At 36.4% G+C, this 144,179-nt stretch overlaps 4 protein-coding genes across 12 annotated transcripts; 1 reads left to right on the top strand and 3 right to left on the bottom strand.

Annotated features, from left to right (window-relative positions):
* The first annotated feature begins 60,937 nt into the window (after window positions 1-60,937).
* LOC136226099 (glyoxylase I 4-like) lies at window positions 60,938-64,236 on the top strand. The gene is made up of 3 exons (XM_066014407.1): window positions 60,938-61,192; window positions 63,542-63,879; window positions 63,963-64,236. Exons 1-3 carry the CDS (start codon window positions 60,999-61,001, stop codon window positions 64,055-64,057), a joined length of 627 nt encoding a protein of 208 aa, XP_065870479.1. The 5' UTR covers window positions 60,938-60,998; the 3' UTR covers window positions 64,058-64,236.
* Window positions 63,710-79,697, bottom strand: LOC136226098 (ion channel DMI1-like). Of its 5 annotated transcripts, XR_010687597.1 has the most exons (13): window positions 78,682-79,694; window positions 77,991-78,059; window positions 77,247-77,873; window positions 76,362-76,544; window positions 76,229-76,288; window positions 75,939-76,142; window positions 74,915-75,163; window positions 74,404-74,502; window positions 74,043-74,237; window positions 72,059-72,151; window positions 65,696-65,962; window positions 64,869-65,159; window positions 63,710-63,840 (listed from the first exon to the last, which is right to left on the bottom strand). XR_010687597.1 is itself a non-coding variant. In XM_066014405.1 (12 exons), the coding sequence occupies exons 1-12, from the start codon at window positions 79,240-79,242 to the stop codon at window positions 64,941-64,943; spliced, it is 2,826 nt and encodes a 941-aa protein (XP_065870477.1). In that variant the 5' UTR covers window positions 79,243-79,694; the 3' UTR covers window positions 63,962-64,940. The 5 variants fall into 5 exon arrangements, 2 of the variants coding, with proteins under 2 accessions (XP_065870477.1, XP_065870478.1); XM_066014405.1 differs by lacking the exon at window positions 63,710-63,840 and having other exon boundaries at window positions 63,962-65,159; XM_066014406.1 differs by lacking the exons at window positions 63,710-63,840; window positions 65,696-65,962 and having other exon boundaries at window positions 63,962-65,159; window positions 78,682-79,696.
* A 19,823-nt stretch (window positions 79,698-99,520) lies between these two features.
* On the bottom strand, window positions 99,521-106,958 carry LOC136226096 (probable ion channel SYM8). Of its 2 annotated transcripts, XM_066014404.1 has the most exons (12): window positions 106,662-106,957; window positions 106,415-106,483; window positions 105,636-106,235; window positions 105,252-105,434; window positions 105,105-105,164; window positions 104,821-105,024; window positions 104,178-104,426; window positions 102,711-102,812; window positions 101,955-102,149; window positions 101,236-101,328; window positions 99,983-100,249; window positions 99,521-99,764 (listed from the first exon to the last, which is right to left on the bottom strand). In XM_066014404.1, exons 1-12 carry the CDS (start codon window positions 106,719-106,721, stop codon window positions 99,543-99,545), a joined length of 2,304 nt encoding a protein of 767 aa, XP_065870476.1. In that variant the 5' UTR covers window positions 106,722-106,957; the 3' UTR covers window positions 99,521-99,542. The 2 variants fall into 2 exon arrangements, 1 of the variants encoding a protein (XP_065870476.1); XR_010687596.1 differs by lacking the exon at window positions 99,521-99,764 and having other exon boundaries at window positions 100,112-100,249; window positions 101,236-101,312; window positions 106,662-106,958.
* Window positions 106,959-125,298: 18,340 nt separating this feature from the next.
* On the bottom strand, window positions 125,299-135,728 carry LOC136227579 (probable ion channel SYM8). Of its 4 annotated transcripts, XM_066016275.1 has the most exons (11): window positions 135,444-135,728; window positions 135,133-135,201; window positions 134,316-134,945; window positions 133,448-133,630; window positions 132,761-132,964; window positions 131,618-131,866; window positions 131,071-131,169; window positions 130,733-130,927; window positions 126,499-126,591; window positions 125,680-125,946; window positions 125,299-125,591 (listed from the first exon to the last, which is right to left on the bottom strand). In XM_066016275.1, exons 1-11 carry the CDS (start codon window positions 135,501-135,503, stop codon window positions 125,364-125,366), a joined length of 2,277 nt encoding a protein of 758 aa, XP_065872347.1. In that variant the 5' UTR covers window positions 135,504-135,728; the 3' UTR covers window positions 125,299-125,363. The 4 variants fall into 4 exon arrangements, 3 of the variants coding, with proteins under 3 accessions (XP_065872347.1, XP_065872348.1, XP_065872349.1); XM_066016276.1 differs by lacking the exon at window positions 125,299-125,591 and having other exon boundaries at window positions 125,776-125,946; window positions 126,499-126,575; XR_010688131.1 differs by lacking the exons at window positions 125,299-125,591; window positions 125,680-125,946 and adding an exon at window positions 129,090-129,171 and having other exon boundaries at window positions 126,526-126,591.
* Window positions 135,729-144,179: the final 8,451 nt, after the last annotated feature.

Here is a 144,179-nt window from a genome sequence, read left to right as displayed (position 1 = left end):
TTAACAAATTCTGCCCTTTAATCACCCATTTGTTCTTTGCGGATGATGTGATGATCTTTGTGGATGGTAGTGAGGAGCAAATTGGTGTGATTATGGAGATCATATCTAACTTTTGCTCTGCTTCTGGTCAGAGGCTTAACATTCTGAAGTCGAGAATGTTATGCTCTAAAAACATGGACCAAAGGGTATGTAAGAGGTTAAGTGAGATCTCTGGCATCCCTCTTACCAAGGGCTTTGGTAACTACCTTGGAGTTCCTCTCCATAGTGATAGGGTGTCAAAGGCTTCTTTTAAAGAGATCCTTGATAAAACCAATAAGAAGTGTGCAACTTGGAAAGCTAATTCCCTTTCTCTGGCAGACCGGCTTACTTTAATCAATTCTGTGAACTGTGCAGCTCCAAATCATTTAATGCAAGCTTGTAAACTGCCGGAACCTGTTCTTAATGGCCTTGACAAGATCAACCGTCGTTTCCTTTGGGGGAATTCTGAAGAGGGAAATAAAATTCATCTGGTTCCTTGGAAGGATGTCTGCCAACCTAAAGATAGAGGAGGTTTAGGTATTAGACATGCCAGAGATAATAATAAAGTTCTATTGATGAAACTCCTGTGGAGAATGTGGCAGTCTCCGTCGGCTCTCTAGGTTCGTTTGTTATGTGGAAAATACAGAAAGGATAAGGTTTTTGGGGGGCCAAAAGTTAGAGTTCCTTGTTGCTCCTTTTTATGGAAAGGGGTAAATGTTGTTTTTTTCGAGTTCTGTTCTGGAATTGGTTGGTCGGTGGGCAATGGCAGGTCGATTAGTTTTTGGAACGACACCTGGCTAGGGGGGAAGTCTTTATTAGAAGAGTGTATTTCTCCTCCGCCAATGGAGATCCGTCATTAGAGTATTGCCAATGTTGTGGACTCTGAGGGTGATTGGATTTGGTCTAATTTTGAGGCTTACCTTAGCCTAGAGTCGCTCCTAAAGATCCGGGGAGTTAAAGTGAGCAGTGAGGAGGATGATAGGGATAGTCATTGCTGGTCCCATACAAATAACGGGACCTTTTCTTGTAAATTTGCTTTTGAAGCTTTCTGTACTAACTCGGATTCCCCTCCTTCAGATTCTTGGAAAAGCATTTGGACCCTGAAGGTTCCCTACCGCATTAGGAGTTTCCTGTGGCTTGGGGCTAGAGACAGGTTGCTCACAAACGTGGAAAGGAAAAGACGCCATTTAGTAGAGGCTGATACTTGCAGTAGATGCAGAGGTCAGGCTGAAACTATCTGCCATTCCCTTAGAGACTGTGATAAGAGCAATAAGGTTTGGAAGGAAGTGATTCCTGGCTATTTGTTGCCTAAATTCTTAGCCTATCCTGGTCAGGATTGGTTCATTGATGGAGTTAAAGGTCTGTTATTACCTGAGCTTGAGCATGGTGTCATTCTCTTTGCTGTTGTTTGTCATCAGCTGTGGTAGTGGAGGAATGTGGATATCTTTGGAGAAGGAGCAGTTATCTTTCCTAATTTACTAGCGTATTTTTCTAAAAAAAATCAATAATATCATGGAGAGCTTTAAAGAGGAGGGTTTACCTTTTACCGGTCAGAGGAAGGAGGTTCAGTTATTGGGTTGGAGCAAACCCGGGGAAGGGACTGTGAAGTTAACTTCTGATGGCTCTTGTCTTTCGGATGGTAGGATCGCGGCTGGTGGAGTCTTGAGAGACGCTGGAGGTGCTTGGGTGTCTGGCTTTGCTCAGAACCTAGGAGTGGGCTCTTCCTTCACTGCTGAGCTCTGGGGAATTTTCTCTGGGATCAGGCTCGCTAAAAACCTGGGCTTAAAAAGGTTGTTGGTGGAATCGGACAACCTCGAAGCTATTAAAGCTATTTCTGAAAGTAAGACCCTTTGTTTAGGTAGCCAAAATCTTCTTAAAGGGATCAAAAGGTTATGCTCCTCCTTCGATACCATCAATTTTGGGCATGTCGTCAGAGAACAGAACAGGGTTGCTGACCGCCTTACTGCTGCGGGCCAGGAGAGGATGCTTGGTGTCTCTACCTTCTCTTCGCCTCCGGACTTCCTCTTCTCTTTGCTTTCTGCTGATCAAGTTGGGGTTAGCTTTCCCAGGCTAATCCCGGGTTAATTTTTTTCTGGTTTTTTTTTTTGTTTTTCTTTCCTCTTTCTACCAAAAAAAAAACTAAAAACACATATAAGGCCCCAATTTTTTTGGGGCCCTAGGCGGTGGCCTTGGCTGCCTTAAAGGCAAGCCGGCCCTGCCTAATACATGGACCACTAGGGCAAGAAAAAGTATTAAAAGCAAAAAACGTCATTAAAGGTACATTAAACATAAACAACATTAAATGCGCCGCAAAGCACCTGTAGTCCAATCTTCAGCATTTGAACCATTCTGAACGTTCGGATCTAAGTCATTTTTTTGCAACCACGTAGACCTAGTGATCTACGAATAAGATCTACCATTTTTGCTCTTGCTATAACAAAAAAGGTTACAAATACAAAGATTTTAGCCAATAGATACAGTTCAAGCAGATCCAGAGATCCGATAAACTATATAGGATCCAACTAAAAACCGATACAAATAAAAGGAAAACAACTACCGACACGAAAACAGAGAAAAAAAACTGTGGGAGGAGAAAGAAGGAAGACTTCCTTCTTCCTCCTCAACTAGCAGCAGTAAAGAGGAAGAGTTCAGCGGCTTGAGTTGGATGGAAAAGAAAAGGAGAAGAGTGAAAAAGAGGAAATGGGTGGCAGAGATGAAAGCTGGAGAAGAGTAGAAGAAGAGATCTATTTTAGAGAGAAGGGAGACCTTCTCTCTTTAGCAGACCACTGTTCCAATCCAAATTTAGTTGATGAATACATTACTATGAATTTTCACTAAGGAATTTCCATCATGATTAATTGCCAATATTAAAAAATAAATATTTCTTATTATTTTTATCCATGAAAATAAGTACCCAATTATGAAGCAGGGAAATAGTATTATAGTATTGATATGTGAACACATTAACAAATGAAAGCAACAAAAAAACCCAAAATAAAGTAAAACAAGCTAAAAAATACAATTGAAAGTCTCACTAGAAGCATCAAATTCACGTAATGATAAAAAGAACTATTAGATCATACCAAAACTAAAACAAATAAAAATCGGCAACAATGGAAGTAAGTTAATCAAAGCAAAATAAGAGAATTGGAGAAATGCTATTCTATTATTCATTATTAAATATAAGATAATTGGAGAATCTTATATGGTGTCAGAGTCATAAAAATTTAAAAATCGAAAATCCTAATCTATGATCTTTGCTGACATTTTATCCTAAAAAAATAAAAAAGAACCCAAAAAATTCAGATATGGACACTCCTTATGCTCGTTTCGGTGGCAAAAAACTTTGCAACATCAAATTGGCAATTCTTGAAGCATTTATAATTCTTTTTTAAAAAAGAACTTTAAAGCTCATCTGAAGTCATTTTGAGAGGCAATTAAAAGTAGTTTTGTACAAGTTTGTTCGTATAGGAAATATTTAAGAAGTGTTTCGCATGATAAAAACAGTGATAATACAAAAGGTCAAAGCTTTATTTAATTAGTTAGCTTCTTTGTAGAGTCCTAATGTAATAGAAGATTTTTTGTGATTGTATCACGACATGTGTGGAACCTTCATATCATTCATTTGTTCGAGATTTTGAAGCTTGTTTTGAGTTGTAGAGAGAGTCTGATGACTCCTAATGACTGGGGTCGTTTTATATTTCTTCGAGTTTGGAGCCATTTTCTATTTCTTTTTGACAAGCAGATAGTTTGCCAACACATTCCTCCACGTGTTAAAGTACTCGTCGCTTGTCGATCTCTTCATTCTAAATAGATAAATAATTAGGAACTTTTGAAGATTTACGTATAATTGTTATTTGGTTATTTAATTTAAGGGTTAATTATAAAAAAACTACCATGTGGTTTGCCGATTTGCGATGTGGTACCTGTGGTATTTTTTGTTACAAACAGGTACATGTGGTTGTCGCCGTTACCAAAATCAAGGAAACGGTAGAAAATCTGTTAAAAATCTGACGTGACACAGAGGCAATTTAGGAAATTCAATTTTTTAATTTTTTTTTCTCTCTCCTCCTCTCTCCTTCATCGTTGCTTCTCTTCTTCTTCTTCTGCGTTTTCTTCTTCTTCTTCTTCTTCTTCTTCTTCTTCTTCTTCTTCTTCTTCTTCTTCTTCTTCTTCCTCCTCCTCTCTTCTCTTCTTCTTCCTATTTTTTCCTTTTTTTTTTCTAATTTCTTTTAATTCTGGAAATTCCAGAAATCTGGAAATTCCAGACGTGAAGAACATCTTCATCACGTCTGGAATCCAGAAATCTGGAATTTCCAGAATTAAAAAAAGAAAAAAAAAGAAAACAAGAGGAAGATGAAGAGAAGAAATAAGGAAGAAAAAGAAGAAGAAAAGAAAGGAAGAGGAGAAAATGGAAGAAGAAGAACGTAAAATGAAAGAAGAAGAAGAAGAAAGACGAACGAAGAAGAGAAGAAGAAGATGAAGTCAACAAAAAAAGTCAAAAAAATGTGTTTCCAAAAATACCCCTACAATTTAACAGTCAAACAGCCGTCTCCTTGATTTTGGTAACGGCGACAACCACAAGTACCTGTTTGTAACAAAAAAATACCACAGGTACCACATCGCAAATCGGCCAAACCACAGAGTAGTTTTTTTTGTAATTAACCCTTAATTTAATTGGACAAGAACATGATATTATTTAATGTAATTGTTGGACAATAATACGTGGTTACCACCGAATGCAATTCAATAAAAAAAATATAATTTAATTTGAAAATGAAAATTGAAGTTTTAATCCAAATGAGAAGCAAATGTATTATTAAGTCATATTGGACAGAGGTTTATTTTTAGTTTGATAACGTGTCAAGGCTTTTGAAAAGTCATTGTATATAGAAATGGTAAGAGATGATGAGTGTGCATTTGTATCCAAAAAATGAAAAATCCAAGTCAGATACACGACACCACTTATCACAACTGAAAAGGTCAAAAATTCATGGAATTTAATAAGGTTAGTTGGACGGAGGTTTTCTGATCCTTCCCACGTGTCTCCGACAGTCACAGGTGTAAACGCCGTGTTTGTTTCTATGTTTCACGCCTATTATTATTATTAACCACACGATACTTGCCGTCCCATCGTCGAAGGTTTGAAACTTTACAAGTTTTCCCAGCTGTCTTTTGCCCATTGCTGATATGGCACCTCTAATGTACTACTCCGTATTTTAATTTTTATCTGATATGACGTGTACCCTTTTATTTTCTTGCAACTATTATAAAAATCTAAAGAAAAATTAACTAATAATAATCTTTTAATGTTTTTTTTTTTTTTTGGTCAAATTGGTCATTTTCACTTGGCTTATAACGTGTACATATGCTTCCTAATTTGGCAGATTTTAAATCTCACATAAGCTCTCCAAGTTAAATTTCTACTCTAAGCATATTTTATAGAAATAAAAATCAAATTTAACTTTAAAGGAAAAATGTAAACTTAATCCAACTTATAAATTTAACTTTAATATTTTTAAGTAATATAAATTTCAATATTAATTTAACTGTCACTTAAAACATTAATTATTTCTAACATATTTATTGTGTTACTAACACAATTTCAAAAAAAAAAAACTGTTAAAATGCTAACAACTAAGTTTATCACATATATGCTAATCACAAAAAGAATTGTCAAAGTGTCTGAAATATTCATTATGTTACTAATATAGTTACAAAGAACCAACAAAAAATATACTATATATTACCTGTCTTTCTAGAGATTCTTTTTTGTTTCATATTACATGTCATTTTATATGATCAATGCACGTTAAGTCATTTTTTTCTGCTATAAAACACGGGTTTACGGAAATTAATTAGAATAATGGACTTATTATAGAATAAATAAGGGGCAACAACATCTTTTTTTCAATATCATTAATTTCTATACAACTCTCTAAAAAGACATGTAATATGAAACGGAGGGAATACAAAACTATTTCAGTTTATCATCAAACCTATTTAGAAGGTATGATGTGATAGTTAAATAACAGTCAAATCAGACTTTTCAAATTGCTTAGACACGTTAGAATTAAATTTGTATAATCTCGTAAGTTAGAGCTAAATCTTCACTTTCCTTGAAGCACTAGGGTTGAATTTCGCCATTACCCCTATTTTATACCATATCAACAAATAAGGGTGTTAAAATTCAAATTTGATAAGTTTAATTAAGGGTGACAATTGTTGAGTTCGAGACATGCTGAAATATCAGCTTAATGTCAAACGTGTTAACCCTAACCCACTCAAAGATAAATCGTGTCATAATCAAGTCAGCCTAATTGGATTACTATTGATTTTGTTGAAAAAAATGATAATATTATTTGTTATTATTTGTCAATTTGAGGTAAAAAAAAATTAGTTCTGATGACTTCTCTCACCTTCTATCCCCCTCATTCCCTATTAGGCTAGGCTCCCCAACCCATGATTTAGCCATCACAGCATAGATAAAAAAGGTACACTATGAGTAGGGTGTTGATAGATACTATAAGTTCGATCAAGCTCATCACTAAAGAGCCAGCGCAACATTCATGTTAGTGGGTGGGTTTATTGTACTAAATTGCACATTTTGGGATGGAGATTACAGATAGGAAGCAGATTGCGAGTTTATGATCACGAATGTGGAATTCTAATATTATGGGAAGACCTTTCTTGTCCAAAATTCAGGTTGTCGTGTCAATCAAAGAGCATACCTTATGTATCCTAACAGAAGGTGGGGTGGTGGTATGCAGAAGCGTGCATCAATAATTACTAGAGGTTTAGTTGTTCTCTTATCGGAAGATGATATGTTGATAGAAAAAAATGAACCATGCAACACCAAGCTTAGAGGAGAGATCCAAACCTTCACTACAAGAGAAGGATGGATGCTCCAGATCATAAAAAAAACATAGCAGGGGAAATTATGGAATTCTTAAAAGGGGAACATGATGTTCTCTTATGGAAGTTAGATGATATGGAGGGGATAAATCTAACCACGATCATCACCTATAAACTCAATATTGATCCTAAATCCAGCATGTACAACAAAAGAAAAGGAATGAAGCGCTGGATATATAGAAAGAGATCGAAAAATAAATAGATCAAATATTCAAGGCTTGCTTCATCCCAATTGTGTTTTATCTAAAATGGGTTGGAGAATGTGGTTGATGTGACTTTTTTAGAATGAGGTAATAGCTCGATTATGCACAAGTAATCAATTACAATTTAAAATGGAAGCCCGAGTATCGATCATTATGAAAATATATTTGAAATGTATTATACTTGTTCAAACTAAGAGAGAAAGGTAACCAAAAGTAATTTTGTATGAGTTTTCATGTAACAAAGAGTAGTTTCAGTAAATGTAAGAAAATCACACAGTCACACAATATAAATTCTAACTATTATATCAAATGTTATGGTAAAAACACATGGAATAAGCTTGGGTAGGCATATCATAGGGTAATCTATGATTAGCTAGGTATTTTCATAAAAATTCAAGCAAGACGTTCACAAAGTATTCCTCCCACATCTTTATGATCAAGGGACTGAGACCATATAGCTAAGACCATATCTCTACACATCCTAACCAATAATGTCCAGATTTAGCACAATGAACAACACATCCATAATCTCTTATAGAATCTATCATCTATATAGCATTTCAACCTAATATCTTTATTCAACTTTATGCTAAACAACTTAGATCTTACTCCATATTGATCATTCTTTTCTCAAAGCAATACTCAACTAGAAGATAGTATTAATGCCCATTTAACACAAACTAAATGCATAGGCCTAAGAATACTAACAAATAAATACCCAAACAGATTTTAAGTCTTACCCATATCTGGCTTTCGATGCTTACTCCATGCTGAATGATCTATTCACTATTTATAATGGAAAGATTACAAAGAGTAAACATATCAACCTATAATAAGCAAAATATATAAAAGAGCTAAAAGTTGCGGCAAACAGCAATGGAGGAATATAAAAATAGTATAAATGCACGTACTAAAATACCCAACGATAAAAGGAATTATGCTACAACATTCTGAAAAGGGTAAAACAGGTGACATCCCTACATGGTGCCACCACACATATTATAATTCTTCATATGACTTTGTCCCCTTCATGCACAAGATGTCCCTTTCTGCCTTCTTTATGCATGAAACACCATTTTTTACATTCAAACCCACTCATTTATACTTTCAGACCTGAAAAGATATATTAACCAAAATAAGCCCAATATCATGGCCCAAAAATATCAAATCGAAAGGTAGCACAACCTTTTATGATAACAATTTCAGCATAAATTGTCGTACATCAGTGGCCCTAGGGAAAAATCCCAACGAGTCTTATCGGATGTGCGTAGACTTCACCGACCTAAATAAAGTTTGCCTTAAATATAAATACCATTTACCCAACATAAATCAACTCATGGATTCCATTGATGTTAGATTCATATATCACCAAATCCAAATGAAAAAGGATGATAAGGAAAAGACCGCATTCACCACACATAAATGCACCTATTGCTATATGTGCATGTCATTTGGACTAAAGAATGAAGGGGCAATATGTTGGTCCCTTATAACGTTGCAAGTATAGTTCCAAGGGGGGGTTAGGAACTATTTAAACTTTTTATATTTAGGGCAGACTTCTTTTCTTAAGAGAAAAGGTTTTAAACAGCGGCACTGAGTAAACAGCAAGATACTGGCTTAGTCAACTGGTGACTAGGTCAGTTTCTTGACTTGAGTCAGGAGATAGCACTTAAAGTCTATTCCTGAGCTCAGATGTTCGATGCGCACAACTCAGCTTGACCTCTTTACTTGGTCAGTTTTTGGTTATTTAAGCAAGCAATATATATAAGGAGTTTAAGGTAAGAAATACGTTACTCAGCAGATTTATCCAGGTTCGGCTTCTTCTAAGCCTACGTCCTGTCCCCGGAACACGTTCCGAGATTTCGAATCCTCTACTGAGCTCTTTAAAGGTAGAGCCTCAAACCTTTTACAATCTTAGTAACTGAGTATAACAAGAGTACCTTCCTCTATACCTCTACTCAATCCTAATCTCTCGCTGAGTACTATAATCGAGTACTCAGCCTCTCCTTTCTAATCTCTAGAAATGATAAGTGTTTGTCCTAAACAATGATTGTTAAGACACCTTAGATGATTGAATAATCACTCTAGACTTTTACACAAAGATATAAAATGTAGTGTAAGGTTTGCTTTGCTTTTTGCTTGCAGAACTTGCATAGAAATTTGGTCAGCGTAATGGCTTGATCAAGTTCTGTGTTGAATGAAGCTTCTGATGGCACTATTTATAGAGACGTCTTGAGGCATTGGTCATTTCGAATTTCGAAATAACCGTTGGAGGGAAACGGCTTCCTTTCGTTGTCATCCTGACTTGCTCAGAGCTCTCGGCCAATCAGATTTGAGTATCTTCTGTCCTCGGTCAGCTTTTGGTCAGCTGAGCAGAATGTCTCTCCTTTTATGGTAAAGTCAACTGGACAGCATACTGTGTCGTCTGAACTTTACGCAAAGTGGAAACACTTTGTCTGGAAGTTTTCCTTAGCCAGCTGCTGTCTTGTACGCTTTGTCGAATCAACTCAGCAGCTTTGTTCCGAAGTTGTTCCTTGAAGGTCTTCTAGATCCTTCTTACGCTGAGTTGCGTTTTGTCCATAACGACAACGTTTTGACAAACGCGGGCCGAGTTGTATTGAACTGTTTGACTTGGGCTTTGACTGTTGTATTAGGCTTGGGCCTTTTAATCCTTATGTCTTATAAACAATTTAACTCAACATTGAACAAACACATTAGTAGAATAAATCAAAGCATTTAAAATTAGTGTTTTTAGAATATGTTTTTAATTATACTTAAACAATTTTGTCAAATCAAAATTATGTGGAAAGGTGTTTCAACAAACTCCCCCATTTTGATGTTGAAAAAACTATTCAGCGAGGAACTCAGTGTTGAGCTCCCCCATGATAGTTGACCTAATATAACTTAGCAAACTCCCCCGTAAGGGTTGAGCTACTGACTTAGTTTTACTCAGAATATTCAAAGGTATAATCGAGTAAGTCTAAGGTCAGTTTTCAGATATAGGTCAGCTCATGGAACATATTCTATTTTACTCAGAGTTAAGCGGAAGGTTTTATCATTCAGAGGGCGCTGAGTAATTTATTGCTCAATGAGTTTTATATAAGTCAATGTCAAACATGTTATCAGCATTTGGTTCAATCAATAATTTTATAAGCATTTAAACAAGGTTGATTCAATTGAAGATACATAATGACATAATACACAGCATCGTATAAAAATAATTCATAACTCAGAGTTTGAACATAAGATGCAAGTATTGATATTTAATGTAGGTAGTCAGCGTTTACAAACAAAAGTTTAAGACAGGCATAGAGACTACATACTTAGCCTATACTGAGCTAGCCTATATCTATTTCTTTTTCTTCTGTTTGGACTGGCTAGACTCATGCTGTGTTCTCGCTTGTGCTTTCTCCCCCGTTTTGTCAGCATCGGGAGGAGGAATCCTAAAGGTGTCGGTTAAGACAGCTCTGGTTAGTTTTGTGGACAACGCTTTAAGTCTATCGGCGCTTTCATTGACACCATCAAAAATAGCCACTCCATTATCTGAGACCTCGGTAGGTATTTTAAGCTCAGCAGCGCTGATCATGCTGACTGTGAAGGCTTCAGCTTTGCCTATCCATGTAAGTGCACCGGTCAGACCAGCAATGACTTGATGGAATGTTTTGAGTAAGTAGGTGTCATAGTATTGACGCTGAACATTGTTGTGACGTATGTGATTGAAGGTTTGTCTGGTGATGGACATCATTTCATTTTGTTTCATAGCGTCAGTATCCATTTCTTGCTTGTTCAGGTTCAGCAGTCGAACAGCCTCACCAATTTGCTCCACTGAGCACTGAGAATAAGAAACCATTTGCTCATTGGTTTTGAGTTGCTCGGTGTGAAGCTAAGCAAAGAGCATCTTTACATCATCAGAAGTGGTGTAGCGTGTGTTCTCGGCTGACAAGGTCTGAACTTGTTGTTGTAGAGCGTTTAAGTGTTGAACAGTTGTCAGCTGGATCTCAGCCAGCTTTGCAATGGAATCCTGCTTAGCTTGCTGTGCTTGAAAAGTAATGATGACGTTCAGCAAATCCTTGAATCCCTTAACTTCGTTGAGAAGCTGAGTGACTTGGGAAAGCTGAGTAGTCTCAATAGTTGAAGACCCAGCAGCAAGAGGAGTAGGTTGTTGAAGGTCTTTATTCAAAGCTTGCACTGAGTCGATTATTCTTTTGCCAAACTCAGTGGCATTTAGGTAACTTTGAGAGCCTTCAGTGACATCAGTATGACCGGTGGAAAGAGGAGTTAGTGGAATGACGTGGTCAGTGACTGGTAGTGTGGTTCCAATCTGCACTTGAGGTTCTGGTAGAACTGATTGATCGGCAGATATGTTGAGTGGAGAAGAGGAAATTCGAATATTGTCAGTGCTGACGGGGGCAGATATGTTTGGAGTCAGCACAATGCTTGGAGTAACAGCATTTACAGTAATCGGCTCAACTTGACTTGTTGAGTTGGCGGAAGCATTCAAGTCGGTATGTTCCTTTTGGGAAGAAACAGAGGCTTGCTTTTCGATAGATGCTGATGTAGTAGAAGGTGGTTGTCGTTTGAAAAATTTCAGCTTAACTGCAGAAGGGTCCTGGGTTGGCTTCTGAATAACGAAGTCAAGAAGAGTTGGTGGTTGTACAGGAGGCTCGCTGACTGTCTTTTCACTTGCCTTAACCAATCTTCTTCTGTGAAGAGGAATGTCAGCTTGAATAGACTCTCCTGAGTGAGATGGAGAAGATTCTTCTTGCTCAGTATTTAGCTGGTCAGCTTGGTCTTGGACTTGATCAACATTGTGTTGGTCAAGTTCTTGTTCTTCTCCAACAGCCAACATAGTATTGGCTTGCTCAGCTTCAACCTCACTGGTTGTCTCCTCATTATCCTCAGCGTCATCCTGACCGCTGGCCTCTTCTTCTTCGTCATCTTCTGAACTATCACCATCTAGTTCTTCCTCAACTTGTGCAATAAACTGGTCATCCAGATGCACCTCTTCTTCTTGTTCCTCAGATACAGTTCCTAGACACTGTGTGTAGTGAGAGTCACCAGGCACAACAACGTCAGTAGGAATGGCATCAATGGGAGTCAGTGTAGAAGACTTCTGCTTCTTTTGAGGCTGCACGTCAGCATCAGTTCTATCCTTAGTTTCAGGCTCATCTTGCCTGCTCCTTTTCTCAGCTGAGTTAGGTCTCTCCTGACCTGGTTCAGCAACTGACTTAGGCTTCTTTGCCTTAGGCTCAGCCTTCTTTGAAGTGGTCTCAACAGCTTTCCTCTTGCGGGCAGCTGGAGCCTTAGTTCTTCTCCCTTTCTTCGGGACAGCTGTTTCCTCAGTTTGTTGTTCATCAGCAGCAGCAGTTTTTCCTTTCTTCAGAGGCTGATTGAACTTTAAAGCCCTCAGCGAAGCTGCTGTGATTTCAGATCCTCTAGCTTTAACTTCATCAGTTAGGTCTATCTGATGATCAATGAGGATCCTGGTGATGAGCGATCCCAGCCTTAGAGTTCCGGTACTTCTTAGGAAGCCAGCAATGAGGAATACTAGCATGTTGATTGGCTTATATGTCAGCATATGCCATATGAAGCATTGCTCGAAGTTCGTTGCTGAGGTGGTGCAGTTGATCTTGGGTAGATGAAGTAACTCAGCAGATAGTGAGCCATCTTTTGGTGCTGGCCCATAGAGGAACTGGAGACTTCTCCTGAGTGGCCTTCAGGTTTACAGAAGGTGACTACGTACCCAGTATTGTCCTGATCTCCAGATCTTCTCAGCTTTGCTCCTTCATTTTTCAACTTCAGCAGGTTTGCCAGATAGTCAGGATTTATGAAGATAGTCTTTTCTCTTACCACAGTTGCCAGACAGTCCTGGTTGTCATTAGCAACACGGAGGTTGTGGTAGAACTCCCTTACGAGGCCAGGATAAGTGTAATCCCTAATAGAGAACAGCTCAGTCCATCCATTTTGCGATATCCATTCGCAGAAGGGTTGCTCGGAGGTTACGAAGGCCTCAGATACCCATCGCGAGAAATCTACTTTCCATTCGGTAATGTTGTCGAAAACCTTAGTATAGGTTTTGGCTTTGGTCGGTTTTTCTTTGGAAGAAGTAGCTTGCCCAGTTTTTCCTTTACTCGGCGTAGTGACCTTGGTAGTTTTAGGGTGACCGGCACCGGAGATGTTGACGGAAACTTGAGTCATAATTTCAGAGCAAGTTTGGGAAGCTTTGAGAGTTTTTAGAGAGAAAGCTTTTGCCTTAGAATTCGGTAGGTGTAAAGAAGATAAAGAATGGGGATTTACCCATTATTTATAGCGGTGAAGTGTGGATCTTATCGAATCCATGTGTCAGTTTTGCCTTGGGATTGTCAACCGACAAAGATCCTGGCATTTATGACACATTCGGCGCGTACGTCATCCTAGGTGGCTATTCGCGTGCTTAAGCATTAAGTGCAATGGATCTAACACTCAGCGTTTAGAATACTAAGCGTTTTGGATTCTGAGCGGTCAGTAGTATATGAAAGGATGATTTCTCAGTTTAAGATTTACTACTCGGTGTGCATATTGACTCAATATTGATGTGTATTTTGTGTTAAGTACTCAGCATAACAATCACTCAGCATGCATTTGTGTAAATCATTCAGCATAGTAATTCACTCAGCATAAATTTTCATTTTAGAACATGAAATTACTGAAGAGGATTAAACATACCAATGGCTTCTCTCAGTATGCTGAACTGTTCACGAGCCAGTGGCTTTGTGAAGATATCCGCAAGCTGCTCATCCGTTGGGACGTAGGTCAGCTTTATCTCACCTTTGAGTACATGGTCTCTAATGAAGTGATGTCTTATGCTGACATGCTTCATTCTGCTGTGTTGAATTGGGTTCTTTGATAGATCAATTGCACTTTTGTTGTCGCATTTGACCTCAATTGTCTTTGTTTGAACACCATAGTCTTCAAGCTGTTGCTTAATCCATAGGACTTGAGCAACACAATAACCAGCAGCAATGTACTCAGCTTCAGTGGTAGACAAGGCTACTGACGCCTGCTTCTTGCTGAACCAAGATACAAGACAGCTTCCTAAGAAATGACATCCTCCAGAGGTGCTTTTTCGTTCTAGCTTGTCTCGACCATAGTCAGCGTCAGTGTATCCAACGAGTGTAAAGCCATGTGTGTTGGGATACCATAAACCTGCGTTCACTGAGCTTTGCAAGTATCTAAGGATTCTTTTTACAGCTATGTAATGAGATTCCTTAGGGTTAGATTGATATCTAGCACAGTAGCATACTGAGAACTGAATGTCCGGTCTACTGGCTATTAAGTAAAGTAGAGAGCCTATCATACCTCGATACAATTTGCTGTCTACTGACTTACCATTCTCGCCAGCGCAGAGGACAGTGTCAGTGCCCATAGGAGTGGATATTGGCTTGCAATTTTCCAATTCATATTTCTTTAATATCTCCTTGGCATATTTAGCTTGACTGATGAAGATGCCATTCTTTCCTTGTTTTATTTGAAGTCCGAGGAAGAAGTTTAGTTCTCCCATCATTGACATTTCAAACTCAGTCTGCATTTGTTTGCTAAATTCCTTGCACATTGATTCGTTAGTTGCACCAAATATTATATCATCAACATAAATTTGAGCCAGCAGGGTATCTTTACCCTTTCTCTTAATGAATAAGGTTGTATCAGCTTTGCCCCTGATATAATTTCTAGTCAGCAGGAAACTGGTCAGCCTCTCATACCAAGCATGTGGTGCTTGCTTGAGGCCGTACAGAGCCTTTTTTAGTTTATAAACGTGGTTTGGGAATTTTGGATCCTCAAACCCTGGAGGTTGATTAACATAAACTCCCTCGTTTATAACTCCATTAAGAAATGCACTCTTAACATCCATTTGGAATAATTTGAAGTTCATGTAAGATGCATATGCACATAAGATCCTAATAGCTTCTAGCCTTGCCACTGGGGCAAAGGTCTCACCATAGTCAATACCTTCTTGCTGACTATAGCCCTGAGCTACAAGCCTTGCTTTGTTCCTGACTACATTTCCTTGCTCATCCATTTTGTGGCGGAAGACCCATCTTGTTCCAATGGTCTTCTGACTCCTTGGATGTGGCACTAGCTCCCATACATCATTTCTTCTGAATTGGTCAAGTTCCTCTTGCATTGCGCTCATCCAGAATTCATCTTCCTCAGCATCAGCGAAGTTCTTAGGTTCCTGTACTGAGACGAAGGCTACATTGCTGAGGTACTTCCTAAGTTGATTCCTCGTCATCAGGGTATTCCCAGTAGAATCAAGGATTGCACTCTCTGAGTGCCCTCTTAGAATCCTTATCTCTTTAGGTAGATTTATGTCTTGTGCTGTCTGTGTTTCAACAATCTCTGCAGAAGTAGATTGGTCAGTGAAAGTAATCTTAGGTTCACTCTTACTCTTGGTCAGCCTTTTAGTAAATGACTCAGTAGCTGGTTCTTGGTCAGCGGTTACTGAGTGTGGATCATCCTCGGTCAGTGGCTGGTATCTACCTGCAGGGTTAGTCTCGTCAAACTCAATATGTACTGACTCTTCTAAAATTTGAGTTCGTTTATTGAAAACTCTGTATGCTTTGATGTTTGTTGAGTAGCCTAAAAAGATAGCCTCATCAGCTTTTGAGTCAAACTTTCCTAAGCTATCTTTGGTATTCAAAATAAAACATTTACAGCCAAAGGCACGAAAGTATCCAATGTTGGGCTTTCGTCCTTTCCAAAGTTCATAGGGGTTTTTCTTTAATATAGGTCTAACTAGAGCCCTATTAAGGATATAGCACGCTGTGTTAACAGCCTCTCCCCAAAAATACTTTGGAAGCCTATGCTCATCCAGCATTGTCCTGGCTATTTCAACCAGAGTTCTGTTCTTCCTTTCAACAACCCCATTTTGTTGAGGTGTTCTAGGAGCAGAAAAATTGTGGTCAATGTCACTGGCTTCACAGAATTCAACAAACTTTTGGTTTTTGAATTCTCCACCATTATCACTTCGGATGTGAGCCAATTTTAGGTCTTTATCATTTTCAATTTTTCTAACCAAATTTGAAAATGTCTCAAAGGTCTCATCCTTGCTACTCAGCAAGATGACCCAAGTGTACCGAGAGAAGTCATCTACAATGACCAAGGAAAATCTTCTTCCACCCAGACTCAGCGGCTGGACTGGACCGAAGAGATCCAAGTGTAGTAATTCTAACGGACGCTTAGTTGAGACAATATTTTTGCTATGAAAAGATTGTTTGGTTTGTTTTCCAGTTTGGCAAGCGTGGCATAATTGATCTTTTTCAAATTTAAGTTCAGGCAGTCCCTCAACCAATTGCTTTCTTGCTAATTTGGCCAGGAGGTCCATGCTTACATGACCAAGTCTCCTGTGCCATAGCCAGGAATTTTCTTCCTTTGATACTAAGCATACAGTTTTTGAAAACTTTTTCTCTAAGTCTAGCATAAAGACATTATCTATGCGAGGGGCAGTTAAAATTAACTCATTTGATTCACCTTCGTATATTTTACATCCAATAGCATCAAATATAACTTTTCTCCCATTGTCACATAGCTGAGCTACACTGAGTAAGTTATATTTGAGTCCGCTGACTAGGGAGACAGATTCAATAGCAGGATTACCTCCAATGGTTCCTGACCCTACTATCTTACCCATCTTGTTGTCTCCAAAACTTATGCTTCCTCCTTGTTTACGCTCAAACGTGATGAACTGAGTTTCATCACCAGTCATATGCCTCGAGCATGCGCTGTCAATATACCACATCTTTGACTTCTCATCACATCTCAGGCTTACCTGCATTGTAACCAGTTACTTTTAGGTACCCAATTCTTTTTGGGTCCTTGCTTGTTAGGTGCAACAAGTAAAGCATCATATTTTATTTTATGGCGACATACTTGGACAGTATGGCCATTCTTTCCACAGAAGTCACAGCTGACCTTCTGTTTAGGTTGTCTCACTGACTGGTCAGCACCCCAGTGCTGAGCATGCCAGCACACCTTTGTGGTGTGACCTTTCTTCCCACAGAAGTCACACTGGACGTTTCGCTGGGGATTCCATCTCTGCTGAGTACCTAGGTACTGAGTTCTCAGAGGAGTGTTTCTTTTATTTGGAACCTTTAATTGGTTCTGGATAGTTGTGACGTCCTTTCTCAATTTCTTCGAAACTGATTGGACTTCAGAGACAGACTCATGTATGATCTTCATGTTATCATGCAAAGTTGAGTTGTCCTAAAGAAGGTATCTGAGGTCACTCAGCTTGACCTCTTCAACCTCATCACAGCGCCTGCTGAGTGCTCTAATTTTCTTATTACACTTTTTGACAAGTGTATAGAGATCACTCAGGGCATTACCCATTTCATTTCTGAGCAGAGAAAGTGATATTACCTCATTTGATTGCTCCTCATCGTCAGATTCAACGGAGGGGTCAGCATGCTAGAGACGCATGGCTCAGCAAGTTCGTCAACCATGAAGCATATCTTCGCTGACTCGGTGGCCTCAGCTTCTGTTGATGAAGACTCATCACTGTCGCTCCATGTAGCCACCATTGCCTTTTTGCCGTTCTTCTTATCTTTCCTCAGCGTGGGGCAGCTTGACTTTATATAGCCAGTTTGATGACATTCAAAGCATGTAATGGGCTTTGAGTTGTCTTTCTTGTATTTGCTGTCGCTGGAGTCAGCTTTATACTTATCAAACTTTCTGTAAGGCTTCTTAGAATATTTGTCATTCTTCCTGAAGAGCCTTTTCATCTTCCTTGTGAACATAGCCATCTCCTCATCATCTGTTGAGCTCCTGTCAGTGGAGTCAGCTTTCATAACAAGAGACTTCTGCTTCTTGTCTTCAGATTTTTCTTTCACCTCGAAGTTTTTCATACATATCTCATGGGTCAGCAACGAGCCGATGAGTTTGTCATATTTGTTGGTGGTTAAATCCTGAGCTTCCTCAACAGTGGTCTTCTTTGCTTGCCAGTCTTTAGGAAGACTCCTGAGTATCTTTTTGACTTGTTCTTCCTCAGTGAAGATTTTCCCAAGTCTCTTGAGCTCATTAATGATGTTGCTAAACCTTGCATTCATGTCAGATATGCCCTCATCATTGTTCATCTTGAACAGCTCGTACAGTCTCATCTGCTGGTTCACCTTGGACTCCTTTACTTTATTGGTTCCTTCATAGGTGACCTCCAGCTTCTTCCAGATCTCTTGCGCAGACTCACAACCTGAGATTTTATTATATTCTGCAGCATCGAGCGCACAGTGAAGCATATTAATAGCCGAAGCATGATTTTGAAGCTTCTTGAGATCATCCTCTGTCCATTTGGCCTCAGCTTTTACAACTGTTAGGCCAGCCACAACTTCGACATGTACAAATGGGCCTTGCACTATAGATAGCCAGACACTCATATTTGTAGCCTGAATGAAATTTTTCATCCTATTCTTCTAGAAGGTATAGTTAGACCCGAAGAATAGGGGAGGCCGAGTGATGGACAGCCCCTCAGGCAATATCTGAGTTGTTTGGTTTCCTGGGAGAAACCGAGTACTGTTTTCGCCCATAGTAGGGATCAGCTCAAGGTTGTTAAACCTTTTATAGTGAGCTTTTAAGCTCTGATACCACTTGTTGGTCCCTTATAACGTTGCAAGTATAATTCCAATGGGGGGGGGGGGGGGGTTAGGAAATATTTAAACTTTTTATATTTAGGGCAGACTTCTTTTCTTAAGAGAAAAGGTTTTAAACAGCGGCGCTGAGTAAACAGCAAGATACTGGCTTAGTCAACTGGTGACTAGGTCAGTTTCTTGACTTGAGTCAGGAGATAGCACTTAAAGTCTATTCCTGGGCTCAGATGTTCGATGCGCACAACTCAGCTTGACCTCTTTACTTGGTCAGTTTTTGGTTATTTAAGCAAGCAATATATATAAGGAGTTTAAGGTAAGAAATACGTTACTCAGCAGATTTATCCAGGTTCAGCTTCTTCTAAGCCTACGTCCTGTCCCCGGAACACGTTCCGAGATTTCGAATCCTCTACTGAGCTCTTTAAAGGTAGAGCCTCAAACCTTTTACAATCTTAGCAACTGAGTATAACAAGAGTACCTTCCTCTATACCTCTACTCAATCCTAATCTCTCACTGAGTACTATAACCGAGTACTCAGCCTCTCCTTTCTAATCTCTAGAAATGATAAGTGTTTGTCCTAAACAATGATTGCTAAGACACCTTAGATGATTGAATAATCACTCTGGACTTTTACACAAAGATATGAAATATAGTGTAAGGTTTGCTTTGCTTTTTGCTTGCAGAACTTGCGTAGAAATTTGGTCAGTGTAATGGCTTGATCAAGTTCTGTGTTGAATGAAGCTTCTGATGGCACTATTTATAGAGACGTCTTGAGGCATCGGTCATTTCGAATTTCGAAATAACCGTTGGAGGGAAACGGCTTCCTGTCGTTGTCATCCTGACTTGCTCAGAGCTCTCGGCCAATCAGATTTGAGTATCTTCTGTCCTCGGTCAGCTTTTGGTCAGCTCAGCAGAATGTCTCTCCTTTTATGGTAAAGTCAACTGGACAGCATACTGTGTCGTCTGAACTTTACCCAAAGTGGAAACACTTTGTCTGGAAGTTTTCCTTAGCCAGCTGCTGTCTTGTACGCTTTGTCGAATCAACTCAGCAGCTTTGTTCCGAAGTTGTTCCTTGAAGGTCTTCTAGATCCTTCTTACGCTGAGTTGCGTTTTGTCCATAACGACAACGTTTTGACAAACGCAGGCCGAGTTATATTGAACTGTTTGACTTGGGCTTTGACTGTTGTATTAGGCTTGGGCCTTTTAATCCTTATGTCTTATAAACAATTTAACTCAACATTGAACAACCACATTAGTAGAATAAATCAAAGCATTTAAACTTAGTGTTTTTAGAATATGTTTTTTAATTATACATAAACAATTTTGTCAAATCAAAATTATGTGGAAAGGTGTTTCAACACAACATACAAAAGGCTCATAAACACCATCTCTGAAAGGTAGATTTGTAACATCTCAATTTGGTGCATTTCATTTCATATAGGCATATGCATTACATGACCTTATTAGGGTACATTAGAAAATAATATTTGCATTTTTACATGTCATTAATGTCATTGAATACATGATAATTTATGTAGATACTAATATTAGGATAAGTGAAAGTATATGAAATAGATGTTTAAGTGTGTCTTAAAAGTATAGGGACTAAATTGAATAATCTTAAAAGTATAAGGACTAAAGTGTAATTTGCTAAATTTATAATTTAAATAATAAATATAATTACAGATCTAATAATAATAATAATAATAATAATAATAATGATAATAAGATAGTGGGGAGTGTAAAAAAGACAATTACATAGGGATAGATATGGGATTTTACTCAAACCCATAAGATAACCTTGTGGAAGGTTTATTTAATCCATTCTAATCTGGAATTCTCCAGAAAATTGAGAGAGAGAAACACTTTTAAGAGAGAGAAAGTGAGGAAAAGAGAAGAAGATGAAGATGAAGTAGTAGAAGAAGAGAAAGGTACTCAAAACTTTGAAGATATTCCGGAGGAAGGTACAAGTCGTCGTTAAGAAAGCTAGCGGCTTAGTTGTGAGTATAAACATGATAGGAATACTTTGGCTTTTGAAGTTGTGATTGAAATGTTGATATTAATTGATATTTTGTGATATTGTGAATTGTCTTGCTATGTTTGATGTGAATTGATACTTGATTTAATTACTTGTGATGGAATGACTTAAATGTAAAGTATGTGCACATGTTGCATAAAACGTAAATGGCGTTGTGGCGTACCAGTCTAGACACTTATGACTACTTGATTATATGGACTACTTGGACCTATATGGTCAGATATATGGACTACTTGGACCTATATGGTCATTTACATGGACTACTTGATTACATGGGCCGAAAGGTCGAATTATGAAATTACAAGGCTGTACAGCAATACATGTGTTACCGTTTACCTGCTACTTGATCCCGGGAAGTGTCTAGCTGGTGGTGTCATAACAAAATTAATAAAAAGGCTTATCATTTGCATATGCATGAATTTGTACGTGTGTATGTGTATGTGATTTATAATTCATTGATTGTTTATATTCACTGAGTGGCGACTCATATAAATCGCTAAATTTTTCAGTTGGTTGATGAAGTAGACGAATAAGAATTTCTAGAAGGTTCAGATATTGTAGATAGCATGGATGAAAGGTCGGTCTGCTGGATTCCATCTCATTCTCTCTCCTCTCACAAACATGTAGTATAAGTAAACTTTTGGACTATACAAGTTTGTAGACTGTATGTGTAAAGATATATATATATATATATATATATATATATATATATATATATATATTCATATATATATATATGTGTGTGTGTGTGTGTATATATATTAACGTGTATATGTTTGATATACTTACGAGTATAGGTTGTTAATATATGCTTTTATCTAACGAATAATTTTAGTAAAAAAAAATTTATTATACGTCTAGGGTGTTACATTTATTGGTATCAGAGCAGGAATATGACCTTAGGGACATACATAAGCATATATTGCATGACATACATATCATTTGTTTATAATATGATATTACAATCATATGGGGTTGAAGAAGTTGGTGACCAGAATAGAAATGAAAATGAAATGAGGAGAGAGGAACCAGTCAGACCACCTTCTATAGGTGCCCCAAATAATAATCCACAAGCATCACATGCACATTCTCATGCATCAAATTTGCATCGTCAAGCTCCTCCTTTTGAGCAGAGACAGAATCAAATGGTTCAAAGGGAAATGAGGTTCGATAAACTGAGAAAGCAAGGTGCTGAAGAATTTACTGGTACCACTGATCCTACACAAGCAGAAAGATGGTTGAAGAGGATAGAGAGGGTTTTCAACTTGATGAAGTGCACACCTGAAGAAAAATTTGACTATGCTGTGTTTTTACTTCAGGGAGATGCATATGATTGGTGGGAAACTATTCCTAACAGTACTGTTCAGCCTCCTATTTTGACATGGGATGATTTTGTTCTTGAGTTTCGCAATAACTATATGCCAGAAGTGTACTTAGATGATAAAAGGAGAGAATTCTTGAATTTGAAGCAGGGAAAAGTGAGTGTAGCTGAATATGAAGTGAAATTTAATCAGTTGTCAACTTATGTATCTTCTTTGGTGGCAACAGAAAAAGATAAATGCAGACAATTTGAAGAAGGGCCGAGGTATGAAATTCGAAGTAAAATTACAGCTTCTGATCTTGAAACCTATCAAAAACTAAAAGTTGCAGCTATTAGAGGTGAACGGTTGGAAAACGAAAGGGTTGATTTCCATACAAAAAGGGGTTATAGTCATTCTAGTGCTGAGCAGAGTAACAAGTTTGTCAAACGTCAAGCTAATTCATCTCCTTCACAATCAAATGCTAGAGGTGGATATTCTGTGAATCGAGGAGGAAGAATGAGTGTTCCATCATATTCAAGACAGAGTCAAAGGCAGAGCTCAGGATTGAAATCAGCTTGTAATACATGTGGAAGATATCATGAGGGAGAATGTAGGAAATTGACTGGGGGATGTTTCTTTTATGGTTCCTTAGATCATTTCTTCCGTGATTGTCCAAAAAGGGGAGTATCTGACAGACAAGGTTCAGAGGCTACAGTACAGAATACAAGAGGGAGTGGGGTTGTTATGCCAGCAGGTAGAGGTAGAGGCAGAGGAGCAACAATGAATACTGCTGGAGGTATTGGTAGATCTGAAGCTCAGGGTTCACAAACCTAAGTTCGAGCATTTTCTTTGAATAGACAGGAAGCCATTGCTGCACCACAAGTTATGACAGGTAAACTTTCGATTTGCAATCTAGAAGCTTATGCATTAATTGATTCTGGATCTTCTCATTCATTTATATCATCAGATTTGGCATTACATTTGCATATAGATTGTGAATCCTTGGGGTTTGATTTAAATGTGGGGACTCCATTAGGAGAGTTTGTGATAGTAAATCGGGTGTATCGGAATTGTTTGATTCAAATTGGCTCGGCAGAATTGAGTGCAGACTTGATATTGCTGAATATTAGAGAATTTGATCTGATACTGGGTATGGATTGATTGTCAAAGCATCATGCAACTGTTAAGTGTTTCACTAAAGAGGTTATTTTTGAACCACCGGATCAACCCAAAGTTACCTTTTAAGGTGACCGCCAGCTTGTACCAACTTGTTTAATTTCTGCTATTAGTGCTTTCCGTTTAATGAAAGGTGGATGCCAAGCATATTTGGCACATGTCATCGACACCAAAGCAACAGATGTAGCACTTGAGAATATTCCTGTGGTAAATGAATTTCCAGATGTATTTCCTTCAGACTTGCCGGGTATACCTCCTAGTCGAGAAGCAGAGTTTACAATTGATTTGATTCCAGGAACTGCACCAATTTCTATCTCACCTTATAGAATGGCTCTAGTTGAATTAAAGAGTTGAAAACACAATTACAAGAACTACTTGATAAGGGGTTTATCCGACCTAGTGTGTCCCCGTGGGGTGCTCCAGTTTTGTTTGTTAAGAAAAAGGATGGCACAATGCGATTATGTATTGACTATAGACAGTTGAATCGGGTCACCGTGAAGAATAAATATCCTTTACCTCGAATAAATGAATTATTCGATCAATTGCAGGGAGCATATGTATTCTCAAAAATTGACTTGAGATCGGGGTATCATCAACTCAAAATTTCAGAACCAGATGTTCCAAAGACGGCTTTCTGAACTCGATATGGGCATTATGAATTTCTTGTGATGCCGTTTGGGTTGACAAATGCACCAGCAGCTTTTATGGCATTAATGAATAAGGTATTTCAAAAGTACCTTGACAAGTTTGTTATTGTTTTCATTGATGACATACTTGTGTATTCAAAGAGCAAAGAGGAGCACGAATACCATTTAAAAATTGTGTTGCAGATATTGAGGGAAAAGCAGTTGTATGCAAAGTTTAGCAAATGTGAGTTCTGGATGGATCATGTTTTATTTCTAGGACATGTGATTTCAGGTCAGGGCATACAGGTAGATCCTAAGAAGATTGAAGCAGTAGTTAATTGGGAAGCACCAAAGTCTGTAGCAGAAGTAAGAAGTTTTCTGGGGTTAGCTGGATACTATAGACGTTTTGTTGATGGGTTTTCTCTTATTGCTGCTCCATTGACTAAACTCTTAAGAAAGAACATTTCATTTCAGTGGACAGACGCTTGTCAGAAAAGTTTTGAGGAGTTAAAAAGACGATTGACTTCTGCTCCAATTTTGATGATTCCTTCTGGCACGGGAGGATTTGTGGTATATAGTGATGCGTCTCATCAAGGTTTAGGGTGTGTTCTAATGCAGCATGGTAAGGTAATTGCATATGCATCGAGACAACTAAAACCATATAAATTATCTTATCCAGTGCATGATTTAGAACTTGCTGCTGTGGTGTTTGCTTTGAAGATTTGGCGACATTATTTGTATGGAGAAACATTTCAAATTTTTACTGATCACAAAAGTTTGAAATATTTGATGAGTCAAAAAGATTTAAATATGAGACAGCGAAGATGGTTGGAATTTTTAAAGGATTATGATTGCACAATAGAGTATCATCCTGGAAAAGCGAATGTGGTAGCAGATGCCTTAAGCAGAAAACCTGGTAGTGTTTTGGCTCATGTTCAAGTATCTACATTTCCTTATTTGGTGCAATTGCGTGCTATGAATGTTGAGTTAGATTTGAATAGGAATGGAGTTCTATTGGCCAACTTTAAGGTGAGACCAGTGTTACATGATAGAATCAAGGAAGCTCAAATCCGGGATCCACAGTTCAAGGAAATAATGGAAAGTGTAGAACGAGGAAAAAGTAGTAATTTTGCAGTTGAAAATGGTACTTTGATGATAGAACAAAGAATTTGTGTGCCAAATGTTGATAATCTACGTAAGGAGATTCTAGAAGAGGCTCATACTACTCCATACGCCATGCATCCTGGAATGACAAAGATGTACAATACTTTGCGGTCTCATTTTTGGTGGCCTAGAATGAAAAAAGACGTGGCAGAATATGTTTCTAAATGTCTAACATGTCAGCAGATCAAAATAGAACATCAGGCTCCAATTGGAAAACTACAGCCATTATCTATACCAGTCTGGAAATGGGAAAGGGTAACTATGGATTTTGTTTATGGACTACCGAAGACTCCAAGCAAGAATGATGCTGTTTGGGTAATTGTGGATCGGTTAACAAAGTCAGCTCACTTTTTACCTATACGGTGGGGTTGTTCACTTGAAAATTTGGCTAAGAAGTACGTGAATGAGATTGTCAGATTACATGGGGTGCCAGTATCTATTGTATCAGATAGAGACCCGCGATTCACATCTCGATTTTGGACGAGTTTACAACATGCTTTGGGTACAAGATTAAATTTTAGCACTGCATTTCATCCTCAAACTGACGGGCAATCTGAAAGAACAATTCAGACATTAGAAGATATGCTTCGAGCTTGTGTTCTTGAGTTCAAAGGTGCGTGGGATGAATATATTGCTTTGATAGAATTTGCTTATAATAATCATTATCATAGCAGTATAGGTATGGCACCGTATGAGGCATTGTATGGAAGAAAATGCAGAAGTCCTATTTATTGGGACGAAGAAGGTATGCGTGTTTTAGAAGGTCCTGAGATTGTGCAAGATGCAATGGAGAAAGTGAAGGTAATCAAAAGCAAACTTAAAGCAGCCCAAGACAGACAGAAAAGTTATGCAGATCAACACAGAAGAGAGATGGAGTATGATGTAGGGGATAAAGTATTTCTTCGAGTTTCACCTTGGAAAGGCGTGATAAGATTTGGAAAGAAAGGAAAATTAAGTCCAAGGTACATTGGACCGTATGAAATTCTTGAAAAAGTTGGTCCTCTTGCTTACAGATTAGCATTACCTCCAGAGTTAGCTCAAATTCATGATGTTTTTCATGTAAGTATGCTTAGAAGATACCGATCAGATCCTACACATATAATAAATGATCAAGGAATTGAAGTTGCTGATAATCTCAGTTATGTAGAAGAGCCAGTGGCAGTCATTGGGTACAAAACAAAACAGTTACGAAATAAAAAGATTCCATTAGTTAAAATTCTTTGGAGAAGTCATTCCGTAGAAGAAGCTACATGGAAAACAGAGGAAAAGATGAGGAAAGAATATCTGTACTTGTTTCACGAATCAGGTAATGAATTTCGTGGACGAAATTCCTTAAAGAGGGGGAGAAATGTAACATCTCAATTTGGTGCATTTCATTTCATATAGGCATACGCATTACATGACCTTATTAGGGTACATTAGAAAATAATATTTGCATTTTTACATGTCATTAATGTCATTGAATACATGATAATTTATGTAGATACTAATATTAGGATAAGTGAAAGTATATGAAATAGATGTTTAAGTGTGTCTTAAAAGTATAGGGACTAAATTGAATAATCTTAAAAGTATAAGGACTAAAGTGTAATTTGCTAAATTTATAATTTAAATAATAAATATAATTTCAGATCTAATAATAATAATAATAATAATAATAATAATAATGATAATAAGATAGTGGGGAGTGTAAAAAAGACAATTACATAGGGATAGATATGGGATTTTACTCAAACCCATAAGATAACCTTGTGGAAGGTTTATTTAATCCATTCTAATTTGGAATTCTCCAGAAAATTGAGAGAGAGAAACACTTTTAAGAGAGAGAAAGTGAGGAAAAGAGAAGAAGATGAAGATGAAGTAGTAGAAGAAGAGAAAGGTACTCAAAACTTTGAAGATATTCCGGAGGAAGGTACAAGTCGCCGTTAAGAAAGCTAGCGGCTTAGTTGTGAGTATAAACATGATATGAATATTTTGGCTTTTGAAGTTGTGATTGAAATGTTGATATTAATTGATATTTTGTAATATTGTGAATTGTCTTGCTATGTTTGATGTGAATTGATACTTGATTTAATTACTTGTGATGGAATGACTTAAATGTAAAGTATGTGCACATGTTGCATAAAACGTAAATGGCGTTGTGGCGTACCAGTCTAGACACTTATGACTACTTGATTATATGGACTACTTGGACCTATATGGTCAGATATATGGACTACTTGGACCTATATTGAAGGATAATTAGGCTAAGGTATAGCAGCGGAAATATAAAAATTTTAGCCTACTTCCTTTTAACCATAGGATCCGTTAATCGTTATTTCATATAAAGAGGGATAAGAAGAAATACCTTTTGAAGAACAATCTACCGTTGTTAAAGAAGCGCCCACAATTCTTCTCCGAGTTCCCAAGCACGAATTATAACACGGTGAGGTTAAGTTAGAATCAACCGTATGAGATGCAACCAAAATAGATTGCCTCTAATTAACCAACACAAGATCAAAGAAAAGGGAGATAGATGAAATTAATCGATCGATGGAAGCCGTATGAATTCTTGTCCACGAACTAGGGGAGTCGAATTCTTTCTTTTTCTCTAAGGTAGGGATTTCGAAAATCACTTGTGCTAGTTAGAGAGGGTTAGCCGAAATTCATGTATAGAGGGGGTATATATAATCACTTGTATCTAAACCCTAGTTAGATAGGAATAGGTTACTTAATAGGAATTCAATTTGGAATAGAATTCCCAATTATTATCTCATTATATATCTAATATATCTAGGATAATAATAAATAACCTAATTGGATAATAATAGGAGTATATTAATCTAATTAAAACTCCTAACTTAATTATCTCTTAATTAATTTAATTCACAAACCTAATCAAATTAGGATTAATGGAATTAAAATAATTCCTTATTTATTACATACAAATTTCGGCCCCCTCTATTTAAATGGGCCTTACTGGGCTCAATTGGGCTTCCATCTATTAATGACATCCATCTCTCTTTTAGTTCCAAGTCTTATGTGTGATCCATTAGGTTCTTACTACTTCTGGTCGTATGCAACTATTAAATTAATTTCTTCAAGAATTATATTTAATCCTTGCATAACGGAATGATGTACTGAGTATGTTATTGGCAAGTCTGTAATCATTCCCCCAGAGTCCGTTAAGAAGACAGGTTGATTCTGTCGTTAACCTTTCCGTATTAGTTACGGTATAATTCGATCCTTTATCAACTACATCCTTGAACTGAATCTTATGACTATGGGTGATGTCAAGTCACATATAGCGAGACGTTCGTGTTACTTGTATAGGCCGAGTCAACTCAAATAGATAGGTTAAGTGAAATCTGTATTTCTTACTCTTAAGCTATCACCTTGCAAGGATTTAGAGTCGAGTCTTCCACAAGCGATCCTTGGATGTATCTCCCATTAATCGGGAGTGATAAATGCTCAATCCAATGTATAACTACCCTGATATTACCTCCTATGACACCCAACCTTTGCCGTTCACACCCCAGAGTCATCTCTGTTAAGGATCGTGGGACAGCAGGATCAAAGTCTCACATTCAGTAATTCAGGATGACCAATTAACATTCCTTTGAGTCTGAGAATTAGTTATACCTATTAATACCAATGAGATGAACAGGTGACAAGGATGAATCTACCCATCCCGTTATCTCAAATCGGATCCCCAATCCTAATGAACGACATTTCATCGGATCTATGTAACTGCTCAGATATCTTTATATATGAAGCTTGTGAGATCAGCTCTCTGTCGGACAGAAGACATTGTTACATACAAGTCTTAACAGTGATATATCAATCCTAAACATATCACTTGACTTGGGGTGGTTTTAAGTTTATTAGTTTATTATAAAGTTTTGTCTCACTTCATGCTTGTATAAACACTTTATAATCACTTTAAACAAACTTACGGATTTCCTTTTATTAGACTTTATTTAGTGCTTAAAAGGGATTGCCTTTATATAGTTATAAAACATATATCTCATTAAAACAAATGATATAAAGAACAATTCATTTACATTAAGTTTGTATCCTGCAACAATTGTCTATAGGACACTAAACCCCAACATATATGGTCATTTACATGGACTACTTGATTACATGGGCCGAAAGGTCGAATTATGAAATTACAAGGTTGTACAGCAATACATGTGTTACCATTTACCTGCTACTTGATCCCGGGAAGTGTCTAGCTGGTGGTGTCACAACAAAATTAATAAAAAGGCTTATCATTTGCATATGCATGAATTTGTACGTGTGTATGTGTATGTGATTTATAATTCATTGATTGTTTATATTCACTGAGTGGCGACTCATATAAATCGCTAAATTTTTCAGTTGGTTGATGAAGTAGACGAATAAGAGTTTCTAGAAGGTTCAGATATTGTAGATAGCATGGATGAAAGGTCGGTCTGCTGGGTTCCATCTCATTCTCTCTCCTCTCCTCACAAGCATGTAGTATAAGTAAACTTTTGGACTATACAAGTTTGTAGACTGTATGTATAAAGATATATATATATATATATATATATATATATATATATATATATATATATATATATATATATATATATGTGTGTGTGTGTATTAACGTGTATATGTTTGATATACTTACGAGTATAGGTTGTTAATATATGCTTTTATCTAACGAATAGTTTTAGTAAAAAAAAATTTATTATACGTCTAGGGTGTTACAAGATTAATGAGCACATCGAGGTCTACATTAATGACATGATCATAAAGAGAAAAAATAAAACTAATCGTGTTAGAAACATCTAGAAAGTCTTAAATAACCTAAAGCAACATCAACTCAAGCATAATTTTGAAAAATGTACATTCGATGTAGACTCGGGGAAATTACTTAGGTTCGTAATGTCCCACAAAAGGAATTGAGGCGAACCTAGAGAAGGTTAAAGCCATATTAGACATGACAACACCTAGGTGCCTCAAAGAGGTGCAAAAATTAAATGGTATGGTAAATGTTGTAGGAAGGTTCCTCTAATGCTTTGCAAAAAAATATGATGGTCATTGTACAAGGAAATGAAGAAGAGTAAAGAATTCAATTGGTCGGAGGAATGCCAACAAGATTTTGAAGATGATTAAAAACTTCTTAGCATCACCACCCCTTATTAGTTGCACATAAAAAAGGGAACTCTTTATCTCTATCTATCAGCTATTGACGAAATGATATGCTTGGTGATGGTGAGGGAAAGAGATGAACAACACAAAGTGCTAGAGGATGTGGAACACCGGTATCTGAAGATGGGATATCTATATTTGGCTATTCTCACAACCTCGACTCTATTTTCGACCGTATTTTTAGGCACATCCTCTAAAAAAGGTATTGCTTAGACCTGTAACACCCGATAGACTCATCGAGTGGACATTCAAGTTAAGGGAATTTGACATCAGGTATAAACCTCGAACGGCCATTAAAAGTTTGGTTTTATAGTTGAGTTTGCATGTAAATATACTAAAACCCCTATATGATCGAAGGCTGGGAAATGTTCGTAGACAAAGCATCCTCCTAGGAGGGAGCAGATATTAGAGTCTAGTTTTAGGGCTCCATAGGGATACATATATCCTCCCTACTCCTAACAATGCTGCCGAATATGAAGACATGATCCAATGTTTTAATATCCTTGAAGAGATGGAACTAGAAAGGGTGTAAATCTTCAATGATTCTAGACTCATCGTGAATCAAATTAACGTGAACTATGCCACAAAATAAATTTCCATGGTATGATAACTAGAGGAGGTAAAAAATTACTCCATATATTAGAAGAAAAGTCACAATATGGCAAATTATAAATATCTGCAAAGAGCAGAACACAGAAGTTGGTAGACTAGCTAAAGTCGCAGCTGCTGCAGACGAATGGAAACAACTAGCTTGTCTTTATGAGGCCCAAAGCATACCTAGCACGGAAACACAAGAAGATATTGATATCCCAATAAGATAAGGAAAATATTGGAGAAACACTATTTGGGAGTACTTGACGAACCAAACCTTACTTGAGAATGTAGCTAGGCTAGTCAAATAGTACAAAGGGCTTCTTGATACTCCATCATGTGCGAAGAATTGTATATAAGATAATTTATCCATTCATGGTTGAAATGCATCTCCTCTCGAGCCGGGAATTACTGATGGGTGTGTGTGGTAGGAGTGATTGTGTATGTGTAAATGTATCTAGTCTCGAGCAAACACTCAAAAGATTCATAGCTATAACTAGGGATAAATGTATGCCATCGTATTATGTAATAAATCTAGTAAAAATCGGCATCGAATCTCTTGGAGTATTTTTAAGTAAGTATTATTTTACTAGGCTTCCTTAATGTTTAGACAAATAATAAAGTAAGTTTTGTAAGGATTTAATCCTCGGTTAATTGATCTAAGATGCTCTAATACCTTATCAAAAATCAATTAAGAAAAATTAAATTGATAATCGGCATAAAAATATATACGATATGACTATTACATAATATAAATGAGCTTATAGCAGGGGCGGAGACAACCCGAAGCTCGGGGAGGCTGGAGCCCCCCAGTCTCCGGCACCACCCCTAAGGAATAGTGCTTTAGTCTAGAGTAGCCCCATAAAAAAATTAAATTAGTACTTATAATATAGGACGTGAATATGTAACTCAAAATTAAGATGACACAGATGGTCTACGTAGAAATTAAGGCTCTTCGACTTTTAAGGGGGTTTCAGTAGTATACTTATTCCTGAGCTGACATAATAACTTCTACAACTCTTGTATATTAGCACAAATTCGATGGATGTTTAAATTATTAGTCCTAAGTCATAATTAAAACTTTTTTTAATCAAAGAATGGGACGCGGTGGAAGGCTGGACATCCCAACTAGGTTGGCACCCCCAACGCAGCCACCAACCCGAATATTATTGATAATAAAAGGAAAACTATACAGAGAGAGGGAGGAGGAAGAAAATAAAAGAAATATGAAAAAAGGGGGGAGGGGAATTAGAAGAAACGAATATGTGCTACATTGCAGAGGTCATCAAAAACCAAAGCTTGACAGAAGTGAGGTTCCGTGTTCCACCAGTTCAGAGAGGTTGCAGTTTTACCGAAACTAGCCAGACGATCCACCGCTTGATTTCCCTCCCTAAAAATATGTGTAACTGTCCATTGCATAGAAGCGAGTCTGTGGATACATCGGGACCACTCCCTTCTGACGATCCAAGGAACGTCGAGAGAATTGTTTCTAAGCAGTCGAACCGCATAAGCTGAGTCCGATTCTATCCATAAATTTCTCCAATTTCTGTCCTAGGCTGCTTCAATTGCATAAATAATCGCTCGGAGCTCAGCTACATGAGCCTGTGCATCTGAAATAGGAAACGCGAAGGCGCCAACCACGAAGCCTCTGGCATTTCTGAATATTCCTCCTGCACCTGCGTTACCCGAAAGGTTGTCAGCAGCACCATCAGTGTTGACTTTCAGCCAGTTTCTCGGCGGCGGAAGCCATCTAACAATTGCAAAGTCGGTGTCGTTGGACTGATTGTTATTACGCGAGGAAGGCATGCACTCACCAACGAAGAACATCAGCCTTCTGCGCAGGATTTGGATTGAAGGAAGCTCAGAGTCAAAAATTGCTTTGTTTCTAGTAGTCCAAATAAACCAAATGCAGGTGATCACAGCACATTTCCAGGCAATTCACAAGTCCCGTCTAACTCGCACAGTTCTGATTTTAGCAAAGAAATCAGCAAAATCCACACTGGTGAAACAAGTTATACCAAAGAACCGAAAAATCATTCTCCAAAGATCCCAGGTAACGCTGCAAAACAGAAAAAGATGATCTGTAGATTCACTGTACTGCTTACACAACTCGCATCTCTGCGCCATGCACATGCCGCGGGACTGCAGCAGCTCCTGAACTGGTAATTTGCGATGGATAAGCATCCAGCAGGTCATCGCACGCCTAAGGGGTCATAATTAAAACTTTAATGAAGTAATTTTTCTTTATTTAAATATTTAATCTCAAGTTATACATTTTTTATATGCATTGAAGAATTTAACTTAATTATGTTGCATATATAATCTTCGATCATATAACTATAATTAAGAAACAAAATAAAACAATGCTTCAAAAAAAAAAAATGCAAAAGCTAATAATGTTTTCAAATTCTATCATTAATTGACTACCGGTATAATAAGATGCCACCCTTCACATCCAAGGTTTAAAAAAGGGTTAAGGTGCAAAAATACCCCTAACATTTTGGGCCAGGAGCAATTTTACCCCTAACGTTTAAAATGGTGCAATTTTGCCCCTAACGTTTGTAGCCAAGAGCAATTTTACCCCCAACGTTGGTAATTTGGGTCAATTTTAGACACCATTATAAAACACAGATATTTTTATTCATTATTTTGCACAAATTACATATCAATTCATTCTAGAAAAATGATTTCATGTTTTTTATAATTTAATAATAGAATTGGAGATTAATATTTATAAATTCGGTGAATTTTTTGAATTTTTTTGTCCAATTCGTACAAAAGACAGTATATTTTTTTATTATTTTTTTCACATCCCAACATATGTTTATGATTTGTTACTGATAAAATGACGTACATGTGAAGTGTAGATGATAAGATTCATGACCGAAAAGACAGCTTGATGAATTATTTCTGAAATTGACCCAATTTATCAACGTTAGGAGTAAAATTGCTCTTGGCTATAAACGTTAGGGGTAAAATTGCACCATTTTAGACGTTAGGGGTAAAATTGCTCCTGACCCAAAACGTTAGGGGTATTTTTGCACCTTAACCCTTTAAAAAATAGTAGACACTAGTCGGACGAATAGAGTAATAGAGAATTATTGATAGACAGGGCCGGCTCGGGACTACTTGAGGCCCTAGGCGAAATATAAAATATGGACCCTTATATACAAGTAAAACTATAAAAATAAATAGATGTATTTAAGTATAATATGGACCCTTAAGAGCTCCTTTTTGTGATTGCACGAATTCTTCGACTCTTTTTTTCTTTTGTCTTTTTTCATAACCAGATTCATATTTTCTCTTCATTATAAATTGCAATTTTCAATTTAAATAAAGAAATCCTACCAAAAAAAAAAACAATATATGGAAACTATAAAAAATATAGCAAAGTCACCTAAAGAAACATCAAAGGAAGTATTAAATGGGGAACAATAATTTTATACCTGATAAGATGAATCAGTGAACAAAAATCAATCCAGATTAGAATAGTTGAGCAAAATTGTAAGTGAGTATGAAGAAGAACTTGTAGAGAACCAGATTAGAATAATTATAGTTGAGCACAATTGTAAGCGAATATAAAGAAGAACTTGTAGTAGAGAAATTTAATTGTAAAGAACTCAATTTATAAGGACTGATCTTGTTTTTTCAAGTTTTTGAACGTTAGAAAACTGATACAATTGAATCTGTTTTCTTTTCCAAGTCTCTGATCAAACACAAAAAGAGGAGATAATGATCTACTTACTAGCATTTAGTCAATTGAGTGGGGCATCTTTTATCCTTCCAAAAATAAAATATGACAATATTTTGTACTTTCCATTCTCCACATTAAGGGCCCGTTTGTTTTACCTACTGTTTGCTGTTGCTGTTTGCTGTTTACTGTTACGGTTTGCTGTTGCTGTTACGGTTTGCTGTTTGCTGTTGGAAAAAGCTGTTTTTCCAAAAAGCAGAGATTCTCTGTTTTTGTAAAAAGCTGCTTTTCGGGTGTAAAAGGCAAACAGGAGATCACTAACCAAACACCTAATGCTGCTTTTCAATTGTAAAAGGCAAACAGGAAGTCACTAACCAAACACCTAAAACTCTCAATTTTGAAATGAAAAGGCAAAAGGAGCCTGAAAAGGAGCAACCAAACACCCCCTAAATGAAATTGACAATTTTTTTTTTACTTAAAATCTTATATATGTAGCAAATTTATCCCAGCTTTTTTTTTACCAATTAACAAAACTAACCTATATATTACTATAATAATATATATGGGGCCCTAATTTTTAGGGGCCTTAGGCAATTGCCTAGGTTGCCTAGAAGCTCGGCCAGCCCTGTTGATAGATTAATCGAATTTTTATTTTATTAATTTTTATCTATTAATAAATACATTATTATATAAATACAATTAAAATATTTTTTTGTACTTTTTCAAAAAAATTTATTATACTATTTAAATATAATAAATGTAGAAAAATGCTTAAAATGACTAATAGAGTCGAAACTAATTATTTCGAATGCTTGCTTCAACGGTTCAGACAATAGTTTTCTTAAACATTGACTACATGGAAGTAAAAAATAATTATCAATCGTATATATACAATTAACTATATATGATATGATTATATGAATCTTTGGATACTATGGGCTATATAAATATATTTGGTAGACTATCATTATCCAAATTATACCTAATATACTACTAATGAAGTCTTGGGGTCTTGGGGTCCGGGCCCCTCCGGCCACCGGAACCACCATGGTCACGAGTAGTTTCGGCCCCCTCAAATATTAGTATATATACACTCTGTGTAGTAATATTTCATTGTTTAAATGTAGATGCGATAGTTAAAACACTTGCTTCTTTTTAAAAGGTCCTAGGTTGAATTCCTCCTAACCTCAATTTATTTTAGAAAGTGTTTATTTATTTAAATTTTATTTTTCAATAATTATAAAACTATGTTACCATTATTAATTTATTTTCATAACACATTTGAACTTATTTTTATTATGTTTTTTCCACTACAAAATTAATTTCTTATTTTTGAGACTCAAACAACTTAATTTCTAAATTTTAAAATTAAAAATAAAAACATGTAAAAAATGTTATAATTTTTTTAAAAACTAGTATTGAACTAATAAAAAAATTTAAATATATCCCATTTTTGGCTTGTCCAAAATTCAAAATTTCAATATTTTAGACCTATTAGGTACTACATAAATCCAAATTTCTAATTTTTTTAGGCCTGTAAGGCATTTCTAAATCCAAATTTCTATTTTTTTTTTTGTTTGTTAGGCCTCTATAAATCTAAATTTCTAATATATTTTTTGGCTTGTTAGGTCTTTCTAAATCCAAATTTTTAATTTTTTTTTTGCCTATTAGGCCTCCATAAATCCAAATTTTCAATTTTTTTGCCTCTTAGGTCTCCTTAAAATTGGTTTTTGACCTTTCAAATTATAACACGCATATATACAAAAGAAAAATTAAGCAAGTTCGAATTAGCAAAAAAAAAATTTCCCGAACGCACGTGTAAAATCGCCCCCCCCCCCCCCCCCCCAAACCGACAAATCCTGTATTCGCGACTATATATATATATATATTCAAAAAAAAAAGCAATTTTAAAAGAAGACTTAGGACAACTTCTAACTTTGAAATAATTATAATCTAGATATGATTATAATTTTGAACTCCAAAACTCCGTTTGGTTTAATCAAAGTTGGACTGTAATAATAATTCCATTGCAATGTTTAGTTAACAAATTTTAAAAAAATTGGTGAAATATAATTACTATTATAATACTTATGTTTATTTCGTCAAATGTAGTTAGAAATTTTAATTATTTTCAAATTTTCATATGAATGGGAACATCATCCATATATGATGGTTAATAACTTGTTAGTTTTTGTGCTTTTTTCCCTTTTTTTTTCCGTTTTCCCCCTTTTTTCTATTTTTTTTTACATTTTTCACGTTTTTTTATTCCGTTTCCGCATTTTCACGTTTCTCCCATCTTTCTCGTTTTTTCTCATTTTTTTTTTCATATTTCATATTTTTTTCATTTTTTCTATTTTTCATGTTTCCATGTTTTCCGTTTTCACATTTTTCCCGTTCAGTCTTGATCACATGCACCTTAATGAGCATGTAGAATTTATTCATTCACCGTTAGATCTAGGCTTATTAGAATCCTAAGGTGAAGATTCAAAGCATCACGAGGCTTAGATTTAATAAGTCTATATCTAACGGTGAATGAGCAAATTCATTTGCTCATTAAGGTGCATGTGAGAATTCCTGTTTCCCGTTCTTCTCATTTTTCATATTTTTCTCATTTTATGTTTTACCATTTAATAAGAATTGTGGATAATACATATAAATAATAAAAAATATATATTAGGTCTAGTTGTAATGAGAATTCATACCTATTTTTTTATATAATCCCCATTACATAAATTTGTAAAATAAAATTGAGTGATGTAATTGTAATTTCATTACGATAAAACAATATAACTAATCCAAACATGGTAATAATCATCTATTGTAATGGACATTCCATTACAACGTTCATTACAGTGTACCAAACGGAACCTAAAATGGGTAAAGTTAAATTTTAAGCCCCTGCATTTGTCTAAATTTTAACTTTTGGCATTGCACTTTGGTAAAGGCGTGGCAAATCGACTTTAAATTTTGTTAAAATTTAATCTTTTAAGAACGGACTAACGCGTGAATAGAACACATTACTTTCTTGTTACACGGGAGGGTGGAAACCCCATAAACAAACAGAAAAAGCTATGTGTTAATTGTCAGAGATTAATATAAGATCTGTAATTGAACTTTAACTGTTAGGTTAAAATTTTAGTTCAATTGGTTCCATAACATGGTATCTATAATTGATTCTTAACTATTAGATTGAACTTTTATATTGGTTCTATAACACTAATCCTCTTAGAAACACTAGAACAATAAACTAGAACCACATACATGAGTAAAAATATGGATACATGTATATGTAGGATATTACATGTTAATAATATGTTCCATTCAGGCATTGCAGATCAATAAAATAGTAAATTAGTAATTCAAACCTTAGTTAAACCATACATGTTGAAACTTCAAAATAAAATAAGGACCCGTTTGTTTTACCTACTGTTTGCTGTTGCTATTTGCTGTTTACTGTTACGGTTTGCTGTTACGGTTTGCTGTTGTTATTTGCTGTTGCTGTTACGGTTTGCTGTTTGCTGTTGGAAAAAGCTGCTTTTCCAAAGAGCAGAGATTCTCTGCTTTTGTAAAATGCTGCTTTTCGGGTGTAAAAGGTAAACAGGAGACCATTAACCAAACACCTAATGCTGCTTTTCAATTGTAAAAGGCAAACAGGAGATCACTAACCAAACACCTAAAACTCTCCATTTTAAAATGAAAATGCAAAAGGAACCTGAAAATGAGCAACCAAACACCCCCTAAGAGTGACATTGGAAATGCGGTTGAGAAAACTACGATACCAAAGACTATTTGTTAGAATTGTATTTTATTGATACTATACTCATATCTATTTTTAAATACTTGCCATGATTTCCTCTTTTTTTTTTTAATTCAATAATGAATTAGTCACATTCATATTAATTAATTAGTGAAATAAACAAATATATATATTTCTTTTTAAAATTATCTTTTTAGCAATGAATACTTAATTAATTAATAACATAGTATATTTATTGTTCACTATATTCAATTCATAATATCACTGGGAATTGCTTGCATATCTGTGCTTTTGATTCCAATCTACTAGTCTTTGTCAACGTATTTATTACTTATTATTTTTAATAAACCAATTCACATTGCAAGAAAAATAAAAACATTACACATATTTCAAATTTAACTTCATTTATATAATTTGATTTAATTTAACTCTAATTCATCCAACAATTCTTCAATAATTGGAATTGGAACCTTCCTTAATAGTTTCTTATTAAGCTCTATGTATCAATCCACATCTTCTAAGTATTGTCTTTCTTTTTCACTAACACAATTAGGGATGAGTAAGGATCGACAATGATGTCATTGTCTAGCGGTTACTATTGTCTCAATAACATCCTTTTGAAGGGATGAGTAATATCTCCTAATGTCACTAACCATTGGACTCCAATAGTATCTCACAGCCTCCTAATGACATTACTAAGAAGTCCGCTACAGACGTTGGCCTTAAATTACCAATTGAAACTGTTCACATACATATAAGAACACTAATGCTTGACCATTTGCTACTATGATTTTAACTGGTTCAACGGACTTCAAGACACATCCCAAAATTTTAACTATGATAAGGTTAATTAAATTGAGGGTGCTATCTGAGTCCATAAGGATGTGCATGTGCTTCCTATTAAAGCTGCTAATGAGCCTCATGGTTTATGTTGAGTTATCATGTAGACCTCTCATAGCACAAACATGTTAAGAACCATAAAGTGCTGCTCAAATTCTTCGAACCCTTCCTCCATCTCCTTTCCAGGGCACTCCTGAACCATATTCATGTGCATATACTTCTTCTTGCATTGGTGACCTGGGGTGAACTGTTCATCAGACTGAAGTTTTATCCTTTTTATTAGCTAACTCTGCCTTTGTTAGCCTACGAGCCTTTGGTTAAATTGGTTGTTTGGTATATTCTAGTATGCTTGAAGTTTAGTGGTATTGGGATGTGCATAACTTTTGAGTAATTAAGGCGTGTTTGGTGTAGGCAGTAGTGGCAGTTTATGAAATGTAGATGCAGTGGAAGTTGTAGGATAAGTGATAAGCGCATTGTTATTGATAGCCTTGTTAACTTAGTGGCATTAAGGTATGCCTCTTGTAACCTTGTTAGAGCATAACATTTGTAAGGATATCGAAGCTCATCCTTCAATCCGTTGACGAAACTGCTCAACATATTTTCCCTTTAGAGTGTTACGTTATGCCAATAGACATCAAAGGCCTTTATTTACTCCAAGAGGTATCCAATTTGAATCAAGTACTTCAAATCTACCATTAGATCTTTATACAATCTTCCCGAAATCGCCCCTTAACTACGATGGTGTATTCTTCCCAGGTAAGGTCATTTGCTCTTGCCCTATTCTTCAAATAAGATTGATGTCATTCCTATTAGGGAATAGAACATGCGTAGGTGCAGCGAAAAATGAAAAAAATTTCTATTTCCATATAAGATCCATTAGTCATTGTTTCATATAACAAAGGTTAAACGTAAATACCTTATTTGAGAAACTATCTACCATTGCAAATGAAGTACCCACATAGATCTATCAATTTTCTCAACGAACTTGATCAACCCGAATCTTTCAAAGTACTTGATTAATCTTGTATAACAATCACGAATAGAGTGCATCTAACACTATCCACACGAACTAAGATACGAATGAACAAACAAGGTAATTATTTTATGTTGAAAATCGGGTAAATTTCATACGTGGTGTACAACGTTTACCCCATTTCACATTTTGGTAAACGACTTTTATTTTGTTTCACTAATATCTACGACCTTATAGGTGACCTCACACTATGGTGTATGGCCAGTTAAAATGATCGGTCAACGCAAAGTCAATGCACCACGTCAGCAGTTTGACCAGTCTAAAAGTCAAAAATTGACCCATCTAATATGAAATTACTTTTATGCCTTTTATCACATCCATCCTTTTCACTCTCCTTCATTTATTCTTTGCATCTCTCTCTAACTCTCCATTTCTCTCTCTAATACCAATTGCAACCTCTCTGTCTAACTTTCCCTTCCTCCCTCTAAAATTCAAACTCGTGGCTCCTCTTTACTCACATTCTCGACACTAACACAATCATACAATTTCATTTCTATTTTGTGTTTGGGAAATTAATCTGATAAAATTCAAATTATAATTTGCACTAGTCTGTTACTGGACTCCTTTCATGGGTCCGTTTACATTAGCTGTTGACACTAAAACTTCATCCAATGTTGCTTCATAATCATTTTCTCTCCCCCAAAATTCTTTCAAATATTTCTTCTATAAATTGGAGCACAATGAAAATGTATTTAGGGGCAGCGAAGATGGTGAACATTTTGTCTTCGATAAGTCACTGGAGAAGATAATAGAGAGTGAAAGAGGTTGGAGGAGCTAAGAAGTTAAAGGTGATTTAAGGCCTCCACAGTATTAAGATAGTACGACATCGACTACACCTTTTCAATTAGAGATAAAAAGGATTAAATCCTAGTGTGTTCATTCTTGCAGTATTAAAAGGAACTATAGTGAGTGTTACAAGGGTGTCACTTGTAACACCCAACCAATATAGTACAAGTGTTTTTGTTGTTACAAATTTAAGTGAGTTGCAATATTTGGTAACAAAGGTTGAAAAATAATACTGCTAAATGGAACAGAAATTATAATACACGGAAGGTTGTACACCCTATAAAGGGTGTAAAGGGCGCGTCTACCTTCTGCCGTGCGTCAGCTCCTTCCCTGCTAGAAGGTCACATAGTCTGCCACTAAATGGCTTTTTGTGTTGTATTGTTTTTAATAAATATGAAAGAAAGATTTGACCTTTTGTCTTTTAATTTTTTTTTAATAAAAAATTATTTTATTTTGAATTTGAATGAAGGCTTTTTTTTGTGTCAAACGGTAAAAGTTTTTAAAGAATTTAATTTGATAATATATATATATAAAACAGTAACAAACAGTAAAGTTCTATTTTATTTAAATTACTCTTTCAAACGGTAATATTTTAAAATTTACTATAAAATTACTAGGATTTCACAATTTTCATTACAACCATCTCTCTAATTATTCATCAATTTTTTTGTTTTAATGGGTAAAAATCAATACCATTTTACCCAGTATTTTCTCAGGCACCAAATACTCGGTATCTCGAAACGCTTTTTGAATTACTGACACAAAATTCCCAATTTCGCACCCCAACTATGCCAATTCTCCAAAGATCTCCGATGAGGCCAACTCAATGACCTCATTATGATCCATATATGCAACAATATATGCCAAACCACCAAAATTTATTCAACCCTGGATATTCGCACCCTTATATCAATATACATGGAAATAATCAACTGATATCGCAATACTACCCCGTGGTCCTTATTTTGGTTCAACCCCAATTGATGTGGAATCTCCACATACATGATCAGTTGATGAGTGCATTGAAGTTTCAGAAACTCACGGAAAAACTGATGGAAGGTTAGCACCGAGGTTTAAATGGAGTAATACACTTGAAAAACATTTATGTCATATTTGGTTGACAATAGAGAACGATGAAGTCATGGGTACGAATCAAGGCTTGGTGATTTCTAGAAGAGAATCACCAATCTTTTCAACATTAGAAAGCTAGAAGGTCCTTGTTTACCAACCAAAAAAACAGCTTTCGTAACATTTTATATAATTAGTAAATCAATTAGTGATTTTATCGGTTGTCACTCCGATATTATGAATATGAAGCTGAGTGGCCATTCTGATTCACAACTCATTGAACGGACCGAAGAATTTTACATTCAAAGACATGGGTCCAAATTTCCTTTCACTAATTGTTGGCAAATACTGAAAGACGAACCTAAATGGCCCGCCTTTAAAGAAAAACAGTATGGTGTAGATTGTTCAAAGAGAAAAAAGGTTTCTGCGTTAGGACAATACACTTCTTCAAGCAAAAGTGGCAGCGATATAAAATCTTTTCCTTCACGTCCAATAGGTCAGAAAGTGTCTAAGAGAGCGGAGAAAGGTAAAAAAGCAGCGACTTCATCTTCTCCCAATATAAATGTCGAATTTCACAAACAAATTCAAGAAAGAAAAGTTCAGGCATCTGAAAAATTAATCGAACAAGGGGTGGCCCTTATTCATAATCAGAATGAACAAGTTAAACAAAAAGATTTCGATATTCTCATGTAAGAAACTTCGGGACTGACTGAATCACATCGGTTGCAACACGATAAAATTTGCAAACACATCACCGCTAAGTATGAATTTCTTTAATAATGTTGTATATTTTGATTATGTTTAATGTTTTAATTATGTTTTATGTTTTAATTATGGTGTATGTTTTATGTTTTAATTATATTTAATTATTATTATAATTTAAATTATCATTGTTGTTTGAAATATTATTGTCTTTTAATTGTTGTTCTTTGAAATATTAGTGTACTTTGAAATATTATTGCCTTTTAATTATTGTTGTTTGAAATACTAGTGTACTTTGAAATATTATTGTCCTTTTAGATAATTTTCTTTGAAATACTATTGTCCTTTGAAATGTTATTATGATTTGAAGTATTGTAATTACATAAAGTAAATGTTGCTTTGAATTAAAATACTTCCAAAAAGATCCACCGTGGATTATCTAGATAACTACCTCGGTATAAAGGTTATCTTTAATCCAAAGTCCCTTTTTCATAATTCGCAATCGCGTATCCTGCAACCACATATTGCTTCGATTTCACAGGATCCTTTGAGAAAGCCTAATTTGGAGGTGCAAGGCAGGTCATTTGCGAAGGTCCTTGCTGGGAATCTGGATCCGACTCCTTGCTCGTCTGCTGTGATTTCTGATATTGGCGGTCTTCGGTCGGTTAGAATTTCTCAATCTGCCTATGATAGGCGTGCGGCCCTTTGCTCCTCATCTCTGATTGACAGGTTAATCTTAAACAAAGGAGATGCCCCATGGAAGGTTCTTTCTCTTAAGAAAACTTTAACAAAGGTTTGGGGTTTGAAGGATTCTTGGCGACTGATATCTATTGGGAGAGGCTTTTTTCATGTGGTTTTGGGATCCCAAGAGATCAAGAATCAGTTGCTAGCGCGGGGCATTATCAATACTGAGCCAGGTACTTTCCGTTTGCAACCCTGGGTTCCGGACTTTGACCCCTATACTGAGAAGTCTACAAATGCTCAGGTTTGGGTTAGATTATATTCTCTTCCATAGGAGTATTGGGATCCTCAAATTCTTTCGGATATTTCAAAGGGTATTAGAGGGCTTATACAATTTGATAATACCACTCTTGAAGGTGAGTTTGGTCATTATGCTAGAATCTTAATTGATGTGGATTTGATGAATGAGCTTCCTGTTAAAATGGGTATTGAGAGAGAAGGAAAACAAATTTGGATAGATGTGGTGTATAAGAGATTACCAAGCTTTTGTAAAGTTTGTTCAAACATTGGCCACATGGCTTATGACTGCAGGAAAAATAAAAAACCATTGGAAAAGGTTCTAGAGGCTCCGGTTATTGAAAGAAAACGTACAATGGTTTCACAGGAGAGGAAGTTTGTGAAAAAGCCTAATGCAATTCAGGCCGAGGTGCCTGTTCAACATGCCACTTCACGGATTGTTTCTGAGCTTAGGCCTCCTGCTGATACTGGTTGTGTGGTGGAGGTTGTTCTACCTGGCAGCCCGCAACTTAGGAAGGAGGATGAATACAGTTGTGATGAAACTGATAGGCCGGATTCACCTGGAATGGACAATATTCTCACTAGATATGAGGGAGCTGATTCAGCATCTGAATCATCATCTCGTACTAAATCCTGGGCTGATATGGCAGAGGAGGATGACAATAGCTGGAACACAGTTAGCACTAAGAAAGTAAGGCGGAGGGAAAAAATTATGACAACAACGGAGAATTTGCTAGCTCGAAACAAACGAGCCAGTAAACCTCCGGTCCATTTTAAATGATCTTTCTTTACTGAAATTGTAGGGGTATTCTTAATAGGAATACTCAGGGTTACTTGCATCGTTTGTGTTCTCTTTATAAACCGGATTTTCTTTGTTTAGCTGAGCCTATGGTGGAGTTCAGTTCTGTTAATGAGGACTTTTGGAGAAGGCTTGGTTTGTCTTTAATTGCTATGAACAATAAGGAGCTTCCAACTCTATAGGTTTTTGCAAAGATTAATTCTTCCATGGTTACCAATATTTGTTTCAGATATGAATAGTTTGTTATTCTGAGTTTGTCTAATTTAAATACTTTTGTCTGCTTTGTTTACGAGAGCGTTTGGGCAAATAGACGTGTCACTATGTTTGATGATATTTTGGCTCATCAAAATAGGTTGAATAGGCATTGGGTGCTTCTTGGAGATTTTAATTCTGTCCTAGGATCTCATGAGAAATCGGGACGGGCTACTGCTTTGTGTCCTTATAGGGAGTTTCATGATTTTATTGATTCTGGTTCTTTTGTTGATGGTCCTACTCATGGGGCCTTCTTTACTTGGTCTAATGGCAGGTCTGGCTCTGCGCGGGTTGAATGTCGGCTGGATAGAGTCTTATTATCTACTTTATTCTTGGACTTCTGGGAATCGATTTGCAGTTTGGCGTTGCCGTGACATCACTCTGACCATTGCCCTTTGATGTTTAGCTGCTCCAAGGGGAATCTCCCTATGTCTAGATTCAGATTTCAGTCTATGTGGATTCTGCATCCGGGGATTAAGGAGGTGATTGCTGATTTTTTAATGGAATGCATCCTAGCTTACCTCCTATGCAAGCTTTATGTGATAAACTCAGGCGACTTCGGCCGGTGCTCCATCACTGGAATAAAGTGGTTTTTGGTAACATTAATATGTAAGAAGCTTTTGACAACAGCAAACACATCAGCACCAACAATATCCCAGAAAGACTGAAAACTACCCCAGAAAACCCATCAGGTCCAGGAGAACTACTGTTATCCATTGCAAAGACTGTCATACGAACTTCATTCATATCCGAGCAACGAGTAAGCAAATCATTATCCAAATCAGAGACAAGATGTGGAACAACCTCATAAACTAGATCATAATTCTGCGGCAAGACCTCATCATTTTTAAAAAGACTTGAATAAAATTCAACAATATGTGTCCCAATTTGATTCGGATTAAAGACCAGCTCATCCTCAATTTGAAGCACCAAAATCCCAGAGGCAGCAGCTGGAATAGATGCCATACGATGGAAGAAGCTGGTATTTTGATCTCCCTCCTTAAGCCATCTAACTCTGCTCTTGTCACGCAAAAAAACCTTCTTTCTATGCAAAATATTATCCAAGTGTGCATGAGCATGAGTGGCATGATACATCTTGCCCTGTGCTCCAGTATTATGGTCCTTATCCCGAAGGTGGAGGGTGCGATATCTCTTGATCAGTATAGGCCTATTGCAATGAGCAAATTTAGTTATAAAATAATTGCAAAATTTTTGGCTGATAGACTCGCTTCTATTGCATCTCGCATTGTTTCTTAGAATCAATTTGGATTTATTCCTGGATGAAGTATTCACCAATGCATTTCGCTTGCTTCTGAAGGCACTAATATGCTTCGTAAAAAGTGTTTTGGAGGGAACTTAGCCTTGAAGGTTGACATCAGGAAAGCTTTTGACACTTTAATTGGAATTTTTTACTTGCCGTGATGGACGCTTTTGGTTTCTCTATTCAATTCAGAGACTGGATTCTGAATGTTTTATCTGCATCTCGGATTTCAATTTTGAACAATGGAGCCATTAGTGGATATTACAGATGTTTAAGAGGGGTTCGACAAGGCAATCCGCTATCTCCTATATTGTTTGGTATTGTCGAGGACTTTCTTAGCCGTTGGTTGCTTCACCTCGTGGATACTGGGCGACTTGCTCCAATGCAATATACTTCTGCAAAGGTGTTTCTGACTCATTTATTTTATGCTGATGACATTCTTTTCTTCTGCAAGGCCTCTTTGGGTAATCTAGCTGTTATTAAGGGTGTATTTGAGCTGTATGGATCTATATCGGGTCAGTGTGTTAGTTGGAACAAATCTGAATTATTTCTGGGATCCTTTGTTTCTTCTGGACGTGGCAATCGTCTTGCTGATATTATTGGTATTCGTCAAGGGTTTGTTCCATTTCGCTATCTTGGAGTCCCTTTGTTTTTTGGTTTACCAAAGACACGACATCTGACTAGTTTCATGGATAGGGTGCTTGCTCACTTTGCTAAATGGAAAGGGCATTGTTTGTCTATGGCTGTGAGAGTGGCTCTGGTAAATTCTGTAATTACTGGTAGCTTCATTCACTCTTTTAGCATTTATAAGTGGCCCTCTGTGCTGCTTACATGTATGACTAGGCATATGAGGAATTTTATTTGGTCTGGGTCCATTAATTGCAAGAAGCTTGTCACTGTCCCTTGGAAAATTTATTGTCAAGACTTCAAGGATGGAGGTCTTGGAATCAAGAATCTGTCTATTCTAAACAAGGTGTTGAATGGAAAGATGGCTTGGGGTCTTCTTCAGGAAAAGTCTCTATGCTTTAACTTACTTAGAACTCGTTTTCTCAATAAAGTGGGACAATCACGATATTATATCATAAATTCTTCTATTTAGGGCTCGATAAAATCCATTTATTCTGAAGTTGAGCATCACTGTTTTTGGTGGATTGGTCAGCACTCTGAACTTAATTTTTGGAATAGGGCATGGATGTGTCCTTCACTGGCTGCACAGGTTGGCCTATCTGCTAGTCAACAATGTCATTGTTTTGATTTGGTGGAGGATTATTTGGATGGTAATAATTGGCATAATCTGCCCGTGTTACCTGCGGATGTGGAGAATAGATTGCGGACTGTTAGGCGGGGTAGGGACGATGTTGATATTTGTGTTTGGAAGCCTACTACGAGTAGGGTTTTAACTGTTAAGCTCCTATACACTTGGCTTAGATCTCCTTCTACTCAACAGCCTTGGAGTTGTTTTTTAAGGTGTTAGAGTGTTCCTCCTGCACACTCGCTTATTGGATGGCAGGCTTATCTTGGGTATTTGCCAACACATGATCAACTTCAGTTGCGCGGCTGTCAAGTTGTTTCTCGTTGCAGTTTGTGCTCGTTAGACACTGAAACGTTGGACCACCTTTTTGTCTCCTGTCGGTTTTTCAAATTTATTTGGCATGGCGTTAGCTCATTGTTTGGAAGACGAATTAACACAGACTCGACTCTTAGGAATCTAGTTGATCATGTTGTTATTCAACATTTCAGTACTCAAATCGTTGATTTGTGGGCAGCAGCAATTGTTAATACAATTTGGGCTCTATGGCTTGCTCGTAATAGGTCCATTTTTTAGGATGAGAGGGTTGATACTTCCGTCACGCTGAGACGGATTTGGGGAGATGTTCGTGAATCTGCTCACACTGGATGGGGCTCCGTTTGGAATTCGCTAGTTGAACTTCAAATTTTAGATGAGCTCAGGATTGAAAAGCGTCTTGCTAAGGCTCCGCACATTACTCCGATTTTTTGGCAACCACCTCCGAAGGATTGGATTAAGATCAATATTGATGCGTCTGTCATGGGTGCTCCTGGTCCTGTGAGTTGCGGAGGTATTTATTGCCCGCATACTGGCATGTGCCTTGGTGCGTTTGCCTTTCCGATCACTACGCCAAAACCCTCTTCAGACGACGGTCAGGTTCTGTCATGTTTCGTCATCACACATGACATTAGCCTATTTTCTTACTGTTATTTTACCCTTGTTACGATTCAGCTTATTTATTACTATCGTCACCTTTAATGTCATCAAATGACATTTTTACAATTAAAACCGTCAGGTTAGCGTGTGTGAAATTGGCATATTTAATTTGAGATGACAGTTCGTATAATAATTTCTGCCGTTATAGCCTGTTTAGATGCCACACGTCTTAATCAATCATGTCAAAGGATTTTTTTTCATGTGACATAAAAATTAATTTTAATGTCTTTTTATTGATGTTTAGATGACATTTTTAAAAATTAAAATGTCACTTTATGCCTTCTTCTTCATTTGAATTTCTGGTTTTTATACCTGAATACAGAAACATTCTAAAATATGAAGATTAAATTCTGTATATCAATGGTTTTAATTTTATTGGAGACCAATACTCATAATATGTTTACATTTGTGCCTAACGTCAATCCATATTTTGAATAACCAATATCTTCCATAAGTCAATTCATATCTTGGAGTAATAATTAGGCATATAATCCCAAAGGTCTTGCTATCCGTAAAAGCCAAGCAAGTCATTAATATTATACACAACCCTAAACTCAATAGTAATTACGTGACCCTTCCCCTAACACGGCCTTTCACTTACCACAATCATATCACTATAAATATATGCATCATAATTCAGAATCATACATTCAACAGCTAAAAAACTTACCAACAATGGATCCCCTTGTTGAAACTCCAGGAGAAATCATTGCTGACTTGAATAAGTTGTACATGGAGAACCCAGAGTGGCTTCTGGCCATCAATGGTACGTATGTCAATCCATACTTGTTCTGTAACCCTTCTTGGTTTCTTCTATATATTTCTAATGATTCTTCTTGGATGATAATGTACAGGTCCTCTCGATGGTAACTTCTTCAAATGGTCGATCATAATGAAAGTCCCCCAATACACCCCATATGAAAGGGGTGTATTTGAAAACAGAATCAGCTACCATCCGGATTTCCCAAACAGACCTGCAAGAGTAATATTAACTCAGATCAATAAGATATAATCACCTATATGAAACATACACTAATACATCTCTCCTCTTATTCTCAGTTTTGGTTCCGGAATAGGATATATCATCCTAACGTGGCTCCTCAGGGGTCGATTCATCTTCCCCGTATCCTTAATAACCATCGATTTTCCACTGCCACGATATAATGCAACCATTTATCTATTTCATTTGATAAACATACAACATCATATTTTTGTTCTAATTATTCTGTGCATTTTGTAGTGTCTGTGGCACATATATGATCTACTTCTACAGCCCCACAGTGAGGAGCCATTTCCTGGGCAAGAAGCAGTTGCTGATCAATACCGCAGCAACAGGGAAGAGTATGAGGGGATCGCCCGGATATGGACTGAGGAGTATGCAAAGTGTATATGAGGGTGTCCAAATCTCCTAAACTATCTTGGCTAAGAGAAAGGAAAATCGGAAGGCAATGTGAGCTCCAAATGTGGTTCTCATTCCAATTCCAAATTTCCTTTCTTTAGTCAAAATAGTTAAGGAGCTTTGGACCTTTAATTCCCCCCCTTTTGTAATATATAACGTAGAGCTTTGTGCTCCTAAACTAACCCTTTTATAATGCTCCTTCCACTTGGTAATGAGGATTATGATGCTATCACCACAAGGGACTCTGTTTGTGCTGAATATGAAGGGTGTTCAAATCTCCTAAGCTATCCTAACTAAGTGAAAGGAGAATCGAAAGGCAATGTGAGCTCCAAATGTGGTTCTCATTCCAATTCCAAATTTCCTTTCACTAGTCAGAACAGCTAAGGAACTTTGGACTGTCAATTACAACCGAAAGGCAACACTCATCCCCCCTTTTGTAATATAATGTAGAGCTTTGCTATTCAGTTTGTATGTATGTGCAAGTAGACTAAACTGACCCTTTTACAATGCTCCTTCCACTTGGGTTGTACTCGTGGTACTCTAAACTTGGTAATGAGGTTTATGATGCTGTCAAAACAAGGGACTCTGTTTGTGCTGAATGCATCATAAACCTATCACCATGTTTAATGTTGTTGTTACGATATCAAACCGAGTGGAAAGGAACATAGTAAGAGTATGGCCAATGCACATACATAACCCTTTATGTAGAGCTTGTTATTCAGTTCGTATGTATATGTATATTCTATCTAATCAAAATATATCTTATCATTTGCAAGCCATATTAGTACATGTAATTAGCCTAAATTTACCCTTTAATACATGCTTCATACATGCTTCATAAACGAATTGCATTCTTACTTATCATTTCAAATAAAAATGAGCCAGTTGAGTTCATAACATTTTCAGCTTTAAGAGTATGCCTAACATGCTATAACAAGTAGACAACTTATTCAAGTAGACATGTATATTCAAGTGAACATGCTATAACAAGTAGACAACTTATTCGTGCATGTCTATTCCTTACTTATTCAAGACAACTTATTCCTTACTTATCATCATAGGTCATGTTCAATTTCAAAAAGAGTATGGTGATATCTTATCATTTGCAAGCCATATCAGTACATGCAATTAGCCTAAATTTACCTTTTAATACATGCTTCATACATGCTCAATGACCCTTTTACAATGTTCCTCGTACACATACTCATACAGAACCTCAAACATAAACAGAACATCATACATAAACATGTTTCATACACATACACATACTCAATCACTTCTAGCAGTATAACTCATAGGTGTAAGAGTAGTGCCAATCTCAATGAACATTCAAAGCTCTAGAGTATGCCTAATCATCCACATGCTTAATGACCTTTTTACAATGTTCCTCTAATACTTGATGCATGATTAATAAGCTACATGACCAAATGAACAATCATACACATACTCATACAGAACCTCAAACATAAACATCAACAGAACATCAAACATAAACATGTTTCATACACATACACATACTCAATCACTTCTAGAAGTATAGCTCATAGGTGTAAGAGTAGTGTCAATCTCAATGAACATTCAAAGCTTTAGAGTATGCCTAATCAGCCACATGCTTAATGATCATTCATAGATAAACTCTATGAGTCCTAGCTTCCTAAGCAGTTATATCTAACCAATCAGTTTATACCACTCATTTCATCATCACCCAAAACATCATACATATATGTAATCGTTTAGTTCAAACCCACATAACAATATATATACTAAATCAGGCTAGTTTCCTAAATCAATAAGTTCTAGGTTCCAAACCAGTACATCAAACATACACAATCACTTCTAAAGGCATGACCAATCAGTTCAAACCAACATAACATTAATATATATTCAGTAAGTTAAAGAAACCTTCCCATATGCTAAAGGCATGAACCGATTGACAATCTCTTCAGCCAGCCTTCCCATGTACTGAAGCATTCTTACTATCCCTGCAAATAGTGTTCAAATAAAAAGGAATCAGATGAGTTCATACCATCTACTGTATCAGGCATTGTCTTGCCCTAGATTAAAAAAGATAAAGACCCAAGCTTTACAGCAGTGAATCTAAATACAATAAAATCAGTGTAGCTAAGCGAGAGATCTAAACCTTTCAATGATAGGTCTGAAAATCACAAGATCCTTATACCAACTGCTAAAATCGAAATACATAAAAGTAAATCGGATGAGGAAAAGATAGAGTAAGGAACAATGATACATCTAGGAACGAAGAAAATATGGCTTAGCAGTACCGTGTTTCGAGCTCACCCAGTGATTGCATGTTCAAATCAACCATGGAGATAGAGAGGGATGAGAGGGATGAAGCTTGCGTAACCTAAACTGGGGTTTGGGATTGAGAGAGGGTTTATATATGAGCTGAAATTTTAGTCAAATGATATAAAGCGCCTTGTTGACCTAAAATGAGACTCTAGCAAGTGTACTAGATACAAGTAATAAAGTGATAAGTCAAGTATCGTCTCCACAGGGATTGAGATCCAAAATAATATAAGAAAATCGTTGCTGAACAGTGTGTGTGTAAAGGTATCTTCTTAGCAAAGTTGATTGTTGAGGTTGGTCAGTTAAGACAAAAGAATGCTACTTCTATTAAAGATATAACAAATAGATGACAGTTAAAAGATAGAACAGGCTAAGCACAGCCGAACAGGTAGTGCAAGCTCCTAAAACAGTCCAATGAATCAGTGACAATACCAATGAAGTCAAAGTATCAGCTTTAATGATCACTTAAGTCAACTCTCGTGTGTTCTTAAGCTTCTAAGATTTACTAGTACCAATAGCATCCTAAAGGAACATTCTTTCTTGCATTAAGATCAAAGTTGCATTTCTGTTAAGAAAACCTTTGACACAACCATCTAACATGTCTACTTCGAGGTTGCGAGATTGATAGAGATATCAGTGAAGATGCAAGCAGTGTCCTATCATTCATCTATCACATGCATAAATGCCTAAGCATAGAAATATAAACCATCATCAACACATCATTGGTAAAACACTATATATTCATCGCAAAGTTATGAGACTTACATTACCGGCCCAGACTGGCCGTGCCCATTCAAAATATATTACTCACTCATATTGAGCAGTGAGCAATAAGAAATTCTTCCAACATTCAGAAACTCCATCTTTGGAGCTCTCTTCTTTCCTAAACAGTGACTTTGTTTTCTTAAAAATATGCTCTCTCCCAATCTTCCCTTTGCTACATCTATTTAAAGGAAAGACCGGGGCCAAAATCGGTACCCGAAAGTACCTTTACAAAATATTACAGAAATAAGTCAATTGTCCAAAAATCTAAACAAACTAGAAATGATAATGGATCCTTTTGACCCTTGAACACTCAAGGGTCAAAACTTCTTGTCATCTTGCTACTTAGGTAACGCTCTGATACACCTTTCCACCTGCTGCCTCTGCCACGCCTACTTTTGACCTGTCGCTGTCCGTCATCAGATTATCCGGCGTTTGACCGCTGGATCAGAGAAAGGCTCCAACTCCTCTTTGGCAGTTGCGAAACAAGTTGTTTCCAGATTGTTTGGCTTCATCTTTACTTATCTGTAAAAAAACATTAATCAGCCCTTCATTCTCGCAATATAACAGAAAAACACCCCTATTCTTTTATAAATATCGTGTTAAAACTTAGTCAATTTCATGCCTAACACGCCTAAAATTTGGTATGACCGCGTAAGTGAAATTTCATTTGCCGCTTTTTTGTTTTCGGCATACAATGACATTCATTTATTAGAAGTGTCATCTATTGAGCGCATCAAATTTAACGAAAACGCGCGTTTTCTTTGGATGACAGGATTCTGTAATCGTAATGTCATCTGAGAATCGAGCGCATTTTTTATTTCGCCTTAAGATGACATACAGTTAAAATACTGTCACGAAAAATATTCAGACGACACGAAAATAAATGTCTGTCATGTATCTTGTGTCATGTGAAAGAGAAAATGGCATAGTGGATTGAAAGTTCCTTTCCTTATCTTGCTGAACTATCTGCTGCTATTTATGCCATTGACATGGCTATCAGCAAAGGTTGGCAAAACATTTGGCTTGAAAGCGACTCAATGTATGTTATGCAGATGTTCAAATCTAAATCTTATTCGGTTCCTTAGTTGCAAAAATGGTTCAATTGTTTAAATCAGATCGATTCTGTGGCTTTTGTGGTGTCTCATATTTTTCGTGAAGGAAATCATGTTGCGGATTCGCTTGCAAATTATGGACGGACGGCAACAGCTTCGACTTGGTGGGATGTTGTCCCAGATTTTTGTGGATCGGTCTTTTCTCATGATCATGTAGGACGTTGCGTTTATCGCTTTTCCTAATTCTTTGGCTTCATTTTATTCTTTATTCTTTTTGTATTATGACATTTATTTACTCTTTTAATAAATTTGGTTCGGGACTTTTTTGGGTCTGTGGTGGGGGGTGCCAGCATTGGGATATCCGCCGCTTACCCTTCCTCGCTAACCAATCTTTAATAAAAAAAAATACTTCCAAAAATATAAAGTAAATATTGCTGTGAATCCATATATAACTATAAAAACATGCATACTATTTCTATAAAAACATAATGTAAAATTTGACTTTTGGATACATAAATTCATAAAAATATAATGTAAATTTTGACTTTTGGATGGATAAAGTCATTCATTACATAATTTCTATTTTTCAGACTTATATACCTCAATTTGTTTAGAAACTCAAGCAAAATATGTCAAATGAGGATGAGCATGACTTTTTTCAAAGTAGAGTGGAAGCTGTTGAAAATTTATGGGATGAAGCAGATGAACAAATTGATCAATATTTCCTACAACAAGCGGCACAATCATCTGCATCAATACATCGTAGAAAATATGTTGATCAAAATCGTTTAGAAGGTGCACAACGATTATATAACGACAATTTATTGATGAACCAGTATACGATGAACACTTGTTCCGTAGAAGGTTTCGAATGAGTAACCCATTGTTCCTACGTATAGTGGAGGCATTAGGGAACCACACATTTCGAATGAGTAACCCAGACCTTTCATCTTCCACTTCCTCTTCCAAGTGCACGGTTTCCCCTTCCCCTTTCCCAGACATTTCATCTTCCTCTCTTCCTTTATATCGCGAAATCTGTATCAATTTCTTCATCACTATGTCTGCTTCTTCCTCTATTTATCTCTTGATTCTTCATCTTCCCGTTTCTAGAAAATTAAGCCATGGTTCTTCATCTTCCTGTTTTATTCCATCTCTTGGATTCTTTCTTCTTGTGCGAATCAAAGGCATGGTATTTCGACGTTATTCTCCATGTTTTTATACGTTTATCATATGGTTATTGTCGATTTCAATGGTAAAAGGCGGAAATAATGTAAGTATCTATTGTTTAATCTTCTTCTTTTTTTTCCAGAAAATCGCTTCGCAAAATGAGTTTTGCAAAGATCTACGAGGAAAAATAGACTGAAAAGGACAATTTTGCTTCGCGAAAACAGATTACGCGAAATCTGCGAAGCTAAAATAATCAAGTATTTCATGATTTTTTTCTCTTTGCATACTTCGCATAATCTGTTTTTGTGAAGCAAAATCGTCCTTTTCTTGTTGATTTTCTCTTCGCAGACTTCCCGTAATCTGTTTTCGCAAAGCAAAATCGTCATTTTCTTGTTGATTTGCTCTTCGTAGACTTCGTGTAATCCGTTTTCGCGAAGCAAAATTGTCCTTTTCTTGCTAACACGACTTAATTTTTGTGAAGGTGATTGAATACAAAGGCATCAAATTCAATTACCCATTTAGCTTGAATACAAAAACATCAATCACAGTGAGGGTGATTGGGATGGTGAACTTGCCGATTTTTCTTGGATTCTTTCTTGACGCCCTTTAGGTTCTATTTATCATCCCAAGAGCAACAATCACAGTAGATGGTGTACTGGGATGTAGGGGATGAGGTTCTTGGATATAGGGGATGGGGTTCTGGGATGTATGGGAAGAAAATACAAATCACCATTATCATCCCAAAAGGTCATTGATTCTGTAAAGCCTGGGATTTAGGGTTTAGGGTTTCATTATTGTTGTAATCTTGTTGTAAATTTTGATAATGTTATGATTTTAATGTTAGAATTATTGTTGCAATCTTGTTGTAAATTTTGATATTGATAATGTTATGATTTTAATGTTAGAATTATTGTTGCACTCTTGTTGTTATGTGTTTTTTGTTATATACCACTTCGAATATTTCGCAGTATGCGAAGATAATACTGCTTAAGAACACGACTTTTGCTTCGCATATTGCGAAATTTGTGAAGATGAAAGTAATTCTGCGAATTAATATTGTCTTCGCATATTACGAAATATGCGAATTAAATTCATATTCTGAAGCAATATTGTCTTCGCATACTTCGCATATTGTGAAATATGCGAAGTAAATTTCATGTTTTAAAGCAATTTTATCTTCGCATATTTTGCAATATGCGAAGTCAGACGGAAGCAGGGGCGGATCTAGGGGGGTAAGGGAGGGTCTCCCGACCCTCCGACCCTCCGGAACACCCTTGATGAATAGTGGTTCAGTCCCGAGAAGCCCCCCCAAAATAGTTAAAATTAATATTTATAATGTAGAATGTAATTATATAACATAAAACTAAGTTTGCATAGTTGGTTGTAGTTATAATTAAAGGCATCTCTACATCCAAGTGGTCTTGTGTTCAAATCTCTCTCTCTTCACCTTTTATCTCAATTTAATTTTTTCCCTTAAACCTCATTCTCCTTTATTATTTTTAATTATATTTTTTAGTTATAAAATTCATGACCGAGAAAACAATTTGATGAATAATTTCTCCAATTGACCAAACTTGTCAACGTTAGAGATAAAATTGCTTTTGGCTGCCAATATTAAGGGTAAAATTGCACCATTTTATACGTTAGAGGTAAAATTATTCTTAGGTGTAAACATTAGAGTATTTTTGCACTTTATCCTTACTTCATATTGAATCTCAGTTGTTTTGTATCTTAATTTTTCCAATTATGATCAAATTTACCCTTATATTATCAAAAATTTGAAAATTTCGATTTGACTACTATGAATCAAAGCCTTAAGTCGTTATTAAAAAAAACTTCATGCAATTGAGCCCTCCGGACCTTGAGCTCTGGCTCCGCCACTGGACGGAAGGGAGAAAAAAGAAAGAATAAGAAATTTCTAAGTGTTATATATATATAAAGGGTATTTTGAAAAAGTCACAAAAATAGTTTAGATAGGTAATGGATGGCATAAATTGTTAAATATATAAATGGTTTCCCAATTTTATAATTTCCCCCCAATAAAATCATGATATACACCATTGGTTATTCTTGCATTATTTAACAATTTATATACATATACAAGCTGTTAAATTGACGGGCAATAAATTGGTTTAGTTGAGATTTTAAAGTGCGGGCCATAGATTTTATAGTACGAAACTAATTGAGCATTATAGCAATATGAATGAATGAATGCTAAATAGAAAAAATAAAAAAATAAAAATTGTTGATTTTAATTTGGCCAGATACATTACCAGTTGTCTGAACTTGTCCAAAATAGTAGAATGACTTTCTAAATTTTGTAAGTGTTTCATCAGCTCTCTAAACTTACTTATTTCATATCACCAGCTTCCTAAACCTGTCCGTAAAAATAGATGAGCTCCCTAAATTTTGCAAGTGCTCACCAACTTCCTAAACTTGTTTATTCTGTGATGAATAAATACAAAAAAAATTATTAAACCTAAATTCTAAAAATATGTCTTCATCTATTCAAGAAGTAATTTTTTCACTTCTCCTACCTTTAACATATTATAAAAATTAGTGTTGCATGTTTGAGAGATTGAATGGATGAGGATCGAGACTTAATATTATGGTTTTTGTATTTAGTTGTTACAGAATAAGCAAATTTGGAAAGTTGGTGAGACACTTGCAAAGTTCAGGAAGCTAATCTAATTTTATGGACAAGTTTAGGGAGCTGGTGATACGAAATAAGCAAATTTAGAAAGCTGGTGAAACAGTTACAAAATTTAGAAAGTCAATCTACTATTTTGGATAGAAAAGAAGCTGCTAATGTATTAGCCTTTTAATTTTATGCATCCAACATTGCATAAAATAATTTGAACAACTCTAAAAGATCTTACAGTTCAAATTTTGATTTTTGAGGACGAACATGTTTCTTTTGTCTTTATTATTCTTTTTCAAAATCGACCTTTATTATTATAATTGTGACTCTATAGTAGCAATATTTTCTTTAAAATTCATTGTCTATGTTTATATTTATGTTTTTCTTCTCTCTCAAATGAATTCTATCACTCCACTATAGTTTCAATTTAAATGGATTATGTTACTTTTTTTTGTTATATTTTCTTTTATATTATATATATACATATATTTAGATATAGGTGATATATATGATTTGGAGACAAAAACAAATATTATAACTTTCTTTAATACTCTCGTATTTCGAAAATGAATGTTGATTGATTGATTTATAATACCAAATAGGAACCAGTAATTGTATAATGTTTTAGATAACCGGAAGAAATTAATCATACTCTTAAAAAATATACTCTATATTATTAAAAAAAACCAATAAATTGAGAGCGAATCATTATGGCACTTTGATATCGTATGTGAAAAATACCATTTGAGGATCCAATAATTTTTCTGTAAGATTCGGTACTACACTCCTCCAATACTTCTGTAAGATAAAGATTGATAGGATTCCGCGCGCACAAGTCAGTTCTAATATAAAAGAAAGTAAAGTATAATTATCCTAAATGTTTTGAATGTAGAATTATATTTACCTTTTAAGAAAATGAGACCATTTATATATATATGTAGAGTCCTATTCTGGATAAAAACAAAACGAATGTTCTGCTTAGGAAATAATCCTTAAAAAGCTGATTTTTGTCTTTTTTTTTTTTTTTTGGTTCGTAAGTGTATTCACCGCCGGCAGCAATGACTATTCACTTTCGCAGATGGTTTGCACCTCTATGGGTGGGACTGCTGGCCACGGAAATTCTTTCCATTCCCAAAGGCGATAATTAGGAGATAATTGTACTTCTAAGACTTCTAATTATAGTATAATTGAGATACCCTAATCGGGAAGGATCGTATTTTCTAGAAGGACGAACTAATGATCCGATCAAGAGGGTGTTTGTTTTAGCATCTCGCAGGAGCGTTTAGCGGTTTTATACCAAACCGCTAATAGTATAGTGTTTGGTTATGATTGTAAAACCGCAGCGGTTAGCGGTTTCGGAGCAAACATGAGTAGTTCACGAAAAGCTCCAATTTGGTGCTTTTCACGAAACGTTATTTTTAGCTGTTTAGCTTTTGACAAAATTAATCCAATTTTTATTCATATTTACTTTGGGTATCCTTAAAAAAATATCAATGGTCACTATTACTAATAGCCTGACATATAGAATCCTTCTTTATTTTTTTTCATCCCAACGAATTATACATTTACCTTTGATAAAAAATATATCATGAGACAAGACAAAAATATACCATGATTTCATCAAATTTCCAGTAATCTGCTTTGATAAAATATATTATGGTTTCATCAAATTTAAAAATAGTCTTTAGAACATTACATTTATTTATTTATTTATGTTAGCATTTGAAAAATAATAATATTGACATTTATATAATTATTAAACTTTTACTATCTATTATTTAGATTATTTTTATCAATATTTATACAACATATTATTTGTATTATTATTTTATATTATTAAATAATGGATATTTTTGTCTTTTCATATATTAACAGCAATAATTCTTTGTAAATTTACCAAACACTAATTATCAATCATCTAATAGCAAACAACTGTTAGCTAACTGCAAACAGCTTACTGCAACTGCTAACTGTAATCACTAATAGCAATTGATGTGAGCTAACAGCTGAACCAAACAGGTCCTAAGAGTTATATAAGCTGGATCTTGAGCATCAATAATATTTATAGATAGATTATATTAGTTGAACATCTTAAAAAAGTAATTAATAAAGTAAATTAAAATGTCTTGCATGGGTTCAACTACTTGAGGTTGGGGGTGGATTTTGGTAACTACCAATTAAGTTGTTGTGTTTATCTTATAACTAGAACTAGAATACTTCTCCTTTTTCTTGTCAACCCTAATAACGTACTTAATGTTAAATATTTTTTGTTTTTTATTTTTTCTTTTCCTTAATACTTGAAGCAAAAGAAAATGTCTATCGTCATTGTTTTAAATAATAGGAAAATTCCCCAACCAATACAATTATATAAATAATTAATTGTTACTCAACTCAACTAATATGTAAAATAAAATTCAATTGAATTTGTGTTTGAGTGAAATATTGTACAAGACTTTTTGTATAATCAATTTTGGAATACACAAATATTTTTAATTTTAGTCACCTTATAATATTACTTTATATAACTTAGTAGATTAATTTTCAAAAATCTCAAAAAATAAAATAAATGGTGACCTTTCATTTTGTTGACCCTTCGTACCTCCTCATTATAATACAAACAAGTTACTTATATATCATTTTAATGATCCAATAGAGAAAGGCTAATAAGCTGAGCTCATTACACAATTTGATTTTGGTGGATTAAATTCTTAACCTTTCATTTTAATATATTAAATCTATAATCTTTTATTTTAGGTTACATTAATTATAATAAAAAATGGTAAGCTACAAAAAAAAAATATGTTTATACTTATTTGAAAATGTATATTTGTGGTTTTTTTTCATTTGCAAAACGAAGATTGTATTTTACCCCGTTAATAAATCGAGAAATTTAGTCTAACACCATAAAAATTGGTAATATAGCAAGAAGTATATGTGTCCAAAATTAATATAAGATCTATGATTGAACTTTAACTAACAGTTTGAATTTTTAGTTCAATTGGTTTCATGACACCTTTCAACTTCTTTATTTCATATGTAACAAACAATAATATAATCATATGATTTTTTTTTTTTTTTTTTTTGTATAATTTATCCTGAAAAAAACTCAATTAGTTAGAGACGTTATTTATTTCATATGTGTTCTGAAAGTCGTTTTTTATACGTATGATGCTTATAAACAACCAATAAAAACTTTATTTCGAATCGTTAAAAATACAATTTGAAACACAAATAAAATGAGTGACACGTTTTTTTGAATAAAATTAGAAGACAAGAAAATGGAAATATGTTTGAAGAAGAAAAAAGAGAACATGTGCTAATTATAGTGTGGAAGAGGGTAGGTTAGTGTGGATAAGATAATATTAGGTATTATCACGTATCATCTCCATTATAAAAAGAAGCTCTTCTATTCTCATCTTCTTCATTGGGAACTCTCATCTTTCTTTACAAATTGATAATTAAGAGAGAGATGGGAAATGTGGGAGAAATAGAAGAAATAGAGAAATGGGTGTCTTCTACAAAGAAAAAAACAATGCCAATATTGTCATTAAATCATGTTTCTTTTGTTTGCAAGTCAGTTCCAAATTCTGTTAGATTCTATGAAGATGTTTTGGGTTTTGTACTCATCAAAAGACCTTCTTCTTTTAATTTTGAAGGTGCTTGGTACGCTTTCTCTTCTTTCCTTCATCATCTCTTCCTCTTTTAAACTAGGATAATTTTATTCTTAACGGTTCGAGTTTATTGTTGTTTTTCTGTTAAAAGCATATGTTTTTTATTTTTACCAAAATAATTTTCATCCGCTATTTGGAATTAAAGGTCAAAAAGTATAATAGAGTTGAAATTGTAATTATAAATATGATAAAGGGTAATTAAGTATATTGTTAGAAGTTTAAGAATGTATTAATTAGCATTTAATCACATGGTATATATATAGATGTTAGTTATTAAGATTTAGGTAACTTTTCCATAATCTGTTTCTATCTCTTCTCTTCCAATAGCATTTATTTCTTCAATGACCGATTACTTTCATTTTTCTTTTTGATTCTTCATCTTGTTAAAAGATATTAAACTATCAACTTGAATTATTGGTTTCCATAACAGAAACAATAACACTTGAATCAAATAGCGTCTCAATTTGAGTTAATTATTCCTAAATAAATATTAAATAACTAATTTTTTTTATGATATAGAAAAAAGGTGACACTTTAGTTAATCCCTATACTATGCCAGTTGAAATTCTAGTTAAAGTTAACTTTTTACTTCAAGAAAAAATCAATTAGTTTAAATTGGATTAAAGGTTAATTTTAATCATCAAATTAAATGGTACTGGTTTGCTTATTATAAAAATGAATAAGTTAAGAGAGAAGAATAATGTAAAGATTGCATGATATAATAAAAAAGTTTGCCTTTAATATAAGAATAAAATTTAGAGTCCAAGGAAAGGGATTCCAAGATATCCAAAATTGATAGATAAAACATGTGCAAAAGTTTAATTTGTACGTACTACAATTAAATTGAGATTTCCTGAAACCACCACAATTAAATTCAGATCTTCAAAAGTTTCATAATTTAAGTACAAGTGTTTTTATAAGAAGAATAAATGAGGAGGTTAGAAAATTGAGTCCGCAATTAAATGGTACCTGCAAGTGATGTGGCATTAATTATGATTTTTAATTGTTAGGTCCCACAAAATATACATTATTGCGATGGCTAATAATTGATTATAATCTCACGTCAGGTTTCCATCAATGATGAGATAAAATCAATAATTGTGAGCATCACTCTACAATTAAAATATGTTCTTATTCATAATTAGGATTATCAATTATGTACTAAAATACTCATAATCACTTTTCCTTAAAACTTCAAAATGTCTTTATATTAATTAATTACCTAATTCAATTATTATTATGGAATATGGAGCCTACTCGGGATGTAAATGAGCCAAGCCGCTCAAGAGTGGCTCGGTGTTCGGTTCAATAAAAATCCGATCGTGTTCAACTTGATTTATAAACGAGCTAAGTTTAAGCACGAAGAAGCTCGGCTCAAAAGGTCGTGAGCAGGCTCGGTTATAAATTTATGAATAAGTTCGATTATATTATTCATGAACATGCTCGTGACTAAGCTTGGTTCGATTATATTTTTAATAATCATATTTCTATAAAGGAAAAAATATAAAACATAGTTTTTTTTTTTTGTAAAATGTCAAAACTATATAGTTTTGTATTAAATAAATTTCAAATCAATATAATTAATGAGGTATTCGCGACCGAAGTTTATGAACGGAATTGACAAGCTGCACACGAGCAGCTCACGACATAATGTTACGCTTGAATTTATCAATTTCTGATGAACTGAGTTTGAGTACGCTCGATTACAATCCTACAACTAATAATACTAATAGCGTATTTAGCATTGCTTTTCTAAAATCTAAAAACAGTTTTTCCAACTAAAAAGCAGCGATAAGGGTTGGTATTGTTTAGAAACTTAAATAAACTTGAAAGTACATCATTGCTTCTTTCTAAAAATTCTTAATTTGTATAATAATTTCACAGTTTTTAAATTGATATATATAATATATTATTGAAATGGCAAGGGTTGGTATTGTTTAGAAACTTATATAATGACGAATTCAAAAAATAAAAAATCATGAAACATGCATGTTGACTTGTTGGCTCAACTTGTTCAAAAAAAAAAAAAAAATTAATAAAGTTGTATTATTGGTAATTTAGTGTATTTAGCTTGTTAAACATTGATTAGGTGGATGGAGAGTATGGTGGGTTGAATAATTGCTTAGGTTATCCATTAGTAAGATTTTATTTTATGGACACGAGTGTCTTTTTGGAACCTTAATTATTATTCTTTTGGGATAAAGGTTGGTTTTGTCTTTGATTGTAGAAATTCTCTTAGGCAAAATATATAATTAGTCCTTCAACTTTCAGAGTTTTGAGGATTGAGCAAATGATTATTTATTTTTGGAAATTAAGTCCCTAAAAGTTTAAAATGGTGCAGGTTGTTCAACCATGGTATAGGGATACATTTGCTAGAATCAGAAAATGCCCCAAAGAAAGGGAAAATAAATCCAAAAGATAATCACATATCATTTCAATGCTCAGACATGGAAGTAGTGATTGAGAAACTAGAAGAGAAAAAGATAGAGTATGTGACAGCAGTAGTAGAAGAAGGTGGAATAACAGTAGATCAACTATTCTTCCATGATCCAGATGGTTACATGGTTGAAATCTGCAATTGTCAAAACCTCCCAATTCTTCCTCTTTCTTCTTCTTCTTGTCCTCCTAAGCTACCAAACCCTATTCATGAAATATCATCACAATCACAATCTTTTTATGGTATTTTCACTCTCTACTCTCTATTTTTCGGTTTAATAAATAATTACACACCGAAACAAATAACATATATATTTGCATTGCAGGTAGAATGAGAAGCTGGGAGGTGGCATGCTCAGTAGGAGTGGCATCATTAATGATGGATAATTTGTTGGTGGGAATTATGGATATATCAATCTAGGGAAGAAATTCATAAGAAATAAGACATTCAAGTGATTAATGCCATTTTTTATTCACTTCTCTGTAAGGATTGTTTTGTATGCATCCATTGTGTAAAATATACTAGGGTGAGTCTGTGCTTTTTGCTTGTGAGATTTTTCTATTTACACAATTATATTCAGTTTGGTTTGGTTTGCTCTACTTTTCTCCATCCTCTCTTTTTCTTATTTTCCTACAAGATTGTTATACTCCGATTTTTTTTTTTTCTTGAAACATTATAAAGATTATAAAATAGGAATACAACTCAACTAACGAAAATTGACACGTTAGATGTTGGTGCCGTTAACCCCTCTACACCTAGGTGTCATGTCATTCTCTTACCAGCATCAGATGTGTAGAGTAGTTAATGGAATCAACAATTTCTGTTAGTCAAGCTTTTAATTGCTGTCATTTGATAAAAGTTGAAACTAAAATTGTAATGTTTTATAGGTGAATGTTAAATTAGCACTTTCCCAAAAACCTTGAGGCTATTTGGTGTATTATCCCACTTGAATGTTGTTTGATTATTGTAAGAATAAGCTAACTAGAACTGCTTATAAGAAAACCTGGAAAGAGTACCAAAATAATGTCTGCATAAAGTACGAAAAATTGTGGAATTATGGAGGAATACTACCTAGATATAGCATTGTCATTTGAATAAAATCAGCTTATTTCTCAGAATGATTAATATATGATACAAAATGTAGGACATATTTGGTAATCAGAAAGGTTATGATCTACTACTTATCTACTAGTTAATTATTTTCAGAGTTACAATCAGCCATGTATCTTACCAGGGAATCAGGGAAGAGAATATTTGGTGCATATGTTGCATTGGCATCTGATGAGAACACTTTTGTCTTCAATCATTCACCCAAGGAAATCACAACAAAAACATCATCAAGGGACCATTTTCTTGGTTCTGATTTCTCTGGAGGGTTAATTGTCGCGCACTCAGCGTTCGCAAGACGATAGCCAATCACAATTTCGTGCCGCTGACGACCCCTCATCATAATTTCATAAAAGCAAAGCTCTTCCTGGTCAAATAGATAGAATTCTGCTGGTTTTATGCACATCTCATTACCCTGCAAATAGAACAAATGTTTTGCATAATATAATTTAATATTATGCTAGATTCTGTAACGGTTAACCAATTATTGCATAATAAGGTCCAAAGAGAGGAAGCAAGAAATCCGCGTGCCAAAAGTATTTGGGTAACTAACTTGCTACTATTTCACACATTTCTAATATATCTTCATTTCATTTTCACTATTTCACTTAAAGAACTTTTACCTTTATACATCTGTATGTCTAAAAAAATGTAAGCTTATGTGCTTTGTAGTTTGGATAATTTTGTTTTCGTATTGCAAATTTAACGGTCATCAAGTATACATAGAACAACAAATCCAAGCCTTATTGTATGTATAAATTTACCAAAATCCAATGAACCAAGTTGATCAGGACTAAGGACATTTCATCCTCAGTTTTTCTTTTTTTAAATATATAAATAAATAACTATAATTATAATTCAGGTATGTGGTAGATCAACTTCTATATCTACTAAATTATACTATGAGATATTCAGAATAACTATAACGCTTTAGACAGGTAATGAGATTACCTGCTCTGCAAACAGTTCCTCGAGTACACGATTAATTTGCTTGTCTTCAGCTACCATTGCCAATGCCATGCTTACCAGTTCATTGGACAGCACATAATCACTGATTCTAGATACAGAGACCAGGTTTCTAGTCCTAGAATCCAGGATTTCACTGATAATTATCGACTTATCAGAAGCTTGTTGCATCTCCCGAATCCAAGAGCTATGAGAAAACCCAGAAATCCGCAAAGATGTTGACCTTGTATCTCTATAAGGGAGACGCTTTGACTGCAACCATGAAGGAGGACGAGAAGCATTTAATCAGTAATTGTATTATCAAATGCATATATTGAATTGCTACGGAAGCAATTCATCTTTTTGCTGGAAATACGCTCATTTTTCATGCCGATAAAGAGATATGCATGCCTTGAACTTCTATATTAACCTCCCTTTCCTATGACGCGTTATCTCCTCAGTCCCAGGAGGATAGATATTGTTAAGCACTTACTCCTCTCATAAATTTGTACATAGGAATATACATAATTGAGGAATCATTTTTTTTCTTTTCTGTTTTTTTTCTCAGCAGATATGAGTAAACAACACATTACAGAAATTATCACAATACAATATATGTCAGCTTCTGGCCTTCAAAACAACCAATATGGACCAAAATTTTGTTGGGCTTTTCTGACCCATGAGGAGCCCAATTAGGGTTAGGCCTATGCTTTAACCCTAGGAGTATATAAGGGTAAGTTTAAGATAGTTTTTGAAACCTAATTTTCGGCCACCACAAAAGAAAGGAGAAAGTGAAAATCCATTCTTCTTCCATTTTGCCTAGCCACACGAAATTGCCCATAGCCGGAGATTGAACCGTTGGATCGTCGTGAAATTTGGACAGGAGCTTCCTAACACCTGTTCGCTTGTTTTCACAGGAGCAATCGTCGTTCGGAGGCTTGGAAGACCAGTTCGTACCAGGGGTAGATTGTAGACAGATTTGTGACTTCTTTGAGGTTCTTCTTTTCTTTTGTGTTGTGATTGATTCCATACTTCTTGAGGGAAAATTCCAAGATTGTATGTTGATTGTGTATGCCTCTAGTGTTATCTAGGGATGAACTTGTGTATTGTCCATTATTATTTGATATAGTGGAAGGTTTAAGCGGACTACGGTCCCCGTGGTTTTTACTCCTTGCATTGAGGGGGTTTTTCACGTAAAAATCGTGCTTGTTCTTTGTGTTTGTGTGGCTGCCATTTTACTATCGTTGTTGCTTCATTTGTGTTTGGTTGTTGCTCAACTAATTAGTTTCCTCATAGATTCATTCAAGTCGGGGAAGGATTAATAACGAAGGTTAATTCCGCATTATTGTTGTTACCGTTGTTAGTTTGTTTTTCCCATCAGATTGGTATCAGAGCTTGGCTATTGTTGTTGTTGGATTTGTTTGAATGATGGAGGCTAATACAAGTAGAATGGTGAATTTAAATGGTTCAAATTACCATGTCTGGAAAGGGAAAATGGAGGACCTTCTTTATGTGAAGGATTATTATCTGCCAGTGTTCAGTAAAGATAGGCCTGAGGGTAAGTCAGAGTCTGAGTGGACTATTTTGCATCGTCAGGTCTGTGGTTATATCAGACAGTGGGTGGATGATAATGTTTTGAATCATATTAGTGGAGAAGCAAATGCACAAGAGTTGTGGAACAAGCTTGAGCAGTTGTATGCTCGAAAAACAGGGAATAACAAGTTGTTCTTGATAAAGCAGATGATGAATTTGAAGTACCGAGATGGGGCTCCTTTGTCAGATCACTTGAATGCCTTTCAGGGAATCATAAATCAGCTTTCTGGAATGGGGATCAAGTTTGAAGAGGAGGTACAAGCTTTATGGCTCCTTGGTACATTACCGGACTCTTGGGAGACATTTAGAACGTCATTGTCTAACTCTGCACCAGATGGGATTATTTCCATGGAATTGGCTAAGGGAAACATGTTGAATGAAGAGATTAGAAGAAAGTCACAAGGTTCCTCTTCACAGTCAGATGTCTTAGTCACAGAGAGGCAGGGGAGAAGTCAGAGTAGAGGTCTGAGTAATAGAGGGAAACATCGCAGTAGTTCCAGGGGTAAGTTTGCCAATGTTGAATGCTACCATTGTGGCAAGAAGGGGCATACCAAAAGATACTGCAGACAGCTGAAGAAAGACAACAAGAAGGGTGCTGAAAACAATCAGAAGAAAGATGACAGTGGTAATGAGAAAGCCGAGGTAAATGCTACTATTGATAATTTCCTGATTTGTGGTGATTGTGATGTTATTAATGTTGCCTATGATGATTCGAGTTGGGTTGTTGATAGTGGTGCTGCATGTCATGTTACATCACGTAGAGATTTTTACTCATCCTACATACCAGGTGATCATGGTGATGTTCATATGGGTAATAATGGAAAATCAAAGGTTGTTGGTATTGGAGAAGTCCGTTTGAAGTTTGACACTGGAATGGAGGTGGTTTTACATAATGTGAAACATGTTCCAGATATGAGAATGAATTTTATTTCTACAGGCTTGCTTGATGATGATGGTTACCACAACAGCTTTGGTAATGGTCAATGGAAGCTCACTCGAGGTTCTTTAGTTGTGACAAGAGGAAGTAAGCACTCTAAGTTGTACATGGCACTTCCAAAGATCTCCAATAGCATTGTTAATGCGGTGGAGAATTATGACGTGGTTGACTTGTGGCATAAAAGACTTGTCCATATGAGTGAAAAGGGCATGTCTATTTTGTCAAAGAAGAAGAAGTTATCTGGGTTGGAGAATATACAATTGAAGAAATGTTCTGACTGCTTGGCTGGTAAACAGACCAGAGTTTCATTTAAGAGTCATCCTCCTCACAGAAAGGAGAAGATACTTGATCTAGTTCATTCCGATGTGTGTGGTCCTATGTCAACTAGGACAATTGGTGGTTCCCTCTATTTTGTTACATTCATCGATGATTATTCAAGGAAGATGTGGATGTACACCTTGAAGACAAAAGATCAAGTGTTGGATGCTTTCAAGCATTAGTTGAGAGACAGACTGGGAAGAAGCTCAAGTGTATCCGTTCAGATAATGGAGATGAGTATATAGGCCCCTTTGATGCTTATTGTAGAGAGCAGGGCATTCGGCACCAAAAGACTCCTCCAAAGACTCCACAGTTAAATGGCTTAGCAGAACGGACCAACAGGACTCTAGTTGAGAGAGTCAGATGCATTTTGTCTCATGCAGGGTTGCCTAGATCATTTTGGGGTGAAGCTTTGAGTACTGTGGTACATGTACTAAATCTTACACCTAGTGTTCCTTTGCAATTTGATGTTCCTGATAGGGTATGGAGCAGCAAAGATGTTTCTTATGATCATTTACGTGTCTTTGGATGCAAGGCTTTTGTGCATGTTCCTAAAGATGAGAGATCTAAGCTTGATGTGAAGACTAGGCAGTGTGTGTTCATTGGCTATGGACAAGATGAGTTGGGTTACAAGTTGTATGATCCAATTCAGAAGAAAATTGTGAGAAGCCGAGATGTTATCTTTGTGGAAGATCAGACTTTGAAAGATGTTGAGAAGGCAGAGTCAAATCCTCAACATATTGATGATCTTCTTGATAGGGTTGAGACAGCTACTCAGCAGACAGATGGGCTTATTGACTTGGATCCAGTTCCTCCTCGATATGTTGATGTAGGAGATGGTGTTCAGAATGATGACCAACAGGGTGTTGATGATGTTGATGCTCCACAATAGGAAGAGATGGATGAGATTATCCATGAGGAGTTACCAGTACTAGATGTTCCACCATTTGTTCCACTTAGGCGGTCCATCAGAGATCGTCATCCTTCCACCAAGTATCCTGCAGATGAGTATGTGTTGTTGACTGATGGGGGAGAACTCGAGAGTTATGCAGAAGCTATGGAAGATGAGCACAAGAAAGAGTGGGTTGATGCCATGCAAGATGAGATGAATTCCTTGTATGAGAATAATACTTTTGAGTTGGTGAAGTTGCCTAAGGGCAAGAGAGCTTTAAAGAACAGGTGGGTGTTCAGAAAGAAGCAAGAAGAAAACTCTTCACAGCCACGGTACAAAGCTAGATTGGTGGTCAAGGGATTCAGTCAAAAGAAAGGTATTGACTTTCATGAGATATTTTCTCCAGTTGTGAAAATGGCATCTATCAGAGTTGTTCTCGGTTTAGCAGCTAGTCTTGATTTGGAGGTTGAGCAGATGGATGTCAAGACTGCATTTCTCCATGGTGACTTAGATAAGGAGATTTACATGGAGCAGCCTGAAGGGTTTCAGGTGAAAGGAAAAGAGGGGTATGTGTGTAGACTTCAGAAAAGTCTATATGGTTTGAAGCAAGCACCAAGGCAGTGGTATAGGAAGTTTGAGTCAGTTATGGGGGAGCAAGGCTACCGGAAGACTAGTTCAGATCACTGTGTTTTTGTTCAGAGGTTTGGCCCTGATGACTTTGTTATTTTATTGCTTTATGTTGATGACATGTTAATTGTTGGCAAGAATGCTGGAAGAATTGCCCAGTTGAAGAAAGAGTTGAGCAAGTCTTTTGCTATGAAAGACTTGGGGCCAGCAAAACAGATTCTTGGCATTAAGATTAGCAGGGATAGAGCTGCCAAGAAATTACATATGTCACAGGAGAAGTACATTGAAAAGGTGCTTTGCAGATTCAACATGGATAAAGCTAAAGTGGTAAGTTCTCCTCTTACTACCAACTTTAAGCTCACTGGAAAAGATTGTCCTTCTACGGATGAAGAGAAGGAAGAGATGGATAGAGTTCCATATGCCTCAGCAGTAGGAAGTTTGATGTATGCTATGGTGTGTACACGGCCTGATATAGCTCATGCAGTAGGTGTTGTTAGCCGTTATATGTCAAATCCGGGTAGGAAGCATTGGGAAGCAGTTAAGTGGATATTCAGATATCTACGGGGTACTTCTAAATTGGGTCTTACATTTGGAAATGGGAAGCCAGTGCTTGTTGGGTACACGGATTCTAATATGGCAGGAGATAAGGATAACCTGAGGTCTACTTCTAGTTATTTGATGACTTTTGCAGGGGGAGCTGTGTCATGGCAATCAAGATTGCAGAAATGTGTTACACTTTCTACAACAGAGGCAGAGTATATAGCAGCAACGGAAGCAGGTAAGGAGATTTTGTGGTTGAAAAGGTTTGTGCAAGAGCTTGGCTTTAAACAGCAGCGGTATGTGATTCTTTGTGACGGTCAAAGCGCGATTCATCTTGCTAGAAACTCTACTTACCATGCTAAAACAAAACATATTGATGTGAGGTATCATTGGATTAGAGATGCTCTTGAAGAATGGATGTTTGAACTCGACAAAGTTCATACCGATGATAATGGTTCCGATATGTTGACAAAGGCTTTAGCAAGGGAAAAGCTAAAGGTGTGTTGCTCTATCGCCGGGATGGCGGATTCCTCCAATGGGGAGATTTGTTGGGCTTTTCTGACCCATGAGGAGCCCAATTAGGGTTAGGCCCATGCTTTAACCCTAGGAGTATATAAGGGTAAGTTTAAGATAGTTTTTGAAACCTAATTTTCGGCCACCACAAAAGAAAGGAGAAAGTGAAAATCCATTCTTCTTCCATTTCGCCTAGCCACACGAAATTGCCCATAGCCGGAGATTGAACCGTTGGATCGTCGTGAAATTTGGATAGGAGCTTCCTAACACCTGTTCGCTTGTTTTCACCAGAGAGATCGTCGTTCGGAGGCTTGGAAGACCACTTCGTACCAGGGGCAGATTGTAGACAGATTTGTGACTTCTTTGAGGTTCTTCTTTTCTTTCGTGTTGTGATTGATTCCATACTTCTTGAGGGAAAATTCCAAGATTGTATGTTGATTGTGTATGCCTCTAGTGTTATCTAGGGATGAACTTGTGTATTGCCCATTATTATTTGATATAGTGGAAGGTTTAAGCGGACTACGGTCCCGTGGTTTTTACTCCTTGCATTGAGGGGTTTTCCACGTAAAAATCGTGCTTGTTCTTTGTGTTTGTGTGGCTGCCATTTTACTATCGTTGTTGCTTCATTTGTGTTTGGTTGTTGCTCTACTAATTAGTTTCCTCATAGATTCATTCAAGTCGGGAAAGGATTAATAACGAAGGTTAATTCCGCATTATTGTTGTTACCGTTGTTAGTCCGTTTTTCCCATCAAATTTAGGGTCAAACATAACATAAATGGATGAACTTCACAAGGAGCTAAATCAGGTATACAGATCCACAATCACCATAATATTTCCGAATGCTCAAAATAAATATATAACTACATCAAAACAGAGGAGAGACATCCTAACTTATATAGCAAATTATCAATTTTAGATTCCTATGCAAGGAGAGACCAACAGTAGTTACCTGTATATCTCGTATAAGGAGAAGGGTAGCAAGGGATCGTGAGTCAGAATGCACAACAGAGTCTTCTAGTGATTCATCTGCAAGAATTAATATCTGTCCCGTTTAGAGTTAGTAATCAGTAATGAAATTGAGGAAGTTAATCACGGCACCTATTGGATGTTCAAATAATGCAACTATTTCAAAAACACATGGAAACCACATGCAAACACGGAAATGGATCCGTGCACTCAATAATCTCCGAGCTCACTGAACGTTCCGGTCAGCTTAAAATAGCTGTTAAACGATCCTATGTTCATAAGCATCACATATTTCTGCTTTCTATATCATGGGTTGTTGGTTATATTGTTGTCATCTAGTATATTTCTTTTGTTATGTTAAGCCGGAACAAAAGAAAACATGAGATGTTCCTATAGACAGAGTACTGAACTCCATACAGCATAATGAAATTGCTATCTCTCAATTTACAAGTTCAAACTTCTAGTTGGAGTATCCTTAGGTACCAAGAGAGCCGCCATTGTTATGTCATATGATTGTCTCTTTGCTTTCCAGGAAGCAAGCTTCTTTTATGTTGTTCCTTAGGACTTAGAAATGTGAACTACATATGATATGCTTAACTAGATTAATTGTAACAGAGTTCTTATAGTTCAATAGTTGTTGCTTTGTTTTTTTAGTTATTCTTCTGTTAGTAGTTTATTAGGGCTGGACCTTAGATATAAAGTACTAGGCTTACATTGTAAGCAATATATAAAATCTCAGTAACAGTACACTTTATGTATCTTTCTCAATCTTCCTCTCTACACTATTCTTGTTTCCTTTCCCCTTGTCTCCATTAATTCTTTCTTTTTCTTTCTCAATTGCTATTTTTTCTCCTCCTGTTCCCACGTATTAAACACAAGGATAAAATATTCTAAACGAGCATGTCCTAACATCATCAAAATTTGTGGTTTAGGGTTTACACACGTCATATCTAAATGGTTTGCAAGGAATAAAAACCTCCAAATGTCTAAGACTGATCATTCTTTTCTATGTCACAGATTATGGGAGGATGCTCCAACTATTAAGGAAAAACATAGGTTGAAATAGTTAGGTTGTTGCAGGTATTTTTGGCAAAGTGGACGTTACGACATTGTGAACACTTTCAACATGTAAAATACCAGAATTACATAACACTTGGAATTTCATAAGTAAATATTCTGCAACTAACTGCAGTACTCTGAAACAAAAGGTCACACTTTCATAAGAAGACATTTTTTTAGGAAATTTCTCAAGCTTTATTATGACGGAAGACATTCTTATAAGCAGGCTGATTTACTTAAGCAACTAATCTTTCCACACTACTTCAGTAGAACGGAGTCTCTTTCCTAGTAATTTGACTGATAGATTTTAAACAAAGAGTGCTATTATATGAACCTTTGTTGCCCTGATGGACAGAATTGTAATCAACTTCAACAGATCTTGTTTAGCTCCTATGTTGCACGGAAGCAGGAAATGAAACGGTACCGGGAAACATTATTTCTAAGAAAAATTAGCTAGGAAACGGTAATGGAAACGGAAAAGAAACGGAAATGGAAACTGATACAAAACGCTAATGAAGAAGAGTTTCCGTGCAACATAGTTTAGCTCAAAAATGCACAGAGTCCAATCTTATTTCTGAGGCACGCAGACATAACATCACAACAACAACAACAACAAAGCGTTAGTTCCAAAATGATTCGGAGTCGGCTAACATGAATTCATGTCCATAAGATGTGACCTGAAGTAGTATCCAAAACCAGCTCAATCAACTGACAGTAAAGATTATTTCATTCTAAGCATTTATATGCTGAAATATGGAATCCAGCAACATTTTTTATTCAGAAGGAAATTTGGATCCTTTATATTGCAAGCCCTTCTAGACCTCAGATTTGTTTTTGATGTCCAAAGTCAATAATATCCACTCTCATGGTGAAACTAAAGAAAAATTGAAGATGGTGATGTTACTCACAGAATCAAAAGTCTCTAGAGGAAGATTCTCCAAATGTCGTTTGATGACAGCATTTCCTTCTCGGTGGACAAGTATTATGTTCTCCAACTTAGACACATCAAGTCCACCATCAATGAGCTTCTTTTCTCTTTCTTTTTCTGGGACCTCATTGAACATCCAGAGTTCTGATCCAGGAGCTAGGAATGCCTCTAGAACCTAACAAATGAAAGCACAAACAAAAATTCAAGTTATTGCTTCATAACATTTAACTAATATCTCATTTTGCATCTACATGCTGCAAGTATATCAACTACATGAATCCTGACAAGAAGGAATTTGAAGGTAATCCAAAAAAAAAAAAAAAAAACTCTACATTGCATACCATTATCATGTCATGAATGTCGCGCCGCCAGCCACAGAACAGTATCTTCTCTGGATATTTTGGAGGATCAATCAGTTTTGGAAAAGTACCCTTCCGTACCTAGAACAAAAACGCAACTATGTAAGAAAAGTTAAAGCAACAAGAGCAGTTCAAACAGGGAATTAAGTACATCCGAGAAGAGATGCAATTGACCAGAAATCAAGGATGCACAAATTTCTCAACAATTCAATTTATTATACACAGTTGTGCACGACAAACAATATTCATGACCTATATGTTCTACCAGCATCAGGTGGCTGCACAAGAGGAAAAACAACTATCTGCAGTGCATGATGATGTGTTATGATATTTGTTGCTCTTTTTCTCCCTTCACTTTTTAAACACACTATCTTATAATTATAGGAAATACAAAGAGTTGCTTCTGAACTCCCCAAGTCGAAACCTTAATGAAGAATACATGCCAAACATAATTCCACTTCTATGCTATATCAAGTATGAAAACAAAAATAACCTTTGGAAGAGGACCAGGAGCATATGTGTCATCATCCTCAGCTATAACAAGAATCTCATCCCCTTCTTGTAAAACATAGTTGTCATCTGGGTTTAAGATTATCTTCCCACCGTCTGCAGCAACCTTAACTCCACAAGGTATTGCATCAGGAAATGAAATGAGCACTTCTTCAAAATGCAGACCATCCAACTGAGGCCATCTTTTAATATAAAATTCTGCATTCTCAAACCCTAATATATCTTCCCAGATCTGGTCAAAAGAGCCAAAAGAAAAAATACCTAGAAGTTATTAAAGCTGACAAAAGTGAATCTTAGAAATTATAATGAACAAAGATTTCAAGATTGTAACACTTGACAATGGCTAGATAAGTAACCATGGACATTATCTCCAGAGGTGTGAATAAAGCAAATTATAACCTGATAGGCCAAAATATCATAGAAGAGCTAAAGAAGGCCAAACGACCTTGAAAGCTATGTAAATTGATATACAGATCAAAAACCATCAACACAAAAATGATCTTTGGCTTTTACAGTGAACATCATCAGATTCTTTTACAAGGCACCAAATTTTACAAAATTTATGAAGACTCAAGAAAACCCCAATTTAAGTACTGCCAAAGAAAGCAAATCTTAGCACTGTGTACAAGCAGTGTCTTAAACAGTGTGTCTCTTCTCTCAAATTGGTTTACTCTTTCAAAAATCCAAGATAGTTGATTGCTAGCAATATCAACTTCTAAATTTCAAGAGATACAACAATGTCTAATGCACCATTACAAGATGCGACAACAGTTAACATGCACAATAGTAGCGTAATGTACTTCTAATGGACAACAATAGTGTATTGTATTTCTTATGAACAAAGTAACGTATTGTATTTTATTGCATGAGAAGGAACATGCTCAATAAGCAAAAGGGAGGATTTGGAAAAGCAGGAAGAGTTGTACAATTGATGTCCTGGCCACATTCCAAGAACTATTGAGTACCATATTTTTGAAAAATGCAATCAGAACTTGTTTAAATGTAACCTGTGCAAGGCCAGGTTGCAGGGCACATTGGATCATCAAACGCCCAATCACATCATGCGCAACAACTGTTTCAATGAGTTCCCCTCCAACAAGTTTCACCAGAGGTTCATTATCAAGGTCACTCATCTCTACAACAACATGACCCTTCAAACCCTCTTTAACGCCAGTAAGGCTGAGCACAACCCTCAAAGCACGTGCATCACTCTGGCAATCACAGTACAGATATTTTTAGAATGTTTCTTCAGAATGTGTACAAATCAGAATTGGAGAAAAGGACAGTGTGAAATAACCTGATCTGCATTTTCATCAGATGCTAGAACAATAATAGCACGAGACTTGGAAACTGAAACCTTTAAACAGGGAAAGTAATAAAATCAATCAAGTGCTTTAAAAAAGTTTATGAAAACAAATCACCAGACCTACTTTTTTTAAGTCAGCCAAGATTAGAGGACTGCCGCTTCTGCATATAACAGATGTGCCCATGAAGTCAAATTCTAGCTTCGCTATATCCATCTCCATTTCCTCCTTATCCCTTTCTGCTAGGACAACAATGACACCACCTCCAATACTCTTGTTTGCTATTGCTAGCTGCTTCAAGAGTGATCCCTACAACAAAACACATTCTTTTTTTTTTTAACTTCTGTTGGAAAATAAAAAAACAGTACTATTTTTGAAGATTTTACAGTCATCCTCTTTTACACAACAGAATAAGAAGCAAAGAAATCCTCTTCTATAAAACAGAATAAGAAGCAAAGAATTCACAGCATCCCTCAAAGGTAGTAACTGCAAGTGCATCCAGGTTAATCATCCAGTTCCAAAGTTCAAAGCAGTACGATGCAACATTTATATGATAAGTAGGTAGATAAACCACGAAAGTATACCATAAGAATATCGCGAAAAATATTGTCTCACAAGTTATTCAGCATTTAGCAAACTTCAATAAAACTTGTAACAAAATACACAATAAAGCATTATTTGATAAAAACCATATTTTCATCTGCTTTATTGAGAACCAGAAAATATGGAAAGGAAGTGATAATGCAGAATCTCCTATACTGCTGATCTCAACTATCAACAATCTAAATTTGACAGTCCTTAATTTGGAAATGCTAATAGGATAATACATATTGTAAAGATTTGAAAGAGATACAGATAAGGGACCTGGATCAGAATCTAGTAGATGATTTATAATGCCTTCAAGGATTCTTTTTATACAAGACAGCAATAAACATGAGAATGCAAGTTGCAACACAAACAAGGATGCAATACATACAGACGTCATAGTTCAAAGTTGCTCGAGCCAATTACCAATTTGTCACTCCAACCAAGAATTAATATATGGTTCTTTTCAATCACTTCACTCCTCCCTTTCCGCAGCGAATCTACTTTCTCTGAAATTGCGTCTGAGACCAGCCCAAGCATCATAGCAAAAATCAGCATACCTCCAGAACTTATAGAGACAGAAACTATCCTTGGGCCAGTTCCAACTCTATCAGCATGATTTCCTGAATCGGCTACAAATGTCCATGAAAGCCAAAGGGCTTCAGCAAAGCTAGCATCACTGACTGCATATAGTGCCAAGCCTCCAAATCCTATCAAGAAAATGGTCGCAAAGAGTAGCGCAAGAAGCTTTGCATAAGGATAAACAGAGAAAAACACATCCACCATATATGCAATCCTCTTCTTCAAGGGAACTTCCTCCTTGTTATTCTTTGTGCTTTTAGAAAGAGACTTGATTTTAGGAAGGTAATCAAGATATTTGTATAACAAAAAAGGCATAATTAGTGTCAACATCACACTATACAAAACAAGAGTTCTACTCTCAGCATTTTTGAAGTAAAATGAGCTATTATCTTCACCCAGAAAAGCTCCGATGTTGTTATTACTAAAACCATCTTGACTCTCACATGTTGTACGAAGGTTAATAATCTCTTCCTGCAATAAAAAGAGCCATAACTCATAAAAATGGACAATTGAGTGAACCCCCATGTCAGCTATATAATTGTACATATCTTTATCTTCACTCCAACAGTAATTCCTTTTAACCATTACCTCTAGTATCCTGACTTTACTCCGCAAGTGAATCGAACAAGAAACAGATAATATACAAGTGAAAATGAGCTGCAATAGAAGATTACCACAGAATCATCAGCAATGATAGAAATCAAAAGAAAACAAATACAGTAATAAAAAGGTCAATAAAACTGAAGTCTCCCAATAGTTCGCTTACGTGTCCTAATTCCCCTTTCTCAAGGCCAATCAATTATATGTTTCATTCTTGATGTAGGAATTTGTAGCTTTCCTCGCAACCAATAAGTTGAAGAAAGAGAGAAATGAAAAGTCCAATTCGTAAAGTGCGATGATTTCTTTCTTTTTGAGGCAAAAAATACGAAGGAAACGGAAATATGGGACGAAAAAAGAAATTCCGAATTCATTTATTTATATCATTTTGAGAAAAGAAAAAAACTAGAATTTTCCTATAAAAGCGAGGAAATTAACCTCAATACATAAAGCCAAAAGTAGAAATTAGATAATGTACAAAACAAAGAAATTAGATAATGTACAATTTTCCTTTGAAGTGAAACGCATATATTTCAAAAAGAAAACCCCATTTTTTTAATAAGAACTGTATATCCTCCTTTTTTTTTCTTCAGCTACCACAACTCTTGCACTTTTAATTTACTACGGAAACCATTGACATAATCATGGAAAAATAGGGCAGAAATATAAGAAATGAACGTACAAAATGAACGAACAAAGAGTGTTTCAATATTCCTCGACTGCTTCTAGCACCTGCAGATTGAGTCATTGAACTCGACTGAGTCACCAAAACTTGACTGGCCGCTGTTTTCACTTCCTTCTCTACCTTGATCTTCTCCGATGGAGTCGAGACAGTTCCAATCCCCTTCTTCTCCTCCGCCATCTTATTACCATTAGCGGCACCACTACCGCGCCGACCTTTCACCGTGACTCTATTTGCGGTCACATGAGGCCCGAGGAAGGAAGGGAACACCCAATCCCGATCAGAGAAACTACTATCATCGCCAATGGTATTGCCAGTACTCTGAGCTGGAGAGAAATTATCAGCGCCGACGGAAACACGAAGATCAGGAAGTTGAGAACGGAATGGAGGGGAAGGCGGAGAAGGAGAGATGCGGCGAACGGCAGGAAAAAGCGGGCCAGGGAAGTGATTATCATCTGGAATTGAAGTTTTTGTTCTCTTCAAAAGCGGTGGCCACTCTGCCTTCTTTGAACTCGTATCAGAAGCTAAATCTGAAGCCGAATTTTCGCTCCCTTTCTTCATCCGTCCTGGTTTTCTTCTTGCATAGATCGAGAGACAGAGTTCAAATTTCAAAAAGGAATTTCAGTGAAGAAAGAAAGGGAGAGAGTGAGAGAGCCGAGTTCTGGTTTTCGCTTTTTTCTTTTCTTTTTTTTTCTGACAGATATAAAAAATACAAGTGTTGAGATTCCATTATGAGGCATGGGGTAAATCTGAGCCGTCGATTGGAGTTGGGAACAGAGCATGGAGATTGTCAATGAAGGTTGAGATGATAATGTGGACGGTGGAGATGAAAGCATGTGATCTTTTTTTTCAATTTTTGTTTCAGTTTTTTCAGTTTGGTTTTTAGTTGGATGGCGCTAAATTCCGGCGGTCATGAGTGGGATCCACGTCGCCTCTGCTGACGTGGATAAAAAAAGATTATAAATAAAAGAGATCATACCATTGTACGCCGGAATATGATGCAGATCAAAACTTAATGGGAAAATTACACAGAAATTCATCTTTGAAAATCTACATTGTACGTCGGATTATGTCAAACTAGTAAAATCAGTATTTTTAATATATTTTAAAGATTGAAATTTATAAATTAGAAATGTAGAATATATTTTCTAGGGTTTATCATTTATGAATTGGAGTCTAATCTTTTTAAATTATAGTGTAAAATCATAATATATAAAAAATAATGACATATCAAGAATTAAGTTTTATGATATGACTTAGTTGTAATTTTGTACTTAATCATGATATTCATGTATTTGACCCAAATTTAATTAACTGTTGCCGTTAAATTTTGGGCTTCCGACCTCATTCACTCTAAAATTTTAACTAAATTTAATTATTAAATTTAATTATAAATATATCATTATTTTTTTTTTAAAATAATAAATATATCATTATTTTTATATATAATAAATGAAGTATATTTTTACACCTTAATTTAAAATTTCTAAACTCCAATTCATAAATCGTAAAATTTAAAAAGTATACCCTAAATCCTTAATTTATAAATTCAAATTTTTAAAATACAGTACTTGACATAATTATTTTAAATATGTAAATTTTCCTTAAATTTTCTCTTCTTATCCATGGGCCTTCCCACCTCCCTCAAAGACTTATTTGATGAATTTGCTTTCCTTGAAAAAAAAATACAGCCTTTTAAATATAAAATTTATATTAATTTAAAATTGCATTAAAATGTTATTATTATTTTTGAATTTTTAATGCTTTAGTTTGTAGAAATGTAACTTACAAAAAAAAAAAAAAAGTTTATAGAAATGTAATTATTATATGAAAGTATTTTAAAACATCTTGAACATATTATAGATATAATATTATGCCTTAGAGATCAGTTGTGATATTAGAGTGGGATAATGTTCAAGATTTATTGTGTTTTCAGTTAAAGTATGTGTATTTAAGCAAATGTTTTCATCAATAAAATACAAATTTTACAATCAATTTTCTTATTTTCCTTAGGTTCTTATATTTGACAATAAAATGGTATTAGACCTGATCTTCTCCGGGGATTTATGAGTGATTTGTGATTCTTGTATGAGAGAAACCTAAGCTCAAAACCCGACATATTCCCTGAAAATCCATTTAAACACATGAAAACAGAAAGTTTGTTTTCTTCTCTTACTCCACCCATTCTTTATGAAGAGAAATATCAAGTTTAGGTTATTAAGATGCAAACTCATATAGAGGCATCTAATCTCTAGGAAGTAGTATAATATATAAAAATAATAACATATTTAATCTCATAACTTCCTCCTGTTGAGAGGTCTTCCTCCTGTTGAGAGGTCTTTCGTTTCGTCTATTAGGGTTCCTCCATCTGTGAGGTTTTCTTCCTCCATTTGGGAGGTTCTTTTCCGGTAAGGGGTGGTTGGAGCGCTCTACTCACGATCTATGATGGAGGACGATCTTCGAAATTTAAGGATTGTGGATGATGGTTTCGAGTTTGCGGAGACAGAAGAATCGGCGGCTTCTAATCTGAAGTTATGTCTAATTGGTTCCCTTATCACCGATAGAGCTTTTAATTTCCAGATCTTCAAGAATCGGATGGCAAGTATCTGGAGGCCAGGGAAGGGGATTTCAATTACCGAACTCGGAGGTAAACTCATCTTATTTCATTTTTTTCATCAACATGATTTGAGATGGGTGTTTGATAATAGTCCGTGGACCTTCGACAATCACTTGCTGTTACTGCATATGCTGAAAGAGGGGGAAATTCCGTCTGATGCCCCATTGACTCATACTAATTTTTGGGTGCAATTTTATGGATTACCCCCGAGACTATTTACGGACACTGTTGCGAAGGCGTTGGGGAACTTTGTGGGAGTGTATGTTGATGCTGATGTTAAGAATGTCTGGGTTAATGAGCAGAGTTTTCTCAGGGTTAGGATCAGTATTGACATTCGAAAACCGTTAGCGAGAGAGAAGAAAGTCCGTAGAGCGGGAGGAGAATGGATCACCTGCAAATTCCGGTACGAGAAACTTCCTATATTTTGCTTTATTTGTGGCCTCATCGGTCATTTGGATAGGCACTGTGAGTTGTACTTTCAGAGTATGGAAGAAGAGGTGGTTAGACTGTGGGATATGTCGCTTAAGGCTCCGTTTCGTAAGCAGAATCCTCTGGGAGGTGAGCGTTGGCTCAGAGAGGAAGGGGGTTCTTCGCAGCAGGAGGTTTTGGCTAATCCTGGTCCAGAAGGATTTCAGATACAATCTATCACTCATGCTCCGTGTGCTAGGAAGAATTTACAACATTTAGCCCGGAATTTTGGGGTTAGTATTTTTGAGGAAGGGGAGAATATTAGGAGGGTAGCAGAATCAGCTGAAACAGAGTTGGGACTGGAAATTTCAGATGAAAGGAAGAGGAGAAGAGGTGAAATTAGGAGTGGGAAGAAGGTGATAAGTGAGAAAGCCCAGGAGATTGTGGTGCACTCGATGGAGGTTGATAGTGTGACAGGAAACCAGAAGGATAAGGAACGGGTTAATCCTAATATTCAGAAAACTACTGAAGGTACGAAGTTCATTCCGGCGGACCGAAAGGTCTACCCGTAACCATGAAAGTCTTCAGCTGGAACTGCCAAGGTTTGGGCAATGCCAAGGCAGTTCCTATCCTCCATGGGCTTATGAAAGCTCATAAGCCTGATATTGTTTTTTTGTATGAAACTTTGGTTAGCAGCTCGCGTATTGAGAGTATTAGATGCAAGCTCGGGTTTGCAGGGTGTCAGTCTGTGGATAGTATTGGTCGTAGTGGTGGGATTTGTGCGCTTTGGAGAAAAGAAAATGATTGCTCTCTGCTCTCTTTCTCCTCAAATCACATTGATCTTGTTATTCAGGATTCTGTTAATGGAAATTGGAGGCTTACGGGTTTTTACGGGTGTCCGGAGAGAGCTAGACGAAAGATTTCTTGGCAAATGTTAAGGAATCTTGCTGCCGCCTCTCCTCTCCCTTGGATTATTTTGGGGGATTTCAATGATCTTCTGAATCATAGTGACAAGAAAGGTCTTCATGAGCATCCGGAGTGGTGCTTTCGGGGGTTTAGGGAAACAATGGAGAGCTGTGGATTACAGGACATGCCTATGCAAGGGTACCCTTTCACATGGATAAGGGCAAGGGGGAAACCAAACGAAGTTCAGGAGAAATTGGACAGGGTGCTTTCAAATGAGGAATGGCAGCAGTTGTTCAAATGCTATTGCTCCAACATCGGATCATTCCCCTATTCTTTTGCATACGAATGAGGAGGTGCCTTATGTATTCAATCAGAAATTCCGTTTTGAGAAGAAGTGGATTAGGGAAGAAGATTTGAATGATTTAGTGGAAATGGCATGGATGGGGAACGGGCAGGCGAATTTAGAATGGAGACTCCATGATATGGTTGGGATTCTTAGTAGATGGAGTAAAGATAAGCAGGGAAATCTGCGTAAATCTATTTTGAAACTTGAGAATCAGATGGTGCGGCTTAGGGCGAGTGCTGATTCGGATGATGCAGTAAGGTACGAAATTGCTCGTATGGAATTAGTTAAATTGCTGGTGCATGAGGAAGACTATTGGAGGCAGAGATCTAAGCTAATTTGGCTTCAGGAAGGAGATAGAAACACCAGATTCTATCATTCTTTTGCTACTGGTAGGCGGAAAAATAATAGGATCAATCGGCTTCGCAAACTTGGTGGTGATTGGGCTACAAACATTGATGAGATGGGTCAAATTGCTAAAGATTATTTCGAGCAGCTATTTTCGGAAAGTCGTAGTGAATGGGGGCCGGTGGTTGACAAAGTTCAGACTTGTATCTCGGGGGTGGAGAATGATTTGCTGCTACAACCGTTCACAAAGAAAGAGTTCAGAGATGCTTTATTTGCAATGCACCCTGATAAGGCAGCCGGTCCGGCCAGTTTTAACCCGGGATTCTACCAACACTTTTGGCACATTTTGGGTGAGGATATCTTTAAAGTTGGAGCGGGTTGGATCGAAAAAGGTATTTTCCCTCTTGAACTCAACAGTACTATCATCACTTTGATTCCTAAATGTGAAAATCCCGCGGATATGACTGAACTTCGCCCGATTGCGTTGCGTAATGTCATTTTTAAGATCATATCCAAAGTTCTTGCTAATAGACTGAAGGAGGTTTTGCCTTCTATTATATCTTAGAATCAATCTTCTTTCATTAAAGGAAGATCTATTCATGACAATGTGCTTATTGCGTTTGAGGTAATCCATAGCATGAATAGTAATGTGGCGAAAAAGAAAGGAAATGTTGCGTTGAAATTGAATATGAGTAAGGCATATGATACGATTTATTGGAATTACCTTAGAGGTATGATGTTGAAAATGGGGTTTGATGAGAAATGGGTCAGTACGATTATGCTTTGTGTGTCTACTGTGAAATATATGGTTAAAGTAAATGATCAGTTAGTTGGCCCTATCGTACCTAAGAGGGGTTTAAGACAATGGGATCCTTTATCTCCCTATCTTTTTCTAATTTGTATAGAGGGGTTGTCTGCTTTGCTAAAAGATAAGGAAGGTCGGAATCGAATTCATGGATGTCGTATTGTTAGAGGGGTGCCGACTGTGTCGCATCTGTTATTTGCCGACGATGCATTTCTGTTTTGTGGAGCGAATATTGAGGAGGTAAGAGAGGTTAAGTTGCTATTAGAAGAATTTGAGAAAGCATCTGGGCAAGCTATTAATTTCAGAAAATCGGGAATCATGTTTAGTAGGAATGTAGCACCAGATCTGGTTACGGGTTTGTCTAGTATTATTGGGGTGTCGAATCCACTCAATACGGGGAGGTATCTGGGGCTGCCCTCACTGGTAGGGAGTGTTGAAACACCTTTCCACATAATTTTGATTTGACAAAATTGTTTAAGTATAATTAAAATATATTCTAAACACACTAAGTTTAAATGCTTTGATTTATTCTACTAATGTGTTTGTTCAATGTTGAGTTAAATTGTTTATAAGACACAAGATTAAAAGGCTCAAGCCCAATACGGAAGTCAAAGCCCAAGTCAAACAGTTTAAAGGCAACTCGGCCCGCGTATGGCAAAACGCTGTCGTTATGTACAAAACGCAGCTCAGCAAGAGAAGGATCTAGAAGACCTTCAAGGAACAACTTCGGGACGAAGCTGCTGAGTTGATTCGACAAACAGTACAAGACAGCAGCTGGCTAAGAACAACTTCCAGACAAAGTATTTCTACTTTGGGTAAAGTTCAGAAGACACAGTATGCTGTCTAGTTGACATTACCATAAATGGAGAGACACTCTGCCGAGCTGACCAAAAGATGACCGAGGATAGAAGATACTCAAATCTGATTGGTCGAGAGCTCTGAGCAAGTCAGGATGACAACGACAGGAAGCCGTTTCCCTTCAACGGTTATTTCGAAATTCGAAATGACCGATGCCTCAGACGTCTCTATAAATAGTGCCATCAGTTGCTTCATTCTACAGAGAACTTGATCAAGCCATTACGCTGACCAAATTTCTACGCAAAGCTCTCCAAACAAAAGCAAAGCAATCTTACACTATATTTCATATCTTTTGTGTAAAAGTCTAGAGTGATTATTCAATCATCTAAGGTGTCTTAGCAATCATTGTTTGGGACAAACACTTATCATTTCTAGAGATTATAAAGGAGAGGCTGAGTACTCGGTTATAGTACTCAGCGAGAGATTAGGATTGAGTAGAGGTATAGAGGAAGGTACTCTTGTTATACTCAGTTGCTAAGATTGTAAAAGGTTTGATGCTCTACCGTTAAAGAGCTCAATAGAGAATTCGAAATCTCGGAACGTGTTCCGGGGACAGGACGTAGGCTTGGAGGCCGAACCTGGATAAATCTGCTGAGTAACATATTTCTAACCTTTAACTCCTTTATATATTTATTGCTTGCTTAAACAAAAACTGACCAAGTAAAGAGGTCAAGCTGAGTTGTGCGCGTTGAATATCCGAGCTCAGGAATAGACTCTAAGTTCTATCTCCTGACTCAAGTAAAGAAACTGACCTAGTCACTAGTTGACTGAGCCAGTATCTTGCTATTCACTCAGCGCCGCTGTCCAAACCTTTTTCTCACGAAAAAGAAGTCTGCCCTAGCTTAAAATTTTTAAATAGTTCATAACCCCCCCTTGGAACTATACTTGTAACGTTATAAGGGACCAACAAGTGGTATCAGAGCTTAAAAGCTCACTGTAAAAGGTTTAACCACCTTGAGTTGATCCCCACTATGGGCGAAAACAGCACTCGGTTTCTCCCAGGAAACCAAACAACTCAGATCTTACCTGAGGGGCTGTCCATTACTCGGCCTCCCCTATTCTTCGGGTCTAACTACACCTTCTGGAAGAATAGGATGAAAAATTTCATTCAGGCTACAAATATGAGTGCCTGGCTATCCATAGTCCAATGTCCATTTATACCTGTCGAAGTTGTGGATGGCCAAACAGTTGTTAAAGCTGAGGCCAAATGGACAGAGGATGATCTCAAGAAGCTACAAAATCATGCTTCGGCTATAAATATGCTTCACTGTACGCTCGATGCTGCAGAATATAATAAAATCTCAGGTTGTGAGTCGGCGCAAGAGATCTGGAAGAAGCTGGAGGTCACCTACGAAGGAACCAATAAAGTAAAGGAGTCCAAGGTGAACCAGCAGATGAGACTGTACGAGCTGTTCGAAATGAACAATGATGAGGGTATATCTGACATGAATGCAAGGTTTACCAACATCATCAATGAGCTCAAGAGACTTGGGAAGATCTTCACTGAGGAAGAACAAGTCAAAAAGATACTCAGGAGTCTTCCTAAAGACTGGCAAGCAAAGAAGACCGCTGTTGAGGAAGCTCAGGACTTAACCACCTACAAATATGACAAACTCATCGGCTCGTTGCTGACCCATGAGATATCAATGAAAAACTTCGAGGTGAAGGAAAAGTCTGAAGACAAGAAGCAGAAATCTCTTGTCATGAAAGCTGACTCCACTGATGGGAGCTCAACAGATGATGAGGAGATGACTATGTTCACAAGGAAGATGAAAAGGCTGTTCAGAAAGAATGACAAATACTCTAAGAAGCCTTACAGAAAGTTTGATAAGTATAAAGCTGAGTCCAGCGACAGCAAATACAAGAAAGACAACTCAAAGCCCATTACATGCTTTGAATGTCATCAAACTGGCCATATCAAGTCAAGCTGCCCCACGCTGAGGAAAGATAAGAAGAACGGCAAAAAGGCAATGGTGGCTACATGGAGCGACAGTGATGAGTCTTCATCAACAGAAGCTGAGGCCACCAAGTCAGCGAAGATATGCTTCATGGCTGACGAACTTGCTGAGCCGTGCGTCTCTGAGCATGCTGACCCCTCCATTGCATCTGACGATGAGGAGCAATCAAATGAGGTAATATCACTTTCTCAGCTCAGAAACGAAATGGGTAATGCCCTGAGTGACCTCTATACACTTGTCAAAAAGTGTAATAAGAAAATTAGAGCACTCAGCAGGCGCTGTGACGAGGTTGAAGAGGTCAAGCTAAGTGACCTCAGATTCCTTCTTCAGGACAACTCAACTTTGCATGATAATATGGAGATCATACATAAGTCTGTCTCTGAAGTCCAATCAGATTCAAAGAAACTGATAAAGGACGTCACAAATATCCAGAACCAACTAAAGGTTCAAAACAAAAGAAATATTCCTCTGAATGCTCAGTACCGAAGTACTGGTCAGCAGAGATGGAATCCCCAGTGGAATGTCCAGTGTGACTTCTGTGGGAAGAAAGGACACACCATAAAGGTGTGCTGGCACGCTCAGCACTGGGGTGCTGACCAGTCAGTGAGAAATCCTAAACGGAAGGTCAGCTGTGACTTCTGTGGAAAGAATGGCCATACTGTCCAAGTATGCCTCCATAAAATAAAATATGATGCTTTACCTGTTGAACCTAACAAGCAAGGACCCAAAAAGAATTGGGTACCTAAAAGTAACTAGTTACAATGCAGGTAAGCCTGAGGTGTGCTGAGAAGTCAAAGATGTGGTATATTGACAGCGCATGCTCGAGGCACATGACTGGTGATGAAACTCAGTTCATCACATTTGAGCGTAAACGAGGAGAAAGCGTAAGTTTTGGAGACATCAAAAAGGGTAAGATAGTAGGGTCAGGAACCATCGGAGGTAATCCTACTATTGAGTCAGTCTGCCTAGTCAGCGGACTCAAATATAACTTACTCAACGTAGCTCAGCTATGTGACAATGGGAGAAAAGTTATATTTGATGCTATTGGATGTAAAATATACGAGGGAAAAACAAATGAGTTAATTTCAACTGCCCCTCGGATTGATAATGTCTTTATGCTAGACTTAGAGAAAAAGTTTTCAAAAACTGTATGCTTAGTGTCAAAGGAAGAAAATTCCTGGCTATGGCACAGGAGACTTGGTCATGTAAGCATGGACCTCCTGGCCAAATTAGCAAGAAAGCAATTGGTTGAGGGACTGCCTGAACTTAGATTTGAAAAAGATCAATTATGCCACGCTTGCCAAGCTGGAAAACAAACCAAACAATCTTTTCATAGCAAAAACATTGTCTCAACTAAGCGTCCGTTAGAATTACTACACTTGGATCTCTTCGGTCCAGTCCAGCCGCTGAGTCTGGGTGGAAGAAGATTTTCCTTGGTCATTGTAGATGACTTCTCTCGGTACACTTGGGTCATCTTGCTGAGTAGCAAGGATGAGACCTTTGAGACATTTTCAAATTTGGTTAGAAAACTTGAAAATGATAAAGACCTAAAATTAGCTCACATCCGAAGTGATAATGGTGGAGAATTCAAAAACCAACAGTTTGTTGAATTCTGTGAAGCCAGCGGCATTGACCATAACTTTTCTGCTCCTAGAACGCCTCAACAAAATGGGGTTGTTGAAAGGAAGAACAGAACACTGGTTGAAATAGCCAGGACGATGCTGAGTGAGCATAGGCTTCCAAAGTATTTTGGGGAGAAGCTGTTAACACAGCGTGCTATATTCTTAATAGGGCTCTTGTTAGACCTATACTAAAGAAAACCCCCTACGAGCTTTGGAAAGGACGACAGCCCAACATTGGATACTTTCGTGCCTTTAGCTGTAAATGTTTTATTTTAAACACTAAAGATAGCCTAGCTAAATTTGACTCAAAAGCTGATGAAGCTATCTTTTTAGGCTACTCAACAAACAGCAAAGCATACAGAGTTTTCAATAAACGAACTCAAGTTTTAGAAGAGTCAGTACATGTTGAGTTCGACGAAACTAACCCTGCAGGAAGATATCTGCCGCTGACCGAGGATGATCCACATTCAGCACCCGCTGATCAAGATACAGCTGCTGAGTCATTCCTTCAAGGGCTGACCAAAGGTAAAAGTGAACCAAATATTGTTTTCACTGACCAGTCTTCACCTCCAGAGATTGTTGAAACAAAGACAACACAAGACATCAATCTACCCAAAGAGATAAGGATTCCAAGAGGGCACTCAGAGAGTGCAATCCTTGATGCCGCTGAGAATACCATGATGACAAGAAACCAACTCAGGAGGTACCTCAGCAATGTAGCCTTCGTCTCAGTTCAGGAACCTAAGAACTTCGCTGATGCTGAGGAAGATGAATTTTGGATGAGCGCAATGCAAGAGGAACTTGATCAATTCAGAAGAAACGATGTATGGGAGCTAGTGCCACATCCAAGGAGTCAGAAGACCATTGGAACAAGATGGGTCTTCCGCGACAAGCTGGATGAACAAGGAAATGTAGTCAGGAACAAAGCAAGACTTGTAGCTCAGGGCTACAGTCAGCAAGAAGGTATTGACTACGGTGAGACCTTTGCCCCAGTGGCAAGGCTAGAGGCTATTAGGATTTTATGTGCATATGCATCTTACATGAACTTTAAACTGTTTCAAATGGATGTTAAGAGTGCATTCCTTAATGGAGTTATAAACGAGGAAGTTTATGTTAATCAACCTCCAGGGTTTGAGGATCCTAAGTTCCCAAACCACGTTTATAAACTCAAAAAGGCTCTGTATGGCCTCAAGCAAGCACCACATGCTTGGTATGAGAGGCTGACCAGTTTCCTGCTGACTAAAAACTATGTCAGGGGTAAAGCTGATACAACCTTATTCATTAAGAGAAAGGGTAAAGATACCCTGCTGGCTCAAATATATGTTGATGATATTATTTTCGGTGCCACTAATGAGTCAATGTGCAAGGAATTTAGCAAGCAAATGCAGACAGAGTTTGAAATGTCTATGATGGGAGAACTCAACTTCTTCCTTGGACTTCAAATCAAATAAGGAAAGAATGACATCTTCATCAGTCAAGCTAAATATGCCAAGGAGATATTGAAGAAATATGATCTTGAAAATTGCAAGCCAATATCCACTCCTATGGGCACTGACACTGTCCTCTGCGCTGACGAGAATGGTAAGTCAGTAGACAGCAAGTTATATCGAGGTATGATAGGCTCTCTACTTTACTTAACAGCAAGTAGACCGGACATTCAGTTCTCAGTATGCTACTGTGCTAGATATCAATCTAACCCTAAGGAATCTCATTACATAGCTGTAAAAAGAATCCTTAGATATTTGCAAAGCTCAGTGAACACGGGTTTATGGTATCCCAACACTCATGGCTTTACACTCATTGGATACACTGACGCTGACTATGGTCGAGACAAGCTAGAACGGAAAAGCACCTCTAGAGGATGTCATTTCTTAAGAAGCTGTCTTGTATCTTGGTTCAACAAGAAGCAGGCGTCAGTAGCCTTGTCTTCCACTGAAGCTGAGTACATTGCTGCTGGTCACTGTGTTGCTCAAGTCCTATGGATTAAGCAACAGCTTGAAGACTATGGTGTTCAAACAAAGACAATTGAGGTCAAATGCGACAACAAAAGTGCAATTGATCTATCAAAGAACCCAATTCAACACAGCAGGATGAAGCATGTCAGCATAAGACATCACTTCATTAGAGACCATGTACTCAAGGGTGAGATAAAGCTGACCTATGTCCCAACGGATGAGCAGCTTGCGGATATCTTCACAAAGCCACTGGCTCGTGAACAGTTCAGCATACTGAGAGAAGCCATTGGTATGTTTAATCCTCTTCAGTAAATTCCTGTTCTAAAATGTAAATTTATGCTGAGTGAATTACTATGCTGAATGAGTTATGCAAATGCATGCTGAGTGATTGTTATGCTGAGTACTTAACATATCAATACTGAGTAAATACGCACACCGAGTAGTAATTTCAAACTGAGAAATCATCCTTTCATATACTACTGACCACTCAGAATATAAAACGCTTAGTATTCTAAACGCTGAGTGTTAGATCCGTTGCATTAAATGCAAAAGCACGCGAATAGCCACCTAGGATGACGTATGTGCCGAATGTGTCATAAAAGCCAGGATCTTTGTCGGTTGACAATCCCAAGGCAAAACTAACACATGGATTCGATAAGATCCACACTTCATCGCTATAAATAATGGGTAAATCCCCATTCTTTATTTTCTTTACACTTACCGAATTCTTTGGCAAAGCATTCTCTCTCTCTCTCTCTCTAAGACTCTCAAAGCTTCCCAATCCTCTTTCTGATATAATGACTAGAGTTTTCGTCAACATCTCCGGTGCCGGTCACCCTAAGACCAGCTCCGATGAACCTTCCAGGCAAACTTCTGTGCCTGAAACCACCAAGGTCACTACGCCGAGCAAAGGCAAAACTGGGCAAGCTACCTCCTCCAAAGGAAAATCGACCAAAATCAGAACCTATACCAAGGTATTTGATAACATTAGCGAATGGAAAGTAGACTTCTCGCGATGGGTTTCTGAGGCCTTCGTGACATCCGAACAACCCTTATGCGAATGGATATCGCAAAATGGATGGACCGAGCTGTTCTCCATTAGGGATCACACCTATCCTGACCTGGTAAGGGACTTCTACCACAATCTCTTAGTCGTTGATGATAACCAGGACTACTTAACAACAGTGGTAAAGGGGAAAACGATTTTCATCAATCCCACCTATTTGGCGAATTTGCTAAAGCTGAAAAATGAGGGAGCAAAACTGAGAAGAACTGGAGATCAGGATGACACTAACTATGAAGTCAACTTTTGCAAGCCCCCTAGTCATTCTGGAGAAGTCTCAAGTTCATCCATGGGTCAGCACCAAAAGATGGCTCATTACCTGCTGACCTACTTTATTTACCCAAAGATAAACTGCACCAGCTCAGCGACAAATTTCAAGCAATGCTTTATATGGCATATGGTGACATATACGCCTATCAACATGCCAGTATTCTTGATTGATGGGTTCATAAGGAGCACTGGAACTCTCCGGTTGGGATCGCTCATCACCAGGATCCTCATTGATCATCAAATAGACCTAACTGATGAAGTTAAAGCTAGAGGATCTGAAATAACAGCTGCTTCGCTGAGGGCTTTGAAGTTCAATCAGCCACTAAAGAAAGGAAAAGCTGCTGCTGAACAACAAGCTGAGGAAACAACTCCAAAGCAAAGCCAAAGGACAAAGGCTCCAGCTGCCCGCAAGAAGAAAGTTGTTGTGACCTCTTCTAAGAAGGCTGAGCCTCAGACCAAGAAGTCAAAGTCAGCTGCTGAACCAGGTCAGGAAAGACCTAAGTCAGCTGAGAAAAGGAGCAGACAAGAAGAGCCTGAAATTGAGGATGAGCAACCTCAAAAGAAGCAGAAGTCTTCTACACTGACTCCCATTGATGTTATACCTACTGACGTAGTAGTTCCTGGTGATTCTCACTACACACAGTGTCTAGGAACTATAGCTGAGCATCAAGAAGATGAGGTGCATCTGGACGATCAGTTCATTGCACAAGTTGAGGAAGAGTTAGATGGTGATAGTGAAGAAGATGAAGAACAAGAAGTAGAAGGCGGTCAGGATGACGCTGAGGACACTGAGGAAACATCTAGTGAGGTTGATGCTGAGCCAACCAATACTGGGTTGGCTGCTGAACAAGAACCTGACCAACACAATGTTGATCAAGGACAAGAACCAGCTGACCAGCTTAATGCTGATCAAGAGGAAACTTCTCCCTCTCACTCAGGAGAATCTATACAAGCTGACACTCCTCCTCCTCGTAGAAGAAGATTAGTGAAGGCAAGTCAGAAGACAGTCATTGACCTTCCGGTTCAACCACCAACTGTCCCAGACTTTGTTATTCAGAAGCCGACCAAGGATCCTTCTGCACTTAAGCTGAAATTTTTCAGAAAACAACCAACTTCTACTCCACCGGCTTCCCTCGAAAAGCAAGCCTCTGTTTCTTCACCAAAGGAACACGCCGACTTGAATGCTTCCACCAACTCAACAAGTCAAGTTGAGTCAATTCCTGTAAATGCTGTCAATCCAAGCATTGTGCTGACTCAAAACATTCCTGCCCCAGTCAGCACAGACAGCATTAGAATTACCTCTTCTCCAATCAACACATATGTCGATCAATCAACTCTACCAGAACCTCAAGTGCAGATTGGAAACACACTTCCAGTCACTGACCACGTTATTCCTCTAACGCCTCTTCCAACCGGTCATACTAAGGAAACAATGCAAGTTAATGAAGGCCCTCTTAGCTACTTGCATGCTACCGAGTCTGGAAAAAGAATCATCGACTCGGTGCAAACACTGATCAAAGACCTTCATCAAACCACTCTACCTGCTGGCTGAGATCCAGCTGATAATAGTTCAACATCTCAACGCTCTTCAAGAACAAGTTCAGACATTGTCAGCTTCGAACACACGCTATGCAACTTTTGATGAAGTAAAAATGCTCTTTGCTCAGCTTCACACCGAGCAAATCAAAACCAACGAGCAAATGGTCTCCTATTCTCAGTGCTCAGTGGAGCAAATTGGTGAGGCCGTTCGATTGCTGAACTTGAACAAGCAAGAGATGGATACTGATGCTATGAAGCAAAATGAAATGCTGTCTATCACCAGACAAACCTTCAATCACATACGTCACACAAATATTCAGCGTCAATACTATGACACATCCTTACTGAAGACTTTTCATCAAGTCATTGCTGGTCTGACTGATGCACTTGCCTAGGTAGGAAAATCTCAAGCTTTCATAGTAAGCATGATCAGCGCTGCTGAACTTAATATACCTTCCGAGGTCTCAGATAATGGAGTTGCTATTTTTGATGGTGTCAACGAAAGCGCCGACAGACTTAAGGAGCTGTCCACAGAACTGACCAGAGCCGTCTTAACCGACGCCTTTAGGATTCCTCCTCCCGATGCTGACAAAACGGGGGAGAAAGAACAAGCTAGAACACAGCATGAGCATAGTCAGTCCAAACAAAAGAGAAAGAAATAGAAATTAGGCTAGCTCAGTTATGCTATGTTTGTAGTCTCTATGTGTTATGTTTTTCTTTCTTTTGCTGTAAACACTGACTACTTCTAGTAATATCAATACTTGCATCTGTTTATCCAAAAAAACTGAGTTATGAGTTATTATCTATGATGCTGAGTATTAAATCATTATGTATCTTCAATTACATCAACCATGTTTAATGCTTATAAAACTTGTTGATTGTACCCAATGCTGATAACATGTTTGACATTGACTTATATGTTTATATAATATTGTCTTATAAAACTCATTGAACAACAAATTACTCAGCGCCCTCTGAATGCTATAACTTCCGCTTAAACACTGAGTAAAATAGAATATGTTCCATAAGCTGACCTATATCTGAAAACTGACCTCAGACATACTCGATTAAACCTTCAAATGTTTAGAGTAAAGCTAAGTCAGTAGCTCAACCCTTACGGGGGAGTTTGCTGAGATATATTAGGTCAACTATCATGGGGGAGCTCAATACTGAGTTCTTCGCTGAATAGTTTTGCCAACATCAAAATGGGGGAGTTTGTTGAAACACCTTTCCACATAATTTTGATTTGACAAAATTGTTTAAGTATAATTAAAATATATTCTAAACACACTAAGTTTAAATGCTTTGATTTATTCTACTAATGTGTTTGTTCAATGTTGAGTTAAATTGTTTATAAGACACAAGATTAAAAGGCTCAAGCCCAATACGGAAGTCAAAGCCCAAGTCAAACAGTTTAAAGGCAACTCGGCCCGCGTATGGCAAAACGCTGTCGTTATGTACAAAACGCAGCTCAGCAAGAGAAGGATCTAGAAGACCTTCAAGGAACAACTTCGGGACGAAGCTGGTGAGTTGATTCGACAAACAGTACAAGACAGCAGCTGGCTAAGAACAATTTCCAGACAAAGTATTTCTACTTTGGGTAAAGTTCAGAAGACACAGTATGCTGTCTAATTGACATTACCATAAATGGAGAGACACTCTGCCGAGCTGACCGAGGACAGAAGATACTCAAATCTGATTGGCCGAGAGCTCTGAGCAAGTCAGGATGACAACGATAGGAAGCTGTTTCCCTCCAACGGTTATTTCGAAATTCGAAATGACCGATGCCTCAGACGTCTCTATAAATAGTGCCATCAGTTGCTTCATTCTACAGAGAACTTGATCAAGCCATTACGCTGACCAAATTTCTACGCAAAGTTCTCCAAACAAAAGCAAAGCAATCTTACACTATATTTCATATCTTTTGTGTAAAAGTCTAGAGTGATTATTCAATCATCTAAGGTGTCTTAGCAATCATTGTTTAGGATAAACACTTATCATTTCTAGAGATTAGAAAGGAGAGGCTGAGTACTCGGTTATAGTACTCAGCGAGAGATTAGGATTGAGTAGAGGTATAGAGGAAGGTACTCTTGTTATACTCAGTTGCTAAGATTGTAAAAGGTTTGATGCTCTACCGTTAAAGAGCTCAATAGAGAATTCGAAATCTCGGAACGTGTTCCGAGGACAGGACGTAGGCTTGGAGGCCGAACCTGGATAAATCTGCTGAGTAACATATTTCTAACCTTTAACTCCTTTATATATTTATTGCTTGCTTAAACAAAAACTGAACAAGTAAAGAGGTCAAGCTGAGTTGTGCGCGTTGAATATCCAAGATCAGGAATAGACTCTAAGTGCTATCTCCTGACTCAAGTAAAGAAACTGACCTAGTCACTAGTTGACTGAGCCAGTATCTTGCTATTCACTCAGCGCCGCTGTCCAAACCTTTTTCTCACGAAAAAGAAGTCTGCCCTAGCTTAAAATTTTTAAATAGTTCCTAACCCCCCCTTGGAACTATACTTGTAACGTTATAAGGGACCAACAGGGAGATCTAAAAAAGCTATTTTTGCCCACTTCAGAGATAAATTGTGGCAGCGGCTACAAATTTGGAGAGGAAAAGGCATTTCCAAAGAAGGGAAGGCTACCTTAATCAGAGCTGTCGGGCAGGCAATGCCTATCTATTTCATGAGTGTTTTCTTGCTTCCTATCTCAACAAGTGAGGAGCTACAGAAAATGCTAAACTCCTTCTGGTGGGGTAATAAAAAATCGGGTGAGAAGGGGTTAAACTGGATGAAATGGGAGAGATTATGCGCTCCTAAGCAGTTTGGGGGGCTCAGCTTTCGTAACTTCATTGCCTTCAATCTTGCTATGTTGGGAAAACAAGGGTGGCGGTTGTTTACCGACACTACTTCGCTTGTTAGTCGAATCTACAAAGCTAAATATTACCCAATAGGGGATTTCTTGAGTGCCTCATTAGGTCACTCACCTAATTTTATTTGGCGAAGTATTTGGAGTTCTCAATTGATCATTAAAGAGGGCGTGAGGTGGAAGATAGGCAATGGTCTCTCAATTAATGTTTGGAAGGATAAGTGGTTAAGGGATGAGGCGGATGGATTTATTCGAACACCAATGCTGGTAGGGCTGGAACATTTGAAGGTCTGTGATCTGTTTATTCCTAATTCTAATGAGTGGGATATTGAATTACTTACTGAACTGTTCCAAGAGCGGGATATCCAAGAAATGCAGAAAATTCCAACAAGTCGGGCGGCTGGTCCTGATAAGTTGATTTGGCTTGCTCACCCATCTGGACGGTACATGGTTAAAAGTGCTTATCGGGTGGCTACTGACCTTGAGGGTAGTGATAGACACCACATTGAGGGACTATGGAAGCGTGTTTGGAGTGCGGAAGTCCTACATAAGGTTAGATACTTTTGTTGGCAGTTGGCTCGGAATTGCTTACCGGTTAGGGTTAATCTGCAAAAAAGAGGGGTGCCGTTGGATCCGTGTTGTATGATTTGTAATGGCAATTGGGAAGACGAATGGCACACATTTATCGAGTGTGGTTGTGTGCAACGGATTTGGAGGAATCAGGGTCTTTGGAGACGGATTCAGAAAAAAGCGGATGGCGCGGAAAGTATCACGGACTGGTTTCATCTGGTTCTTAATAGTCTAAACAAATTAGAAGGTGAAGAATTTCTAATGCTTCTTTGGAGTTTGTGGAGGGAGCGGAATGAGTGCTTATGGAATCATAAAAGGGCGTCGGAGGAGGGGATCTGCTTAAGAGCAAAGGTGACGCTGGAGGATTGGAATCGAGCCCGTTTGTTGAAAAATACAGCAGTTCAGCGTGAGAAATCGCAGAATTGCAGTATGTGGCATAAACCTTTGCATAGCTAGGTTTCTTGTTGTGTTGATGCTGTGGTTTTCTGTGCTGATGTCTCCACAGGGGTCGGGGCAGTTATTCGAACAGCAGACGGCAGATTTGTGGCGGGTCGAAGTGAAAAACTTCAGGGTTGTCCGTTGGTACAGGAGGTGGAAGCGGAGGCGCTGTTGAGGGCGATGCTGTGGGTTCAGGAGCAGCAACTGAGGGAGGTGATTTTTGAAACAGACGCTAAACGGGTTATTGACGCGATTTAGTCCGAATCGATGGATGATTCAGAATTTGGGGACCTCATCTCATGTTGCAAGAGTATTCTAAGTTCAAACGACGCATTCTCAGTCAAATGGATTAGGCGACAAGCTAACGAGGTGGCTCATGCTATTGCAAAGTTGGCCTGTTTTAATACTTGTCCGGTATTCTTTAATTCTTTACCGAGTTTTATCTCACCAAGTGTATTACATTCTTGCCAATTTACGGCTCATTAATTCATTGATTCGTTTTTGTTCAAAAAAAAAATCTCTAGGAAGTAGTAGAGGAGGATTACATTATTTTGCCTTTACCTGACAACCCAATAATGGCTCTGATGAAACATCACAAAGAAAGAAATGCAACAAACTTTAAGGCAAAAGCTTGCCTATATGCTGCATTAACTCCAACAATTTGTTTTTCTAGAATTAACATCAACTTGTACATCAACGGTTGAGGCAAAGTTTATTACGGCTACAAAAATTGTCAATCAAGCTTTGTGGATAAAGAAAATCTTGTTTAATCTTGTTTTAGAGAAAAAGAAAATGGACAAACCAAATTGCTATTGTCATCGCTAGCAAACCAGTATCTTATAGAAAACCAACTCTCTTTTTTTTTTTTTTTTTTTTTGAGAGAAGTGCAAAAATGAGGAGAAACAAATCTATTTTACTGCAAAACAGAAAAGATATTTTCACAAAAGCACTTTCAGCAAGCATATTTGAATTTTTAAGCATGAAGCTTGAAGTTTGTAGCTTTTGATGCAAGGAGTGTTGCAATCAGGAATGTTCACATGCACCTTAATAGCCAAGTGAATTTGATCATTCACCATTAAATCTATGCTTATTAAATCTAAACCCCAAGATGCTTTGAATCTCCACCTTAGGATTCTAATAAGCCTAAATCTAACGATGAATGGCCAAATTGTACATGGTCATTAAGGTGCATGTGATCAAGACTGGTGTTGCAATATGCTCATGAGCAGTTGGAATTTGAGCAAGTGGATTATATTTCAGAAAAGCAATTCCAACAAGCAGATTTGAATTTTTAACAATGAAGGTTAATGTTTGCAACTCTTAATGCAAAGAGGAGTGTTGCAGTATGCCTTATGAGCTAGAATTTGGATGATACTGGTCAGGAAGCTGAGTCGGCATACTAATAATAGGGCTGCAGATATTTGTCTAATTTCCAAGAGTTTGTTTTAGATATCTTTTCTGATTTTTCAATTGTGCATTCTTATTTTTTAGACAATTAAGTGTTGATTTGTTTTTTACTATTTATCAGAATAGAAATGGAAGAGGGCGAGCCTTGGCGCAACGGTAAAACGTTGTTGCCGTGTGACCAGAGGTCACGGTTCGAGTCTTAGGAGCGGCCTCTTGCCAATTAAATTGGCAAGGGAAGGCTTGCCCCCAATACACCCTTGTGGTGGGACCCCTCCCCGGACCCTCGCTCAGCGGGGACGCGTAATGCGACCGGGCTGCCCTTTTTTTTTATCAGAATAGAAATGGAATCAGGTTTTCCATATTTATTGTATTTTCAGTTAGACTAATTGTATATTTAAGCTCATTCAATAAAATACAGACTTTACAGTCCATTTTTTCTGTCTTCCTTAAATTCTCCTATTTGAGACCAGCAGTTTGAACACTTTAACATATAGACCATGCTCCTCTGCCTCATTCCTATATTACGCAGTATATATATACTACATAAGCCGAGAAATTTTACTACACTCCTAGAACAATACTCTAAACAAGAACATGTATAACTATTGTTCAATCCATGTAATCACGTTTGCATCCTCTAAAATCCAATTGGAGCATCAGATTTCTGGAGGTTTTCAACATTCCTTCAGAACTTGTTCTTGTGGGATTTTTCTCTTTCCGTAAGAAGACACTGTATTTTCATGTCAATTTTCTCAAGATACATTTCGCCATGTATCCACCAGGGAGCAAAAGAGTAAACAGTATACGTTGCTATGGCTATGGCATCTAAATTATATATATATATATATATATATATATATATATATATATATATATATATATATAGTTTTCAGTGGTAGCCTGAGGAGATAACCACAAAAACATCACCTAGAGACCATTTTCTTGGTTTTGACTTATCCGGAGGGTTAATTATCGCGCACTCTGCATTTGCAAGGCGGTATCCAATCACAATTTCATGCCGCTCACGACCCCTCATCATAATTTCATTAAAGCGAACCTCTTCCTGGTCATAGAGGTAGAATTCTGCCGGTTTAATATACATCTCATTCCCCTGCAAATAGAATTGTTAATATTCAAAAAAGCTGAAATAGTAGACAAACTGTCCAAGTGCCACAAGCATTCTGGATAGTGTTATTCGTTTTATTCTCCCATTTCGGAAGTAGACAGAACAAAGAATCAATGTAAAACGGTTAATAGATTGATGTCCTTATTTGTTTAAATTTTACTACTTGATATCCGAAAGAACATTGGATAGGGCATGAAGTTTACCTCCTTATCAAACAATTCATCAAGAACACGATTTATTTGCCTGTCTTTAGCCACTGTTGCCAATGCCATGCATACCAGTTCATCTGACAGCACATAAACACAAATTGTGGATAATGAGGACAGGTTTTTAGTCCTAGAATCCAAGATTTCACATATAACTATTGACTTGTCAGAAGCATGCTGCATTTCACGAATCGAAGAGCTATGAGAGAACCCAGCTCGCAGTGAAGATGCTGGCCTTGTATCTCGATAAGGGAGGCGGTTTGACTGCAATCCGCGAGGGAGAAAAAAATATATTTTATCAGTAATCATGCTATGAAATAAAATGTATTTGTGAATTACTCTCAAATAAATTCACTTTGCTGCAACTATGATGATGTCCAATAAAAGGACTTGCATCTCTTGGAACTTCTACACTAACCTCCCCAACTACCCATAAATTACTAGCAGGATATTTCTCATCAATTTCAAAATAGGGATTACAGTATGTAGAATATTCTTTGTTTTTTTATTTTTATATCATTCAGCCGATACGGTTAAAAAGCAAGATATGGTAAATATCACCAGAGATCCATGTCCATCAAATGAGAAGAAAAATTGTACTATTAGCAAAGAACTATACACCATTAAGCTACTTTGGAAACAAATTCACTTTACACTAATATTCTGCTGACATCTGATAAAAGGACATGCTTCTCTAAATCTTGAAGTACTACATTATTCTGCCTATCCCTGTAACACCTATCTCCTGAAATCCGCATAGTTTAGAAGTGTGTCATATATACTTAAGCATCTACCCTCTCCAATATAGACATCTGCATAAGTGTGTCATTATTATTATTTTTAGCAGATTATGGAAATATCAATATATCCTACCATAATATCCATGTCCATCAGAACAAAGGAAAAGAAACTGGGTCAATGATATTCAAATGCAACTGAAATTCTCTGAAGCATTTTCTTAATGTAGTGAAATAGAAATCAACCCCAGATTAGTGGTTGATGTCACAATACGAAAACATGAAGTAGTTATTGCCAACAAAACAACCAACACAGACCAATATATAGGTCAACCATCATAGATAAAATTCAAGTTTGCAAGAAGCTGGGTCAGGTACACATGGAATGCAATGTTTTCTAAGGCTTAAATAGATGTCACAATATAAAAATGGAGAAAGAAACGACTCCAAAAGTAAAAAAAGCAAACTCAGGAATTTCACTTCTCTAAACAACTAGAGAGCAACAGCAATTACCTGTATACTTCGTATAAGGAGAAGGGTAGTAAGTGATCGTGAGTCAGAATGCACAATGGATTCCTCTACAGACTCATCTGCAAGAATTAATATCTGTTGTATAGGAGTTAACATCAGTAACGAAATTAAGGAGATTATTCAGTTCATGCATTGCACTTGAGAATGGAGCACCTAAATTACTAGCACATGGATTTCACATGCAAATGTTGGAAAGTGGATTCCACAACTACTTGAGGTTGAGTGCACTATTTGCTTGTGGATCACATAAATTGAATAATATCCAGGATCATCGAAAGTTTCAGTTGAAATGTAAACTAGTAGCTTAAAAGAGTAACTGGATAATCCTGCATTGACAAGAGCATCACATGTTTCCTTGTTCATACTCATGATCATTGATTAGATTATTGTTGTCGACCCCAAAATTAAAGGAACTTCTTTTCAGCTCCAAAATTAAACAACTACAGACCCCAATGGCCAAATGTAATTCTTAATGTCCTGTTTTTCCAGTTCTATACTAATCAAGCAAACTTTTGCGACTAAGTTGTTTACTCGGTCAACTCATTCAATAGACCTTTGTATTCAGTGATGTGTTTTTCCATTTAAACGCTTCCTCTTACAAAATATGGCATTCAGTGACAGTTTCGTTGGGAACTCTCAAGTCAACATCATCCAATCTCATGTGAAACTAAAGAAAAAGAAGGTATGGCGATGCAACTTACAGAATCAAAAGTCTCAAGAGGAAGAGTCTCCAAATGCCGTCTGATGACAGCATTTCCCTCACTGTGGACAAGTTTTATGTTCTCTAATTCAGAAATGTTAAGTCCACCATAAGCGAATTTCTTCTCTACTTCCTTTTCTGGGACCTCATTGAACATCCAGACTTCTGAACCTGGAGCCACGAATGTCTCTAGAACCTGAGAAATGAAAGTCAAAACAAGAAATTCAAACAATTATTTTACAACATATAAGTTGTTTTCTACTGTTGCTCAATTGTGCAACAAGTATATCAACTAATAAGCAGCCCACCAAAAAGAAATCTGAAAAAATATAAAAAATAAAAACCCTTTTTGAGCCCCTAAGTTTTACATAATTGTTATACTAAGTCCTTAAATTAACTAAGCTCAGGTACTGCTATTAATATCAATATCCTGTACTCTTGCACAGTTGCATTTGAATTTTTCCTGTATTAATGTCATTTAATTTTGTTCTCCGGGAAAAAAAAAAAAACTTTTGATGGGTAAATTCAAGGCTTGTCGTAGATAAGGGTTCTTTATTCCTTCTCCTCCAACTACCTATTTCCAAAAAGTAGCTCTTCTCTATTAGGCTCAATTAAAAATAAGTCTTCAAATGTATTTTAAATAGTAGATCAGGGGCTTATAGAAACAAAACTGAAATGTGGAGGGTTTTATAAAACACACAAGTAAAGTTCAAGGGACTGGAAATGGGTTATGTCAACTAAACTATACACTGTGTACCTTTATCATATCATTAATGTCACGGCGCCAACCACAGAGCAGTATCTTCTTTGGATGTTTTGGAAGATCAATTAGTGTTGGACAGGAACCCTTGCATAAGACCTAACATACAAATACATATACATAAGAAAGATAATGTAATGTAAGTAATTAGAAGTCCATGGATGAACAAATTCCTCATTAATTTGATAATTACAGCAGTCATTCTCTTCCTCTCTCACTATGTGTGTAAGAAGAAGAAAATAAGGAGAGTACAACAAACACTAAAAACAATATATTCTATCAGCTTCAGATGGCTACAAATATGTGTAGTACATGATGTTTGATCATTTTGATATATGTTAATTTATGTTATAGAATAAGTCAATGTAATAAATGTAACATTGCCTAAGGCTGCTATGACAGTTAGTTGGCTGCTAGTAGGGTCTCTATGTTTGCTCAATTATAGGAGTAATTTAGGGAGAACCTTGTATATATATTTGCAATGATCTTGAGTTCAATATATTCATGTAGGCTCTTAATTTACATGATACCATGGATTTCTCTCTATTTCCATGGTCTGTAACAATTTATAATGAGTTATGAATGTGATTTGTGGTTTACTATGTTGCACGGAAACGAAAACGGGAAATGAAACGGAAACGGATACTGGGAAACGTTATTTCTAAGCAAAATTAGCTAGGAACGTTAATGGAAACAGAAACAGACACAAAACGCTAACGAAGAAGAGTTTCCGTGCAACATAGGTGGTTTATAATGACTTATGAATGTGATTTGTGGTTTTATGTGTGTGTTGAGTATATATATAATTGGCTTAAAGTGTTATTTAGACCCTGACCTATTTAAGAAAAATTAATTTGGCCCCTTATCTATTATTCAGTCACATTTGGCCCCTAAACTATCCCAATTGGTGAAATTTCACCCAATTTGAATGGAGACTTAAAAAACCCGTATCCCCTGATATGTGGTGATACTTTGACACATCTTAAAGTTTATTTTCACATAGATTTTATTATGTGAAAATGATTAATCAGATTAAAGAAAAAACAATAAAAACAAATCCCTAAACTAAAATTTATCAAGTCCAAAGTGTCAAAATATCGCATGTGTCAATAGGATAACAGTTCTGTTAAGTCCATCCAAATTGGGTGAAATTTCACCAATTGGAATACGTCAGGGCCAAAAGTGACCAAATAATAGGTCAGGAAGGGCTAAATAGTGATTTAAGCCAATATAATTTGGTGTATCCCTGCCACCTGTATCTCATATTTTTTCAAAATGCCGTTTTCCATACCCGTGTTAATGCTTCATAGATGTTACTTCTTTTCTGTTTGTTTTTTCCCCATTCTGAACATAATATGTTAAAGTTATCAATACAATTACTGCCATTAGCAAGAGTACTTGCAACTCCCCAAGCTACAAAGCATGAATGCAGAAGACATCCCTAAGTACAGAAAGAAGAATAACCTTTGGAAGAGGACCTGGAGCATAGGTGTTGGAGTCCTCGGCTAGAACAATAATCTCATCTCCTTCTTGTATAACGTAGTTAAAATCTGGGTTTAATTTTATCTTCCCATCTTCTGCAGCAACTTTAACACCACAGGGAATTGCATCAGGAAATGAAACGAGCACATCTTCAAAATGCAGACCATCCAACTGAGGCCATCTTTTAATGTAAAATTCTGAATTCTGAAACCCTAATATATCTTCCCAGACCTGACCAAACAAATCCTGAAAAGTTACTATAAATTACTAAAACTAACACAAGTGAAACAGAGAAATTAGAATTGAACAGAGATTGTCATCAAGGGTGTAACACTTGTCAATGGCTTATGGCCAACGAATCATAAACATGACTAAGGCTAACTGACCTTGAAAATGGTCATTGACCTCATCAAAAGTCAATATCAAAAGTTGCAAGAAAGAGAATTTCCATTATTTTTGTCAAAAGTGCTTCCATAGTGAGAGAAGGGCAATGGACGGGAACACCATAGTTGAAAAATGTAAAGGTCGGGATTGGAAAAGAATCGGGAAAATTGCACAATCAATGTCCAAGTTTTATGACTACCACAATTTTTAAAAATATAGCAAAAATTCATTTACAAGTAACCTGAGCAAGCCCAGGTTGCAGAGCAGATTGTATCATTAAACGACCGATCACATCATGAGCAACAACTGTTTCAATTAGTTCCCCTCCAACAAGTTTCACCAGAGGTTCATTGTCAAGGTCACGAATCTCTACAACAACATGACCCTTCAAGCGTTCTTTAACACCTGTTAGGCTGAGCACAACCCTCAAAGCATATGCATCACTCTGGCAATAATCAAATAGATACTTTAAGAATATTTCTTCCAAGTGGACAAAACAAAATTGGATGAAGGCACTGAAAGTACCTGGATAGCATTTTCATCAGATGCTAAAACAATGATAGCACATGCCTTGGAAACCGAAACCTTCAAGTAGGATAGTAAAATAGTCAATCAAAAGCAAGAGCTTTGATAAATTTTAGTAAAGTACCAAAAAAAAATCTCCAAACATACTTTTTTCAAGTCAGCCAGGATAAGAGGACTTCCACTTCTGCATATAACAGAAGTGCCCATGAAGTCGAATTCTAGCTTAGCTATGTCCATCTCCATTTCCTCCTTGTCTCTTTCCGCTAGTACAACAACAACCCCACCCCCATGATTCTTGTTTGCCATTGCTAGCTGCTTCAAGACTGAACCCTACAACAAAGCACATTCTTTTTCTGCTTATTTTCAAAAGACAGACTCAATATCTCATTAAAAAAATTTACAGCCAACCTCTCCTACAAAACAGAATAAGATGCAAAAAGGAAAATTTCGATCTATTTCACACTAGCAGTGTCAAATTAATTAATTACCAACAAACATACATCATGGTTCATTGTTGCTGGAATAAATTACCAATTTGTCACTCCATCCAAGAATTAATATATGGTTCTTTTCAACAACTTCACTTTTCCCTTTCTGCAGTGAATCTACTTTCGCTGAGATGGCATCGGAAACTAGTCCAAGCATCATTGCAAAAATCAGCATGCCTCCAGAACTTATAGAGACAGAAACAATCCTTGGTCCAACTCCAACTCTATCTGCATGGTTTCCGGAATCAGCAATGAAGGTCCATGAAAGCCAAAGAGCTTCAGGAAAGCTAGCATCACTGACTGCATACAGTGCCAAGCCTCCAAATCCTATCAGGAATAAGGTTGCAAAGAGTAGTGCAAGCAGCTTTGCATAAGGATAAGAAGAGAAAAATACATCCACCATATATGCAATCCTCTTCAACAGAACTTCTTCCTTGTTATTCTTCCTTGCAAGGTAATCAAGATATTTGTAGAACAAAAATGGCATAATTGGTGCCAACACCGCACTATATAGGGCAATGTTTCTACTATCAGCATTTTTTAAATAAAATGAGCTATAATCTTCACCCTGCAAAGCTTCAATGTCATTGTTACTAACACCATCTTGACTCTCACATGTTGTACGAAGGTTAATAATCTCTTCCTGCAATTAAAAGAGCCATATCTCATAAAAATGAATAATACAGATAACTCAGATAATTAATTGTGCATGTCCTTTTTTAGCTTATATATATATATAAAAAAAAAAAAAAAAAAAAAAACCCCTATCAGATTGTTTCAAGCATTTGAATATAAACAAACTTCGCGCAATCTCGGACTTACCTCTAATTTCTCGACTTTACTCCGCAACTGAATTGAGTAAGATGCAGATAATATACTGGTGAAAATGAGCTGCCATAGAAAATCCGATTAGTCAGCAACTATAACATCACAACAAAATAATACAAGAGAAGTGTTGGAGACAAAGCCACACATAGTTATTGGCACAATTCAGTGGAATGATACTTCCATTAGCGTGGAAAGCAGATGTTTGAAATCGATTTTCACAAAGTAAGAGAAACAAACTTACGAAATGAAAGACGAGAGAGTGTTTGGATCCCCGACTGCTCCTCTCAGTAAAATGAGTCATAGAAGTGGACCGAATCGCCAAGAGTTCAGTCGCCTAGCTCCTGTACCTTCAAGATCTTTCTTCCACCTCCATCGAAAATGAAAAGGGGAAAGAGGAGACACAGATTGAATCTGGGCCGAACGCTTCGACGGAGGAATAGTAAGTGGGGTCCGGTGGGGACATATGAGAGCATTCGGCATTTCATCGGCGGTGACAAGGTTATGCACTGACTGCACCTGACTGAAGCAGTCCACCTTGACTCATGTGATCTCATTTTATTATTATATTATTATTATTTCTTATCTTTGTTTCTTTCTTATTTTTTCTTTTTTATTCCTTTTCCATAATTGAATACCACGTGGGATCTCTTCTATAATTTAGGGTGTTGTTAAACCCAGCCCCATTTTCCCACCCCTAGCCCGTGAAAGGACGAAAATGCCCTTTCATGGGTTTGGGAGGGGAAAAGCTATTTTTTTTGCAGAATCGACACGCGGGCGTGTGGCCATCACGCCTCACCACGCGGTCGGACGTGATAGCCCCACGCCTCACCGCGTGGTCGGCCGTGACAGGCACATGCCCCACCTTACCATCGGGCGTGTGGCTGTCACGACCGACCACGCGGTGAGGCGTGGGTCTATCACGTCCGACCGCGTGGTGAGGCGTGATGGCCACACGCCCACGTGTCGATTCCGCAAAAAAATAGCTTTTCCCCTCCCAAAAACCCGTAAATAGTCTGTTAAACCCGTAAATAGTCCGTTAAACTCGTAAATATGCGGTTAAACCCGTAAATAGTCCGTTAAACCCGTAAATATGCGGTTAAACCTGTAACTACAGAATTGTACTTAAAACCAAAAATAATATAAGTTAATTAATAAATATTATTAATCACAACATATAAAACTAATATAATCTAGTCCAAGCCTCTCTCCTTTCAGCAAATAAATTCTCCAAATGACGAACACTCTGATGAGAAAATAATCGACATTGGGTGGCAATGGGAGGCACTGGAAACGAAGGATGTAAATAAAGACGTATGTAGTGACGATAACTCCCCAAATGACAAATCACAATCTCTCGCTCAGGTGGTCTTCCATCGTCCGAACGCATTGGCAGTATAGTGCAACATCCTAATTGTTCTGTAGTAAAAAGGAAAATTACTGCGTTCAATACAGATGCAGTAGCAAATAAGTCATCCGGACTCACCATCCAGTGGGACTCGCCACAACCCGCTCCTGCCCATTTAATACGTGTGAGGGCAGCATCAAACCCGTTCCCGTACACTGGCACATACAGATCACGGTTTGCCCGCATCTCATTCTCTATGAGCACTCTCATCAGCTTCCACTCCTCTTGATTAAAAATGATGGCATCGGCTAAAACACGAAATCCACAGTTACCATCTGCTACAACATCATGGAATCCAGTAATAAATGGTACGATGAGACGTTGAACCCGATGTAAATGGTGGTAACTGGCGATATCCGCATCATATCCGACTGAAAATATTAATATATGAAATTTATCAATAAAAATATATTTACTTTAACTTCAACATATATATAAATGAAATAAAATATACCCGGCATCTGGCTGTTATGCACAGATGAGGATGAAGAACGTCCTCGACTACGACTACTCCTCGAACCCGAGGACCGTGCTCGACCTCGTGGTGACTGATTGTACTCCCATGCACTCGGATTTCGTTTTGTTGATGAATTTCCCCTTGGTCTACCCCTAACAGTGTCTTTGACCTCAGGTTCTTTAAAGCCACTTTGTTCCGGATTTATCTGATCATGAATCATCATCGATATGCTACGCACCATTGAAGGATCTAATTTTTCAACCTTTTCCACAAGAGATTGAAAAAATCGGTGATCCTCAGACCCGTCAGCATATACTGAAGCAGTAACTGGTATGTCACTCAACCCTTCAAACGCAAGAGATCTCCAAAAAGGATGGATGCGGTCAACACAGACCGATTCATTTGTGTCAATATATGTTTTCATCTCACATGCACACGGAATGCCATGAGTCATGGGCAACACGCATCCGCATTCAATTACCACATCCATACTCAATGCGTGCATACGCTTGAGCTCATCATTTAGTACAGCCAAACAGTAATGTGAAACGTGTAAGTCGAGATACGTGAAAGGTTCTCCACAGTGATTCACCGCGGATCTTCTTCTCGAGTCCTCGAGTGAGTATCTGATTATATACAATGACGGATTATAAAACTAATGTATTAAACCTTAAAAGATTAAAGAAAATAACAGAATAAATATCTTACTTGATCGCCTCGATCTGAGCCTCAATGTCCTTGTGCACCTTCGCCCACACTGTATCAAGTGCACCAGTAGATGAATTCAACCACTGTTTCAACTGTGCATGTGAACTCTCCACTCGACAGGTTGTGGTGTTTCCTAAGTGCAACACCTTGTTCGTCCATGCTCGACAAAACTTCTCTTTATGCACTAGCCACGTGGTCTCCACGTATTGAATCACACCAGGCCAGTTGCCAGTAGTATTCTTCATAGCTACCACTGCCGCCTCATATTCAGCTTCTGTCGGAGCTTCAATAATACGTTTCCATTTGGAATTTTTAAAAATTTCACCAAACTTCTTCATTCCACTCAACTTGCCAACTCTATCCTCCACATCTTTATTAATATGCCATGTGCACAATAAATGATGAGAATGAGGAAATACCTCACGAACCGGCCGCATCAGTCCTAACTCCCGGTCTGTAGCAATGACTGCCGGATGCACAGCAGGTTGGAGCAAAAGCTTCAATTTTTGTAACACCCACATGTAACTACCCTCGGTTTCATCCTTCATGATTGCATAGGCGATCAAAAAGTTTTTGTTAGAAGGCGTCATACCAATGATTTCGAAGAATGGCATCTTATACTTGTTTGTTTTATATGTTGAATCCATACCAACAAACAAGTAATAAGATCGGAACAGTGTGATCGATGTTGGATGTGCCATAAATAAGTGAGTCACGACATTGCTGCCCGGCACCGCTTGCGTCCAATGTACATAGTCCTTATCTATAGCAAGCCGATAAAACTGACCGATTACATCCCGACCCTCAAAGCTCTCAGTCCTGATTTTCTCCCTGTAGTTGTAGATATGCCTTTGTGTCGGGCAATCCTCCGGATGTTTTTCTTTGATTGCAGCAAAAATAGCACAAGGCTTAGCTTGAGCTGAACTCATTTCACGAACGAGTTTTTTGGAAGCCGGGCTTAGTCCGCTCATCTGTCTGTAGCCCTGACGATATACAGCCAACTGGTGACAGTGTTGTCCTCTATCTCCAGGAATCCCATTCACCACCCAACCGCTCAATTCGCCGATTTCCATAACCTTTATCTGGAATTTGCACCCACAGTACTTTGTTTTTGTATTCTTCCGTAGTATAACATCCACATCCATATCCTTTTTCCTTTTATAATTCTTAACACCACGAGCACATTTAACCAATATCCACTTTGACTTGCGCCCCGTCTTGTGCGACGCTGTTGTTAACTCAAACCCGATCCCAATTGCTGTCTGTTTTGCCCAGTTAACAGCTTCATGATATGTTTGAAATGTTTGTTTGGGGAAAAAATGCGAGCTGTAATCTATGCCGTTTTCGCCAAATTCTTCCCACGAAACCTCCTGTAAATGATTAATAACGAACATTTTGTATTAGAACGTCACATTTATATAGCGTTTCGGTGTCTAAACTCGGATACAGCCACAAATATGCTCGGGCGTATGAGCATCATGCCCCACCTCATGGTGGGGCGTATGAATATCACGCCCCACCTCATGGTGGGGCGTGTGGCTATCACGCCCCACCACATGGTGGGACGTGATACTCATACGCCCCACCATGAGGTGGGGCGTGATGTTCATACGCCCGCGTGCCGAACCATAATTTTTTTTAACAATTCAAATTATAGAAATTCAAGGAAGTTAAATCAGAAACATACCTCGACTTCGGACGTAGCATCACTCCCGTCTACTCTCGGTGATAACGGATTGTCTTCCATCAAACTTTTTATCTTTGATTCGGATCAAAATGAGTTTGAGAGAGTTTGGGAGGGATTCAAATTTTGTGTTTTTGTTCAAAGGACGGTTAAGTCTTTTTTCGGGGCTGGAAGTGTGAAAATGGGGTTGGGTTTAGTAACCCACATAATTTATAGGGAAAATTACAAAATTGTGTCAAATTGGAGACTCGTTTATATATTTATCCATTTGTTCAATTTACTACATATCTAGACTATGTTTGTGGATTTCCCAAAATACCCTTAATGTTTGTAATTTTATCTCATGTCTGTCTCCCTCCCGTTTTAATTTGCAAATTTTGCAATATGCAAAGTCTGCGAAAATAATGTTTGGTTCATTAGATGATTTTAATTCACAAATTTCTCAATATGTGAAGTCTGCGAAAATAAAAAAAAAACGTATTTTTAAGCATTTTTTATCTTCAAATATTGCGAAATATGCGAAGTGGCATATAACAAAAAAGACACAACAACAAAGGATTCTAACATTAAAATCATAACATTATCAAAATTTACAACAAGATTGTCACAATAACAACATTAAAATCGTAACATAATCAAAATTTACAATAAAATTGTCACAATAAACTCATAACAAATCATTTTAAGGTCAATGTGACCAATCTTGATCCATGTATTGGAAGTCCAGACCTTTTGGATGAGAAATTGAAGTCCAGATCTTTTGGGATGGATATTTCACAAGTTCCACCTCAACTCCTCTACAACAAGATTGCCACAATAAACTCCTAACAAAACATTTCAAAGTCAATGTGACCAATCTTGATGAGAATTTCTCCCTGTATCAGAAGGAAAAGTCATCTCCTCTGCATCCTAGTACACCGCCTTCTTGAAAGGGTTGTTATGTATTCAATCACCTTCAGAAAAATTTAATCATTCGGCAGAAAAAAGGACGGTTTGGCTTCGCAAAAAGAGGATTTCGCGAAGTATGCGAATAGAAATATGAAAGGAAGAGGATGATCTTACTTCGCGAAGTCTGTGAGGAGAAATGTGACGATTTGACTTTGCGAAAACGGATTATGTGACGTTTGCAAAGGGAAAAATCATGAACTTTTCTCTTCGTAGACTTTACGTATTTCGTTTTCGCGAAGTCAAATCGTCACATTTCAGGCACTTTTTCCTCACAGACCTTTGATAAACCAGATTACGCGAAATGATTTTCTGGGAAAAACGAAGAGAAAACAATAGATACTTAAAATTTTTTCCCCTTTCACCATTAAAATTGTCAATAACCATATAATAAATTGGGAAAACGAGGAAAATAACGTAGAATAACGATTTCTTCGATCCGCACAAGAAGAAAGAAACTAAGAGACAAACATAAACATGAAGATGAAGAATCATGAATTCGTTTTCTAGCAATAGGAAGATGAAAAATCAAGAGATGAAGAGAGGAATAAGAGAAATACATGGTGATGAATAGAAATTGTGCAGATTTCACAATATAAATGAAGAAAGAAAGATCAAAGGTATGAGAGAAATCGTCCGCGTAGGAAGAGAAATGGGAAGGGGAAAGATGAAAGGTTAAGGATATTTTGGGAAAGTCACACAAAAATAATCTAGATATATAGTAGGTTGAGTAAATGAGTTAAATATGTAAAGGGTTAAATACATAAATATCATAATTAAGTACAAAATTACAACTAAATCATATCATCAAACTTAATTCTTAATATGTGATTATTTTCTTATGATTTGACCCAATATTATTTTCTTATGTAAAGGTGTTCGCTATGGTTACTTTGCTTTTTACAAAGTACCGTTACTTGGTGTGGTTTTCACTTAATATATCGCTCTTACATTCTAAATTCGTACTAATAATATAGACAATAGATTCGTACTAATAAATAATATAGACAATAGACAATTTTCTGTTATTGTTGTTTTTGTCTAATTCTTTTTAGTGCACCCCTTAATTATACATAATAATCAAGGGTAAATTACACCCATGGCCACTGAACTTTGCCCATTTAATACTGTGGTCACCAAACTTTAATTCTTAACGATATAACCACTAAACTTTACACCTTTTAACATCGTTGACCACTCAACACCTCAAAATTACCATTAACGGTCTCAAAATAAAAAAATTCGAAGAGTTAATGATATTTTAAGAACTTTAATTCTTGAAAAATTTTCGTTTTGAGGTCATTTAGGTGTTGTTTGGTTAGGAGGGAGAAAGCTCCAAAAAAATATGATTTTGAAAATAAAAAAATGTGGTTTCATCGTAAATGTCGTTCTGAACAACTTTAATTCTTGAATATTTTCATTTTGAGGCCGTTAACGGTCATTTTGAGAAGTTAATTAAAGTTGAGTGGCTACCGGTGTTAAAAAGTGTAAGGTGTTTAGTGGTCATACCGTTAAGAATTGAAGTTCAATGACCACAATGTGAAAAGGGATAAAGTCAATGGCCATGAGTGTAATTTACCCCAATAATCAACTATACAAACAGAATTAACCTTTCTTCAAAAAAAAATTATAATTAACTTAAATTATAAGTAGTTTAGTGGTAGAAAAATATTATTAGAAATTATAATAAATTTAATTATATTTTTTAAGAAATAATTTTAGTTATATTAGTCAAATAAATTTAAATTGAAAAAATAAGTATACAAATATCTTGGTTCAAGATTTGACTCATTAATTCATTTGTTTTTTTTTATTAAAAAAATATCTTGGTTCAAAAAAAAGTATACAAATATCTTGATTGACTATTCCAATTATATTTTTCTTAACTAGAGCTATTATGATTAATAATTAATTTTTATCATGTTCTATTTGCTAAATGTTATTAGGATTAATAATTAATGTTTGATAAAAGTATAATGAATTGTTATTATTGATATATAAAATATATAATATAAACTTGTTTTAAATTAATCAAATTAATAAATTAATAAAAACAGCTTTTTAACTAAATAAAAATTAAAAATAACTTATTAAACAAATCAAAATAACTTTCTTTTTTGGCAATGGCATTTAAAAAGATTAAATAGCATTAAAAAAACAAAAATATATTTTGTGAAATATTGGGGGTTAATTTAATTAATTATTATGTACAAATATCAACAAGCTTGTAGGTAGTGGATGGAAGAATTTATTATTTGATTTTGTTTCTTACACTAAAGTATATAACTAGTCGAAAACCCGTGCGTTGCACGGGATATAAAACTTTTATATAATTTAGATAAATAAATAAATTGACATATTTATTTTAAGTAATTTTATATCATGCTATGATAAATTTATATATTATGTATATTTAAAATTAATATATATTTTTTATTGATAATTCAAATCAAATCAAATTAATTATGAAAATAATTGATTAATGTTTTTTTATAGAATTTTAACTAAAGGTGAATGATTTATTTATTTTTACAAAATTCAATGATTTATACTTTTTAGTAATTTTAATATATTTTCATATTTTCTTATAACTGGAATTCTATGAAACAATAATAATAAAATAGGAGATTAATTAAGAAATATATTAGAATATAATAATTGACTACTTTTTTTTATAGAATTTTAACTAAAGATGAATGATTTATTTATTTTTACAAAATTCAATGATTTGTACTTTTTAGGAATTTTAATACATTTTCATATTCCAAATATTCTGTGAAACAATAATAATAAAATAGCAGATTAATTAAGAAATATATTAGAATATAATAAAAAACCAAAAATTGAATTAAACTATAATTAAAATTAAATATTATACTTACGATACAAAAGAATTACAATATAGGTTAAACAAAAATTGAATTAAACTACAATTAAAATTAAATATTATATCTACGATACAAAAAAATTACAATCTATGTTAAAATGGAAGCAACATCAATATATTATTCTATAAACTATTACAATCAATATTTTTCTAATGTTGCATATTAAGAAACTTTATCAATTCAATATGTTACATATAAAAAAAAATAAAATTCGTAAGAATTAGTCACAAATTCATCTTGATGATAATTATTTTGGTTGATGGAATTTCATGATCACCAAGTATTCGAATTCAATTATTCATTCTGCTACAATAACCCAATATATCTAATTGAATCAGTTTAAGATGATGATTTCTCTTATTTTCATCTCGTAATATCTCATCAAGACATTCGATCAATTTCTTCTTCATTCTTTCACTATATAGAGTATCAGCCATACTCGCAGATATCACTTATTTGACTTCATTAATATTTTCTAATAATTATATATTATTGAATTTTGTAAGTAAGAAAAGAATTGAAAAAAAATGAAGGGACGAAAAATATAATTAGGAGAGAACCATCTTCCTCTCGGGGTTTTTTTTTTTAAAATAAGAGAGAATATCGAGACATAAGCGTATAAAGAGGAGTGAAAATATTTTTTGCCCATTAATTAAACATTTTATTTTTTCTTAATGAAGTATTAAGTCCATAAATTAATTTTAGTTAAATAAAATTAAATCGCAATTGTAACCACTCAGTACAAAAAAAACGTTTTATAATTAATATGTGAAATTAATTATATTAATTAGAATCATTATGCTCAACATTTGAGAATTTGAAGAGATTCAAATAATAATATTTTCTTAATTAATATTTTTCAATAATTTGTCATATGATCATATTTCATTTTCATCTGTTAAAAACTCTTGAAATACTAACAATTTTATACGAAACATAATATAATAGTTAAAAATTATATAAGCCAATGTTGCAAGAGCAATTATCTCAATATCCATAATTAATGTACATTTTTAGGATTTTGAGAATCAAAATTTATTTTTATTTACCTTGATTTTGAATTCGTATCTAGCATAATCCACATTATTCAAGAATAAACATCTTATCAAGCGTATTAGACACTTACAATCTCCTTGTCTAGAAAATTGGAAAAAAATAACTTCTTGATTATTAATAATATAACATAATTTATATTGAAATAAACTTCATTGTAAGTATAATATTCCAATATCTCTTTAATATTTTATTTAATATGTCTCAAACTTCAATGAACATCTATAGTGTGAAACTTTATATCTATTTGTACTAAAATGCATAAAAATAAAAAATACAATCCATATCAATTAGCTAAACTCAAACTAAAAAATTGAGTGGATTTCAACATGTTCCGAATTAGAAAAATTAATCTAACTTCAATTAAAACTAAAAATCAAGTTCATAAAAAGACGAAAATCTAAATTTTAGTTAGAGTTAACAATCAAAACGATAACACCTAGGAACATATACTAAAAAAGAATGCAAATATACAAAATCGTTATTTTAGTCATTTTGAAAAATAAATAAATAAAAAAGAAAACATGGATAAGGTAGCGAGAGGTATGGAATCTGGATAACGACAGAAATGGAATTTCATCTCTGAAAGATGAAACTATAACAACAATTGTTTAATAAAAATAAAACAACAGCACAATTAAGAAAGACAAAAATTGAGTTCATATAAAGCCGAAAATCTAAATTTTAGTTAAGAGTTAGCAATCGAAACGATAACACCTAACAACATATACTAAAAAAGAATACAAATTTATAAAATCTTTATTTTAGTCATTTTGAGAAAAAAAGACAAATAAAAAAGAAAATATGGATAAGGTAGCGAGAGGTATGGAACCTGGGTAACGACAGAAATGAAATTTCATCTCTGAAAAATGAAACTATAACAACTATTGTTTAATAAAAAGAAAACAACAACACAATTGAGAACAAAAATAACTATAACATATGAAAAAAGATCGAATAATTACCTTGAGAAACATAAGAATTTCTTGTAATTTTTGACACTTTTGTGTTTTCCGGTTTTAGTTGTTCATGCATCTTCTATTTCTGTCGGATTTCTTCAATTGAAGCTATCAGTTTGGAAAAAAAAAGACAAATAAAAAAGAAAACATGGATAAGATAGCGAGAGGTATAGAACCTGGGTAACAACAGAAATGAATCTGAAAGATGAAACTATAACAACTAGTGTTTAATAAAAATAAAACAACAACATAATTGAGAAACAAAATAACTACAACATACGAAAAAATCGAATATTTACCTTCAGAAATATAATACTATCTATCGTGATCAATGAATATAATGGTAGAATACTATTTATCATGCTTTATATAGAAGTTTATTTGTGACTTTTGGATTTCCTTTGCTTTGTGTTTTTTCATCTTCCCGTAACTCTTGCTTTCTTTTATTATTTTAATTAATAGGCTAGTAATTATTTAATATATTATAAATATAAATTTGTTATTTTTAATTAATTAAATATTTATTTTTAATTAATTAAATATTTATTTTTAATTAATTAAATATTTTTAATCTGATTTTTTACTACGGTGAAAACTCATCAAAAAGACCTCTAAAACACTTCTTCTCATTTATCTCTGCTTCCGTAATTATATATAGTATAGATATACTATCTCTCGTCTGTTTCTATCATCGATATTGGCTAATATGGAAAATTTTGCTCGTTCCGACCGAATCCTTCAATAAAATAAAAGACATCTATTTCGATATTAATATGAAAAACGAATAAATTTACATGTAAATAAGAAATCTCCTTCTCATGGGAGTTAGGGTTTTTCTCCTTCTCGTGGGAGTGTCCGGCCGTCGTGTGAGATTCTTGTCCCGGATTGCAGCGATTGATCTTTTTTACTTATCATCTCTTTCATAAATCGCGTCTGTTGCACTCTGGTCTATCGAGGTTAGGGTTTATTCAAGGTACTAAGTTTCGGTTCAATCAAAAAACAGATTAAGTGTTCCGCAAGTTTTGTTAGGGTTTTATCAAGGGTGATCACTACAACGAAAATCTTGATAAGGCATGGAGCAAGCTTTTACTCAACTGTCACCAGCGGAGGATGAGGAAGCTCCGTTCGCTTTTACAACAGGGAATAATGAGGTTAATGAAGAAACGAGAAGGCTAGTTCTGGTCGGGAAATTCCTCACTGAGAGACCTGTGAATTTCTCCACGATGAAGGTACGGATGGCAGACTTATGGATGCCGAAAAAAGGGATTTGGATCACAGAAGAGAATGCTAATTTATTCTCTTTTGAGTTTTACCACAAGATTGACATGGAAAGAGTGATAGGAGGGGGGCCATGGTCTTTCGACAACAAGATGTTGGTTCTAAGGGAGCTGAAAGCAGGTCAGACACCGGAAGAGGTTGACCTAACGTTTGTTCAAATATGGGTCCAAGTCCATGGCATACCGACAGGTTTCTTCACGGAAACAGTAGGAAGACAGCTAGGAGAGTTTATTGGGGGATTTGTGGAATATGACGCCACGAATGGCACGACAAACAGAAAGCTGGATTATATGAGAATACGGGTGAACATGGATGTAAGGAAGCCGTTGAAGAGGTGTAAGAGAATTAAGCGAACAGATTCTGTAGCATCTTTCCTCTAGTTTAAATACGAAAGGCTGTGCAACTTTTGTTTCCTTTGCGGAATCATGGGCCATACGGAGCGCTTCTGTGATGAGCTGTTCCTTGAGGATACGAGAGGGATGAAAAGAGAGTGGGGAGTGTGGCTGATCGCGCAAACTCGTAGGGGAGGAAGCACACCTATGTCACGATGGTTACCTGAGCCGAGCATGACAGATGAGGGAGTGTGGAGGGCAACTATGGGACATGTGGAGACAGGTTTAGCTAAAACCGGTAACAGTGGTACGAAGGGGAAAGGGTCAACCAAGGGGACAAACACGGATAGAAGGGAAGAGGAGGAGGAACTCGAACTACAGGAGGTGAAAAAGAGAAGGCGGGAAGGGGAAGGAATAAAAGATAAATTGAACATGGCAGGGGCAAAAGTATCAACAATAATTTCTGATAACCAAGAGGAGGCAGGCGTTTCCACAACACATATGGATTCCACGACTCAACAATCAATAATATGGCGAGACCTGAGGGGCAGGTCCGCCCAGAGCAATGATCTGCCTAAGTTGGAACTGTCGGGGTCTCGGTAACCCCCGGGCAGTTCGAGCATTAGGTGATCTCATCAAGGATCACAAACCGAATTTGGTCTTTTTAATGGAGACCCTGGTAATGAAAAATAGAATTGAAGGTCTGAAACGACAATTCAAGTACTCTGGGTGTTTTACAATAGATGCGCGAGGTCATAGCGGTGGTCTTGCTATGATGTGGAAGGGAGATAACATGTTTGAAGTAAAAAGCTTCTCTGATCACCACATTGAAATGGCAATCAGGGATTTGGTGAAGGGCAAATGGAGGCTAGTCGATTTTTACGGTCTTGCAGATAGAAGTAAGCAACGAGAATCTTGGGAACTTCTCAGTTTGGTGGCGGGATGCTCCATCCTACCTAGAGTTTTCATCGGTGATTTCAACTGCTTGTTGAAACCTGAAGAAAAGAGGGGTGGACCTGATTACCCAGCAATTTTAATCCGTAGATTTGCTGAGGCGATTCGAAACAATGATCTTCACGATCTATGTTTAACCGGAAGCCCGTTCACGTGGGATAGAGGGAGAGGAACGGATCACTGGGTTAGTGAAAGACTTGACCGTGCACTAGGAACGGGAGGGTGAATGGCTAGTTTTGGTAATTACAGGCTGCTGAACGGAACATCCGCGTATTCGGATCATTCTCCGTTAATTCTTGAGACCGATTACAAACAGAAAACAGCAAGAAAACACAGATTTAAGTTCGAGGTAGCTTGGGGTCTGGAGGAGGGTTTCGATGATATTGTTAAGAGCTGCTGGCGGGAGAGTCATGGCGAGGGGGTGGTTTGTAGGTTAGAAAAGTGCAGAAATGCGATGGCACATTGGGGAATGCATTTCAACACTAGATTTTCTATGAGAATTAGCAGGTGCAAGGCGCTGATGGAAAAATTGAGGGATAAAACGGACACAGAAGCAGTTCTCAAGTTCAGGAAAGCTCGGGATACTCTCAACAATGTCCTTGAGCAGGAACAAGTGTACTGGAGGCAGAGGGCAAAAGCTTTTTGGCTTCGCGAAGGGGATAGGAACACCGACTTTTTCCACGCAAATGTCAAAGCCAGAAGGAAAACTAATCATATCGATCGGTTGGTGGATACAGAGGGAGTTTCACATGAAGAGGAACCAGGGAAAAGGAATGTGGCGCTACTCTATTTTAAAAACTTATTCAGTGCTGCCCACTTGCAAAACTATGATGAGATTGGTGTGGTTCCTCAACTGGTAACAACAGAGATGAACAACAATCTGACGAAACCATTCATACTGGAAGAATTCACCACTGCACTATTTCAAATGCATCCAGAGAAGGCGCCTGGTCCAGACGGCTTGACCCCAGGTTTCTTTCAAAAATTCTGGTCTGTAATTGGCAATGATATTTTCTTGGCATGTTCTACTTGGCTCTCACAAAATAAGTTCCCTAACCATTTAAACGATACTGTTATTACTCTTATTCCAAAATGTGATAGCCCTGTTAGCATGACTGATTTTCGACCTATATCCCTATGCAATGTATTATACAAATTGGTTGCAAAGGTTTTGGCCAATAGGCTCAAAGCCGTGTTACCTGAAATCATTTCGGAAAGCCAGTCGGCAGTTGTTCCTGGGAGATCATTAATAGATAGCGTACAAATTGCTTTTGAGTCCCTGCATTATATGAAAAGGAAAAGGAGGGAAGGAAGAGGGGAAGTGGCTCTGAAAATTGACATTAGCAAAGCATATGATAGGGTGGATTGGGGTTTTTTAAAAGCAGTTCTTATCCGTATGGGCTTTAATATGCGGTGGGTTGACTGGCTGACGACATGTGTAAACTCAGTAAGGTATGAAGTCAGCGTGAACTCTGATCTGGTGGGTCCGATAATTCCAGGGAGAGGGTTAAGGCAAGGGGACCAATTGTCCCCTTATTTGTTCATTATTTGCACAGAGGTATTATCACGCCTTATCTCGCAAGCAGAAACATCGGGTCTAATTACAGGATGTAAAATATGTCCAGGAGCCCCCAGTATATCGCATTTATTTTTTGCGGATGACAGTGTGCTGTTCTTTAGAGCTACCGAGGCAGAATGCGAACAGGTACGATAGATTCTGCAATCATATGAGGCGATGTCGGGTTAGGCTATGAATTATGCAAAATCTGGAATCTTCTTCAGCTCAAATGTCGGGGAAGAGGAGCGAGAGAAAATAAAGGGAATTGTTGGAGTCCACACGAGCATGAATACTGGGAGATACCTTGGGCTTCCATCTCTGATAGGCAAATCGAAGAAAGATATCTTTAATTTTCTCATAGAAAGATTGACAAAGCGGCTTAACAATTGGACCTATCGGTTTCTATCTAATGCCGGCAAGGAAGTCTTGCTCAAGTCTGTTGCACAATCGATACCAACCTTTTGTATGAGTACTTTCTTACTTCCCAAATCGATGTGCGAGGAACTTCAAAGGATGATGAACTCTTTTTGGTGGGAAAAGAAAGAAACTGGAGAGCGCAAGATTCACTGGTGTAGTTGGGAGAGGCTATGTAGAAGAAAGGAGCGAGGAGGGCTGGGGTTCAGAAATTTACAAGAGTTTAATCTGGCTCTACTTGGCAAACAAGGATGGAAGTTGATCGCAAACCCGGACACTTTGGTTAACCGTTTGTTCAAAGCTAAATATTTCCCACAAGGGTCTTTCCTAAACTCCAAACTAGGCAATAATCCTAGCTATGTTTGGAGGAGTGTTTGGAGTTCGATAAAGGTAATTGAAAAAGGGATTCGGTGGAGAATTGGCAGGGGAGACACTGTTTCGATATGGCGCGATCCCTGGATACATTCTGATGAGAATCGGGTCGCGCGATCAGAGAGCACGGAGGAAAACAGAAATGCCGTAGTATCAGATCTATTTATACCGGGCTCACGAATTTGGGATAGAGGGAAAATCATGGCTTGGTTTTCACAGGAGGAGAGCAGTTTGATTCAGGAGATGGTAATTCCATGATCGAACCGTGCGGACAAAATGATATGGCATTACACTGGCGACGAAAACTATTCAGTAAAATCGGGATACCGGCGGCTTGAGGAGGAAAGGTTGGGGGATACGACGATGCACATATGGGGGAAAATATGGTTTCTAGATGTACCGCCAAAAATCTGCGCATTCCTATGGCGTCTGTGTGTAAAGACATTACCGCTACGGATACGATTATCACAACGACATATACCAGTACCGATCGAATGTGTGGTCTGTGGACAGGATGTCGAACACAACTGGCACCTGTTCGCGGGCTGCGCGTTCGCAATGGATTGTTGGCAGCGAATGGGGTTGTCTGCACCGGGAATGGAATGGGATTGGGTGGAGGACTGGGTGTTAAGTATGCTAGAACAAGACAGCAACGAGGTAGCAAGCATTAAAGCCATGACTCTCTGGGCAATATGGACTTATAGGAACTCTAAATTATGGACAAATAAAACCGAGACAGTAGAGGAGGTCATGAGGCGAGCGGAGGCAGCTGTGGAAGAGTGGCGGGAAGCGCAGAAAGGTAAAAAACAGCAGCAGCAGGGGTTATCCGTGGCAGGAAGGCCGTGGTGGAATCCTCCAAGCGAAGGCAGAGTTAAATGCAACGTCGACGCATCTATTTTTGCCGATTCTGCTGAGTTTGGAGCTGGTGTAGTGGTGCGAGGAAGCCTAGGGGATTTTCTGGCTTGTTTCAGCTGCACCAAAAAAGGACGACCAACGGCCTTAGTTGCGGAAGCTATGGCAGTTTGGGAAGCAATTAGATGGTGCGAGGGTAATGCATTTCAAGATGTATTGTTTGAGACTGACTCGAAGAGCCTGGTGGAGAAAATAAATTCAGATTCAATTGACAATACAGAGTTAGGCTCTGTTCTTTATTACTGAAAAAAACTGAACTGAACTGAACTGAACTGAACTGAACTGAATGATACTGAATACTGAACTGAACTGAATTTAACTGAATGCTACTGAACTTAACTGAATGATACCGAACTTAACCGAATTTAATCGAACGTAACAATAATGATGATATTAGACTTTAAAATAATTTAATGATAATATTGGACATTAATAAGCTTATAATAATAATAATAATAATATTAATATTTCTACCAAAAAAAATAATATCAATAATAAATAAACATATTATTAAAGATTAAACTAAATTAAATATCAAATAAAATCCTATGACATTAAATAAAAATGAGTCTAATTTAAATTAAAAATATAAATTACATACAAACACAAATTTATATATAATTTAAAGCCTATGAAATTAAATACAAATTTTTATATGAATACACACTCTTAACTTTTTATTACAATTAAGTATTAAGGTACAAAAATACCTTTAACGTTTTGGGTCCGGGGTTATTTTACTCCTAACGTCTAAATATGAATTTTCATATGAATACAAAATCTTGACTCAATTTATCAATGTTAAGGGTAAAATTGCTATTGGCTTCTAATATTAGGGATAAAATTGCACTATTTGAGATATTAAGGTAGTTGAGCCAGTTAATTTTTTAAAGCATTGTAATGTAAACGTATTAATATAATATTTATTTACTTTTCGCAAAATTTGCAAATAAGTTGCATCAAATAATTATAATTATAATAAATAATGATAATATATATAATGACAAAGCACAAATTATATATAAATATAATTATAATGAAAATAGATAAATTAATATATAATAAATTATAATAATTATAATAAATTGCTGAAATTATAAATAAATAATGATAATAATAATAAATTATATATAAATAATAATAATATATAATAATTATAATAAATTATGATAAATTATTGAATACTGAAACTGAATACTGAACTGAACTGATTACTACTGAACTGAACTGAACTGAACTGATTACTACTGAACTGAACTGAACTGAACTGATTGTTACTGAAATTAAGTAATAAAGAACATGGCCTTAGGAGGAGTCGTTGAGGACATCCGGAATTTTATATCAGAACGCCAAGATTATTCTGTGGCTTTTGTCCTTAGATTAGCGAACGGGGTGGCTCATGCCATGGCACGCCATGCCCGGTCCAATGCTAATTTTTTCAGTGATTTTGCTATTCCTATTTATTTACATTTGGCAATTTGTAACGATTCTTTGATTCTTTAATAAAGTTATACCATTCCAAAAAAAAAAAAAAAAAAAACTTACATGTAATAACAGTATAAGAAAAAGTCCGTGCATATTAGTAGCAAACATGGAGAGCTTATAAAACAAATGGATAAAGTATTGAAATAGTTTTGAAAATGAACAAATTTATACGCAATAATAGTACAAGAAAAAGTTTGTGCATATTAGTAGCAAACTAATAGCAAACATGGAGAGGTTATAAAACAAATTGATAAACTAATACACAAATAACCCCATGAACTTGTTCAAATGTTGCAACTGCCCCTCCAACTTTCAATTGTAACAACTTACCCTTCAAACTTGTCCAATTGTAACAACTTACCCCTTAAACTTGTCCAATTATAAAACACAACTCCAAATTGCTGACATGGACTGCAATTAAAGAAACACGTGAAATACAAAATCTGCAACGCTAGTGGAGTATGATAATTAGATCTTTGTCGTGATACGAATCCGGGAAAACTTTTTTACGGTTGCTTCAAATACGGGGTAAAAAAATTCCCAATTTGGGGTTATGTTTTACAATTGGACAAGTTTAAAGGATAAATTGTTACAATTGAAAGTTGAAGGGGACAGTTGCAACATTTGGACAAGTTCAGAGGTTATTTGTGTATTAGGCCAAGTATTAAAGCAATTTTAAAGTTTTCGAACAAAACATATAAATTATCACTATTTTAGCTTTAAAGTTTATGAAATGGTATAATTATAGCTATAGGCAATGGAACTTGATGCCCGCGATGTTTGTGAAATTAATACACTGAGGCATCAAAGTTCGGTTACTTTGAAATATAATTGCACAATTTGTTGTAACTAAACTAGTGTTATTTTATACATTAAAACTAAATTAATAATTCCTCAAAAAAAAAAAAAAACTTAGAATAGTTTGATACTTATTTATTTCTAAAAACATGTCTAGTGCATCCGCTTGATTGTTAGTTTCTACATCTCTAGTAACAATCAGGGCACTAAAGGGATTGTAACTAAAAGGATTGTAACTAAAATTAGGTTGTTACCAATTTTAAGTTACAACCAAAAATTTATCCCTTAAATCCAAAACTTTGTGTATTTTAAATCCAATTTATAAATTTACTTTTTGTAATGGTAAAATTATGATTTTAATCTTAACAAATTACATTTTTGGTCTTGAACAATTACGAATTTAATATCTATTATTAATTAATATTTTTTTTATCCTACAAAATTTTGAAAGTAACAACCCTTCTAATGAGATATTATTACACCTCACAAGGGAATGAAAGACCTTGTAGTTTGATATTCAACAAAATAAATAGAAATATTGCATTATGACTTTGACTTTGCATAAGATATGTAAAAAAGTAGATGCTACTAAAACCTAGAACTATTAAAAACTCTACCATCATCTCCTTTTAGTGGGACGACTGTGTATTCTCAGATCAAAATTCCCAAGTTTCAGTTGAGCAGAAAGCAAGGGGTTGTGCATATATAAAGAAAAGACAGCATGGTTGCTATTGCATTTATTTAGAGTGAGTCATACATGGAGGAGATGACAACAAAAACGTCATCAAGGGACCATGTTCTTGGTTTAGACTTATCTGGAGGGTTAATTATCACACTCTCTTTGTTTGCAAGCCGATACCCAATCACTATTTCATGCCGCTGATGACCCCTTATCATTATTTCATTAAAGCTCAGCTCTTCCTGCGCATATAGGTAAAACTCTGCTGCTTTAATATACATTTCATTCCCCTGCAAAATTTAAACTTATTCTTCACATCCCAAAACTTACTCTAACAATCAAATTCCTTTATAACATTTTATAGGGTATGGAATTTACCTGCTTCTCAAACAGTTCATCAAGAACACGATTTATTTGTTTGTCTCTAGCCACCATGGCCAAAGCCATACATACTAGTTCATCTGACAGCACATAAACACTGATTTTGGATACTGAAGCCAGGTTTTTAGTTCTAGAGTCCAGGATTTCACTTATAACTATTGACTTGTCTGAAGCCAGCTGCATTTCATGAATTGAAGAGCTATGAGATAACCCAGAAAGCGGGTACGACATTAACCTTGTATCTCTATGAGGGAGACGCTTTGACTGCAATGGACCAAGGAAGAAGAGAAACATCACATCAATAATTATATTAGCATATATACATACACACATAGGTTTCTCATCCATTTCAAAATAGGCATGGAATGATTCTATGTGCAATAACACAATATGCAACAACTGTAACAAATTTCTATGTCCGTCAGAACAGGAGATATACTAATCGAGGCTGGAAGAGAATCAGATGCAAGAACTAAATTTCACTTAACGTTCTCTTAAGGATAGTGAACTAGAAATTAAGATAGGTTATTTGTTGATCTCACAGCAGAACAACAAAAGTTACTGCTTCATGCTAGGAAAAAGATTCAAATATGCTAATGGAAAACATACTCAATAAGGGGCAATATGTAGTCAAACATATTTATGCAGATAAGGTTACAAGCTGTTGTAAGTAACAGATATCCACTAGGACCATAGTATTTTCAAATGCTCAAATACATAAATTACAGTATAAAGACAGCAGAAAGGGACATCCAAAATCTTAAAGCAACTCAGCGACTTCACGTACCTAAGCAAGCAAGAAGCATCAGAGATTACCTGTATATTTCGTATAAGGAGAAGGGTAGTAAGTGATCGTGAGTCGGAATGCACAATGGAGTCCTCCAATGACTCATCTGCAAGGATTAATATCTGTTCGATGAGAGTCAGTATCAGTAACGCAATTGAGGAATTCTCCGATGAATGCATCGCACATGAAAATACAGCACCTACATCACTGGCACATGATTCCCACATGAATTTTCAGCTGGGTGCACTATTTTCTAGTGTACATGTTCTATTGAATAAAATCACAAATTCACTGTTCTATAACTTGGATCATTCATTAGATTACTGTTTTCAATAATTATATTCCGCTTGTTTTTTGTTTTTTCAAGCCTAAATGAGAGGGAATTTGAAATAGTCCCCCGTATCATTATGTACAACTCTATACAGATTATGATCCCTCTCCAATTACAAGCTCAAACTTTTAGGTTGAGCGATCTCAGGCATCAAGATCTTCACCATTGTTATCGCCTAATACTTTCCCTGCTGTTCAGTGAGCTGGCTTCTTTTATGTTGTTATCAAGTTTTTATATCCTATTTGAATGGATTTTGAGGAATAAAAATTTCCAAAAGTGCAAAGCTTTTGGAAATGATGCGTCAACGTAGCCCAAAATAGCTAGATTGTTGCAAGTCCTTTTGACAATGCGGAAGTTGCAGCATTTTGATATATTGAATTAGGAGTGTTTAAAAGATGTGTAACCCTCTCAACTAAATCCACTAAACCAACAAAATCTCTTTTATGTGATTTGATTGGGTTATACTACAACAACAAAGCCTTAGTCCCGAAATGATTCAAGGTCGGCTAACATGAACCATCATACGAAACCGTGAAATCAAGCCATGTCAGTGACATAAATTCTCTCCCTCCACTCCGTCCTATCCACTACCGTATTTTCCTCAATCCCCAATAAACTCATATCACTCTCCATCACCCTCTTCCAAGCTTGCTTAGACCTTCCCTTACCCCTCACCATTGCATCCTTTGCCACTCTCCAATCCTTCTAACCGGCGCATCAAGCGCTCTTCGTCTTACATGGCCAAACCACATTAGTCGGTTTTCCCTCATTTTATTCTCAATAGATGTAACCCCTACTTTTATCCTAATTATTTCATTACTCACCCGGTCTTTTCTCGTATGACTGCACATCCATTGCAACATACACATCTCCGCCATCGACATCTTATGAATTTGATCTTCCCGACATAAAGCCAAATTGGTTTTCCGAGATCTTCACCCTCCTCCTTAACCTTTGTTCAATCACTCGCTCCCAAAGTTTCATAGTGTGACTCATTAGTTTGATTCCTCGATAGTTGGCACAATCTTGGACATCGCCATTGTTCTTATATAAAGGGATTAGGGTACTTTTCCTCCATTCCAATGACATCTTATTGCTTCTCTAAATTTTGTTGAAGAAAGTCGTCAACCATTCGATTCCTCTCTCTCCCAAACATCTCCAAATCTCAATAGGGATGTCATCAAATCCTACTGCTTACTTCAATCTCATCTTTTTTAACGCCATTTTGACTTCACCCTTTTGAATTCTCCGTATGCAGTCACGATTTATCATATCGTGAGGGATACTTATATCTCCAACATCTTGTCTGCGATCTCCATTAAATAAGTCATCAAAATAGGACCTCCATCGTTCATTGATATCCTTATCTCCAACCAGGACTCTTTGGTCCAGATCCTTCACACATTTAACTTTTCCGAGACCTCGCATCTTCCTATCTCTCATACAGGCAATTCTATATATCTCTTTCCTCTTCCTTTGTATCCAATCTTCTATACAGATCCCGATTCACCTTTGTTGCATCTCGTATGACCTCCTTTGCTTCCCTTTTAGCCCCTTTATACTTTTCGTAGTTCTCATCACTCCTGCATTTTCCCAATATTTTATAGTATCCTCGCTTACTCTTTATTGCTTGTCGTACTTCTTTGGTCCACCAAGATGTGTCCTTACCCGATGGCATGCTACCTTTAGATTCCCCTAGAACTTCCTTTGCTACTTCCTTTATACTCTGCTCCATCTTAGTCCACACTTAATCTATATCTAAATCCATGTTACAAGACCAAATATCTTTTGTAGTCATCTTATCCACAAATTTTTGTTGGTTCTCCCCTTGTAGTTTCCACCACTTAATCTTAGTCTCCATTTGTGGTGTTCATCTCCTACTTCGAAAATCAAGCACCACTACTCTAAATTGAGCTGTCGTACTCTCACCAGGGATCACCTTACAATCAATATAATTATTTCTCCAAGCACTCCTTACTAGGAAGAAGTCAAGGTTCTTTTCGTAAACCAAGTGTTCATGATACTCATCATTAAGATTCTACTTCCATCTCTTTCACTCTAACCAACCATGTGCAGCCTATGTACAATATCTATCTTGTTCATTAGGGTTTCTAATCACATGATTGCACAATCTGTTTTGAGCTTATTGATAAACTTAGACTTGATATGGTTTCATTTTCTAAAAAGTCTCTGACTTTTCAAGTTAAAAAAAACAGTTTTTGCAATTTATGCACTATTCAAACATAATATTCAGACAATTAAATTCCTTTATCTTTTAAACTTTCTAACCGCACTTAAAGCAAAATGGCTCTTCAAAAAAGATAAACTCGTTTGATTTGATTGATCAACCAGGATGGAGATGCACAAGGTTCTGCAAAATCAGAATATTTTTATAAGACCTTTGAGCATTTATCTCCTTGTTCTTTTATTACAGATAATGCATTACTTTGTTAATGGGAAATTCTTGCTTCAATCATAAATTATCTCTATTTAATGAATCCAACCACTAACATAATGCCATATTTCAAAGTTTGTTATATATTTAAAAAACATGAATTGCAATAAAATCACACATACAAATGTGTTATATAAGGATTTTTTTTCAAATATATCAGAAAGATCTAAAAGAAAAAAAAAGTCAGATCATCAGGAAGAAAAGAAAGGCCAAATTCTGCGGAAGAAATATGGGAATGTCCTTGATTGTGTACAAAAGGTCAACTTCAAGAGATGCAAACATTGAGTAACGTGTGAAATCTATGTTACATATGGGGCCTAGCTACTCATGGATCTGGCTATATTCTTCTTCTTTTTTTTTTTTTCTTTGCGAGATTAAAGTACCAATATTTGAAATATACTTTTAGGTAGACAAAGGGTAGTATTCATACTAATTTGTTATTGAAGAAAATGAATTTTGGAAAACTTATATATGAATAAAAGAGTTAATGATGCAAAATATTATATTTAAGCTTGATTACGCTTTAGATTGGACCACTCAAATTAGTTTAATAAAAAATAATCTACAAATAGGATCATGAGTTGAAGTAAACGTAGTTAATATTAAAAAACAACTGATTTTTTTATAATTATATACTATAAAAAAAGTGTACATAAAAAGTGAATCTAAATTAATTAAAATATATGGCAATATTATTTAGTTGCTCACTATAAACCTAGAAACCAATCCAATCACATAAAAAGAACCCAATCCAATAACATGGTTTGGATCTACAGCAAAACTAGTTTGAGTTATATAACATGGATTCAAAAGTTTGGATTGTAGAAATCGAATAACCATCCAAACCTAAGTTTTGACACTCCAGAATAGAATTCTAGATTAGAAAATGGACTTATTAATGAAAACTTCAGCTGTAACTATTCTGCGACTAAAAACAACAGTACTATAAAAGGAAAGGCATGGTCTCAGCACTCACTTGGACAATGACATGGAAGGCCTACAAAATAGTTTGTCCAATGTACAAGGTCTTTCCTGCTAGTTAAGTAAAGAGTGGTATTAGCATGATATACGAACTTTTTGTTGCCCTGGTAGGTGGGGTCTAGGAGTGGGAAGGAACTATTTACATCATTACATCAGGGAGACACAAAATTATCTATGCACCAAGCGACTTCAACACTCTTGTTTAGTTCTGAACTAAAATAATTTTAAAAACGTGTAAAACTAACATCCATTTTATTATAGGATCCCTTCTCATAGACAATCAGTAAAATCAGCAGACCCTAATTTCGTAAAGCGTTTTTCCATTCAAAAACTTCATATAACCAGATATGGCTTCAGTAACATTTTTGTAAGGGAGTCTTAAATCATAACCTTTATACACCAATCCCTTGTAAATATTAGCTTTGTTTGAAAGCCAAATCAACATCCAAGCTCATAGTGAAACTGAAGAAAATAAGATATGATTATGCAAACTTACAGAATCAAAAGTCTCCAGAGGAAGAGTTTCCAAATGTCGTTTAATGACAGCATTTCCCTGATGGTGAATAAGTTTTATGTTCCTTAATCCAGGAGCATTAAGTCCACCATCAGCAAGCTTCCTTTCTCTTTCCTTTTCTGGGACCTCATTGAACATCCAGAGTTCTGAACCTGGAGCCACAAATGTCTCTAGAACCTGCGAGACAAGCACAAACAAAAAGTCATGCTAATCTCTATAACATTTAACAGATATCTTCTATTGACTCTCAACCACGCAATCATATAAACTTAAATGCATCCTAACAGGTTTCATCATCTAAACAGCTATACATTGCATACCATTATCATATCATCAATATCTCGCCGCCAGCCACAGAGCAGTATCTTCTTTGGATATTTTGGAGGATCAATAAGTGTTGGACAAGAACTTTTATGTACCTATTCACAAATGCACAAGTAAAGATAATGCTTAGAATAGTTCAAAAGGAGAACTAAATACGTCAAAGATAAGATGCATGAAATTAGAAGTCTAGTGATGCAAAAATTGATCATTACTGTAATTTACTAGCAGTGTGTGATGCTCTCTCTCTCTCATATATATATATATACATATATATATATGTATATATATATACACACACACACACACTAAGAAAAAAATGTGATACCAGCTTCAGGTGGGTACAAATAAGTATAGTGAATGTTATGATATTTGTTGGCCCCTTTCGTTTCTAATTTTAAGTTAATATGTTTGCCTTCTATCTAATTGTTGCCATTAGCAACAGCTACTTCTTAACTCCCAAGCTGCTAAGCATTAATGCAGAATACATTACAATTACAGATATAACTCCAATTCCATGCTATATCAAGTGCAATGATGGATTGCCTTTGGAAGAGGAACAGGATGATAGCTGTTGTAGTCCTCAGCTAGGACAAGAATCTCATCCCCTTCTTGTAAAACATAGTCAAAATCTGGATTCAGTTTTATCTTCCCACCATTTGCAGCAACCTTAACTCCACAAGGAACTGCATCAGGAAATGAAATGAGCACATCTTCAAAATGCACACCATCCAACTGAGGCCATCTTTTAATGTAAAATTCTGAATTCTCAAACCCTAATATATTTTCCCAGATCTGGCCAAACAAAGAGAAAAAGTTAAATATTAGATGTAACAAACAATTAGACATGAAAAGGGATCTTCATCAAGAGTGCAATACTTGGAAGTCGCTTGATAAATAAATATACATAGCAATGGTTTTGGAGGCAGAAACGAGAAGTCAAAATCATATAGCCAAAAAATCATAAACATAACTAGAGAAGGCTATATGATCTCAAATGCCATATGGATGCACTGCATGTAACCATCCAAAGACAAAATGGCCATTACTCCATCTATAAGGAATATCAAACATAGCAAGATGAGAACTGACTTTTTCTGGGTCAGAAGTGCTTTTGCAGTGAGAGAAGAGAGGACATATATAACATAGGAAGAAAACCAGAGGTATTGTTGGTGAATGAATTTGGTCTTTTTTGGAGGGGAGAGGCAAGCATTGAAGAGCTGGTTTCTTGTTAGTAAACAAATATTTTGACAAGGCACCAAAATTCTACAAATTGTATGAAGGGGCAACCAAAGCCAAAAACATATGTGCTACCAATGAAAGGAGATGTCATCACCCGTAGCAAGCAGCATCTTCAAAGGAGTGCCTCTTCTCCCAAATTAGTTTGTTCCTACCCTAGATAGTAGATACAAATCCAGCCCATAGCAATTTTCACTATCAATATCAACTTCCTGATATGAATTGATGCTCCGTTGTAAAGTATGACAATAACTAAGAACAGTCAATATGTTGTTATTAAGTGTGAAGGCAAAAACTTCTTCAAAAAAAAAAGTATGAAGGCGCATACTTCTTATGTAAAGGAGAATATTGGAAAATAAGAAGGAAAAATTGCACAATCAAATGTCTCAATTGAAGAACTATATGACTTCCATATTTTCGAAATATAATGAAAAGTCATTTAGAAGTAACCTGCGCAAGGCCAGGTTGCAAAGCACATTGAATCATCAAACGCCCAATCACATCATGAGCAACAACTGTTTCAGTGAGTTCCCCTCCAACAAGCTTCACGAGAGGTTCATTATCAAGGTCATGAATCTCTACAACAACATGACCCTTCAAACCCTCTTTAACTCCTGTTAGGCTGAGCACAACCCTCATAGCATATGCATCACTCTGGTAACAATCATAGACACTTTAAAAATGTTTCTTCCAAATGTGTGCAAAATAGAATTGGATAAGGACGCCGTGAAAGAACCTGATCAGCATTTTCATCAGATGCTAATACAATGATAGCACGTGCCTCAGAAACTGAAACCTTCACATTTAGAAGAAGAAAAAAAAAAAAAAAAAAAAAAGGGCGGCCCGGTCGCATTACGCGTCCCCGCTGAGCGAGGGTCCGGGGAGGGGTCCCACCACAAGGGTGTATTGGGGGCAAGCCTTCCCTTGCCAATTTAATTGGCAAGAGGCCGCTCCTAAGACTCGAACCCGTGACCTCTGGTCACACGACAACAACGTTTTACCGTTGCGCCAAGGCTCGCCCTCTAAGAGCCCAAAAAAGAAAGAAAAAAGAAAAAAAAAAAGAAAGAAAAAAAATCAACAACAAAGAGCCCAAAAAAGTTAACAGAAAAATATAAAAAGGAAAGTCACAAAACTTACTTTCTTTAAGTCAGCCAGGATGAGAGGACTGCCACTTCTACATATAACAGAAGTCCCCATGAAGTCAAATTCTAAGTTAGCTATATCGATCTCCATTTCCTCCTTACCTCTTCCTGCTAGTACAACAACAACGCCGCCTCCATTACTCTTGTTTGCTAATGCTAGTTGCTCCAAGAGTGAACCCTAAAACAAAATGCATTCTTATTTTGTTTAATGTTTTCTGTTAAGTAAACACATCAATATTTTTGTAGTCAAACTCGCTTTCAAACAAAATAAGCAGCAAAGGAGAAAGTCTGGATCTGTTCAGTAGCCTTTAAAACGTAATAGTTTCAAGTGCCTTCAGGTTCATTTTAAAGTTTTTAAGAGAAAACCAGTGCGAATAAAACCTTCTACGGGTTATACGACAGATGATTAGTCACATAAGAGGTAAAAAAAACTCATAGCTATATATCTCCATATTAATCACATCAGAGTGTTGTAAGAAACTCATAGCTATATATCTCCATATCACGAGATATCCACCATACTACAGATTGTGAGCGAAGTGACAAACAAAGAATTACTGGCTCAACCTTGTTTTAATATGCTCTATTAAGAAAAAGAAAGAATGTAAAGGATGTGACATGCTGAATTTACTCTACAAATTCATTTAAATAACAAAAACCATGTCTAGAATTTTTTAAGAGACCCATCTTCATGTAACAGACCTCAATGTGGAAATGCTACTAAGGTAATACATCTCATAAGAATCCAAAAGATGTACATATATGATATATGATTTATTAATGACTTCATGATTGACTTCCATGTATTAAAAAATTAGAAGAAAAAATGGGCATCAGTGTTCAAATTTGCTTGAGCAAATTACCAATTTGTCGCTCCATCCGAGAATTAGTATATGGTTTGTTTCAACAACCATACTCTTCCCTTTCCGCAAAGTATCAACTTTCTCTGAGATGGCATCTGAGACTAGTCCAAGCATCATAGAAAATACCAGCAAGCCTCCACAACTTATAGATACAGAAACAATCCTTGGGCCAGTTCCAACCCTATCTGCATGATTTCCTGAATCAGCTACAAATGTCCATGAAAGCCAAACAGCTTCAGCTAAGCTACTAGCATCACTGACTGCATACAGTGCCAAGCCTCCGGACACAATCAAAATTATGGTTGCAACGAGTAGTGCAAGCAGCTTTGCATAAGGATAAACAGAGAAAAATACATCCACCCTATATGCAATCCTTTTCTTTAAAAGAGCTTCCCCCTTGTTACTCTTTGTTCCATTTGAAAGAGTCTTGTTTTTTGAACGGTTAGCAAGATTTTTGTAGAATAAAAATGGAATAATGAGTGTGAATATCACACTATACACACCAATAGTTCTACTGTCAACATTTTTGAAATAAAATGAGCTATAATCAACACCCTGCAAAACTTCATTGGTGTTACTGCTAACACCATTTTGATTGTTACATGTTGCACGAAGGTTAAAAATATCTTCCTGCAATAACAAGAGCCATATCTCATGAGAATTGAGTGAACACCAAACTCAACTAAAGAATCGCTCATATCTTTTTATTTTTATTGTTTTTCCAGTTTTACATTCTATCCGTTTCCTAATTAACATTTGACAATTCCATTCAAATTGTTTCAAACTTCTGAATAAACCTATTGACTCTCAAATTTACCTGTAGTTTGTTGACTTTAATCCGAAAGTGAATTGAACAAGATACAGATAATATACATGTGAAGATGAGCTGCAACAGATGATTAGCAACAAAATAATCAGTAATACAAACAAAAATTAATAAAAGGAAAACAAAATGAATAGTCTCCTAATGATATTATTTGCGTTCTGGCCTTCCATGTCCCCCGAGAGTATAAATTTGATGATGTAAGTAAAAAGCAGTGAAATAGATTTCCGTCGAGATAACGCAATGTTCATGTTCTTTCCCAGCAACCAAACGCAGTAAAACATATATAAAGAGAAGAAACGTACAAAATAAAAGATGAAAGAATGTTTGAATCCCCAACTGCTGCTGGCACCAGTTCGATACATAGAATAGAATCAAGCGAGTAAAAAAAGAAAAAGTTGATCAGTATCCGGCTCCAGACAATTTCATCCAGGCACCTCCCAATTGCCCTCTTCTTCTCCTCCACCGCTACCGGGCTGATCCTTGACCGTTATTCCAACCACCGCAACCTGAGGCCCACTTTTCTGACATATAAAAAGAAAGAGAAGACTGAAATTTGATAGTAAGTATTTTTTATTGGTGACAGTGAGGGAAGAGGGAAATGAATTCTAGTGGCAGAAAATTTTAAGGGCGTTGTTAAACCCAACCTCAAATTCCCACCTCCAGCCCCGTGAAAGGACGAAAATACCCTTTCATGGGTTTTGGGGAGTAAAAAGCTATTTTTTTTGCTCTCTCGACATGCGAGCGTGTGACTATCACGCCTCACCGTGTGGTCGGGCGTGATAGCCCCACGCCTCACCGTGTGGTCGGGCGTGATCGCTACACGCCCGACCACACGGTGAGACATGGGGCTATCACGCCCGACCACACGGTGAGGCGTGATAGTCACACGCCCGTGTGTCGGGAGAGCAAAAAAAATAGCTAGTCCGCTATTGAATTAAATCCGTAAATACCTGTTACGTAAAAAAAATTAGTCCGTTGTTGAATTAAACCCGTAAAAAAATTAGTCCGCTAGTCCATATCTAGACGACGAGCAGGTGACGAGACGGATTTCCCCCCGATAGTAGACCGCTCCGTCTACAAAATTACACTAAATTAATCTAAAAATTTAACATATAAATTATAATCGAATTAATATCAAAATTTCATATATAAATTAAACCCCAAATTAATGTAAACATTTAACAATTTAATTAAAACGTAAATATAATTTTTTTTTTAAAAAAAACATTTCAAAAACCCCTCGGGCGTATGAACATCACGCCGGAACCATAGGTCGGGCGTATGAACATCACGCCCGACCTATGGTGCGGGCGTATGAATATCACGCCCGACCTATGGTGCGGGCGTGATAGCCTCACGCCCGAACCACAGGTCGGGCGTGATATTCATACGCCGGAACCGTAGGTCGGCCGCGATGTTCATACGCCCGACTGCGATTCCGGCGTTTTTAAAAAATCACCCACAGATTCAATTTTTAACTTAAATCAAAAAAACAAAAACGGTAAATCTTATTATTTTCGCTTTCCCTTTACGGTTGTTGTTACACTCCATGTTTTGGTTCACAAATTAGTCCGGATTTGATCAAAGAGTGTGTAGGGTATTTGAGAGGTTTTGTGTTTTTTCAAATTTTGGGTAAAGGGTAGTTTGGTCTTTTTACGGGGCTAGGGATGGGAATTCATGGCTGAGTTCAGTAATCCACAATTTTAATCAAGCTTAACTCTAAGTCAACTAATTTATTCAGTTATTTCGGTAACAATTTCTTATATGAAAAAAATATTAATTATGGGGTGTTGTTAAACCTAGCCCCAAATTCCCACCCCTAGCCTCGTGAAAGGACGAAAATGTCCTTTCATGGAATTTGGGAGGGGAATTTCTAATTTTTTTTGCCAATCCGACACGCGGGCGTGTGGATATCACGCCTCACCGCGTGGTCGGACGTGATATACACACGTCTCACCGCGTGGTCGGACGTGATAGCCCCACGCTTCACTGCAAGGTCGGACGTGGGGCTATCACGTCCGACCACGCGGTAAGGCGTGATATCCACACGCCCGCGTGTCGGATTGGCAAAAAAAATTACTTTTTAACCCCGTAAATAGTTCGTTAAACCCGTAAATAGGCCGTGAAATCCGTAAATAGGCCGTTAAGCCCGTAACTACAGAATTGTACGTAACAAATAAAAATAGAAAACTTAAAAATTAAAATAAACATTAATAAACATAAACATTTATAAACGTAAATGGTTAAATATAATATATACAACAAAAAATGTTAAAATGTATGAATTTTTACAACAAAATTTCAGCTCGCCCGACGCCACGCATCCATAAACTCATCCATCTCCCTCTTAATGCGTGGAACATCCTCGTCAGATCGGTGGGTAGCCGATAGTTGGATGACACGCCACAACCAGCTAACCCACTGCAAAAAAAATAAAACTTAATAAATAAATAAATATTAACAATTAAACACATATAAACTAATACTAAATAATAATATTAAATAATAATAAACTTACAAATTCGTTGTTGGCGCGAGCATGCTGTACCGGTGCAGCCTGTGGTGCATGAAGGAGATGGGGATGCGAATGTCGCCTATACCAGTCCATATAATCAGGCTCACAGGCAGTGGGATCGTATCCAACGGGTCGGCATCTCCTCCGATCAATGTCCCGAGCCGATGGAAATCTCCGCCACGTATCCTCAACTGTGACTAAGGAATGCGTGAGCTTATACGCGATAGATCTCCATGGTCATACTGCTTTATCAGGTCTAATACGCTCAGCTGGGATAGGCTGAATATATCCGACCTGTCGCAGCGCTCGATCGGGCATATACGGCTCGACGATGTCTCTACACCGTATCCAACCGGCGTAGGACACTCGAAGCCGATCATCATCGGCGACAGGACCATAAGGCAACCACGTCACCTGGAAAAAAGTAATACTCAATAAAAAAATAATAATATACTATAAATAATACTTAAATAAATTCTAAAATTTTATAAAATACCTCTGCCGCCGTCATACGATCCAGCTGCCCATGAAAGGATCCGTGCAGCGGAAGATCCTGAATTTGAGACATTTCATTTCTGAGCAGAAGAGCCGTTTTCTTTGGTCTTTCTGATTTTATTCTACCAGGGACTCCTTTCAGCATCTACTCGGGAGATCGTCTTGCCTGGTACACCGACCTCCCATCTCAGTGCACGGGCATGGTCAGCTGGGATCAAGTGAGCTCCTCTATACGGTCGGAACACCGGAAAATACTCGTATATCCATGCCTGCAGTAGAGTCAAACATCCGCATATACCTGAACAGTCTCCCCTGCTCGCTATCCCCAGTTGCCGGTACAACATGGCTAGTGTAGCAGACCCCCATGATAGTCCAGCTGCCCCGCTGACACTGCTGTAAACCTCAGCAAGATGGGCCGGCCTAATCCTATCTCCACTCTTGTCAACAAACAGAGTGGATCCAAGCATAAGCCACATCCACGCTGTGGTCCGAGTAGCGTCATCCCTACCCTCGGTGAGAAGCCCCTGTACAGCCCCAACAAATACACCTCCACCTCTCCATAAATGACTAGTCAGCAACAGAAGCTCAGCCTGACTCACCCCAAACATCATCATGCACATGGCATGAAGCGAGTCAGTAGGGGGAGACTCGGACACCATCGGACCGTCGATCGGGATCCGAAGAATCTGCCACACATCATGCAGCTGGATAGTCATCTCCCCGAACGGCATGAGAATGCAGTCAACAGCGAAGTGTCGAGGTTCTTGAACATGGCATGTGGAAGGTGAGACAAACCAGTCCTCTCGATCATCTCCCTCAGCTGTAAAATGACACATATACAATTTATACAATTACTGAATGTTTTTTATGTTTATAGTTAAAAATACAAATTACAATAAATGTTGACACACTATATTATGCTTACCTCGGGTGACGCATCAGAAAACCACTGACACAAATCTTTGCATGCTGATGATCTATTATAGCATGTCAGAAACGACCGAATCTCCCCTCCCAACATCCGTGAGGCAACATGTCCTAGAAAACTAGGAATCACGGAACCATCAACGGGACCACCATCAACCGGTGCAAGTAACTACCCAGCTCTCGTCCTCACTAGCTTTGGGACGTTTGCTTGTCCCTGAAAATTATAAAATTATATTAAAATTATACTAAAATTATAAATATACTAAAATTATAAATTACTAAAGTTATACTAAGGGGGCGTTTGGTTCAAACTTCGGAATCGGAATTGGAATCGAAATCGGAATGTTACGGAATCAAAATTGGAATGACTATTTATTTATTTAGTTTGGTTTAATCCGGAATCGGAATCTGATCACTTTTAAGAGTGTTTGGTTCAAATTCCGGAATTGGAATCATAATTTTCACAAAATTAAAAATTTAATAAATCAATAAAATATAAAAACCATTACCCATAAACTAACTGAGCAAATTAATTGAATTAAAATATAAATAATATACTATAATAACCAATGTATTATATATGTAGAACCAATGTATAAAAATATATTATTTTTCAAAAAAAAAAATCACTGCATATTAACTTACATTAAACTATAGGAATATAAAATTCAAAAAATAAAAACAAAGTAAACGTGGTTGTAGTATAATAAAATTGGTTATATTATTTTCTATATGAAAAATAAAAATTGGTTAAAAAACATAAAAACCCATCAAGAAATATGGTGGATAACGTGGTGGAGGGTAGAAAATGGGTAAGGGGGGAAATATGCAGGAATCAACTTGATAACTATGGGTAAGAGTAAGAATGACCATTCCATGATTTATTGGAATCACATTCTCATTTCATGATTAAAATTAGTAAAACAAACATTAAAAATGGGATTAACTCATTCACATTCTCATTCCATGGTGTCAATTAACACAACCAAACACTCCCTAAAATTATACTAAAGTTATAAATATACTAAAGTTATACTAAAGTTATACTAAAATTATAAATATACTAAAGTTATACTAAAATATACTAAAATTATAAATATACTAAAATTATAAATTACTAAAGTTATACTAAAATTATAAATATACTAAAATTTTACTAAAGTTATACTAAAATTATACCAAAATTATAAATTATACTAAAGTTATAAATATACTAAAGATATACTAAAGTTATACTAAAATATACTAAAATTATAAATTATACTAAAATTATAAATATACTAAAATTATAAATTACTAAAGTTATACTAAAGTTATACTAAAGTTATACTAAAATTATAAATATACTAAAATTATACTAAAGTTATAAATATACTAAAGTTATACTAAAATATACTAAAATTATACTAAAATTATAAATTATACTAAAATTATAAATATACTAAAATTATAAATTACTAAAGTTATACTAAAATTATACTAAAGTTATAAATATACTAAAGTTATACTAAAGTTATACTAAAATTATAAATATACTAAAATTATACTAAAGTTATAAATATACTAAAGTTATACTAAAATATACTAAAATTATACTAAAATTATAAATATACTAAAATTATAAATTACTAAAGTTATACTAAAATTATAAATATACTAAAATTTTACTAAAGTTATACTAAAATTATAAAATATACTAAAATTATACTAAAATTATAAATATACTAAAATTACTAAAGTTATAAATATAACTAAAATTATAAAAAATACATGTACTCGCAAAACGACCTCCTACGCGCTGGGTCGGCTGTCTCCCCGGGGTCGGCTGCTCATCGCTCTCCTCAACCTCGCGATCATATGCAACTGCAGACTGTCGCACTGCCCGGGCTGCCACATCCAGGTAGTCCTCAAAATCAGTCGCCCCCTCTGATCCATGAATATCGGGCTGATCCGCAATCGGCCCCCTCCTCACCTGCTCCGTCGCAGCCCCTCTCCGCCTACGACCAGATATATCTATACCACGCAATCTCGTATGCCGTGGTGTATCATCATCGTCGTCCATATCTAGACGACGAGCAGATGACGGGATGGATTTCCCACCCCTAGTAGGCCGCTCCGTCTACAAAAAAAATTACACTAAATTAATAAAATTGTAAATAATGTAAATTATACTCAATTTATAAAATTATGCTAAAATACTACTAAATTAATACAAATGATAATAATAAATTACACTAAATTAATAAAATTATAATAAATTATACTAAAATTGTACTCAATTTATACTAAATTATACTAAAGTTATACTCAATTTATATAAAATTATACTAAAATAATACTAAATTAATACTAATTATAATAATAAATTACACTAAATTAATAAAATTATAATACATTATACTAAAATAAATAAATTACACTAAATTAATAAAATTATAATACATTGTACTAAAATAAATACTACTAAATTAATACTAAAATTTTAAATAATATTTTTTTTATACAAAAACAGCGTGGGGCGTAAGGGAATCACGCCCGAACCACTGGGCGGGCGTATGAGCATCACGCCCTATCAGTGGTTCGGGCGTATGAGTATCACGCCCTACCACTGGTTCGGGCATGTGGCTATCACGCCCGCACCACTGTTCGGGCGTGATACTCATACGCCCGAACCGCAGATCGGACGTGATGTTCATACGCCCGACTGCGATTCCGGCGATTTTTTTCAATAAACCAACAGATTCAATTCGAGCTACAAATCAACGAAATAAAGCGGTAATCTTACCATTTTATCTTTTCCTTTACGAATTCTGTCACCATCCATGATTCGGTTCAGTAATTTGTCCGGATTTAAGCAAAAATCGTATAGGGTTCTTGAGAGGTTTTGGGTTTTTTGAAATTTAGTGCAAAGGGTAGTATGGTCTATTCCAGGGGCTAGAAGTATAAATTTAGGGCTGGGTTTAGTAACCCACTTCTTTTATTGTTTCATTTCCAGTAATTTAGTAACTAGATTCAATATTATTTCTTTATATAGTAGTTCGTTTTGTTTGATTATTTCTCCCTTAATTTTAGGTACTTTTATATGTAGTTTCTTAATCATTATGGAGAAGAAGAAGATTGAGAACTAGATGAAGTGCGTGTCTAGAATCGGACAAGGATTAAACTTTTTTTTATCATAGTTTAACCGTGAAATTGATTAACTTTTAACGGTTGTTATCTGAGTATCTGAAAACGTAATTGAGTGTCCGAACTTCATGATGAACCTTCCATTGATCTTCTTGTAAGACAGAATAATAGGTCAGAGAGGGGTCGGAGTCTTGCGAACCCACTCTGATGCATAACTTAGTAGGTGTTTGGAAGGGCTGAAAAGTATGAATTGTTTGAAAGATAGAAGTGTTAATGTACTATTGGTGCAATCATACATGAATATTATAAGGTTGAAGTTGAGCCATTCTTCTTCTAGGAATCCTATTTGTATAAGAAATCATTCTTCTATTGGAAGTCTTGTTATAGGAGAAACCTCCCATGGGAAGAAGTCTTTGCCTAGCCGCATTGGGGTTTTCCATAATGAGAAACGTTCCATGGAAGTTCTTGGTGGATCAAGGCTTGTGCTTCTACACGTGGTATTAGATCTATGGTCCCTGAAGTGTCGCGTGTTCTAATTTATTTTATACGATATCATATGTCCCCCTTCTTTTCTGAACTCTTGCAGGGTTCGGTAAAGGAGAGAATGCAAAATGTGTCCTCAGCTTCAGCCATTTTCATTCGGTCTCTTTTACTTCTTAGGTGCAACTTTCCCTATTTACATGTGTCATAAAGGTTTTCTTGGAAATTGTTTGCGCCCTTTCGTTTGGCACGCGTTGTCTAGGTGGCCTGTTTTTACTAGCCTCTTTTTTCGCGTTTGTGGTTCTGGGACGATGGCTATTTCTTTATGATTATGGGTATTTATTGAGCCTGCTGTTTCCTCTTCTCTCCTCTAATAAAGGTTATTTGAGATCATTCCGAGCTTTTTCTGCTACCTCTAAATCCTCATAATTCCCCAACATTTTCTTCTGCACTTCAAGCTCTGATATGTTCCTTTTCTTCAGTAAGTTCATTTTCTCTTCTCCCTTTTACTTTATCATTTGTTTGTTATGGGTCGTAAGAAGCCACAAGTTAAGGAGGTTTCTGACTCTGAGACTAAAAGAAGCATAGTTCATAAGCCCAAGAATTTTGAGCAGCCTTTTACTTTAAATGAGCTATCTTTAACAGAATTAGTTTCCCAGTATCCCGAGTTTGAGCATTTGAGTTTCGTTGTGCCCGAGACATATCAAGTATAAGGTTATATTGGTTGTAAAAGGTTATAGACAAAATGAAGGCTTTGATTACTTTGATACGTACTCTCTCGTGTCAAGAATACCTTTCATTAGGATGACACTTGGAATCGTTTCTCTTCGGAATCTTGAAGTTCATCAAATGGATGTTAAGACAACGGGAGAACTTGATAGAGATATCTACATGTATCAATCGGAAGGTTGTGTAGTTTCATGTCTGGAAAGAAAATTTTGTAGATTGGTAAAGTCATTATATGGATTAAAGCAAGCACCAAAGCAATGGTACGAAGTTTTTAATGATGTTATAATGGCAAACAACTATAAAATAAATGAATGTGTCAAATGCGTATATCTCAAACTACAAACAAATGATATATATATATATATATATATATATATATATATATATATATATATATAGTTCTATGTTGATGGAATACTCATTAATTGTGGGAAGTAATGATAATAATATAAAGAGTACCAATAACGATAAACTCAATGTTTGATATGAAAGATATGAGACTCGCAATGTGATCTTAGGTATCTCAATTAAATGTTCACCTAATGGTCTTATCTTAACTCAATCATACTATGTGGACAAGATATGCTTGGAAATTTAGTAAGAATAATTTTAGTAAAGCAAAAACTATAATAGACATTAGCAAACATATGTCTAAAAATAAAAATGGAAGTGTTAACCAAGTGGAATATGCAAGGGTAATGGGGTAGTCTGATGTATCTCATGAGTTGTATAAGACCCGATATCACTTTCAATGTAAATGTAAGGA

The sequence above is a fragment of the Euphorbia lathyris genome, chromosome 4 (genome assembly GCF_963576675.1).
Source record: "Euphorbia lathyris chromosome 4, ddEupLath1.1, whole genome shotgun sequence".
In the NCBI taxonomy this organism is placed as follows: domain Eukaryota; kingdom Viridiplantae; phylum Streptophyta; class Magnoliopsida; order Malpighiales; family Euphorbiaceae; genus Euphorbia; species Euphorbia lathyris.
This window is presented reverse-complemented; position numbering and strand designations above follow the sequence as displayed.

Excerpts from the sequence above, each read along its gene's own strand:
- LOC136226096 (XM_066014404.1), bottom strand. The coding sequence starts at position 106,721 with ATGACTCATTTTACTGAGAGGAGCAGTCGGGGATCCAAACACTCTCTC. Across the intron at positions 102,813-104,177 it reads CTCCAGGTCCTCTTCCAAAG|GTCTTATGCAAGGGTTCCTG; the intron begins GTTATTCTTCTT and ends TTTGTATGTTAG. Across the intron at positions 100,250-101,235 it reads TCCTTATACGAAGTATACAG|TCAAACCGCCTCCCTTATCG; the intron begins GTAATTGCTGTT and ends CGCGGATTGCAG.
- LOC136226099 (XM_066014407.1), top strand. The coding sequence starts at position 60,999 with ATGGGAAATGTGGGAGAAATAGAAGAAATAGAGAAATGGGTGTCTTCT. Across the intron at positions 61,193-63,541 it reads TTTAATTTTGAAGGTGCTTG|GTTGTTCAACCATGGTATAG; the intron begins GTACGCTTTCTC and ends AAAATGGTGCAG. Across the intron at positions 63,880-63,962 it reads ACAATCACAATCTTTTTATG|GTAGAATGAGAAGCTGGGAG; the intron begins GTATTTTCACTC and ends TTTGCATTGCAG.
- LOC136226098 (XM_066014405.1), bottom strand. The coding sequence starts at position 79,242 with ATGAAGAAAGGGAGCGAAAATTCGGCTTCAGATTTAGCTTCTGATACG. Across the intron at positions 78,060-78,681 it reads ACTCTTTGTTCGTTCATTTT|CTCATTTTCACTTGTATATT; the intron begins GTACGTTCATTT and ends CTTCTATTGCAG. Across the intron at positions 76,289-76,361 it reads TCTTGGCTGACTTAAAAAAA|GTTTCAGTTTCCAAGTCTCG; the intron begins GTAGGTCTGGTG and ends CCCTGTTTAAAG.
- LOC136227579 (XM_066016275.1), bottom strand. The coding sequence starts at position 135,503 with ATGTATCGAACTGGTGCCAGCAGCAGTTGGGGATTCAAACATTCTTTC. Across the intron at positions 135,202-135,443 it reads ATTCTTTCATCTTTTATTTT|CTCATCTTCACATGTATATT; the intron begins GTACGTTTCTTC and ends CATCTGTTGCAG. Across the intron at positions 131,867-132,760 it reads TGCAACCTGGCCTTGCGCAG|ATCTGGGAAAATATATTAGG; the intron begins GTTACTTCTAAA and ends TTGTTTGGCCAG.